The sequence below is a fragment of the Peromyscus leucopus genome, chromosome 22 (assembly GCF_004664715.2).
Source record: "Peromyscus leucopus breed LL Stock chromosome 22, UCI_PerLeu_2.1, whole genome shotgun sequence".
In the NCBI taxonomy this organism is placed as follows: domain Eukaryota; kingdom Metazoa; phylum Chordata; class Mammalia; order Rodentia; family Cricetidae; genus Peromyscus; species Peromyscus leucopus.
In genome coordinates, this window is record NC_051081.1 from 31,867,305 (window position 1) to 31,971,139 (window position 103,835).

General features: G+C 45.9%; 1 protein-coding gene across 1 annotated transcript; it reads left to right on the plus strand.

The window, feature by feature from the left end:
* Positions 1-40,023: 40,023 nt before the first annotated feature.
* Positions 40,024-100,965, plus strand: Capn13 (calpain 13). Its single transcript, XM_037198051.1, has 22 exons — positions 40,024-40,316; positions 43,850-43,866; positions 52,653-52,713; positions 53,541-53,656; positions 59,465-59,601; positions 66,045-66,219; positions 67,054-67,128; positions 71,772-71,857; positions 75,973-76,047; positions 77,651-77,796; positions 79,665-79,811; positions 81,210-81,214; positions 85,726-85,928; positions 86,811-86,851; positions 87,243-87,298; positions 90,199-90,256; positions 90,343-90,401; positions 91,970-92,038; positions 95,565-95,640; positions 97,571-97,699; positions 99,892-99,947; positions 100,863-100,965. The coding sequence occupies exons 1-22, from the start codon at positions 40,115-40,117 to the stop codon at positions 100,887-100,889; spliced, it is 2,016 nt and encodes a 671-aa protein (XP_037053946.1). The 5' UTR covers positions 40,024-40,114; the 3' UTR covers positions 100,890-100,965.
* Positions 100,966-103,835: the final 2,870 nt, after the last annotated feature.

Here is a 103,835-nt window from a genome sequence, read left to right on the forward strand (position 1 = left end):
TATCCACGTGGCACGTCAGCTGGTGTTGTCAATGTGCTGCTCTTGTTCTCTTGTTCCATCAACCATAGTGTTGAGATTAGTGTGTCTTCCCTGTCATATGTAAAAGACACTATTTCCTCTGGCTCTTAGAATCTTCCCACCCTCTCTTTCATGATGCTCCCTGTGCCCTAGGCACAGACTAGGTGATAGATATATCAGTAGGGGTGGGGACCCCACAGTCAGTTTCTCTTAATATTTTGACTAGTGATGGATGTGTATAATGGCCTCCCAAAACAATATAAACTGTTGATGTGGCCCTTGGTTGTCACTCAAAACTGGAAGATAAGACTCTGTGAAGATCACACACACATACACACACACACACACACACACACACACACAGAGAGAGAGAGAGAGAGAGAGAGAGAGAGAGAGAGAGAGAGAGAGAGAAAGAGAGAGAGGGAGAGAGAGAGAAGTTTAGAGACATCAAGGTGGGTCTGACCTAGTAGAACAGCTCTCATAGTCTTGGAAGGTGTTGTACAAGCTTCCAAGAGTGAAAAGCAACCAGTAGTCCTGCCCAGCTGTAAAGCCTATGAACCACAATGACTACCAGCCACAGCAAGATAACCCAAGAGTGCAATAGTAGAGCTTAAATCTCGGGGGCACTAATTGGACTTACGCCCCCCCACTCAATAGGAGGGAATGTCTGCCTAGTGCTGTAAACCTAACCAACCACTCATAGCCAGGGAGGTCATAGATCTTAGAGGAGAACCTGCCATTGACACTTCCCTAAACCATTGTAATTTTGACTGCCTTCAAAATACATGTTCTTATACTCCCAGGTAAGGGTAGCTCTCGGCCTTCATCGAGGAAGCCTCTTTAAGGGCTTGTATCTTTTCAAGTTCATTTCCAATTTCTCCCCAGACTGTACCTTGTGCTTCAGGCTGTCTGCATTTCCTAATCCCAGGTCTGTAGCCTCAGAGACTCTGTCTGCCGCAGCCCTGGCACTCCTGCTCCTCTGGCACATAGTTTAGTGAGTGAGAGCACATTTAGTCCTTTTGTCTAAGCTAGACACTTGCTCTGGGATGCCCTACCCCTGGTCCCTCAGGTGTGACTGTCAAATCACCATCTTTAAGATCAAATTCACATATGGATTCCCCATGATGGTTGATATAAATACATCCTAACCAACTCCAAAAACAGGTGTCTTTCCTTCCCTGTGTACCTAAAGCACTTTCTTCAAAATGTCAATTTAGCATTTTCCCTGTGGTTATTTGAATATGTATCTTTCGAATAGATTTGAACTCTTAAGTGGGGGTCCCTGTGTCTTGCTTATGTAAAGTTTTGAATACTGGCCTTCATAGATTACCAGTAAATTCTCAATAAACATTTGAGCTGGAAGAGGGTAGAGTTGGCTTTCTACCTTTTGGTGACATTGAGATGGTCCTCCCATGGAGTGGTGATGTGGAGACAGCTTTCCCATGGAGTGGTGATGTGGAGATGGTCCTCCAGTTCAGACAGGGACTCGTGATATCGAGACATTTGGTCCTCCAGTGCAGACAAGGAATTGGTGATATGGAGACAGCCTTCCCATGGACTGGAGATGTGGAGACAGTCCTCCAGTTCAGACAGGGACTCTCTTCTGCAAATCTCTTTCCCCCACCCCCGCCTCCATTTCCCGTCTGTTCCTCTTCACTGAGCTGTAGAATGCAAAGGGGAAACTGAGGGCACAAGACTTGAAATGACTTATCAGAGGCCACATAGTAAGGATGAGTCAAGGCTGCAACTAGAACAACTGTTCCCTTCAGCCCAGTGCCTCTCCATTCTACTCTCCCTCTCAGAAGCTATTCACTGGCATCATTTTGTCAACCAGTTGTCTCTCGGTAGGAAAACAGAGTGTCAGGAAGTAGAAGAAACCCCGGTTCTAAGGAGCGATGCCATTGAGAGAAGGGGAGTGGGGGAGAGGGAGTGAGGAAAGGGGAAAGGAAGAGAGAAAGAGAAGGGAGGAGAAACAGGGGTACATACATGATTTTTCTACGTCTGACTCTACCGCCATCTGCAGGGGCATTGAACTCCTGACATCGAGCAAAGAAATCTGTGACTTCCAAAACTCAACTGCTTCCTGGTTCTTCCCACCTCACTCCATTTACTCTTTAGAGCAGGCCCAGTGCCTATGCAAACTGAGCTGTGGCATCAGTCTCATTGCGTCCTTGGTGAGTCTTGAGATACCACTGTCTCTGGACTCCTGAATCCTTAGACAGAATGGAAACGATAAGCTGTGTTCCCTCCATCTTCTGGATAGACAACAACCTAAAGTCAGCCTCTGGCCTCCTATGGCCTAGACAAGAAACAAAGAATAGCTCCAAGGGATGTTGAGTTTCAGCCATTCCCTTGTATTAGATTTTTTTTTGGGGGGGGGTGGCTTTACCCTCAATAGACACGGTTTTATTGTAATTGCTTGAAATTTGAATAGCATGCCATAACCATCCCCATAAATTGGACTTCTTTAGATTTATTAAGCTATTTATTGAATGGTGGGTAATAAACATCCAGGATTAACAGCTCTGCAACTGCTCTGCGCCAGTTTCACAGAGAGTTGCTAAACTCCCATAAAATAATTATGAATCAGTTACCATGCTGACAAACCATAATTGTCAAAAGTTCAATGCAGACTCAGGGCCTCGTTTAACTGTTTGTTCTTGTCTGCAGCTATGATCCGTCCTGGCTGCAGGCTCTGCCTGTCTTCCATTTCTCTCCACTTTCTCCTCCGCCCCTGTGATGACTTCTTCTCTCTTGCTTGTCATTCATGATATATAATGTTGACATATTGTGAAAGAAGAAAGGGCAGTGAGGTGGGGATCTGGGTCCATCCCTGGGATGCTGGACAAGTCACTTCTCTTAGTTATTATCTCTTGAGCCGTTGTCTTATTCTCTTTCTGGTCCTGTGATAAGATACTCTTGACAAGAGAAACTCAGCGAAGAAAGGGTTTTCTTGGCTCACATTTCAAAGGTTCAGTCCATCACGATGGTGACGTCAAGTAGACAAGAGCTTAAGCCGCTGTTGTATCGACTTAACAATCGGGAAGCAGAGAATGGTAAATGCATAGTATTTCTCCGTTCCCCTTCTCTATTCAGTCAGTGATGCCAAACAGGGAAGTGCTATCCACAGCGGGTCATCCCAACTCAAGATTATCAGGATACTCCTCCCTTGGCTCATTCAGACGCCCATCCTCCATGTGAGTCTAGAGCCTGTCAAGCTGACAGCAGTGACCATCTTAGCCATCAAAGTGTAAGCCTAGGACACCGTCAGCATCTTCAGCTTTCTTCTGTTCTGTGGCTCTATGCATCCTCAACTTCACTGTATCATTGGCCCTGCAGCTCAGCTGTCCCCAGGCCTCCTCCTCAGCATCCCATCCAGCTGTCAAACGTCTCAGTGATTGGCACACCACCTTGCAACTTTGTCACTAACTATCAACCCATCTAGGCCCCCTGTGTTATCTGGACTTTAACTTTTATTATGTGAAAATGTTTTTTTAATTGTGATAAAATATTTATAACCTTAAACTTGCCATGTTAACCATGATTAAGTGCACAGTGTAGTGGCATTTTGAGAACACTCTCACTGTGCAAACATCATCATCATTCATCTTCAGAATTCATTTCATTTAGCAAAACTGTCCAGGAAACGTTAACTCTCCATTCCTTTCTCCCAGCTCTTGTCAACCTCCATTCCATTTTCTGTCTTTGACTTTGACTGCAGTAAAAGAAATTATACAGGATTTTCCTTTGAATGACTTCCTTGATTCAGGTAATAGAATGTCTTCAGGCCGCCTCCTTCCACCCCCCAGGTGTCAGAACTCTCTTCCTTCTTAAGGCCGAACAGGCAATACATAGTTTTCTTACCATCCACTCACAGGTAGACATTTGTGTCACGTGTTTCATTGGCTCTTTGAATAATGCTACTCCAAACATGTGGACAGACATCTGTTTGAGTCACTCCTTCTGGCCCTTCTTGGGTCTCTACTCAGAAGTGAAATCATGAGCTTACATGATAGTTCAGTATTTAATTTTGTGGAATCACCTATTTTTCACCACAGTGAAAAATTTAAAACTTTCAATTAGGTTAGAATTTTTAACTTAGACTAAATTTGTTGCATTTAAAATTTTAAGGATACTTTGAATTTTCAATTTTATGGATAATTTGAAAAAATATAGAAAAATATGTAGAATAAATAAATTTCTCATAACAACACCATTCAGAGTTGAGCAGTTTTTACTTTCTGAAAGATTCCCAGCTAATCTTCTCTCTCTGTGTAAAATTGAATTCATGGATCTCCCTGATTTTATTTTTATTTTTCAAACAGAATTATTTAGTTTGTGCTATCTATACAATTTTTTTCCTTTTCTCTACATTATACTATAAACAGTTCCTATCATTGTTAACTGTTGTATAGGTATGCAGGAGAGAGAGAGAGAGAGAGAGAGAGAGAGAGAGAGAGAGAGAGAGAGAGAGAGAGTACACGCTCGCGCACATGAATGGCTATATAGTGTTTCAATATTTAAATATACAATTATTTATAAGGTACAGCTAAAGTCAATTCATAAAAATGTCCACTGAGATTTATTCCTGGGGTGGGAGAGCACTTGCTGCTCTTCTAGAAGACTAAGATTTTGTTCCCAGCACCCACTTGAGGTGCTTATAACCCTGACTCCTGAGGCTCTGATTCCCTTTTCTGGTCTCCCTGGGCACACACTTGTGGCATACTCACACACATAGAAATAAAATAATGAAAATAAATCTTAAAAAAAAACTATTCTCATACAAAATTATTTTTCAATGATAGAAAAGTTGAGCGACAGAGGCAAACTTATAAAAGTAACCAGCTCTCTCTTTAAATGTTTTCAAGTGTTCTGAAACTCAAAATATCTATTTGCTCGATGCCTGCATCTCCGGTCCCAGTGATTTGAAAACAAAACAGTGACTGTCATCCTGAAGCGGCATACGATGAAATTTTACAAACAGACAAAGGGAAAGTAATCACCACCCTGGCATCTAATGGACGTTGCAGGCTTTGTTTTGTGAGCCCTGGGTGCTGGTTGCCTTGCTTTTTCTCCTTCCGCATGACTGACATAAAAACTACACACGCATTGTCTGGTGGTGATGAAGCTTTACATGCACTTGCCATAATTTACTCTTAATAAAAATTAAATGTAATGGTTTCCTACTATCCCCCTGAGGATAATTTAATATCATAATTTACCTACCTCCTGGCACTGATTGGGGAGAACTAATTTCCTACCCATTATCCATAGGCATTCCCATTTTCTAAAAGTCCTCCCTTCCCTGGGGAACGATGGCTTTTTTCCTCTGGCATCATGGCTTCCCTGCTCCTGGAAGCTCACTCATCTGATGTGACTCATTTCAATGCTTTTTAATCCTGTCAGCATGTAAATACATATTCCAAAAGAGAAAGGATAGATAATAAACAGAAAGAAATTTCAGGATAAATCCCACAAATGTACTGAGACCCATTCCTGAAATGCACTTCTTTAAATCAATTCTCTCCAAACCCAAGTTCTCACGGGTCATTCGCTCCATTTAATGGACTTTACATGTGGGTGCCCCAACCCCTGAACACCCAGCATCCTCACAAAAGAAGTTAATAGACCATTTCAAAAGGAATATCCCTGCATGCTAACCAAGGTTAGATCTTATTATCTGCATATTATTCTCCTTAGACCCCAACTAGATTTTTAAAAACACATTTTTAAAAAGAAGTTTCAGAAATGGAACATTGTCCACTGGGAAATCAGAACATTATGTCTCCATTGTTACATAATGGACCCGTTTGCAAACTGCATTCAAATTCGGTCTGCCAAGATCCTACTGAATCTTTGCAAAAAAGATTAAATCATCTCCTTAAAATAAATCACAGGTAACTTTGGGTCATCTATTTAGACTAATTCCTTCAAAAAACTTCTGTGATATGAAACTTTCTAGAATCTTCACTTTCTCATAAAATGTTGACACTCAGAGATAATACCGTCAGTCCAATAGTCCAGAGACAATTTTATCTCAAGAACCAACAGGGAAGGAGCTTTTAAGCAATACCAGTCCTGAAGGGGAAAAGATCAATCTGTATTTAGGCCCTGCTGCCATCGACCTGGTGATCCACGTTGGGCACATTTACCTCAATGCTGAGAGACTCAAGAAGAAACTGTCTCTATTGAGCCCGTGGGTGGTTTTCAGTAGTATGATGTACTTGCATTTGAGATTTAGGTTATTTAAATCCTCAGGTGAGCCTTCTGATACACTTTAGAGCAGTGGTCCTCAACCTGTAGGCCGTGACTCCTTTGGGGGTCAAACAACCCTTTCACGAGGGTTGCCCATGACCATTGGAAAGCACAGATGTTTACATTAAGATTCATAACAATAGCAAAATCACAGTTATGACATAGCAATGAAAACAATTTTATGGCTGAGGGTCACCACAACATGAGGAACTGTATTAAAAGGTCACAGCATTTGGAAGGCTGTGAACCACGATGCTAGAGTCACATTCGACAATGAATTTGTTTTTTGTTTAAGGATTATTTTTATTTTCTGTGTATGAGTGTTTTGCCACATGCAGGTCTGTGCACCACATTTGTGAAGTACCCACTGCAGATAGCCTTAAACTAGAGTTATACATTATTGTTAGCTGCTGTAGGAGGCCTGGGGATCAAACCCACACCTTCTGAAAGAACAGCAAGTGTACTTAAACAATGAGCAATCTCCCCAGCTTCTACATAGTGAATTCCTAAGAATGGAGTTTTGTTTCCTTATCATTTTTTATATTGTTTTATAACTTGGGAAAGCAAAATATTGTATTTCATGTACCTGACAAAGGAGAGGGACAGGGCAGGGACCAGGAACTCCTGACTTCTTTTAATGGCACATTTCAGACAGGCACTTGCCCCAGGCAGGAAAGCTCTGCTGGGGATCTTGGCTACCCAAGACCAGTGTGTGATTAAACCCAAGATCTTGAAGTCAGACATCGGTCAGCCATAGTCCTGATTTCTTTCAGATTCCTGAGAGACTGTGTCTAGGAGAGGGGTGTGTCAGGGAAAACCTTTTTTGGAAGCCCTAGTACAGGAAAACAGATTTATGTAAAAATCCAAACAGCAGGTCCAGAAAAATGTTTCAGTGGGCACTTGCTAAGTTTGATCCTTGGAATCCACACAGGGGAAGGAGAGGACAGTTCCTGCAAGTTGTCCTCTACATCCAACCAATGGAACACACATACTCCCTGTATGCATATACTGCACACACGTGCACACAAAATAAGTAAACAAAAAAATTCAGAGAAACTCCTCGTCATTATTGTTACTGTTCTGTATGTATAATATACATGCATATTATAGTGGTTACAAATATACACATAACAGGAGTCTGACCTCTGTAGGTACCCATCTTTGTAGAGTCCTACAGTGTTTGTCCACTTAGTACAATGTCTCCAAGATACATCCATGTGGTGACACACGTCAAGATTTCCCACCTTTGGACAGCGTAAACCATTCCATTGTGTGTATAGGCCACATTTCAGCCATCAGTGGACACCAGGATTGTCTTCATAGTTGAGTGTTGTAAATGCTGCTGTTTTCAGCCATGGCCACTCAAACATCTGTTGGTGCTCCTGCTCTCATTTCTTTCGTGTGCGCACCCACAAGTGGAACTGCAAGGTTATACGGTATTTCCGGTTCTGTTCTACCAAGCCATGCCCCACATCCTTCATGTCTTCCATCAGAGCACAATGTTCTGATTTTTCCAAATAATTGACAACAGTCTCTTTTCTGTTCGCTGCTGTTGTCTGAATTATCCTAGAAGTGGCATTTCATCACAGTTTGGGTTCCCATTTCTCTGATGCCTTTTGATGGTAATGATCTTTTCATGTGTGGATTGGCCACTTCTAGACCTTCTGTGGAGGGGGGCGAGCATTTGAGTTGTTTGCCCATTTTTTTAACTGGAGCAACTCATATTTTAAAAATATATATATTTTAAAATTTGTGCTTCCAATTAAGACGTGAAGAAACAACTCCACTGATTAAGAAAAGATTAAAAATAATTTTTAAATGATTAATCTATGCCATCTCTCATTTTATATGCCAAAGCCCTCCATCTGGTCTTAGGAGTAGGCTGTGAGAATTCTGTGCTGCCTTTTCCAAAGGTGCCTCTCTGTGGGGATAAACGTCCAAGTTTCATATTGCTTTTCAATCATTTTCCCCCCCGCATTCATGATACGGCATTTTGCCAGCTAAATCACTATGCTTGGAAATGTATCAACGGATTAGAATTTCAGGATATTTTCCTGGAAAGAGAGATGTCTGGGGGAAAAGGCAATTTTTATTCCAGGGTCCCCTCACTGCTTTGTGGGTTGCTGTTTGTCGAGATGTGATATGCACACCGAGGAAGGAGAGAATGTAAAATGAGGTCTGAAGACTCATGGGTAAGATTTGTCCTGACCAGGAAGTAACTCTGACAGCAAGGTGTTTCTGTCTTTCATTTCCTGTTAATAAGAAGAACTTACAGACAAAAGAGAAAGGATCTGTGAGAAACTCAGTTGAAATAGAGACAGGAGTTGTATTGCTTCCGTTGGACATTCTGCCCTCCTTCCTTACACTCGTCTGCTTGTTCACATTCTGCACCTGTCATGAGCCCAGCATGCCTGCTTGGACTCCTTGGTCAATGATACTTATGGGCTTACTCTGGTCTCAGAACAACATCTATCTTTGAAATTAAAGAAGCACTAGGAAAAAAAAATGTCCGATCCTGTTTTGGGGGTCATATCCTGGGTTGAGTCCTTCTCCGTGTCCAGAGGCAGCCATTTGTTCTTGTCTCCTGGTCTGTGATAGTCTGCCTTTGTCTAGTTGTACCAAACCACAATCTTGCTTTCTTGGTACTAAGTATGGCTCTTTATATTGTTCTATGACTTAAGAAAATAGAACACTGCATTTAGTCACTGTCAAGTGAAGAGAGAGGAAAGAGTAGAGGCGATCCCAACCTGTTGTTTATGACACATCCCAAGCAGGTACTTGTCATGGGCAGGGAGGCTGTAGATCCTGACTAATCAAGGCCAAGGTGTGGTGAGCCCCGAGATCTTGAAGTCAGACATCTCAGTTTCTGAATGACTTAGTTTATCTGTGTCTTTCCCAGCCCCAATTGCTAATGATTGTGTAGCACCAGCTGGAATGGATTACTGGAATCAAGAGATTTCCTCTTCCGGAAGATCAATGGTAGAAATCCCTCCTCTGAGAAACCTGTGTTAATCTCCTGGCTGCCTGGAAGGAAGCTCCCGAGTGAGCAGCTCAAGTGGCCAAAACTTACTGCCCCAAACTTTTGGAGGCCGGAAGTCTGAGGTCAAGTTTTGGCAGCGCCTGTTCCCTCTGAAGTCTCTAGAAAGGATGTTCCAGGCTCCGCTCCTGGCTCCTTAATAGGAATTTGCAACAGCACTACCTTCTCCTTTACATGACATTTTCTCAGTCATGTCAGCTTGTCCCCGCATCTATGACAGCTGTCTCCTGACATGCCAATCATGTTGTACTGTCTGGTGACCTCATTTTAACTTGTTTACCTCTACAAAGACCTCTTCTCCCAATGGTGTCTCCTGCTCAGGCACTGTGCTTAAGCTTGCAGGGAATGGTCTTAGTTATTTAGGTGAGGGAAGAGGAGGGATGTTGAATTCAACCCATAACATGTCTCAACAACCTGTAGCTTAAAATTGTGGTCTGGGTTCGGGCAGGCAGACCCAGGCTTTTCATGAATCTCTCTGGATTTTACATCTCTTACTGTAAAATAAAGTGCAGGACGGGTGAAGTTCAGAATGTCCTCCAACCTCTAAAGTTACCCAAGCTTAAAAGTGTTCTTTTTGTTCACCAAGATGCCCCAGCTTTCTGCTAAGGGTTCCACCACTAATGGATTCAATGCAGGAAAGACACTTGAGGGCTGGGGCAATAGAGCAGCCAGAGGAGTGCTTATCATAAAGGAATAAAGACCAGAGTTGGCTACCCTGAACCCACAGAAGAAGCTGGGTGTGGGGCTATATGACTGTAATCACAGTCCTAGGGAGGCAGAGAGAGGCCAATTCTTGGGGTTCACTCATCAGCCAGCCTAGTGGATTCAGTGGATCCCAAAGCGAACAAGAAACCCCCTCCTCCCAAAAAGGTGGACAATTCTTGAAAAATAACAACTGAGATTACCCCCTGGTTTCTATATACACGCATGCACACACATACCACACGAATGTACACAAGAAAGACACACGGCATCAGAAACGTAGTACTTGTCCCCAAAGTCCCAAGACAAGGATCAAGAAACTTTAAGGGGGGGGATGGCTACCACACTGGCTGTGTTGCAAAGACAGAGAGCACCCACTAAGCCTCCTTCTGTGCCACCCTGCCTCTCAGTACCTCCCCATGCTAAATACAGCTTTCGACTCCCCCGTGACATCTTGTGCCAGACTTCTCAGCCTTTTCCGCCTCAGCCCTGGTCTCCTAGCAGTTGCCTCCTCTCTTTATCACACCAGGGGAGCCACTCATGCAGAACTGCAAATGTTGTCCTTGGTGATAAAATTATCCTGTGCGGCCGGGAAATCCACCCCACGCAGCGGGCAGCCCTCAGCTGACAATGTGGCCCCCAGAAAATACCCAGCATGCTGGCTCAGAGCGGCGATTAGCACAAGTGGGTATTTTGCTGCTTCTGTCTCTGCACCCAGACACTTTAACTCTGGTGAGTGGTAAGGACGCCCAGCTTTGCATTTCTCCTTGCTGTGTGGCGATGTCATCTGGGGAGAAGCTTGTGGGAGGGATGGCATGAGAGTCCCCCCCCACACACACACACACTGAGAACATATTTCCTGCTTTCTCTTTCCTTTTTTGTACGCCTGCTCATTGTGGGGAAATGTACAGTTGCAGAGATGGGTAAAGAAAGGGGGGGGGTTGGGGATCAACCACAGTCTTACTGTGAAGAGGCAATTACGGTGACATCTTGACACCTTGTGCTTCTAGAATTTTTCTGAGTCAATATAATGGAGAGTTGGAATCATAGTGGATGTGTTAGTTTGAGTCCCATTTTTACTTTGCACTCAGTATGCGCACAGCATTCCTCCAAGGCTAGTTACTAATCAGCCTCCTAATGGATAATATTTGGGAGACTTATGCCCTGTGAGTGAAACACAGCCCTCCCTCTTAGTCCTCCACACTGACTTGGGGGTTTCCTCAGACCCAGAAGGATGGTGGTAGGTCATTGGCATTTTTGTGTGACATTATAATACTTCTCTCATATTGCAAGGCTCCCTGTTTTTTAAAGGAAAATAGGCCAAGGCACTTCTTTATGTTGCAGTAAGAAATGTGGAAATCTGCAATTCCAGTCCAGGACCAAATGTGAACAGTGTTCCCAGTAGACGTGTGACCAGTGCTCTCAGATTCTCAGCTACCAGGACATTGTAAGAATGGAAGAGAAATGGTTCAGTACTGTCCAAGGGTCCTAAGTCATATGCAAAAGTAGAGACCAGGTCAGGAAGGCCACTCAGGGCAGAGACCGGGGGAGGGGGGTATACACCCTATGCCCCAGATATTATCCATACCAGAAACTTCAGACCTCAGTGACTTGGCAATGAACTCATTTATGACTCCATGTTAAAGATAAATCAACTGAGATGAAGAGGTTTTAAGCGACTTGACTAAAATCCTAAATTTAGGAAGTGGCTGTGCTAGCATTTCAATCCAAGCCCAAGATGTTTTACAGCAATCCCAGGTTGCCTCTCAAGGGCACCCACTTCTCTAAGGTAGCTAGTTAGTTTCACATCGCAAGCTTCCCAAAAATTAAAAAAAAAAAAAAACAAAAACAAAAAACAAAACAACCTTGAGGCATGGCTAGTGTCATGGATAATGGGGTGGGTGACAGGTAAATTGTGATTAAAGATTGAGGTATCTTGGTTTCCATCTGTTCAACATATTTACATGAGTTTCCCATGAAGCTTTCTCTGGGTATTGCCTCAGTTTCCATTAACTGAAGAGAACTACCTCATCAAAGGTCAAGGCCCCTCCCAAAGCCAACAGACATTAAATTACCATTCCATGTAGGGGACTCAACAAACCTGCTTTGGGCCTCAGGGTAGGCATGTTCCTAGGAACTGCATGAATTGTCCATGCCAAAGAGTTACTTCCAAAGTCTCCACGATGACTTCCATACCCATCTATCCATGCCATCCTATATTCCCGCCTTCATTCTCTCATAGGCACTGATTCTGCCCCAAAGTGCTTCCCCATAAACCTGTGCATGAACTCCCTCAGATTTGCCTCACAGGCCTTGACTAAGACCATTGGATCACTAGTCACTTACAGACTGATGGAAGGGCTGTAGACAAGCACAGCTTCCCTTGAGGACTCCTCCAACCAGCATCTTCCCGGAGGGCCTCCATGCTGGAGAAGGGCATTTTGTCTGTGAGAGAGGAGAAGAGGAGGGCTTAGGGGCCCTGAGGAAGAACACGGTTCAGTGGGATGCTTAGCATCAGGCGTGTGGGCAGCCAGGCTGTGTGGTTCCAATGCCGAATTCTCAGAGGAGTCTCCACTCTTCAGAGCCAGAAAGAAAGAACCCAGAAGGCAAAAAAGGGAGAGAGCCTGAGAGCCTGTGGGTCTTAACCCTCACTGCATATCCCTTGTTGACAGGAGCGTCCTCATTCCACTGTCTGATCCTGATGATTGCTCTAGGGCACAGCTTAGGCATAAACATCTTTAAAAATTCTCTCAGAGATCTAAGACCCAGCCAGAACTGAGAAATTCGTCTCTGGAGAACAACAGGCAATGAAAGCCTGTAGTCCGTTGAAATGTACTCCACAAGTTTGCTCTGACCCCTGGGTGATCAGACACTGAATTTACCACCCAAGATCACCCTCTAGGCAGTACTCATGGGGCTAACCCTGTCTCCCAGTCTACTGAAGGCCAGATGACCCTCTAGTGCAGTGGTTCTTAACCTTTTAATACAGTTCCTCATGTTGTGGTGACCCCCAACCATAAAATTATTTTTGTTGCTACTTCATAGCTATAATTTTGCTACTGTTATGAGTTGTAATGTAACCATCTGTGTTTTCTGATGGTCTTAGGCCACCTCTGTGAAAAGGTTGTTTGATCCCCCAAAGGGGCACAACCCACAGGTTGAGAACCACTGCTTTAGAGATACCTGTGTCCCCGCAAAGGCCCACATATGCATGTGGTAATGTAAGTAGCTAACTAGTCAGAAGCAAGGTGAGCACAAGGATCCTTAAGGCAGGATCTTCAGAGATGCTAACTAAGCCTGTGGATTTTCTGATTCCAACCCAAACATAGTCAGAATCTGGAGAGTGAGGTCTGGAGATCCACAAAACCTATCAAACTCCCCAAGTGAATCTTCCCCACAGGAGTTTGAGACCTGTTGCTCAGAGCTCATGGCCAGGCACCTTTTCCCCTGTGTGCTGTTTACCAACATGCAAACTTTCCATTCCTGTGTCTAAAAAAACAAAAACAAAAAAACAAAAACAAAACAAACAAAAATGCTTCTGTGTTGCCTAGAGCATACTGCATTTCCAAAAAGCACACTCAAGGACCAGGAGCTGCTCATTCCTGAAGAGAGGAATTTGTCGATGAACATCTAAAGCTGAGAATATTTTTTAGCAAATTCCTTTTAGCTCATTTTTTTCTCCCTGCTAGCTAGTGTGGTAAACATATCTCGTGAATTGTTCCAAATATTTTTTTTTGTCATTGTGCAAAGGAATTGACAGTTTTGTATAATAAAAGGTTAACATAATGAGCTGAGAAAGAAATGAATAAAGCTTGATTGCTCTGTTCGGAGGAAGTGTTTGTCACTGAGCACACTGTACTTATCTTCATGCTTGGCCCATTGTCTAGTGATTGTCTTCTTGGGATGTAAGATGGCTTGAACATGGACAAAAATAGATATTAAAGAGGCTTGTATACACTTACCCAATAGTGTTCCTTTATCAAGGTGATACCAATATTCGTCTGACCACTGTGTGAAAACAATGATCATGTGTGAGCATGGCTAAGGCTCTCTCGTGGGGCATGTCTATGTCTTCTTCATATCCAGTTGTACATGTCTTCTCTAACTTCCTTAATTGCTTGGTGAGGACATGAGCATTCATATTAACGCAGTGATTTTATTATCTTTCACAGTAAATGTCAGCAGGAAGCAGCCCCAAAAAGAGCCCCAAGTGGACCCTGCCCTAGGCTCAGGCTTCAGCGTCCCCTCCCCTTCTTTCTTTAAAATCCATTTATCTTCTGGGGACTCGGTTATCTATTGCTAGTCCTTCTAGCAACCTAGTTAGAGGTTGAGACAGCTCCGTCCCACCAGCCCTTTCTTTCTGCCCCCTCCCCAAATGAGCACAGGCATCCCTTTTTCTGTTTTTCTTGTTTAAACTCCTTAGGAACACAGAGACGGTCCCAAGAGTCCATGAGAAGTTATGCCAGCCCAGTCTGGCTGTCCAAGATCATTTTCTTAAAGGGTCCTGTCATGGTAATGTTAATTATCATTTCAACACAACCTAGGATCACCTGGGAAGGGAATCTCAATGGGGGATTATCTAGATTAGGTTGGTTTTTGGACATGGTTATCATGATTGTGTTCATACCTGCCCACTGTGGGTGGCACGATTACCTAGGCAGGGGATTCTGAACTGTGTAGAGTAGAAAATGTGAGCTGAGCACAGGGGAACTGATGGCTCTCTGTTCCTGACTATGACAGCCAGCTCTGTCAAGGTCCTGCTACCTCCTCTAATATGATGGATTGTATTCAGGAGCTATGAGCAGACTTAACCTCCTTAAGTTGATTTTGTCAGAATGTTTTATCAGAGCAACAGGACAAGAGACTAAGACAAGTACTGAAGGTCTTTCTTGTGTCTGGGAGCCTCTCTTCAGAGGACAAACTAAAAAAAAAAAAAAAAAAAGCAGCTGTCATATCATAGCCCAATGTGTTCCACAAATTTCAAGTGGTAGGAACCAGTTCTCAGTGTAGTAGTGTGGAGGTGGGGTCTAATAAGTGGGTTAGTGTTATTACCATGGGACCAAGGTAGCTGTTGTAAGAGTACATTAGTTATAAAAGTGACTCCGTCTTTCTATGGCTAGGCTGTCCTGCACTCCTGCTTCCTACCATGGAATCTACATGGAGTCTACAGCATGTAGACTCAAGATATTCTGTGGTCTTGATATTGCACTTCCTATGAGAGTGCCAGAACTCTGAGCCAAATAAACTCTATTGTTTATACATCACTTTCTCTATAAATACTGCTATACCAGGAAAAAAAAAAAAACAGACCAAACATGTACCCAACTCTACCCCAACCAGGGCTTCTGCTACCAGGATAAGATGCAGAGCTGACCTCTTTTGACCATGCTTTCAATGAATTAGAACCTGATAGGTGCTAAAACATGCAAGCTCCAAGTCACCCTGCCTTCCAGGTGCCAACTCCCTAGTCCCTCAGCAAAAGCAGGACTCACATTCCTCTGGGGCCCCTGCACCATGGCCGCTCTACCAACAGGAGAGAGGTGGTTGCTTTCTTTCAGCTGATTCATGGCTATAACCTCCCTGTCAGCAACCTCAGCCATTTCTCTTTGACTAGATTCTTCTCTTTATGTGTATAGCAACACACGGTAACACTAGAGTGCTGTGGGATGTTCTGTATGTCCTGTGGGAGCCTGTTCTCGGGTTCCTCGTGGCTTTACCCAGCAGATCCGCATAGAGGATGATTAGGACCACGGGCCTGAGTGCAGGTGTCTGAGATGGTCTGCACTTGGCTGTGCTGTGGGATGGTCTGTATGTCAAGTTGCTCTGATTGGTCAATAAATAAAACACTGATTGACCCGTGGCAAGCAGGAAGTATAGCAGGACTAACAGAGAGGAGAAATAAAAGAACAGGAAAGCAGAAGGACTCACTGCCAGCCGCCACCCTGACAAGCAGCACGAAAAGATGCTCGTAAGCCACGAGCTGCGTGGCAGGGTATAGATTTATGGAAATGGATTAATTTAAGATATAAGAACAGTTAACAAGAAGCCTGCCATGGCCATACAGTTTGTAAGCAATATAAGTCTCTGTGTTTACTTGGTCGGGTCTGAGCAGCTGTGGGACTGGCGGGTGACAAAGATTTGTCCTGACTGTGGGCAAGACAGGAAAACTCTAGCTACACTAGAGACAAATATACGGTGTTAATACAAGCTCTTCAGGAAATTGTTAGCACACACTGACTTACTTATTCTCAAAGTGTGCCCCCTTTTTCACTCAGGACTTTCCCACTCTGGTCATTGTCAGGGCCTACTTCCCTGTCCTGGGTTACCACTTTCGCTCTTCCCAGGAGTGATCTTGGTTTCCACACTAGGAGCCCCAGCTTCTGTACTAACTCGGTTCTCCAAATTTCCACCCTCCTGATACTAAATCTTTTACTAAAGAGGAGCCGTTGTATGTAGGAGGAGCTAGCCTCCACTTTACTCACTTTGGGCTCTAGCAGTTCTATCAGACCTGACGAGGACACAGGCTCAGAGTTAGCAAACTTGTCCCAGTTCCCACAGATGTGTATCAAGGCCAAGAGAGAATGACTTGAAAACTTGAGTACTTAGAACAACTTCCTATTAAACATAATGTCAGATTTACCATTTATGGAAAATCTTATCTATGGTATGCTCTCAGTCTAAGAGCATGGCAATGCCTGTACTTCACGGAGAATATGAGGCTCCATAGGCTCCATCATTCTGGAGATCAGCTACCCTCTTCTTCTGCCCTCAGGTAATACTTCCCCGGCTTCCACGTCATGTTCTCTATTAAGAACAGCAACTCACACTTCCTTTGCCTAGGTGAAATCATTGTTACAGCCCAAGATAAATGAATGGTCTACCTCACCAACACCCAAAGAGGCCACTTGATTTAGGAACTGCACTTCATGCCTCACAGATTTATTGTGTACCTACTGTAGGCCATGGATCTGCTAGGAGTTTGAGATCTGGAAGATATATTATCCATGCCTTGTAAGTAGCTATAGACTAGTTGGGAAATGAACAAGTGCCTAATAGCTTATGTGAGAGGGCAGATGCTTGCATGGTACAGGGAGGTGAGAGGAGGCTGGAGGAAATTCCATAGAGGGGAGGATCCTACTTTGAAGTAGAAGTGGACTGAGTTCAAATCACGATTGACTATTTACAGCTGTGTGATCTTGTGTAAATGACTTAACCTTTAAAATAGACAGTGTGTGTGTGTGTGTGTGTGTGTGTGTGTGTGTGTGTGTGTGTGTAAAATGAGGGCAATAACACCTCTCTCATCAGGGTAGGAAGATTAAATGAAATGATATATGCCATAGGAAATATTTAGCCAAGACTCCTACATAGAATACCGTGAAGAAGTAATAACAGTAGTAGCAATGGCTAAATATTTACTGAATATTTGGTCCTGATGGGTGGTTAAGAAGAGACATAATGTTTGGACAATGCTTTGAAAGGTGATCTGGGCTAGGCTGAGCAGGGGGAGGGGTGGTGACAAATTTTCTGCAGAGGCGCTACATAACAAAAGCTGTGTGAACATGGAAATACAAGACTCTCCCAGGGATTGACAAGGCCTCCTCCCATGGCCAGGAACTGGCCATGATGGCTGGGAACTGGCCATGGAGCATGGAGGAGATGACATGGATGGGAACTGGCCATGGAGTATGGAGGAGATGACATGGATGGCCATGGATCATGGAGGACATGACATGGCTGGGAACTGGCCATGGATCATGGAGGACATGACATGGCTGGGAACTGGCCATGGATCATGGAGGACATGACATGGCTGGGAACTGGCCATGGATCATGGAGGACATGACATGACTGGGAATTGGCCATGGAGCATGAAGGAGATGACATGGCTGGGAACTGGCCATGGAGCAGGGAGCATGGAGGAGATGAGACTGAAGAAGGGTTGTTGGCTATATGAGCACTAGAAGCTTCCTTCATATGTTGTAGTTCACTTCTTTCTCCCCTGTCCAGGGCCTCATCTTCCCTCCCTGGGGAAACCAGTGCAAGTACAATTTATAATGTCACAATACCCCAAAGTGGGGGTGAAGAAATGCTTCAGTGGGTAAATCGGGTTCCATAAAAGCAGGAGGATAGGAGTTAAGATTCTCCAATTAAAATTATCCACATAAATGCAAGTACCAGATGAGTATTTACAGGGATCCCCAGAGCAAGCTGGTGGGTTACTATAGCCACATGGCAAACTTTGAGTTCAATTTAGAGACCCTGCCTCAATGACCAAAGTGGAGAGCTGTTGGTGAAGAGCCCCAATATCAACTTCAGGGACACACACACACCCCACATACACACATATGTATATGTGCACCTGCACACACACATTGTCCACACACATGAAACATGAATATATATGTGTGGATACACCACACATACAGAGCTACATCAGAAAAACCCTAAGGACAAAAGAATGGCCCTTGTGCAGTGCTAGAAGGGTATAGTCTTTTAAAGACTGTAGAAACCAAAATCTTGGGTCCGTGAGATGGCTCGGTTGGGAAAGGACTTGCTGCCTTGAACTGTCATGGTAGAAAGAGAGAAGAAAAACTCTTAAAGGGTTCCTCTGACCTCCACACAGGCATTATACTATGTAAACACACACACACAAATTTAATTTTAAAAAGGAATCAAAACCATTTATAGTGCTCATAACTCTTTCACTTTTAGGAGTTTAGCATAAGAAATCCATCACCACCATTTAGGAAGAGTTATGTAAGCGGATTTGTAGTGGATAAAATTCAGAAATGATTTAAATGTTCAGAAATGCAAGATGAGTTAGTGTCACCAGACGTGAGACAGGAAGCTTGAAGCGTGTAAAAACCAATACCCAAAGATGAGTTTTGGGGGAGAGAGGAGATGGGTTTTATGGAGGATGCTCGTGGGGAGGAAGGTATGTTAATATCTCAGGTGTCACTCTGTCCATCATTGGAGAGGTAGAGGCATTTGTATGAGGACCAGATGAAGGGTCATGTGTGGAAATCAGCGTTTCCAAGGAATGGAGTCAGTGTGGCAGTAACCAGACTTGAGAACAGAACATATTTTCCTTTTTTTTCAAGAAATGTTTTAAAATTAAGTGTAATCAAAGTATAATATAATATAATCATATAACATAATTATAATACAGTGTAATTTATAATGTAATTGTAATAAATTAAAGTGTATCATTTTCTCTCTTCCCTTCCTTACTATGTGACTCTTGTTCTTTCTCAAATTCACAGCCTCTTCTGTTTTATTTGTTATATACATAAATTCTCCCTTGTACTTTCTCTCAAATTAACATCCTCCTTTTGTGGAATATTCCTATACACTGTGCGAATATATGTTGCTGTGATTGTTTTAATAAAGAAGCTGACTGGCCAATGGCTGAAAACAGAATAAGGTTAGGTGGGAGAACCAAACTGAGAATGCTGGGAAGGAGGAGGGCGGAGTCTGGAGTCGCCAACAGACACAGAGAGAAGTCAATATGGGCATGCCACACTGAGTGAGAAAAGGTACCAAGCCTTGTAGCAAAGCATAGATAAAGAATATGGGTTCATTTAAATGTAAGAGTTAGGTAGTAACAAGTCTGAACTATCAGCCCAGAATTTGTAATTAATATTAAGCCTCTGTGTGGTTACTTGGGAGCGGCTTGCAGAAACTTCCTCCTACATCTTTTCCTTTGTTTTATATGGATATCATCCCCCACACACAAGGCAAGGGGAGATGAAGATGCATCCCATAGCTGTGGACCACCATAATTCCTAATTTTTAAAATCATCTGAAAGTAGGTGGAGTTAGACTGTTTATTTATATGTCCCCTTTATCACAGAACAATATTCATGCACTGAAATACTACTTAGTCATTAGGAGCTGTGGTTCTGAACAGTGGCATCAAAGCATGCCTGTGATTGAGTTTTAAGTGGGAAGGGTGGGATATAGAACAGTATGTAATCTGAAGTTTGTTTAAAATATCAAGGAAAGGATGTATGTATGTAAGAGACTCAGAAAAAAGAGTGCTCATACTGGGAACAAGTTCCAGCTAGAAGGTTGAGAATCTCATTACACCCTACACCCCCACAGGCATATCATTGCAGCAGTTACTGTAGGGAAGAAAGTTCAGAAGCTATCTGGAAGAGGAGGAACTAGGGCTAGAGAAAGTAAGTGGTTCAGAAACTTTCACCTGGGGGCAAAGCAGGCCTTCCCTAGTACCCCAGAGGTAAGTGAGCATGTGCTGTAGAGACCCAGAAGACACCCCGGGACTCACCAGAAACATGGAAGAGTGATATGGTGTGAATTCTGAGAGAGGGCATGTCTCAGGTGTAGCTGCAGACTGGAATGCTGGGAATTTCTAAATTCTATATAGATGCCTATAGAAAGAAAGAAACAAAGGAAGTAAGAGCCGTCAGGCCATTTGAAAACCGCCTCTGCATCCTTCTGTCCCAGATGCTCCCCAACCCACCCATTTGTGCACACTCTCATTTCTGCTCCACTGGACATGCAAACGAGACTCTTGGTTGTCAGTGGGGTCCTGTCCCGCAAGGCATGGTAAGACATCAGAGTGGAACAGACCTGGACCTGGCTTGGGTTTGCCGTAAATGCAGCAGGCTGAGTTCTGTCTCTTCATATTTCTGCACTAACAAAAATCAGCTCGTTTTTTTTTTTTTACTTTGTCATTTCTACCCACATGAAATCTGTCAGATGATCCTGTTAGCTGTGTGGCAAGTGCTCTGGAAACCTGTTTACCCCGTCAAATGGTGCCCTTTGTCATAGTTTTACATAGACATTTTTAATCCCCTAAATCAACATTGTTGTTTTCTTATTAAGGAAAACAGAATAGGGCTTATCAGAACCAACCAGACCACGAGCATTTTACCTTGGGGTGCCCTGAAGGATCAGTCTGCCCAGCAGACTTCTGGGTACTTACAGTGCTCATTCTTTCTTTTTTCTTTTCTTTCTTTCTTTCTTTCTTTCTTTCTTTCTTTCTTTCTTTCTTTCTTTTTCTTTCTTTCTTTCTTTCTTTCTTTTCTTTTTTTCTTTTCTTTCTTTCTCTCTCTCTCTCTCTCTCTCTTCTCTCTCTCTCTCTCTCTCTCTCTCTCTCTCTTTCCTTCCTTCCTTCCTTCCCTTCCTACCTTCCTTTTTTCTTTTTTTATACAGGATCTCTCTGTTATATAGTTCTGGCTGTCCTGGAACTAGCTATGTAGACCAGGCCAGTCTTGAACTCACAGAGATCCACCCACCTCTGCCCTTCCACATACTGGGATTAAAGGTGTACATCACCATGCCCAGTCCCCATAGTACCATTTCCTAACCTGGATGCTGGTGTTCTGGGCTTCATATGGAGAAAAGTCACCAAGTAGACACAGGATTTTTTTCTTTCTGACCACCCTGCTTTGCCCATCTCTCCAGCAGCCCTCCTGCATCCTCCACTCGAGAGAGAGGCCTCCCACGACTCCTAGCTCAAGGAATCTTCCCTGTTTGGGAACCTCACTGAATGTGCTAATGTCTATCACAGCACTCATATCAAGTCACACTATATGGCTGTCCTGTGGCTGTCAGTTATGTATATCTTTCTCATTAAAATATGATAAAGGGTCAGAGAGGGAAAGTCCAATGTAGGGCTAGAGGAAGAAGATAAGGAGAAGGCAGGAGAGGGAGCTAAGAAAGGCTATGCCTCTTACACTCAAGTATAGGCATGCTGAGTCCTGGCTGGAGGCTGGATTGTTTATTTGCATGGGTAAGTAAGGATGCTCTTGGGAAAGCAGTCTTTTCTTGGGAAGGTAACCTGACCCAAGGACTGTAGCCTAGGCTAAGTCTAGAATGTAGCTCCTAATCTCAGTCCGTCTCTGGTTTTCTCCTGGCTCCAAATACTAGGGGAAAAAAAGACAAAAAAAAAAAAACAGAATCTGCTGCCTGTTGCTTCTACAGGACGTGGAGCAAGAGATGTCACAAGCACAAGAGTGGGAGCAGCCACGGCAGAGACAGCCAAGCCACCGTAGGGAGAAGGTGGGTGTTGCCATAGGCTGTGGAAAACATACCTTTGTGATCCAGGATCAGCACTAGGGAAATAACCTCAGAAATCCAGGCTTGGGCCACCACAGGATCTGTGTGGCTGTTCCACACAAATTGTGACAGGCCTCCATGACACCCTTGCCGCCACTTATAGGAAGCAGGTGGCCTTTGTGCCTCCCACTTGGGGACCAATGGGCCGTGTTGCACAGTGGGTATGAAGTGAGGAGCCTGCCACATTCCCCTGGAGCAGGAAGTCCAGTTAAGATTTTATGGTGAAGCGTCATCCACTTTATAGTTCCATGATAGAATTCTCTAGAAATACAGATCACTGGGAGCTGGCTGCTAGGGAGCATACAGGAAAGGGAAAGGAGAATACTAAGAAATCAGCAAACAGCCCCCTCACTGATACTGTTCTTTATTCTTACAGCCCAACTGTCAGTGAGAGGGAATTACCTGCTGGCATCGAACACTCCATCAGGAGACATTTCCCTTTGAACTCAGTCCTCCAGTGATTACTATAGGGAACAAGGACTCTTGCTTTTAGGGAAAAGGAAAAAATATTTCATGAGATGAGAGAAGACAAAACCATCATCAGTAAGCCAGAGAAAAAAGAAAGCCAATTATTTTCCCAGAGGCACGATCTTAATATAGGATCGTGTGGGTGGGGCTTTCTAAAGTACTTTCTCACTATTTTTTTTTTTTATTTTTTTCTGATACGATGGCTTTCAAATGTTTTTGACTACATATTCAATCAGTAGAAGTATTTGGGGCACGCACCACAAACATGCACATTTATGCATTATTTATTCATAGTTATAGGAAGTGTGCTGTTTGTTGTGTTGATAGTGCAAATTCTAATAATCTGTCACAATAAACAAACAAGGTTCATTTCACAGGTTGGTAAACAAAGACTTAAAGGAAGAGTCTTCCCTGGATGTGATAGAGCTTGTAGGGATGGATTAAAACTCACTCTTAAGTCAAGCCAGTGACCTCCCCTTCCAGCTTACCCACCCACTACTCTGTCTCCATGGGCGGTATAAGCCACATCTCCCAAGTGGTCAGAGTCTTCCATGTTCTCAGTCTGCTGTCTTCCCACCCCTCTCAGTTTGGGAACAGACTGTTCGTGTTAGTTTCTAGTGATTTCCACATCTGTCCTGCTTTGCCCGTTTTTTCCATCACTTCCTATAACCCAGGCTGAACCACAGTGTCGGGGTTCTTCAACCAGGAGGCATGGGCGTCACGGGCCCCATCTATTTCCCCACACTCCATTAGGCAGAGATGATGCGGAGTCCATTCTGCGGGCCTCACCATGCCCAGGGGTTAATGTATTCTGAAATTTATGTGTCAAAAGAAAATGTGTTCTTCGGCAGAAGGAACATGAGATGTGACTTGCTCTGAGTGACCACGCCTGGCAGGGAAGACAAGATACTTGAGCTTCCGGGATGAGGGTGAGGCGGGAAGAGCTGCCTCCCTGGTTTTGTAAAATCGCCAGGTCCCAGAAACAAAGTAAAGATGAAGGCGAGGAAATACCTGAACACAAGGAAAAATCCAAGGAAGGCAGGTGAGAAATCAGCAGCTAGTGTGTCCAAAGTGAGTCGGGGCCGGGGGGTGGAGGTGACTGGGAGCGGGGGGAATCTGGAGATCTCACTGTTGAGAGCCTATTCACCTCTCTCTGTGTGTCCGTCTCTGTCTCTCTGGGGCCAAGGCTGGAATTACTGTTTAACTAAGGTGGGGCTGCAGTACCTGCTGTACCCATATAAGGAAGCACCTGAGAAGGGAGAGGTAAGCAGAGCCTGCCTGACTCCTCCAGTTCTCTTGTATTTCCTCCAAGGCGACAGCCCTCTCCTCCATCGTCCCCTCTGCCACTCTCCAACCCTCAAGACCGCTGCTGCTCAGCCTGTGCGACTGATTCATCCCCGGGGGTTCCTGCAGGAATACTGCCCACAGTGCTCCCTCTACTGGATGCCCCTGCAGAGGACACAGGTGAGGGTGCAAGCAGCGACCTCTCGGGCTCCGGACCTAGATAATCGTCCTGCGATCAGTGAGCCGATGTGTTTTCCCAGAAACCTTCCTTGTGATGCTGGTCCTGGGTCCTGCCCCAGGGCTACGATGCAGGATGGAGGGACTCTGAAAACCATGCCTTTCCTGGGTACCTGGTCCAAGGAGATGGATGCTTTCAGAGGAAAGAGTCAGAGAGAGGGGGAATCGTGATCAGAATATATTGTATGTAAAAATGCCTATTTTCAATTTTAAAAAGGTAGTATTGGCGACAAACACGGGTTGAGTTTTGCGGAGAAGCTTATCACAATTTTGTCCTGGTTCACGTAGAGCAAGTGTCTAAGTCATCTAGTCATCTTTGCTTTCTATTCGTTCAGGGCCACAACCTTGAGGTCATTGTTGGCCACAGGAACACTCGGGTGACAGGAATTGTGATTTCTTTTTTATCTGTCTTTGTGTGTGTGTGTGTGTGTGTGTGTGTGTGTGTGTGTGTGTGTGTGTGTGTGCGTGCATGTGCATGCATGTACAGGCCAGAGACCAACCTTGGGTGCCACTCCAGGAGTCACCTACTTTGTTTTGTGAATCAGGGTCACTGGGACCCAAGACTCAATGCTCCTGCTAGACTGACTGGCCAGTGAGCCCCAGGGACCTGCCTGTCCCTAATCTCTGCTGGGATATGTGTGCCACCATGCCCAACTTCCTACATAGTTGCTGAGAATCAAAGTTGGGTCCTCACGCTTGTGTAGCAAGTATTTTTACCAACTGAGCAATATGTCCAGCTGAGTAATCGTGACTTCTATGTCCACTGATTCATAGATCTGGCAGAGTAGGTATTTAATAGATATCCATTAAAGGGAAGCATGGAACTTAGACACTGTTTTCTAGTAATCTGGTGTAATAGCTACAAGAATAAAGTTGAAAAAAAAATTTAGCTCAACACAAAGGGCAGGTCACTGCCACTGTAGCGGTTCAGGTAGCTTCCATAACCTCCTGTCACGTCATGGTCACATGAGTGCCTCTGTGGTTGCTGACGTTATCCTGTCTTGGAGATGTGATACTGTTGGGTAGGTGAACCCCAAGCTTCCCAGCTTAGAACAAAGGCGTATTTCCCTTTGTGCTTAGAATTCAGTCACAAATGACAGGTAGACCTCTGTTTACCCCCAAGAGGCATTGACTGGATATTCAGTCAGAACACTTTCTTGAATTTCCCTACTGTGGACTTAGCTTGACCCCACTGCTTTCTCCGGGGGATGGGGGGTGGGGGTGGGGGTGAGGCATGGTAACTGTACAAGGGCTTGCTGATTGCTATGTGAAGTGATGAGATATAACAATGTGCTATTTTTGTAATGGGCAGGTATCATAAGTCACGTGAGTTCATTATTTCCAATTTGCAGATGGAGAAGGTGACTGTTAAGCTCTTGCTAAATGCCAATGATGGAGCTAGAGTTCTGTCACACTTTGTTTTGCTCCCTGGTTCTTTGGTTGTGTTTAGTGACCCTCTTAGGCAAACACCTCCGAAGAGAAGGTGCTGGGAGGCAGCGCACAGTGGAATGTATCTATCCTTTACTAACTTATCTGTTGGAAGTGCCCCCATTTCCTCTTCACTAAGATGTGGTAGCCATAGGTCATTCCTCTCAAGATGGAAAGGTTAGATGAGACGGTAAATACAAAGGACTTAGCAGTGTATGGAATGTGGTTATTGCTCAAGAAAGCTGAGTCCTTGTTAGTGATGGTACTTTATCCTTAGCCCCCTGTTACATGGCTACTGGAAAGATTAAGTGTTCCAATACTAACACATGAGGAGCTACCATCCAGGGCAGCAAGAGTGCGGGAAATGGGAAGTAATAAGAGAGTGAAGCAAGAGTGCAGGAAATGGGAAGTAATAAGAGAGTGATGGGGAACAATAGGAAGTCACCCATCTGGCCTCTCTTTTCCAGAGAGACATGGCCCAGACGCTTAGCTCCAGACTGGCTGTCATCTTGTCTTTGCACAGAGACGAGAAGTGCCACAACACACATTCTGGCTCCCTCGTTTTCCTTGTTCAGATGGACTTGCTCTCCTGAACTCCTGGCTGTGTTATCTGGTTCACTGGACCACACTGAGACACCTATGTCCGGTCTCTGAGGTCTGGCACCTCACCCGAGTCCTGGAGCAGTTGGCAAAGGTGCTTCCTTGTCTGGAGTATTGAGGAAACCGAGAGGCTGAGCATCTTAGTTTCTTTTTTGTTGCTGTGAGAAAATACTCCAGCCAGGGCAACTTGTGGTGGGAAAGGATTTATTTTTAGATCACAGTTCAAGGTTACTGTCCATCACTGTGGAAGAAGTCACAGCAGCAAGAACTTGAGACAATGATTCACATCATGTCTACAGTCAAGAAATGAGAACAGTGAATGCGTGTGTGTTCGTGTTCAGCTTACTGCCTCAACTCTTGTACAGTCCAGATCCTCCACTTGGGGAATCTTTTCACCCACAGTGGGTGGATCTTCTTACTTCAGTGAAGGTAGTCAAGATAATCCCCCCTAGACATACCTAGGGCCCATCTCCCTGGTGGTGATAAGCTCTTCTCAACATTCCAGTTAACACTAACTATTCCTACTAGGCATGGAGGCACATGCCTGAAATGCGCCATCTTCATTGAGATGGTGACTTCGAGGCCAGCCTGAGCTACATGAGATGTCTCCAGACAAAACAAACAAAAATCAGACAAGTGAACAAAAAAGTAAATAGGGAAGAAAAAAGGAGGGAGGGGGGAGAGAGACAGAGACAGAGAGAGACAGAGACAGAGACTAAGAATCCCAAGAGATAGGTGAGTCTGAAGGAACCTGAGACAAAATATAGGTTCAAAGAGGACCAAATAATCATTTTAGTATTTTATTAATTATCAATTTTCTTGACACAATGTAATATACTAGTGTTTTCTAGGAGACACCTCTTTTACCCCTGAGAGAACCATGAGGGTTTCAGATGGCCTGGCCCACCCCATGTCTTGAATGTTTGTAAGGAGCCATACCAAAGTTCTGAAACTTCACACGGTATAACATGCAGCAAGCCACTGGTGGGCCGAAGAAAGCCTGGGACTCTAAGAAGCCCAGAGTAGAGTGTGGCTTCTCTGCCTTGCCCAGGACTCTGCTACCCACCCCCTTGAGACCGACTCTTGTGGAGCTCAGACTCTTGTTATGTACTTGAAGGTGACCTTGAATATCTGATCCTCTTACATGTCCTGAGTGCTGGGATTACAGAAAACACCACCATGCTAAGTTTACCTAGGACATTGTACGTGGTAGGCAAGCACTCTACCAACTGAGCAAATGCCCAGCTTCATCTCTACCTCTAGAACAGTTCTGCCTAAAACACAGTCCATAGAGTGAAAAACAGCAAGCAAATAATAACAAACAAGAAAGGAAAAAAGGAAGGAGAGGAAGATAGAATAGAGAGGGGAAGGAATGAAGGAAGAGAAAGGAGAGAGGGAGGGAAAGAGAAGGAAAGAAGGGAGGAAGAAAGGAGGGAGGGAGGGAGGGAAAAAGGAAGGAAGGAAAGAGGGAGAGAGGGAGGGAGGGAAGGAAGGAAGGAAGGAAGGGAGGGAGGGAGGGAGGGAGGGAGGGAGGGAGGGAGGGAGGAAGGAAGGAAGAAAAGGAGACTAAGACACCCAGAAGATAGATGAAGCTGGAAGAACTGGAGACAAAACAGTACTTGACTTCTGAGAGCTCTAGTGTGGGGTTCCTTGGTGTAAAGGATTGACGCCAACATCTGGCTAATGTTTCCTACTGCCTTCCCGTTACTTGGTGGGTTATGATTCAAATCTGCATATAAAGGCTATGAAGAGGTCAGAAGAAAGACATAGAAGCCATCACCTCTTCCTCTACTGAATGCCCACAGGAAATGCTCCTTTTGATCATGGCAGTTGTGAGTGGACCTTCATCTCCTGCCTCGTTCTCTGAATTCTCAAGGGACTTTACTCTGTTCTATTTTTTTTCCTTTTGCGTGGATTTTTTTTTTTTTTTTTTTTGCAGAAAAATTCTTCAATATAATGAAAAACCGAGCGATATGTAGAAAGTTCATCAACCTGCAAAGCTGAATCTCTCAGTAAACAGCTGGGAGAGTTCAGTGGGGCCTGGTTCCTCATCTTAATGATGAAGACAGTTGCATGTGAGATGTGCGGAGGGCCTCCCAGCCTTCTGTAACCTCGATGTGTTCAAAAGCAGCTGTGAACCGATTCATCCCGCTCCTGCATTGCCTCCAAGACAGTCTAATTGTCCTCTTTTGTTTAAATCTATATTTATTGCTTATAGCCAGTAATGGGTCCAACTTTTCAAAGAACTGGTGTAGGGTACAAAGCAAGTTTGTCCCACTAGCTGCCCATCTGGTGGAGTCATACACGAAAAGAATATTGTATAATATCGCAGATGTCCGGGTGATCTGTTAGGCTGCGGGGTACATGAATAATATCAGGGCTAGCCCTATTCTAGTACCAGTGTCTCTGTTGGACCTGTGTATGAACCCTACCTGCCCACTCAGTGAGATTGCTTTCTCCAGAAGGGCACAGGGCCCCCAATAACTCCCGGTCAACCTCAGGTGTTTTGAAAGGGGGTTCAAGCAACAGAAGAGGTCTTGATTGACAACATTGCCACCTCAGAGAGAGGTTTCAATGCCTGTCCATATTCATGGGGGCTGGCCTGCCCATACCAGCCCTCTCCCTTTGCATCTGCAGCCTCTCAAAGCGTTCCTTTCTTTCTATTACTGTCTTTCCTTCTTAGACACAGTTCTTCTCACAAGTTTCCTGGCCCCACTTGGAAATCTAGGGTCTGAGGAATGTGAGTGGATGGAGAAAGGCATTAAGACGCCTGGGGGGCTTCGTCACCCTTCCGAGCTTGCTGGGCTCTGCCTCCCTTACTCCTTAATACGTTCACACTCATATTTACATACACAGGTTTGTGTTCTAATTCCATTCTCTTTTGGACTGCTCTTTGGCACATTGAATGTACAAGTTTTGTTTTCTGAAGAATGTAGTCCTCCCATTGATCCACATCCTGTCCCCGACTCCCGAAATGTGACCTTATCTACTTGGAAACTTGGCTTTAGAACCTGGGACCATCATCAGGTGTCCCAGATTGCTTCTCAGGAAATGGGAATGGTCCCCGTGGTCAAAGTGCTCCTTGGCTGTTGGTACCGCTTACTCCTCCTCTTCATCCCCACCACTCCCATATTATGTTGGGAGGGGCCACTGATGGAGTTAGAGTTGGGCCGGGCCTCCAGTCTAGGACTCTGACACACATTTGTGAGATTAACGCTGACCTCAGATGCCCAAGATAGCCAGGTCAAAAGTTAGTATGTCAAGCCAACAGGGAAGGCGTCCATACTGTCTAACTCGACTGACCTTTCTCCTCCCCCATGTTGAAGCTAGAAGCAGAGATAAAGGGGCAGGGACTGTCTTCAAGAGCTCCGTCTAGAGACGGGTCACAACAAATGCACGTTTTTCTGGCTGTACGTGAATGCTCACTCTGGAGAGATGGGGGACCCTGGCATTGAACAGCTTCAACACTGTGAGCTACTAGAATCAGGGGAGAATGCCTTCCCCAGGTAGATTCTGTCCCTCCTTGCATCTTGACACTGCACGCCTTAGGTCTCTTCTCCATAGTCCCTTTCCCACCAAGTGGCTGTCTCCGACTTCTTTCCTGTCTCTGGCCCGTTTCTGCCTCAGTCTCCATGCCGTTCTTGTTCTTGTGTGTTCTCCCTGCCTTTGTCTACCCGTCTCATCTATCTGCTCTTTATTTCATGTCAATCAAAGACTAAAAGGAAAAGCCCAAAGGTGATCTTTTAAGAATAAATGGATTATCTAAAGGTGACCTTAACTTCCCTAATTTTTTTTTTCTTTTGGAAAGGGAAGAAAGACTCTGAGCCTGGGGTTGTCTGATTTGGCCTTTGGGAAGTGATCAGGAGGGGAGTCTAGGTCCTTCCGAGGGAGCTTGGTTCTAACACAGAATCTCACTTATCATGGCCCCGTATTTTAGCTTAGTACATGCCCAGCACCAACTTCCTAAGACTTCCTGACATGCTTAAGAGAAAACTGGAATTAGCTAAGTTTGAGTGTGAAGCACAAGCTTTCTTCATAGGTGAAAGAAAAAAAATCTATGCCCAGAGATCAAGGAACATAGCAAATACTGTACAGTGTTTCTGAGATGCATCCAGCTGTAGCATCCCAAAAGAATATTCTACCTTGTTAATAGACTACAGCTAGCAGTCTGCCCACGAGCTTTCTAGGTGTGTTTCTTAATGGAGTGATATTTATCAGAGACCTTTGGAGAGAGGAGAGACACCAAGACAAATGTCCTTTCCTTGCGGGTGTTGGGACACAAACTTAAACAGAGTAAAAAGGATCTCAACCTTACTGCCTGGTAATATTTAGGGTATGTAAGAGCCCATGTGTTATGTATTCTTAACACCAAAAACACAGAGCATACATTTAAAAAGAGGGGGAGGAAAGAAACTTAGAAGAGAAATTCCAACTTGCTTAAAATCTTCCAAAGGGAAAAATTGAGGCTAGCGGAGGCAGTGCTGTAGCTGAGATCAGAGGATTTACATAGATCCTTTCTGTTCTTTCTGTCACCTGGGATTTCCCGAGATGTTCCCATCAGTTAAGATCTATGAGCTTCCTGAGGCTTGTGAAGATGGGAGGCTGGGAGGCACCGTTCACATGCCAGGGCAGTGGGAAAGAGAGTGGTGTGGCTGCCATGTCTGCTGACCCACAGAAAGTATCTTCTATACTATGCTCATGCCAAGCTGTCATTCTCCCTGGCAGCCAGCATGGAGGCTAAACCCAGTCATTGGCTTGCAATGGGTAGTTCTATTCTGAGCACTCACTTCTCTGGCACCTGCTACAGAGCTGAGATGCTCCACTGCTTCTAAATCTGAGCATGGAGAAAGACTTCTTTCATGTCTCCCACTCCCGTGGCCAGTTGGTGGATTAGAGATTGTCTCGGAGGATGGCAGACGCTTGCTTACTCCCATCCCTTTCAGCCCTGATTAAGCAGAAGGGGAATGGACAGGCACCATGTGTGACTGCAGGCCAGACTTCCAGCTCCGAAGCCAGGGGTAGTGCAGAAGCCTCTAAGTGTCGCTCGACTTCTCCCACTTGACTTTGAGCCTCAGTTCCACCTCCTCTGGAAAGTGGAACACACTGCCGTCTTTGTGACGATAACTCTCGCTTTTCAGCTTGACCGGATCTGTAATGGACTAAGGGATAAGATCCTGGGCAGACCTGTGAGGGATTATCGTGATCACATTAATTGATATAGGAAAGCCCATTTAAACTGTGGGTGGCGCCATTCCCTAGCAGGGGAATCCTACACTGTATAAAGTGGAGACGGCAAACTGAGTACAGGCATGTTCCCTTCTATACCAGTCTCCTGCCACCTTGAGTTACCTGCCGTGATTGCCGGTACCTTGAACTGTGAGCTAAAGCAGCCAGCCCCCTTCTCTCTTAGGTTGCTTTTGTCAAAGTATTCACACAGCAGCAGGAAAAGAAGCTCCGAGAGTCTTCCTCTGAGACCTGCCTTTCTGGTAGATGTAACCCCCATCCGTGGCTTTTAGACTACAAATGGCTGGGAACTCCCTGAGGTGTCGGAAGCACGAACATAACTCAGGATCAGCACTCACCTAGGAGTTTAGCCCCATCTTCAAGACCTGTCATCAGTGCCCCTTCCCACACTGGCACCATCTCCCTCAAGCTCTCCTTGAGAACAGTTCTGTTCCCTCCACTAATAGCAGCTAAGCCTATGTCCAAGGGCCTCTTTCTCTCCTCCTATTTCACTGCCCCGGCTGCTTCTCTCTCCACTTGCCTTTGCGTCCAGTTTCTCCCTCCCTCCCTTCCTCCCCTCCTTACTCTTCCCCTGTCTTCCACGGTCCCCCGTTCTCCCTCTCCCTTGCTCCGTCTCACTGGCCCCTCTCTCTTCTTCCCTCCATCTCTCCCTCTCTCCCTCTTTCCCTCTCTCCCTCTCCCTAAAGCTCCGAGGTATGTCAAGGTGGCATATAGCTAAAAGTGGTTTGCACCGGGTGTTTTTCCGCCAGAGAGCAGTTAAGTGCCTTATTTTCTCCACTCCGGTGACTAAATTATCCTCCGTGTGTTAAACAGTGTAATTAAACACATACACATGAGAGCGAGCAGGCTCCCTTCCCCCACCCTTCCTTGTTCCTTGTCAGCAGAGAGGGTGTCAGGCCCAGCCTTCAAGCTCTGTTAGTTTTAATTTGAGTTGTGGAATTAGTAATGGGTTTTGCTGTAACACTGTTGTGGGGAAATAGATCGCTCCTCGTGCAGGGTTTGGGCACCATTTCAAATGAGTATTTGTTAAGGGGAAAGCCGTCCCTTGTCATGTTCTGCTACATTACATCAGATTTATTTCCATTGTTCTAAAAAACACCGGCCAGGAGAGGGCTGTGTGCATCACTCCCGGGCCAGCAGCAATTGAACACTCCTTCCTGTTTCTTACCTGACTTGGAAAAAAAAAAAATTGCAAACGAACTCACCCTTTATGGCTTGAATATTCCAAGTACTTCCTGTAGGCAGGGACACCAGGACAGCTCAGGCACCTGTCACTATAAGGCCTCGGGGGAAGGAGGGGGAGCTGCTTTCCTGGGCCTGTCATTGGAAGAAAGTGACTGAGTGAGTCCGCGGTAGGAAAATTGGATGCTGGAGAAAAGTAATTGAGTGGAGAGCGCCCAGCGGGCCAAAGTTGAAAGAGATCTGCAGGCTGCGAAGATTCTTCTGCATCCTTCTGCAGTCATCCGCTCCTCTGCTTGATGAGTCCGACTGGAATGCTGTCATGTTCCTCCTTGTTCCATGGCACTTCGTGTCATGAGCGGGTCTTTTCCTTGGTGCTGCCCTGGTAAGGCGGCCACTAGTTGCACAGAGATCGGGTACAGTTAAATGCAATTTAAATGTAAATGAACTAGAATGGGGTCAGATTAAAAGTCAGTCACTTGCCTTATAACGAAGAACTCAAGGGCCACATGTGTCTAGTGATTCCTGTGTTGTATGTGATGGTGTGTTAGTCAGAGTTCTCTAGGGTAACAGAACCAAGAGAAAGAATATATGTTAAAATCAGGCCTGTTAGCCTGGCTTCTGTGATGTGGCCAGATGATTCCAACAACGGCTGTCTCAGACCAGAGAGGACAAGAACCCAGCAGCTGTTTAGGGTCCAGAGATGGTCAAACTTCTGCCTTCCCAGAACAGCCGTGTTCTGAAAGGCTTGGGAATCAGGATACAGACAGGGGCTGGGAACAATGACGTTTCTGTGCCCTCCCTCCCAGGAAACTTATTTAGATACTGATCATGGTCTCTAGGTTCCCCTGTCTGCTTGACCAGACTGCCTCCAGCCTGTATATCTTGTTTGTACAAATTCAGTACAGTCACCCACTGCTCCAGGTGGGTATAACTAACAACATAGCAAAAAGCCTGCCTGCAAGTGGAGTACTGTCCTCCCTGGCCAAATTCTACTCTTGTTTGGACACAATAGAGAGAAAGAGAGCACAGCAATGGGCCCCTTGGAATGCAGCCCGTAGTACTGAAGCCACAAATTTAATACTCCAGTAAGCCAAGAACAGCTTAATATACAAGACTACAGCCATTCTATCTAGACATTGCCTTTGAAGCTATTCAGACCCCACACATAGTTTTGCTCCATTTTAAGCAGGACGTTAGATATACAGAGTGTTTTTTTTTTCTTTTTTTTCCCCCAACACAATATTTTTATGATTATTTGGGAATTTCATACAATGCACCCCAATCACACTTGCTTCCCAGTCCTCCCAGGTCTATCCCCCAACCAGTGTGTTCTCCCACCCCACCGCACCCCCCAAGAAAGAAGAAAAAATATACCAAGTCCAATTTGTGTTGCCCATATACTTATCGGAGCATGGTCAAATGCCCAGAGTATTTTCAAAATGAAGTCATGCTAACTCTGGCCCTGCTCTCTTTGAATGTGCACAGTTCGTCTTCATATGCAAAGACAGTTTCGTGGTGGTCCAGGTCACACTTCATCCTCTTAGTTCTGAGGTCATTTAGAGCTTTGATTCTGTCAGCTCTTGGGTTGTGGTTCTCCTTGATTTCCACTATTAAACATGATGGGGGAAGTTGCAAAGGATCTTCATTTGAATCTCAACACCTTTCTATGGTGACTGAGGTAGACATGCCGAGCAGGACGGGGCAAGGAACATAATTTGATGACCATTACATTACAGTACAATGATTCCCAGGTAATCCGGACCCCCTTACTGCATCTCTGGGTCAAAATGTGAGCGATGAATTCTGTTTACTGTGCTATGTTCTGCCTCAATGTGATACACTGCACAGTGCTTCCTTCTGGCAGGATGCACAATCTGCCCAAGCTAGTCTGCAGTTACCACCTTACATGTGCAGAGTAATAGGAGATTTTTATCAAAAAATTGTTTTTAAAGACAGGAACACCACACACACACACACACACACACACACACACACACACACACACACTTCCTCCAGCATTATTTATTAAATACTCAAAATGTTTCTTGTGAGTCTATTTCAATTTTTTTCTATCAGACTTGTTAAAGTTGCCATCGAGCTATAAAAATCCTTAAATCAGAAAAATTGTAGTGTTAATTAAAAATTAACTTTAAACAAACAAAAAAAAAAGGAGAAAAGCACACACAGTTTCTTATAAATACCCACAACTGTTAGCATTGGGTTCTGTATAAAATTTAAACTGATATTTTAATATGTTTATGTAAATTAGAATATAGTTGTGTTCTTCAAATGACACTGTGAAAGAAGATAAAGCCACAAGCTGGATGAAGATACTCGCAACATACATACCCGATCAAAGATGAATATCCCAAGAAGATAAGGAAGTCCTACAAATCAATGAGAGAAGGACAAGCCAGTAGATAAATGTGCATCAGATATGAATATTCATTTCTCAAGGGAGAGAGCATGAATGGAGAAGAAACATATTGAAAAATGCTCAATCTTACCACTAATCAGGGAAACAAATTAAGACCACAAGGAGCTGCTATTTGCTCACACTAGCCAGATACTAATGAGTAACTTGCCAATACCCAGAATCACTCAGGATACACAGCAGTGGAGACTCTTCTTTGGAAAATAGTGTAGCTGAGTTTGACTGCATGTGTACATCCTCTACACTCAAAACTTCCACTCGAGGAGTTCCACCCTGGAGACATTGGGATGAGATATTTTTGTGGCATATTTATGGCATAACTTTTCATTAAAGCGGAGAGAACATCTAATATCGATGCAGAGATGGCTGTGTAAGTTGTAGGATAATGTGTGAGATGGGAAGGAGAGTGAATGATGAATTTTATATAAGTTATGTACAGCACCTAATTTTAAGCAATTTTAGGTACAACTAACACATAACTGTACATATTTAAAGTACAAACATTGATGGAATTGGAAGGTGTCCACGCATGCGATTTCCTCACCAGGCTCAAGATGAGCATCAATGTCACCCTCAAAAGTTGTAATGCCTTCATTCTTCTCCTTCGGTTTATGGGTGACCACTGACCAATTTCCATCACAATTACATTAGCTAAATGTCCTTGTATGGTATGTGCTCCTTTTGACTGGTTTCACTCAGCATAATGATGTATTTTTGAGATGTATCCATGTTGTTGCATGTGTCAACAAGTATCAGTGCTATTCTGTTAGAGAGGCCTTTCCATCTTTCCATTCATTCAAATATTTGTCTGCTCAGTACTGTTAGGTGCGCCTGATGTCCACTGACAGCTGTTCCCCTAGACCCCCAGGTCCTCATTATTCCTAATTCCCCAGTACCCTTGGATCTACAAACTTCTTAGACTATGTAATCAGTACCAGGAGAGTTGTTGGGTCACACTGGAGTGAGTGGACCACTGCTGCAGATTGATCTGAGTTCCCTCATCCCTACCCAGACTGGCATGAAGGAAACCTAGCCCCTGGTGTGACTGCATCTAGAGGTGACAGCATCAGGAACTAGTTTATGTCAAGAATACAGGCCATATACAAAAAGACTGTGGTCTTGTATAAAGAGGAAGTGAGAACACAGAACCATGCTTCCCTTCAAGCCTCCAGATGGAATCAATAAAATCTGTTGCTAGTGGGCCCAGCCACTGGTGTTTTGTTATGCAGCCCAAGCTAAGGCAGTTTTCCCCCTCAACAGAGGAGTGTAGAGAAGTCTGGATTCAGCCTGTTTCATAGAGGTCAGCAGAAGGGGAGGTTTCATAGCGCCCCCCACATTTTTCCCGAAGTCTGACTCATTCCCTTACCTGATTTCTCAGTTTCTACCCATTCTACCATTGTCATACCTCCCTATGCCATATTTTCTTGGGTACCCCAAGAGAGACCCAGCAGCCAGCCAGACTCCAGCCCAAGCATCAGGCAGGGCTTTCCTCTCTTACGTTTTCTCTTTCTCAAGTTAGGACAGTCGAGTCTTCACCTGTTTGTTTCCCTTACAATGTGAGGCAAGTAGGGAAGAAAGGACAGGAACGAGACCCCAAAGCCCCCTCCAAAGTGACAGGTGGGAAAACTGATCGGTCCTTCCTAGGACACATAATAGTGACATCCTGTCCAGTTCTGCAGATGAGCAGTCCAGAAAGGAGAAGACACAGTATGAGGTATGTGTGCTGCATGTGTGTGTGGACACAAGTGTGTCTCAGTTAGCTGAATGAACCTGCCTGTCTGTCTTTTCTGTTACCCATCAAGATTCTCCCTCAGAGGTGGACATGAAGTCCCACCCCTGACTGAGGCACCATTGGTAATAGCTTCTGGGAAAGGGAGAGGTAGTTTCCATTAAGGAGGGAACCTCTGGTCAGCCAACCACGCTGCAGCAGATGGCCCTACGCCCAAGTGGACTGGGCGGCACAGATTGGACTCTGGGTTTAAAAAGAAAAGACACCAAGGGCAGGAAAATGGAGTGAGTAGGGAGATAGAGGTGGATCTGGGAGAAGACAGGTGGTGAATATGTATGTAATTCCCAAAGAATTCATCGAAATACTGCTTTAAATAAACAGGATTGGAAAAGAAAAAACTGCTTCCCCCGGAGTAGCCTACCTCTTCCAACCGCAGACATCATCTACCACTGCCCCTTGGAGCATTTTCCCTTCCCTCCTGGGCCTAGACAGCCAAGTGAATGAGCTGACAGTGGAGGACAAAGAGCAAAAGAGGTATGATCACCTTCTTTACCCCCATCCTTCAGGCCCCTCTGATCCTAGCCTACCCTTGAATACAGGAAGTTCTTGCCTTAGATGTTGTCAGGCCACTACATAACCCATTTATACTCAAGTGATAATGGTCATTGTACTAATGACGATTACCCACTGACCACTTTCTACTTACCAGTTATGGTGTTATGCATTCTACGGGCATAGTTTCTTCTGAGTCTCAGAATGACCCTATTATGTGTGTAAAGTTATCTCCATTTTACAAATCTGGACAGTGACTCGTCAGTGGGCATGCCTAAAGTCTAGCCAACTCACTGCCCAGTAGTGGGCAATGGGAACTCTCTAGAATGGGCCAGGGACTCATTCCCTACATATAAGACCTTTGAATGATTCTGACAAATAAATGAAACAAGATCTTTTAAACTTTAATTTTTACATGCAATTATGGGCTCCTTACTAGCAATCCCATAATTGTGTTATTAAGGGTAACTATAGTGTGGTTTTCATAAGCTAAAATTAGGTCATTGCTAGAGTTTTTTTCACATATTCCAATTCAGTATTTGATGGAGAGGAAGGAGCTGGGTAATGCTGTGTTGGTTCCCCGGTCCCTGAGCACACACAGAGTTGGCAAACCCACAATTTCCTAACTCTTCATTACCAGCTGTCATTGCCATTGTCTTGAATTGACAAGCAGCTTCTACCACTGTTTTCCTGCTCTTGAATGATAGCTTGCAGTTACTCCGGCTTTGCCACTACTGTTTAATTTGTTGTGGGCTCTCTGTATAAACCCCATTGCAGGTGGTGAGGCGTACAGAATAGTTTGGTGTTGTTTTTGTCCCCAAGAATAAAATTGAAGTAATAACGTGTATAATGCTAACTGAAGACAAATCAAATAGTCTGTGTTTCACCATTATTTTACCTTAAGTTAAACTATATGGATCTGATTCCATTTAATTATTTTTGATCCATAACAATGCCAGTTTTATAGGGCTCAGTTGAATAATGCCAATGTAAATTATTCATCTCTTATTTGGGAGAAATTATAAGTACAATTTCCCTCTGAATGTGCTCATACAATGACACTTAACTGGTGATATGCTGCCTGTGAGTTTGCACCATCTCAGTAATTTGCCACATACTACTACCAAGTAACTGCAAGATAATTGCAAAGTTATTTTAAGTTTGCATATGTTTTTCTAGGATTCACAAGTCTTGGCTGTCAGCTCATATTATTCCCTTATAAGTTAGTTCCCCGTGTTCTCTTATTCTTTCTCGCTTGATTTCTTCACTGTGAAGCAGTCGTGGGTGGGAAATAATGGACATTGGAACTTTATGTGCCCTAAGTAGATCTTTGCCAAAGAAGCTTCCATAGCAGGACTTTAAGACCTGCAGGGGGTTTTCACGCCCCACTAATAAGGTGAATTTTGGACTGTGATCCAGACTAGCTGGATTCACAGATGGTGAATGGAATGTACGTGTTGTTGGATTCCGTCCATTACACCTGTATGGCTGCGTGGACAAGAATCCTAAACCACTATTGACAATGTATTAAGGAAGTTTGACATTGACATTTAATGACCCCTACTGTATACCAGCTTCTTGGTTAGGTCAAATCTTATTTAATATCATCACAAACCCTCTAAGTTTGGTACAATAGACCCGTATAGGTAGAGAGATCTGTTCAGAGACATGGGCACTATTTCAGTATTGTAGACCCAAGGGGTAGGTGGTAAAGGTACAATGTAAACTTTAAAACCCATGTGACCATTCACCACACTGCCTCCCTTCCCCTCCTTGTTTTAATTCATTCATTAATTCATGGGTCCTACCTATAAACGAGACCTGAGACGTGTCCACCTTCTACCATCTTTGGCCTCCACCACCGTCTCTCCTGAGGGCAGATGTGGGGACTCCTCCAATCTGCATGTATCCTCACCTTCATCAGGCCACCTACTTATTCCAGAAGTGCCATCCTATCTACAGATATGATCAGGACCCATCATGCGCAAACACACACACACACACACACACACACACACACACACACACACACACACACACACGCTTACAGGTGGTTGTCAAAACCCCAAACAAACAAACAAAACAAAAACAAAAGGATAAAAAACCCTTAATGTGACTTTCCAATCTGCCTTTCTAGCCGCTTTTTCCAAGTACTTAACTATTCTAATCCCAACCCACTAAACTCTCCAAGTCACTTCCTATTCTCCCATACCCTATTACTTCACAAGCCAGCTTCCAGGGGTTTCTGTGGTGCACTTGCTACTCAGGGCAGCTACAGACACTTAAAGCATTACCCACCATTTCTCCATCGTGTAAATTCTTCTTCCTTCAAGGGCTGATTCAAATGTTACCACCTATGGATATGTTGTCCTGGGCTGTCCGAGATTATGGTGCTTTCTCTTTATGGCCACAGACTTTGTACACATTTTTAATTGAGTAGTGTCTGTTAAATGATAGCAGGTTGTTGAAATGTCTAATCCATCTTTCTCACTTGATAATGAGCCCATAGGGGACAAAGATCATGGTGTATTTATCTTTGGATTGCCAACATTCAGAAGAGAGCCTGGCACAAGGTCAGTGCTCAATAAATGTTGGTTAAAGGAACAAATCCCCTCATAGTCTCTGGTGCACACAAGAACACACTGAGATGCTAATTCAGTATACCAAGTTGAATGTAACCAGGAAGTAGGGATGATGAATTTTAGTTGGGGCTTGCCCGCCCCAGGGCTCTATGCCAGGGACAGCAGAGATCTGAGCCTCAGATCTTATGAAAGTGGAGGCATCAAAATGTTCTGGTGCTAATCATTTTTCTTTTCCTCACCAGAAAGAAAGGATTCCAGACATCTTCCTAGAAATAGTCATGGCACATAACCCAGAGCCTCTAACAGAGACCTCGGTGGTCAAGTTCAAGAATCAGGACTTCAGGACTTTACGGGATCGGTGCCTGAGCCGGGGTCAGCTGTTTATAGATGATACGTTCCCGGCTGAGGCATCTTCCATAGGCCAGAAGCTGCTGAAGGGTAAACACCTTTCAAAACTGGAATGGAAGCGACCACAGGTGAGTGAACCCCATCTGGGAACACAGCAAGCTCCTCCAATCCAGGAGCTGTGGGCCATGGTCTCTCCTAGGGAAAAGAGGGCAGTCCAGCCACAAACCAAACTGGAAAGGAAATAAGATTCATCTGGTTTCTATGCAGCAGTCTTATGTCCAGTCCAAGGGATGGGAAGGCTCTGTGCTCAGAGCCAGAGCCTGGACCTCTGCTTCTAACTCGGTTCTAACAATGACCTCATCCGCAGATTAAAACATCTCAGTCCTGTGACTAGAAAAATGGCATGTCATGGATTGTGCTACTTGGTCCCTGGGGTCTCTCCACCTCCTTAATTGAGCCCATCTATCAGGTTGTCACCCTTTAGTCTCTTCAGGTGTCAGTGTCTTTATGCTCCTTTCTTCTTACCTACTAGGATTTACTCAAAAAGAATATATCATGTCAGTCATTTAGACTAGAGGATGAATTCAAATAATTGCTTTGCCTTTCTTTTATAATCACATCCTCAGTCTTGTAAAAGGACTTCAGACATCCTCCATGATATCATAGTGGTAGTGCAGAGCAGCATTTGAATCACCCTGACTCCCGCCCCCCCCCCCCACCTCAGCAGATGGTCACTAACCCTACCTTGCAATAGGGTGAGTCCTGCTTTTTTTTTTTTTTTTTTTTTTTTTTTTTTTTTTTTTTTTTTTTTTTTTGAGAACTATCTCAATGTCAGAGCACGAAGCTCTGTGGGAAACATTTCAGCGGACTGAAGTTTCTCATGATCTCATCGGGACTCTTATGAATGCAAAGGAGCTAAACAGGAAATGCTCTAGGATGTCTGGTGCTTCCTCCTCAGACCTCCAAATCTGCCAGGGCAGCCTGAAACAAGGAAACAGAATCCAAAGTCTGTGATTGGATTCTGAGAACAGTTCTCAGGCACTGCTTACCTGGCAAGCACTGTACCGGGCATTTTGTGCAACACCAGACTAGCATGTACAGAACAGTGTTTTCTGGTGATGCTGGGAAGAGGTTGGGAGACTTGGGAGATGCCACAGTGTCTATTTTGTCCAAGGCTATGTGATTTTTCTGCACATGAGAAAGAGAACTCAAGACACTGAGCTCTGAAGAGAAAGCTTTTTGCCTGAGCCTGAACAGTTATATTTCTGTGAAAGGAAAAGGCCAGTGGAAACCAGGTAGGGTTTCAATGCTAGTTCAAGAAAGCTGGGTGCACTAATAAATCTTGTGTGGTTGATCCAATGAGCCTTGGCAGCAGGTCCTTAGTTATGGCTCTCTATTGTTGTCTTTGCCACCTAAGGAGGTAGGCAACTCTAAAGAAATTCTGAAGGGTCACTTTTTTTCCTCCTCTGTTGTTTTGAAAAGATGAGATTCATTCATGAAGTATTTTTGTTTCCATCACAAAGTGCTGAGCAGTCTACCTGAGACCTTAGAGTGTTGAGAATTTAATAACACTCCTGTTTAGAAAGGGTGGAGAGCTCCTGTTACCTATGATGGGACACCTTGCATAGCCTTGATGCAGGGGAGGGGCTTGGACCTGCCTCTACTGAATGTACCAGGCTCTGTAGACTCCCCATGGGAGACCTTGCCTTGTTGGAGGAGGGAATGAGGGGTGGGTTGTGGGGGAAGGCAGAAGGGGCAGGAGGAGGAAGGAGAGGGGAATCTGTGATTGGTATGTAAAATGAATAAAAAATTCCTTAATAAAAATGCTATTTACCAAAAAAAAAAAGGATGGAGAGAGTACCTCATTATCTAATCCCATCAACATCCCAACTTGTGATGTTTTTGGGGATCAAGGAGAAATGAGGCAAGTGGAAATGACTCAAACAGAATCAGAATCAGACCAGAAATCCAAAGTTGAGGCAGCTAGAAGTCATGTTCATTCTCCCACTAGTCTTTACACACCCAGGGACTTACCCATAGTCTACTAATGGTTAGTGTTCATTTCATAATATATTCTCAAATATCGTATTTCTTAGTGTGTCGCTTTCCAAATTTAGCAATACTTGTACTTATATAATACTTTCTAAAGCTTTCCATGTAGCTTATCTTATTTGCAGCCTTTATGTTTTTAATGTTACAAGAAAGAAAACAGGTTCATGTAGATGATATGCTTGACATGGTTAGGGAGAGAAGGACCCAGAGTTATAGCAAGACGCCCAAGGCCATGTGCTATACTTTTACGCACACGAACTAATGTGCATGCCTAATAAGGGTTTGTTAGGATTATGGAAGAATAAATAAATGAATGAACTTGTTGGGGTTTCAAGCTCATATGTACAAAAGAGAAACCTTTTGTTGACCAATTTCCCACATAGGCTAGCAAAGAGAAAACTCAGGTACATACCTCTTCACTGCTTTGGCATCTCTGACAACTGCAGCCTGACTATGCATAGTCTTGAAAGAAGATGCCCAGCCAACCTGGCCCAGACCTCATAATAAGGTCAAGATGCACATAGTGTTATGATTTTAAGCTCTTTGATTTTTAAAATATCATGAAGAACTATAATGAATCCAGTTCTGCAGATATAAACAGGAACAACATAGAATGATCAGTCTAGTCACACAACTAGACAACCCAAGAACCTAAATGCCTGGCCTCACAATATATTGTCCCCTATAAAATGTCATTCTGAACTCACGTTACATGTTATATCCTTGGCTGTTGGTTGCCACAGATATTTTATGCACCATTAGCCTCCAATCTCATGTGGTCAGCCAGGAACCAACCCTTCCATAAAGTCAGTCTCTGTTCTTAGACAATCTCTTTGTTCCATTTTATAGATGAAAAGCAGTAGGGATGAAAACTGGGTCTGTATCATATTACATATGATTATTTTAAGAAGGAACTGAATGCTGCTTAGCATCCAGCACAGTGTAAGTACTTACTAAGCGCTAACTATTGTTTCTCTGATCCCTCAATGCTCTTGAGCTTTCACAGTCCACGAATTCCAGTTTCAACCCTCAGACAAAATCAGCAAATGTTTCCAGGGAGAAATGTAGGTCAGAGCACACTGTGAGGGGCTAAGTGGCTGCTGGGAAGGGATGTGCAAAGTACATTTCTCGTCATGTTCTATATCCCATCTCTTTCACAGTCCGACTCCCCCACCTACAACTTGCTTGCTGCTTCTCCATGGGTCTGCTTGGTTCACATGCTCTAAGGCTCAGTAGCCCACCTCCATATTCCAGCCCATTCTAGACAATAGAGAAACTCCATACTCTAGGCAGTGGCTAAACCACCATGGGTGTTATTCTTCATCAATAACCTACAAGTCAGAGGCCTGAGACCCAGGCTCAGTTTTCTGGGCCTGTCACAGAAAAGTTGTTTCATGTCCCAATAACTCTTTCTCTCTCTCCCTTTGCCTACTCTGTTCGTTACTTTTCTTGTTGATGGTCCAAAATACCTGACAGAAGCAGCTTCAGGAAGAAAGAGCTGCTTCTGACTGACAGGTTAAGGGTATTGTCCATCACGGCCAGGAAGGCATGGCGGCAGGTGGCTGATGGCATTGTGTCCACAGTCAGGAAGTAGACGTGATGCTGATGCTCAGAAGCCTTTCCCTTTTATGTTTAGTCTAGAACCCACGTAATAGCTCCACCCACATCGAGGGTCTTCCCACTTCAATTAACATAATCTAGAAAATCCCTCACAGATATGCCCACAGATTTGTTTCCCAGGTGGTCCTAAATCCCATCAAGTTAACAGTCAGGATTAACCATCACACCTGCATTTCTCCTCTCTCTTCTCCTTCCCTTTAACAAGGAATCCAATGTGTTTTTCTGCTAGGATGTCGTTGAAGGGGAATGTTTCTCACAGCCTGACTTATTCTGTTTCTCTCTCCCCTTTTTTTATTTTTGTCTTTGTTTTTTCGAGACAGGCTTTCTCTGTGTAGTTTTGGTGCCCGTCCTGGATCTCGCTCTATAGACCAGGCTGGCCTCGAACTCACAGAGATCCGCCTGGCTCTGCCTTCTGAGTACTAGGATTAAAGGCATGTGCCACCACTGCTCCGCCATTCTGTTTCTCTTTAAAGAATGCCCAGCCCCTCTCCTCACTTCGATTTGGGCTCTGCAGTAGCCTGTGACCTTGTAGGGAGGGAATTCGAGGATTCATCATTCTTAATGTTTCCTATAACCTCTGCTCTCAGTAAGAGATAATGCCAAGAATTAAACATGGGGTGTGTGTGTAATGCATTCTCTAAATTAAACTTGGTACTTAGATGACCGCCTTTTAGGAGAATTTTTATTCTGTGGATAATAGTAATAAATCCCACTTACTGAGTGTGTACATAGTTGAGGTATTATACTAAGTGCTTACATGCAATTTGTCATTTAATTACCATCAAGTGCTGTAAGGTGGATGATATTATGCTCACTAAATACATCAGCAGTGTCCTGTAGCCCTTCCAGCAGTGATGGAGGTGCTCACTCTGTTCCATTTGCTGCCATGGGCACCAGTCAAATGTGTCTATTGAGTACTTGAAGCGTGGTCATTGTGACTGGGAAAAGGAAATTTTAGTGTTGTTTAAGCCCAAAACAATGGTTCTCGACCTTCCTAATGCTGTGACCCTTTAATACAGTTCCTCATGTTGTGGTGATCTCCAACCATAAAACTATTTCATTGCTACTTCATAATCCATAATTTTGCTACTGTTATGAATCATAAATATCTTATAGGCAAGATATCTGATATGTGACCTCCAAGGGGGTTTCAACCCACAGGTTGAGAACTGCTGGTCTAAATCAACAGCTATCATAGTGAACAGCACAGAATTGAAGATGGCAGATTGTCACATTGTCACCACTGTGGTAGACCAAGGAATGGGAATATCATCTTTGACCCTATTCAGGGAAAAATAATCCACTCCTCTACCAAAGAATGGGTCAGTATGTCTAAAGCATATTCTCTAATAGGTACTTGGAGTTCAGTTCACAGCTTTATTGTAGACCCAGGCTATAGTCACTTCACAGCAATGAATTTGCCCGCCCAGGAAATATCTTCATGTAGTCAGAATGGTTTCTGATGGGATCATTCACTCACTAGAAGTGACTCACCAAAATGTATTGTTCATAAAAAGAAGAGGAGGGAAAAAGATGGAGATCTGAATGTAGGGTAAATTGTAAAGATGTTCTGTCACCTAACAGTTAGCAGAAGGTACCGGAAGTAACTGTGCCAACAGCCAGTTGCCAACGTGCCAAAAAAAAAAAAAAAAAAAAAATCTTTGATGACAACACAGCAAAATTCTCTCAGAAAAACAGGAAAGGGATTATATTGCCACCTGTCCAAGCAAAAGCCTCATCACCATCTGGAAGGGCTGAGTGACAGGATGATGAACCTAATTGTTACTGATTGACTATGAAATGTTCCCATAGGCGTGGGTGCCGAATGCTTAGTCTCCAGGTGATGGCAGCATTTTGGATGATTCTGGAAACATTAGGAGGAAGAGGTTAGGAGGAGGAAGTAGGTCATTGACGGGCATGCCTTTGAAACTTATACCTGGTCTCCCATCCCTTAACTGCTCTCTGTTTCCTATCCACTAGGCTGTGAACAGCCTCCCCCAACAGACCATCTCACTACACGATGTTGCAACTAAGGACACCAATGAACCAACCCCCAAACGGTGTTCTAAAATAAAGCCTTCCTCTTCTATGTTTTCCCCAGGTATTTTAGTCACGGCTGTGCAAAGGTAACTAATATTCGTGTTTGCTTGCCCAAGACCAGCACTCTATGTGGGAAATTCATAAGCAGTCTTCAAAGAAAATACTGGGAGGCAAATGTTTTCATGCTGGGGTGATATCCCTAGAGATGACCAACAATAGTGGCTTCTGTGTTGCCACTGCAGATGATATTTGCCAAGATGTGCGTTACATGGGTTTCTGATACTCCTAATATAACAGAGAGTAATCTAAGCTTGGCCTGGAGAAAAGGACCTACAGTCTAGACTTAAAGTTATTATGATTACATAATTTGAAAATTACTTAGTCTGATGATTATTGATGGCTTATGTATTATTCAGATTTTCCAAACACCTAACAAAATCTATAATATATGGGTGTGTAGATGCATAGCTATATAGCACTGATGTGTAATTATATATTATTAATGATTCATGAACATCCATATTGATAATATGTACTCATATATTAACCCTATTAATATACCTATCTATAACCTGTTGATGTATTTACTAGGAGAAAGGTATTGGCTTGTGTAGTTCTGGAGGCTGAGTAAGTAATACCGTGATATGTAGTCTGCGACCTAGAGACACAAGCAAGTCTTAAGTCACTGGCCTGAGAGCCAGAGTGTGATTCCTAGTCTGGAACCAGGAGACCATTTTGTGAGCTCAAGCTGAGAGCAGGCGAATTCTTTTTCCCCTTTGTGATAGTCAGGTACCTGATGAGTTGGAGAGGATTGGATGTGCCCACCCACACTGGAGAGGGTAGACTGCCTTCCTTACTGAGTCCACAAATTCAAATATCAATCGACCCACCCCTTCTTTGACAGACACACCCAGATAAAATATTTACCAAATAAATGACTCCGTGTGATCCAGTTAAGCTGACATATCAAATTAACTACTACAGCTTCCTTTGGAATACCTAATCCCTCCGAGGCTCTGGTTATCTCACAGAATCAAATACTCCAGGCTGGGAAAGACTCTAGCTACTGCTGTGTGGAGAAGGGAAGAGAAACCCATGGAGTCCAAGTGACCTGAAACATACCACTGAATTTCTCTGAGCCTGGTTCCTTGCCCTGGCTAGGCCTCAGAGTCACCCCAGGATCACTGTTGGTCTCGAATGCTACCTCTGGCTGACCTACTGATTCACAGGTGGGGAAGGCAGGGCTCCACAGCCTGCAGGTCTACCAGGTTGCCAGCTGAGTCTGAGTCACCATCTGGTGGTAGTTCAGCACAAATCTCTTCTAGGATCTTATCACAATAACGTCCCCACTGCCCTGGTTTGCCAAGTCCGCCTGCTAATCTGGGACTTTCCCAGGCCCAGAGCTTACACCATCTCAGCCACATTTACACATGTTCTGTATGGGCCTTTTTCTCGAGGAAGCCAGATGTCCAACCTGAAAGGCTTCTGATGGTCGTCACACCTCTTCCTACCTTCCCTCTCTGATCAGGGTGGAGGTTCTAAAGCCCGGCATGAGGCATGGAGCAGACACTCGAGGGACAGGAGTTGGAGATACTGTGCCCACCAGTGATGCAGTCAATTCCACTGTATCCTTAACAAACGATGTTCATGATTGAACTTCAGGTCTATTCTGCCCATACCTAGTAACTTCTGTTTTTTGTGTATAGCTTCCATTATTTTGGTAAAAAGTTGTATGTTTATCAAATGCCTTCATAGCATTTAGCAAAAGAGTACACATTTTTCCTTCTTTGGGCTTTTTTGTGTTATTCGAGATCCTGAAATGAAAATATCCTTGCACTTTTCATTCCTGAGGAACCTCCTTCTTGATGATAATAAGTTAGTCTAAGTCAGTCTGGCTTGTGATGTCAGTATTTTTGCACGTATACGTGTGGACACATGTGTACATTTTTGTGTATGTGTCTTTACTCGCAGGTTATACATAAGAATCCACTGGCTTCTTAATCAGCAATACAGTTTTTTTTTTCTTAACTGAAACTGTAAATGATATGGGACTTGTTTACCCCCTGAAAGTTGGAGAGAATTCAACAGGAAAATTACATAGATAGGTATACTAAGGTGATTGTCTTTGAAATCTTAAAAATAATGACCAAGATTATTGACTTGCGGTGTTATGTACTAATTTAAGTCATTTTGTCATCAGTTTTTTTTTCAGAAAGTTATTAGCATTTTTAATTGATCAACATAAAATTTTCTGCTGTGCTTTTATATTTCTAAAGCCCATTTTTTTTTTTTTTTTTTTTCTTTTTTTTTTTTTTTTTTTTTTTTTTTTTTTTTTTTTTTTTTTTTTTTTTTTTTTATATTGCATTTCTTACTCTTACATGCTTTTCTGCTGTGCGTTTTTTCTTCTTTGTTTCCCATTTTTCTTTCTATATTTGCTTATTGCATCATTTTTATTTACATAGTGATTGCGTTTCTCTACCATATTTATCAAAGGTCAGTTCTATGTGAAGCCACTATCCCGAGCAGAACAATTTATTGACCTGATTATCCTTGCTATGTTTCTGGCTTATTTTATAACTTACAGGTCGTTTTCTTTATCACTTCCTTCCTCCCATTTTTGTCCCTTTCTTTCTATTATCTATGAATTGACTGCTTAATTTATGTTTGATTCTGTCTTGTTTAATAATGAATGCATTTGGGGCTATGAGCATAGCCATTTTAATTTTGCGGCTGTCACACAGGAGAAAGAAATCAATAATTATTGAACACACACTCTGTCAGATGCTGTGTTGAAGTGTTCCACATCCTTCCTTGTTTGCAAATGGAAGGACTCATCCTGCTTTGTGAGTCTGGTTCGAGCCTGCAGGGCATAGCCTAGGAGGAGGACATCTACAGCTTAGTGGGGGGTTTTATAGATGGCGGCCATCACCCTGCTTCAGAGTTTGATTCTCTCAGCTGTTCCTCCATGTATGTCGCCATGTTACGCATGAGGAAACTGAGCTACAGCAAAGAAGAAGAAAGTGTTCAAGTTCCCCAGGTCACCTGGGGAGACATGTCAGGGCAAGATTCCATATGCAGTCTGTCTGCAAGGGACCTTCCACCCTCTTAGCAAAGTCAACAGGGCAGCTGCTAAAGAGCTGAGCAGTGGATAAAGTTAACTACAGGATTGGCTGGGCTCCCGGTCCAAATCTCCATGGTCCCCACCTCCTCCTGTTCTATGTGTATGCATGTGTGCATGTATGTGTATGCACGTGTGCATGTATGTGTTTGGGTCACGGGTAGAGATGTGCACATGGGAGTTAAAGGGCCATTTCAGCTGTCTTCTTTCTTAAGGTACCATCCACCTTGACTTTTGAAATGAGGTCTCTCACTTTTATGTGAAATTTGCCGAATAGGCTAGGCTAGTTGGAGGGTAAGCCTCAAGAATCTGCCTGTCTCTGCCTCCCTAGTGCTGGGATTATAAGTGTACTACACCACTCCTGGCATACATGCATATATATATATATATATTATACATATATAAATATAATTACATCATTCCCTCTTCAATTTCCTGCCTGTAATCCCTTCCATGTACCTCTTCCCCTTGCTCTGTCTCAAACTCATGACCTCTTTTTCTTTAATTGTTGTTACACACAAACACATGCACATGCACACACTCCTAAAATGTAAACACAACCTGATCAGTCCATAGAATGTTGCTTATATGTATGTGATTTCAGGGCTGACCATTCAGTATTGAATAACCAGTTTGGGGGCTGTTCCCTGGGGGAAGACTATTTCTCCTGCTCTCAGCCTCCCTGGGCTGCCTGTAGTTTTCTGTCTAGTGTTGAGACCTCAAGGGCTTTCCTCTTCCATGTTAGCATGTCTGTTGGTACCGTCACTGTTCAGCTCATGTTTGGGCAGCCGTGTTGAGGAGATGGGATCTGGCATTCTAGGAGACACAATCTCCCAGCAAACAACTTCCTGTTCCTCTGGCTCTTATAATCTTTCTGCCCCCTCTTCCTCAATGATCCCTGAGTCTCAGGTTCCAGAATTGTGTTGTAGGTGTATCCATTGAGACTGGGCACCACAGGATCTCTTGCTTGCTGCATTTTGACCAGTTCTGGTTTTCTGTAATGGTCTCCATCTCTTGCAAGGACACGTTTCTTGGATGGCGAATGAGAACCGTACTGATCTGTGTATAGAAAGACAAATATTTAGAATGTAGTTAGGGATTACGCTGGTTTAGTAGAGTAGCAGTTGGAGATTCTCCTCCAAGATCCCTGACTTCACTAGCCTCGTGTAGGTGGCTAGGTTTCAGGTACCAAGCATGGTTTCCCTCGCATTGAGCAGGCCTTGAATATAGAGTCTGGGGACCAAACTCAGGTCATCGCGCTTGCTTGAAAGGCAAGGACTTTGCCACTGAACTCTCTCCCCAGGCTTCCACCTTCTTTTTCAAGTCCTGTGAGTGGAGCATCACAATTGAGTGTCTTCATTCAGATAGCACCTCCTTTGAGACCTCTAGCTCCTTTTCCCAGTAGAAAAAACCAATCCATGGTCAATGAAGTGCACCCTCAAAGTTGTTTTAAAACCAACTCCACAGCCAGTGCACAGGACCACGGCCCCTTAAGAGCAGTTTTTCCTGCTTGTGTGAATTGGGGAGATGATTTCCAAGTAAACCGTGGACCTGGTTATAACAGAGGGCCTGTGGGAGGCCAAATTGTGTTTCTCCTGGCATCTGATGGGGTCAATTCACTGCCAAGAAAGCAAGTGAAGGCTGGTAGGAAGATGCCCTTGCTTGAGAAAATGCAGGTGGCTGCACCTTTGTTTGTCCCCAGTCCATGTTTTCATTAGGAAACTGGCAGCACATGACAAGTGGGAGAGTTATTTGTGGCATAGGTTATAGACTGTTACTTTAAGGTGTGTTACATCTGTTTATGCTGTGGAACAATTGTTCAATGATGCAAAGATGTGCTGCGTTCTGTTACGTTGCATTTGTTTAACTCTGTGAAGCTGTGTTACTCTGCCTGCCTAAAAACACCTGATGGTCTAATAAAGAGCTAAATGGCCAATAGTGAGGCAAGAGAAAGGATAGGCGTGGCTGGCAGACAGAATAACTAGAAGGAGAACTCTGGGAGGAAGGGAGAAGGAGCAAGAGAAAAGAAGAAGGAGGACATCAAGGGTCAGCCACCCAGCTACACAGCAAGCCATGGAGTAAGAAGGAAAGACCAGGTCTACAGAAATAGAGAAAGGTAAAAGCCCAGAAGAAAAAGATAGACAGGATGATTTAAAGTTAAGAAAAGCCAGCTAGGAATAAGCCAAGCTAAGGCCAGGCATTTATAATTAAGAATAAGCCTCCATGTGTGTGATTTATTTGGGAGCTGGATGGCTGACCCCCAAAAGAACAAAAACAATCAACAACAGTAGGTCTCTGTCCTTCTGTGGCTGCTAGGGCCCTGCTCTCTGGGGACTTATGTTTCAATGTGAGAGGATACAGTAGTGTAAGAGTTACCAGATGATGCAAACTTCTACAGTAGAAGAGCCTCACAGAGAGGTTACAGGAGAAAACCCCATGGCCTCCTTTAGGAAACAAATTTAGAGGGTGTGTGGGCCCTGGAGTTGGAGCATAGCTTTGCTCCAGTGTATCCTAAAAGTGTCCGGAGATCCCCCTTAGGGATTTTATAATATTCACATCTGCTGGGAGTCCTCCGAATTCACCCAGATGTTGTCCCTCTTTGACACTGGAGCATTCTTCTTCTGTGGCAGCGAAGTGTGTGGGGGCTAGATGCCAGGAGTAGATGGAGGTGAATAGGTGAGGGGTGGGCAAAGATCTGGGTCATTCAAAGCTTGTGTCCTGCGTAGTCATGTGAGTGGACTGGAATCTAGAGGTGGGAATGGCCAAGATGATTCCTGAAGTATGCTGTTGGACTGGCTGGTTTTGTGTGTCGACTTGACACAAGTTGGAGTCATCAGAGCAGAAGGAGCCTCCGTTGAAGAAATGCCGCCATGAGATCCAGCTATGGGGCACTTTCTCAATGAGTGACCAGTGCGGGAAGGCCCAGTCCATGGTGGGTGGTGCCATCCCTGGGCTGGTGGTCCTGGGTTCTATAAGAACCTGAGCAAGCCAGGGGAAGCAAGCCAGTAAGCAGCTCCCTTCTATGACTTATGCATCAGCTCCTGCCTCCAGAATCCTCCCCTGTTTGAGTCCCTGTTTTGACTTCCTCCAATGATGGACAGCAATGTGGAAGTATAAGCCAAATAAACCCTTTTCCTTCCTAACTTCCTTTTTGGTCATGGTATTTCGTAGCAGCAATAGAAACCCTAACTAAGACCACCATTTCCCAGGAAAAAGCTTTACTCATATAAAGTGTAGTCCTGGTATTTCTCCAAGTCTCCTCTGACGAATGGATCCTATTCACTTTTATTTGTTTATAACCATCTAATAAAACACAGGCTTGTTGGGAGCAAACAGGCTGACTATTTGATATAAAGATCTTCAGACCTTATTTATGAAGTCTCCTTGTGTAGTTTCTTTGTGCGTTTATTGCCTGTCTTGTCAGCTCCATTCACACCCCTTTGACACTTGCTTTCCCAAGAGCCATAAAACCTGAAGAACAAAGGAAATTTTCCTAATTCATATGGTAAGCATCTATTTAATAATTAACCTCTGTCTCTCAAAGGCAAAGTTAATGATGCTGTGGGTACCACATTGAGGCAAAAAGGAATGAGAGAAGCTCATAGCGTTTCATTGTCTTTTGTAAGGACTTATCAGAGGATCCGCCTCACTTCATCCTGGAAGGTGCAAGCAGATTTGACATCCAGCAAGGAAGAGCGGGTAAGAACTCCGTAGCTCCCATCCCAGACTTTTGACTCGTGGCATGGGAAGTCATAGTCTTAAGCCAAGTGCATAGATACCTAGCCAACTACCAGCCTGTAATCTGCCCATTAGAGTTTCCCCTAACTGGAGAAAGGGCCCCTCTAAGGGTCTCTTTGTGATTGCCGCTCTGAGCACAGTGCCTGGCATGAGAGAGAATTGATGGTGTTGACAATGAAGCAGGGATGGGGGGTGGGTGGGGGGTGAGACTGAGATGGGGGGGTGGGAGCATATTTAGAAGGACTCACATCAATACTGTGGAGAAGGTCAAGGCTACTCATCTGTCAAGGGGAAGCAGAGAAAACTTCTGCACGGGCTAGAGAGTTCCCTGCATAGAAAAGGAGCAGGACAAATATTAGCAAAGAAAAATGCAGGTGCGTTTTCTGCAATTCTATAAAGGACCATTGCTGACTCTGTTCATTGGTTTAAAAAAAAAAGTAATGGATGCCAGCCCTGGGAAACTCTAGGAAAAAGTATCAGGGAGCAAGTTGAATCCCCTATTGCCAAAGCCTATCTGAGGCTTCCCTGGCCTTCCTCGCCAGACCTTGCCCCACGCCCTGTCCCCCAATACCTACATCACCAGCACTAGCACCTCTTCTCCATCTTTCTTGGAAAATAGCTCAAAATTTAGAATAATTTGAAAACGTTCTGGTCTCAAAGATTTCTAATTGGCATTCACTCTGTATTCGTAAGAAGATTTGTTAGCTCTGGTATCCATGACCTGTAAAATTCAGGGGGTGGGATTTCTGGGTACAACTAGTTTCCATTATGGCTTTATCCCCTCCCAGGAGACTGCTGGTTCCTGGCAGCACTGGGATCCCTGACCCAGAACCCACAGTGTCTGCGGAAGATCCTGATGGACCAAAGCTATTCACACCAGTATGCTGGGATTTTCCGGTTCCGGGTACGTGCACCACAAGTATCCTCCTTCTGTGATGGGGAACTCTTGCGAGCCACGAACGTTCTCATGACCTGGGGGCCTGAACTGGGAGTGACATCTGAATGCCAGTTACCTTCCTCCTCCAAAACAGCGTTCTGCCTCCCATTTATGGCCCAGCCACACATAGAGAAGAGGAGGAGGTAGATCTTTGCATGGAGATAGAAATGGTAGGAACAGGATGTTGGGCATATTTTGAGGGGTACATGACAAGTAGTGAAGGAACCATTGACCTAGAACCTAAAGGTCATGACCATGGAGTCCTTGCCTCATATTCCTTTACCACGCCATGATGTTAGTGACAAGAGTATTATAGGAAATTGCAGCATCTGGAAGGGATATGTTCTGCTTCATTATTCATCCTTCTTTTCTCAAATACCTCGGTAATCCTTGCACATTTCTCTTCCATGGGAATTTTAAAATAATTTTGTCTAATTAAACAGAAAAGCCACTGTGATGTAGAATGGAACAGCGTGCAATTTATGTATTAATTTGGAAAAATTACATTTTTATTGTTTTAATTATTCCTTTCCAGAAACAGGGTATATCTTTCTATTTATTCAGAACTGATTTTATGCCTGCCCATAAAATGTTACAGTTATGTTTTCGGATTGGTGCTGTGCCCTTCTGCGTAAATTTATCCTCAAATATTTTACAACCGTAGAGTCAACGTGAAGTTCTTTTGGCTTTCCTCCCCCACTGATTCCATAGTAAACTCTCTGGAAACCTTATCAAATTCTCTCTCTAGTTCTTCTTTCTATGGTTGAATCTGGATTACTTTAGTTACCTAATGATCTGATCTTCATTCAACTGGAATTGTTTCTCCTCTTTTTTTTTTTTTGTTTTTGCTTTTTTGTTTGTTTGTTTTGTTTTTCGAGACAGGGTTTCTCTGTGTAGTTTTTAGTGTCTGTCCTGGTTCTCGCTCAAACTCATAGAGATCTGCCTGGCTCTGCCTCCCGAGTGCTGGGATTAAAGGCATGCATCACCGCTGCCAAGCCTTGTTTCTCCTCTTTTAATACCCTGAGTTGTTATTTTTGTTCTTTTGCCTTGTCACATCCTTTGAATCAGAGTGACAAGAGTCAAACTCTTCCCTCCTCTTGATTTTAGTAGGAGGCTTTCCTGATGATGCCACCAGCCTCAGTTTGTTGAGGGCTTCGTTAGAATTTCTGTGCCTATGTCATATCTGAAGTTATTTTCTGCATTATGTTTTTTTTTTAATCATGTCTGAGTTATACAAGCTTTGTAAAGTGAACTATTACACCCTTGGTTATTTGAAATCATTTGAGTTATGTTTGCTAATCAAACATTCAGCCAAGTAGACAAAAAGGAAAGTATAATAGACAATAGTTAAATTATCTCACCCCACCTCTTATTAAAATATGACTTCTTTAGCTCTTCTAGAGTATTCAGCAGCTATTCATTAGTTTGCATGACTTCTTTCTCCTGGAGTTATTTTTTTTTAATTTCTATTTTTGAAATAACAATGTAATTACATTTGTTCCTTTTCTTCCCTCCAAACTCTCCCATATACCCCTCTTTGCTCTCTGTCAAACTCATGGCCTCTTTTTTCATTAATTTTTATTATATGCCTATAAGTATATGTACATACATACATATATACCTAAACATAACCTACTCCATCTGTTTAATGTTGCACGCATATATGAGAACTAGCTAATGAAGTCATTTATCTTGGAGGAGAACCTGCAACCACTACTCTACTAAATCAGCAGATTCCCTGGCCACAATTTAAACCTTTGTCCTTGTACCCACAGATAACTGGAGTTACTTACTAATATTTAGGCTTTACCAGAAAGACTGTTTCCCAATATAATGTCTTAAAGCTGCTTCTGAGATTCTCTGATAGTTCATTTAATGTCTTGTTATCTGTGGGCCTGCAAGATGTTTCAACAGGTTTGGGCCAACCAAGAATGATGACTTAGGTTCAAGACCCAGGCTCTACATGGTAGAAGGAGAAAACCCATTCCAGCAGGTAGTCTTCTGATCTCCACACATGCCACATCAGGCACACAGACAGACCCTCTTAAGTCTTTGTTTTTGATTTATTTGTCTCACTTTCACTGTTATAGGTAATTTTTAGTTAAGAAACATTCAACACTCATTTCTTTTTTCTTTTTTCTTTATTTTTTTTTGTTTTGTTTTTCGAGACAGGGTTTCCCTGTGTACTTTGCGCATTTCCTAGAATTCACTCTGTAGCCCAGGCTGGCCTCGAACTCACAGAGATGTGCCTGGCTCTGCCTCCCAAGTGCTGGGATTAAAGGTGTGTGCCCACCACCACCACCACCACCACCACCACCACCACCACCACCACCACCACCACCACCACTCACCACCCACCACCACCCAGCAACACTCATTTCTTGACAGTCTCTTCCAGCCATGTTTCTTCTTACCTTGAGATTGTGTTCGATTTAACTTCATCAGATAGAAGTCATTCCTTGCATAATTTTCTCAAACTATATGAGAATTTATCTGGTCTCACTGAAGAACATCTTGGCTTGATCTGGATTATCCTGTCAACGTTCTTTAACCTCAGAATTTCCCGGCGTTCCATGGTCTTATTATTTCCATTGTTGTAGAAAAGTCCAGTGTCAGCCAACTTTGCATGTAACATGTGCTGTCGAACTTCAGGTCTCTAAGTGGCTATCTCTCCCTGGAGTTCAGAAAGGTCTCTAGAGTACATTCAGGTGTGTACCATTTAAAAATTACTCTTGGGGGGCTGGAGAGATAGATGGCTCAGCAGGTGACAACACGTTCTGCTCCTACAGAGGACCTGAGCTCAGTTCCTAGCATCCACATTGAATGGCTTCAGCTGCCCACAACTCTAGCTCCTGAGGAACTGATACCATCTTCTGGCCTCTATGGACACCTGTATGCAAGGACACCAGATAAGATTGCTGTTGCTGGAGATCAAGAATACACACGTATCCACATATATACATACACATAAACACACACACACACACACACACACACACACACACACACACGCGCGCGCACACACACCCACCACACAAAGTAATTTTTAAAATATAAACTAAAAGAAATATTCTTGCACTAGGGAGATGACTTAGTCACAGCAGTATGCACACACACATACATACATACACACACATAGATATACACAAATGTATACATGTAAAACACACACACACTTTTCTGAAGATGAAAGAGACATTCAGCCTAAAGGCTAGCCTCCTTCTGTTACAAGTTTTCATTCCATTATTACTGGTCCTCTTTTTTTTTTTTTTTTTAATCCTATTCTTCACTTCCCAAAGTCCAACTAGGCAAAACTTCTGCCAGGCTCCCTAGTGATGTTGGTACTGACAGTGATCCAAGGACCACACCGAGAGGCACCAGAGAACACCCAGAACTGAGCATAGGCCCACCACAGGACTGCTAGCCTTGCCAGGCCATGCCTTAGGTGGTTGGGATAACCAGAGACCCAGCAGAACACCCGCTGCCCTTCTACGTAACAACGAAAGCCGACCAATTACACCAGTACCTTTGGTTGATAAGATGACTCTGCACGTATCAGACTTACCTAAGTCTGGCATCCTGTGTTCAAGTCCCAGGACCCACCCGGTGAAAGGAGAAAACTGACTCCTACAAGTTGTCCTTGACCTCCACACATGTGCTGTGGTATACACACACACACATACACACACACACACACACACACACACACACACAAACCAACAAACAAATGTAGTAAAAACTCCCCAGTGTCAGCTACAGTGCTGATTTCTGTCGCTCCCCTCCTACCAAGGTGAACTTGGACTCTACTTTTAGAAAACACACAGTGCCCAGGCACCTCAGACGCTTTGCCCAGAAAAATTCTGATTTCTCTTTGAGGCACATGCCATTGGCAAAATGGCACCTGCGTGGTTCTTGAAGGGTTTAAACACTGTCCATATGTCTGTCCTCTTCACCCAGGAAATAGGACATGGCCACATTCCTGACCATCAGTCAGTTTATTTTTTTTTTGTCTTTATATTATTTACGCATATGTATTAATGCTTATTTAAATACATATACTTATAATGAAAGCTCATGTTTTACATAATTAATCATATACATATGCTGTGTGTGTGTGTGTGTGTGTGTATGTATATATGTGGATATGTGTGTATTCTTGATCTCCAGCAACAGCAACCTTATCTGGTGTCCTCCTTGCATACAGAAAGCATGTTTGATATGCCTTACTAGTGAGAGAATGAGAGTGATTCCTAAGACAAAACTGGCCGTGATAGTTCCCTTGTCCCCGGGCACTCTTACTTGTCATGACACCACCCTGGTTGCTGAACAAAACAGCCATGCAATTCCACAAATCATAGTGGCTCAAAACCACTCCGTCCCTCTTCCTGTCTCATCTGGTCTCAGTATTAGCCTCCTAAGTGGTTCTTTCATGATACCATCATTTGACAGACTGGAAATGGAGTCAAGGTTAAGTATCTTGCCTAATAACTGTTATTAGGTAATAGATTAAAACCAAAATTCAGGCATAGTTCTACCCACTGGACATTATCCTCTCTATGTCTACCCAACTAAGTCCAAAGTTTAAATGGCCTTCTTGTCTGCCTTCTGGGGACTGTGATTAGCTTTCCTTGATGGTTCTCAGTAGCATCCCTGTTTCCTGAATTTCAATGCTTACACAGCTTACTGGTTGCTTCAAGAGCAACATTTCATCCCGTTGTGTCCAAGCCAGCTAGAGTGCCCTGGCTCATTTATGACCATGAAAACATCTCTACCTTTTCCCACTGACATCTCAGTCTCTTTCTCCATCTCTGCTCTGATAGTGTGTCCTCAGGTGGGTGTGACAACCCTGAGACCTCCAGCTGTGGAAAGGGTGGTATGGATGAGCGCTCACATCCACCCCACTTTAGCAAGGTCACCTGGAGGAGACTTACCTTCATCCAGTTCAGGCCCCAACCAGAGGTCCCGGTGCTCCATCCAGCCCAGTGGAAGCCAACGAAGAAACTCAGAGGGTTCTTTTTTAATGAACGTTCCTCATCTGCCGATGTCCCCGGGTGAACCATTTAGAGCTGAATACTAAAGATGAAAGCAGTCTGCTCTGGAGAGGAACATCTGGCTCATTTGTGCTCTTAGCAGTCAGAGCGCCAGCCAGCTCCATTTCACCATTATAATAGCAAGGCCATTGTGACATGAGGACAGAAGGGCCAGAGTCAGGCTGTCACCGCTCATTCCTCCTGAGCCAGCCACATCATCCCGCCTCCAGGCCTTGGCCCATTCTGTCTTCATCACTGGAGATACACGTGCAATATGCCTGCCATGCTTCCCTCCTGGAGCCCTCAGCTCCAGGTCGGTTGTCCTGCCCTGCCACAGCCCTGCACCTGCCACGCTTCTTATTATTTTACATATGCTTCCCCTGCTGCCCTGTGTGTGCGAGAAAGATCTGGACTCTCCTGTGTCTATCTGAAGCTCATAAAGGATTTGTCAGAATAAGGCTGTAGTTCATCGCAAAGCCGAAGTAGAGCCTACGCATCCCTCTTCCCTGCCTTGATTTCTCTGAGTTAGTTGTCTTATTGTCTTGATTGGTGCCTCCTTGATTCCTCTTGCCCTTGTAGATGACAGGCCTATGCCCTTTGGGCTGTGATACTGCTCTGGATTGAGTTTGCTACTGGGTCATGGAAGTCAAGTTACAAAAATGTTTTGGCTTAGGTCGGGTAGTTACAGAAACTCCCTCCTGCCCCAACCCTACCAAGACATATCCTTGTCTTTTTTTTTTTCTAGTTCTGGCAGTGTGGCCACTGGGTGGAAGTAGTGGTTGATGACCGATTGCCTGTCATAGGCAAGAACTTCCTCTTTGTGCATCCTCGCAGAGGCAACCAGGAATTTTGGCCCTGCCTGATGGAGAAAGCCTATGCCAAGTAAGTGTGGGCAAGCCTCTCTGTCCAGTTTCTATGCTGGCTCTGCTTGCCCAGTGTCTTGCCCTCACAGATGCTTCCTGCCAGCTGGCCCTGCAGCTCTCTCAGTATCTGTTCCAAATGCAAGCAGTGTCCTGGGTGGGGTGGACGACACCTTTGATCCCAGCATGGGGAAGCTGAGACAGGTGGATCTTTGTAACCAGCTTGGTCTGCATAGTGAGACTTTGTCTCAAAACAAAGAAGCAAACACTGTCCATCTGAGCATCAAAGCCCTTGTCAGCTGGTGAAACAATCTCTGTAAACAATCTCTAGATTTAAGGTTTGGTCCTGGGGCCATCAGGAGGGACCCACAGACACATAGTAAGCTGTGGACTAGACAGTTCTAGGCCCACATAACATGAATGATTAGACAAATGTAAGAATCGAGATGAAATATAGTTGTCCTTGGTATCTGAAGGAGCATGGTTCAAGAATCCTGTGGCTATTAGAAGTAATGATGTTGAAGATCCTTATATGAGATGAAATAGTATTTATATATACACACATCCTGCATGCTCTAAATCATCTATACATGTATTACATATAATACTTAACACATTATAAACCCTGTGCAAATAGTCATTATATTGTATTATTTAGGAAATAATGACAAGGAATGCTTGCACAGGCCTGTTACTGACAAAATTTGTTTCCAACCCTTTCAGTGCATGGTTAGTTTAATAATGGGTGTGAAGGCTGCAGATTCAAAGGACTGGGCTGGCTATCATCCTGCTCACAGTCTGATGTGGTATGGATAAGGAAATGATCCTGACTCCCTGACCTACAGAGAGGCAAGCTAGGGCTGCTGGGAGACACGGCATTTGAGTGAGGATGGAAGGATGGCTAGGATGCTACAGTGAGAGGGAGACAGACAAAAACTTGAGCAAAACACATCAAACTGTGGTCCAGGAACTGAGGGTCCTGTGTGTCTGCCATGAGATTTCATTTGTGTTGTGGGGGAAGGGTTGATGAGCAGGACTTTCTCCCTCTCTTGTGGTCCACACAGGATGTTCATGGACCACCTTGCAGTCCTGACAAGCTCAGAATTTGCATGCACCCAGCTCGCTTGTTTTCCTTAAGCTTTCAGGGTTACTTTTTCAACAGATGCCCACTGAACATTTTATCATATGCCAGGCACCGTGTTTGGCACCGCCTCAGACACTAGAGCGGTCTGGCTCAAGCGAATCCGGATAATGATATGCATGCACACATCTTTGTAGAGCAAGGCACCGTTCTAAAGACTCTTACAATGCCTGAGAGAGAGGTTCGGGCTTTCTGCAACCAAAAAAAAAAAAAAAATTCAAATTGCAAAAAGTAAGACAGCATCCCTCTTTGCTCTCAGACTGCAAAAGTCAAAGCTAGGTAAGGCCAAGTGACTGCCAGTGTGTAGGGAGTCTAAGAAACAGCCTGATGGACACGCCCTGAGACAACCTCCTAAGGGCCGCTTGACTACTCTTAGATTACTCACAGGCATATGTCACACCCCATGAGATGCTCTCTAGAAGGGCTCTAAGAGGACAGGCCTGGGCTGTTCCCAATGGCACTGTGGATGTGGTGTGATGTATCCAGGCCAGGATGCACAGGTACCATGGGGTGGGTGTACTCCATGGACAGCCCCATAGCAGTTGGAAGCCATGTACGCAATCTATGCCCAGGGTGATCCTTGGAGGGTGGGCTCTAAGTGAATGGGGCAAGAAACACTGAGCAGGAAAATATGGAGCCATCTATAGACATGAACATTATAGCCTCCACAGTGTGCATTTTACAAGAACACAGAAGAAAGAAATGTTGCATATTAAACATCCTGAAATGGTTGATGGGAAGAAGAAATGCAGTGGCCTACCTGACTCCTTGTCTCATCTCTGCTTATTCCACTAACTTCCCCTCTCTCAGAATACTCCTGACCCCTCACAGCAGAGCTTGGCCTGGTCGCCTTGTTCGTTCTTCTCCCTCAGGCTTTAGCCTGCTCCTTCGACCCTATCTCCTGCTCCTTATGAGGTTCCAGGTACTGGCAGTCTAACTGGCCAGGCTTACACTAGGTTCCCGTTGGCCTCCTCAACCATGGCCAGGGTTCAGTGGCCATAGAGCCCTGAGGGCAAGAGCTGTGGATGAGATTGTTCCCCTCAGAAGGATGCATGGTCAGAGACAGAGAGAACAGTGCTCCAGAGAGGTGGGATGGGGAGTCATAGCTCACAGGAGAAAAAGACCATGATGCAGTCCACATCCTTGGGGAGAAAAGGAAGAGGAGAAGGGGACATAGGGTTGGAAGGCTCCTCATTCACACATGAAGAAGCTGGGCCTCCAAGTTACCAGGAGACAACAGGTGCAAGCCACTGAATCCCTTGGTCACCTGCCTAGGACTCCATGTAGCAGGGCTGCAGCCTGGCTGGGTTCACAATCTAGATGAAGAGGCTCCTCCAGACCTCTTTGTGTGCATTCTTTCTTTCTTTTTTTAAGAGGCAATTTGTGGAAAAACTAAAGTTGTTTCTCCCTTCGTTTGTCAGGAAGAGCTGTGCATTCGCATTGGAGAAAGAAGTCGAGATAACAGCCAGGGCTGTTGAACCAGAGCAGGCGTTCTGGGAGGTTAATTCACTCCTAAGCTACTTACACAAACATCGCCATTATCTTTCCAGGCTAGATCCCACCCTTATCACTTCTGGGCCTCATTTTGTTCCCCTTATGTAAAAAGAGGGAGCCTGGGAGAATTAGAAAGCTTGAGGATGGAAATGATGACTTTGACCCCATTTTGTTAACAGCTGACCTAAAGCAATCATCCAGCTTGAAAAGAAACGGGAGACTAGGCCCCAATCCCACATTCTCCCGCCTAAAGAAATCTAGCTGGGGATAAAATGTTTCAAACTATTAAAGCTATTTAAAAGCTTTGCCCCGACCCACCCACCCGAAGAGGAGAGTTGCCGAATGCAGAAGTGAATGCCAACATTTCAGAGCTTGAGCTCCAAGAGGCCTCTATGAACATCGAGCACTCCCTCCTGTGAGGGATGAGGAAACCAAGGCCCAAGAAGGTCATCGAGTGGTCAAGACCAAGCTAGGACCAAGAGCTGCCCCCCCCCAGCTTCTTTCTGCCAGTTTTTGACGTTGTCAGTTCTACAGAAAGAGATCGGTCTCGTTTGCTGCCTGACCCTGGGACCCCCACACAAACCCGGAGAGCACAGCTGTCTGTGGCAGAGGCCACTGGCCCCGTGAGGGAGTAGAAGCAGCCCAGTGAACCATGTGGACTCCCAATTCCCACTTCTCACCGTGCTGGGGAGTCTGGAAGTAAATTAATCAGATCGGGCAAGTGTCAGGCAGAGCAATCTGTGTTTGGAGATTGAAGAGATGGGGGACAAGATCTGGCAGGCTGTGTATCGGCTGTGGCGGCATCTCTGTGGGTAAGAAGTGCAGCATCTCGGCCTCCTATCAGGCTCAAGCTTAGACATCTGGATGCTTCTATTTTGTCAGAGCATGGAGACAGTCATTTCCTCGAGACGAGGCTCAAGCAGAAGCTCGCTCAGAATTCCGGGGTTCAGGTGACAAGGCACTGTTCTCTCTGTCTCTCTCTGTCTCTGTCTCTCTCTGTCTCTCTGTCTCTCTGTCTCTGTCTCTCTCTCTCTCTCTCTCTCTCTCTCTCTCTCTCTCTCTCTCTCTCTCTCTCTCTCTCCCTCCCCCCCCTCTCTCCTGCTTCCTGTCAGCAACTGGGACTAAGAATAGTTGACGTGTTCCTGAAGCATCAGCAGGATCCATAAGCCTGGATCTGTCAAAGTGTCCAAAGGCTACCGGGTCAGGCTTTGTAGGCACCGAGGACAGACACTGAGAGAAGGTTCTGGACGACATGAGGAGAGATGCTGGCTGTGGTAGAGTGGACAGGGAGCCCTTCTATTGTGTGTGGTGTCTTTGTGGTAACAGCGGAGTCATGTGGGTAACAGACCTCAGATGAAGCCCAGAGCCATTGAGATGGGGTACATCTGTGTAGAAGAGTCAAAGCCCCCAGTCGCTTTCCTGGAGCAACCACCTTTGTGGGTCCTGCTTAGAACTGGGAGGGACCCTTGGTACAGGCACGAAAGATTGGTGCAGCGAAGCACTAAGAGATTTTGGAATGGCCCTTGTTAGCTTTGCTGTCCTCAGTAAAGACCTGTGACATTAAGTCAAGTCTTCAGACCTAACTGGGCATAACCCTGACCAAAGAGAACATGTGTCACTGACTAAGAGAACACTGTGGAGATAAAGAATGTAAAGCCCATCAGAACCTGAGGTCACAGGGAGGCCAGGGAGGTGATAAGATCAGCACTCATTTTAAACAAGGTGGGTAAATGTCACACGAGTGTCCCATTGATTTGACCTTTTGGTTTGTGCATCCTTAGGTTTCTGTAGTAAGAGGTTTTTCTGAGCAACCCTTAGCATGTGTGCCTGGGACACAGTGGCCGCTTAACACATATTTGCTAACATGATTTTGCTGGACTTCTATGTGGTTCTAGGAGGAAAGTGACCAAGGTAGAAATAGGATGAGGAAAGAGTGTCTGAGGGCCCCAGTGTGAGCCCAGTCCATTCTGCTGTGTCTAGTAGAAACTCCAAGAACAAAATGGAGAAGGGTCATCTCCAAGGCCAAGTACCTTGTTACAGGCAGAGGTGAGAATGGACCCAGGCCCAGACTCCCATTTTATTATTTTATAATAGCAAAAGAAGCAAAGAGTCAAGGCAGGGGCTCTGACCATCGCGCATTAAAGGCTCTGCATCTGCTTGCCAGTAGGGGACAGATGCACAGAGATCTGGCAGGGATAGAGGGAGGGCAGCTCCTGCATTCTGGAGACTGCCCGCAGGCCTCCATCGCCTATCCTTCAAGCCTTACCATGGCTATAGTTTAGGGACCTACAGTTCACCCCACTGAGAATCTGGCCCTGTGACTCCATCTTTAGTGATATCATTGTGACTATTGCAGTGTCCTTTCTTTCAGAGATCACAGGCTTCCCGCAGCCCTGTTGTCCACCTGTCTAGGTTCACCATGCTCTACTGCAGCGGTTCTCCACCCATGGGTCACAACCCCAGGGAAGAGGGGAGGAGGGTGTCAAATGACCCTTTCACAGGGGTTGCATATCAAATGTCCTGCATATCAGATATTCACGTTATGATTCGTAACAGTAGCAAAATGTCAGTTATGAAGTGGCAACGAAAATGATTTTGTGCTTGGGGGGTCATCACAACATGAGGAACTGTATTAAAGGGCAGTAGTGTTAGGAAGGTTGAGAACCATGGCTCTCCTGGCTCTGGGAGCCTCTCCAGTTTGATTTCCCCTCCCTGGAATACCCCTGGCACTCTCTTGACCCACATGAACCTCAACTCAGAGTCGAGGGCCCTAGGCTGGGACCTGTCTGTCGTCTGTCTCCCATGGTTACTTACTTGTTTTTTTGTAGATACCTCATGACGTCAAAGGGCTTGGTTTGTGATCATTGACAACCCTTTCCAAAGAGATTACGTCTTGATGCCAGGCACTGGTGTGGAGGACAGGTCGATCTGGAGCAGGGAGAAGGGGACACGCAGACCACTGTGCCTCCTGATGCTGGCCATGGCCAGAGGCTTTCTCTATGATGCCCGCATTTACTTAACTCAGTGAGGCATATGTAAATGTCCTCTCCTCGAACAGGCAAAGAGTGCCTGAGAAAGCTCAGTCTCCTTCCAGGATATTGAAAACTTGTGAGAGGAGCCAAGGATGGGGCCTCGATAATGTGTGATGGGGTCCTGAAACAGGATCAGAGAGGCTAAGTCAGTTCCTGCCATCACACAGCCAGGAGGTGATGAGCAGGGCTCAAATGCTGAGGTTTGAAGCAAAATCAGAAGAAAGCAAAGCTGAGACAATGGGGCCAGGTATTTCTGAGGTGCGGGTGCAGAAGCAGAAGGCCAAAGACTGGGGGGTGGGGTGGGAGAGGTGTCTAGAGAACAGGTCTGAGGGTATGGATGCCCAGACTCATGCCTTCCTGTGCCACCTTCACTAAATCCTCTCCCCCTCCTAATTTCCAGGGAGATGGGTGGCATTATAAACAAGAGATCTGGGTCAGTTTTCCCAGAGTGAAAACAAAGAGTGCTCGTCGCCAGGCTGAACTTGGGGATGTTCATTGTGAGTTCTTTGAGGGTGGGGATGAGGTCTTGTTCATCATGGAGCGTGTACCCAGGGTGGCCCTGCACATGTCCATGCTTCCTGTGTCTTCAGACTGAGGAGACCGCAGCAACAAATATTCTTATCAAAACAGCACTCAATGTTTTCTAGGGGCCGGCTCGCCCTGGTCTTCCCTCCTCCTGGGGGCATGGTGTGTTTGTGTGTGGTCCCCTGTGGATGGAGGAGTCTCTCACCGAGGGAACACACACAGGGTTGATGTGCAATCTCCCGCTTCAGGGCTAACCTGACCTCCCTCTCCCAGGCTGCTTGGCTCCTATTCCCAGATCCACTATGGCTACCTTCCCGATGCCCTGGTGGACCTCACGGGAGGCGTGGTCACCATTGTCAACCTACACTCTTCCCCTTCTGACCTCCTGATGGCGGTGAAGACGGCCGTCAAGGCGGGCTCCATGGTGGCCTGTGCCACCCCAAAGGGGGTGAGTAGATGGGGGCTTCCTGGGTGCCCAAGAAGTTTCTCTTCACCTAGGAGTATCCATCCAGAGTCCTTAGCTAGGGAGGAGACGGGGATTCCAAAATCATGCCATAGAAGAGGAAATGAGCTCAGAGAGATTGAGTGAAGTTTCAGAGTCACGTGGCTAGGGGGTGCTATGCACTATTGGAATTCAGTCGTCCCCCCCCCCCGCCCCTTAATTCTCACATACTGCTTCCTTATGACCAAGAGCAGCTTGTGGGCCAGGGTTGACCAGAAGGCTTTCAAGGTGTCAGAAAGGGTGACTGTAGTTATGGGTAGCTCCGTTGTGTTTTCTTTATGTTTATAAAAAGCTGTGGTTCTCACCAGCCATAGGGATAGCAGGTCTCATAGTTTGCATGACCCCCAAATTATTTGAGTCTATTCTAAGATGCCTGGCCCCCTGTCTCCACCACACTTCCTGTGCTCTTAACATTGGCCAAGTCATACTGCTCCTTCGGTGGGGGGGGATGTTGTTAGGGGTGGAAGACCCTGCTGACATGTGTTATGCTGTATCTTGCTCATGACAAATGGTCAGTAAAGCAAACAGCCCATGTCCTCAGAGCCCTGTGAGTTTCATAGTCAGTGGGGTAGGTAGCTCCTGGGCATGAAACATTGGGACCTCCCATCCAGTAGCCTCATGATCCTAGGAAGGGTTTTTTACACACACACACACACACACACACACACACACACACACACACACACACACACTTCCTGCTCGGGGGGAGCCCACTGACTCAGATGCTGCCTGCATGTATTTTTCTGTGTCTCCAAAGAACTCTGTTCTTCTCTTCTGCAGCTGACAGATGAGTCGGAGGTGATGGAAAATGGACTGGTGAGCCAGCACGCCTACACAGTAACTGGAGCTGAGCAGGTAAGGCTGAACCGCTAGCCTGGCATCTGTCCCTGGGATCCTCTAAACAGGAGGTAGAGACGGATGACTGCTGCAAGTCCAGTAGCTGACAAGAGTGTTTCTTTCTCTCGCTCTACCATAACTCCCACCTCCAGCAGTCTCAATCCCTTCTCCAGTGTTAGGGTGCCTGGGGTCCTTCTCCCCATGACCATTTTCCCCCTATATCTTTGCTCTCTGTGAAGTGATCACAGAGGTGTGGGTATCTAGTTAGGTAGGGGATTTACTCCAAAGAGGGGTAGAATGCATCACCCAAATTGACTCTGAGGAACACTTTACCTTGGAACTCATACAAACTAAACTGATAGAGCAAAGACCCCCTCCAAACTACACATGCTTAAATGAGATAGCATTTGCCTCTCTCTCAGGTAAGCAGGTGGTCCTGGGTCAGTGGGTGTCTTAATCACTGTTCCATTGCTGTGAAGAGATACCATGACCATATTGGTTTTTCGAGACAGGATTTCTCTGTGTAGCTTTGGAGCCTGTCCTGGAACTCACTCTGTAGCCCAGGCTGGTCTCGAACTCACAGACATCTGCCTGCCTCTGCCTCCTGAGTACTGGGATTAAAGGCATGAGCCATCACTGCCCAGCTCCCAAGGCAATTCTTATAAAAGAAAGTATTTAACTGGGGCTGGCTTATAGTTTTGGAGAGTTAGACCATAATCACCATGATAGGAATCAGACAGGCATGGTGCTAGAGCAGTAGCTGAGAGCTTTACATCCTGATCCACAGGTAGGAGAGAGAGAGAGAGAAATATGTGTGCATGTGTCTCTCTGTGTGTGTACGTGTGTGTGTGGGGGGGCTTTTATAACCTCAAAGCCCACCATCAGTTGCACACTTCTTCCAACAAGGCCACACCTCCCAATCCTTTGCGAATAGTTCCACTAACTGGGGACCAATCATTCAAATATATGAGCCTGTGGGGGACCATTCTCCTTCAAACCACCATACTAGGTAACTGACATCCAAAGCATTGGATTCTATTGGTAGGTTCAAACTACATGGTACCCTTGTCTTCCAGCTTGGGAAAAGAAAGAGGCCAGGGGCCACCCTTCGCTACCCATAGTGGACAAGAATGAGAAAGAGATCCACCCCCCCACACACACACCCCACAGCCCATTAGCCTGCATTTAATCCCCCAGCCATACAGTGACCCAAAGGTGCCTGGGAAGTGAAGCACACTTTGTGGCTGCTTCCGTCTGCTCAGGTGCAACTTGACTCCACGAGGAGGAGGGCAGTCTATAGAACTTACTACAAGTGAGTGAAAATGGGTGTGGTTCCTGGATCAAGTGTGATCCATCTGGAAAGCACTAGGGAAGTCCAGCTGCCTCCATTCTGAAATGACACTTTGAGCTGGTGGGAGAAGGACCCGTCTGAAAGTCATCGAGATGGCCACCTGTGGCATAGCTCCCTGGCACCTGCGCGGACCCCCCATTTTGTTCCTGCAGTCATCAAGCAGTTGTGCAGTGACAACATTTCCTGACCCCCCTCCCCAGGAGTTCCTACAAGTGTTCCCTGTAACTATATGTCCCACTACTCTTGAGGTCAAGCACGGCTTCCATATCGAAGAGACAGAGTTCCAAACTCCAGGACAGATCTCTCACAGGTACCTGTAAGCTAAGGAATGCCGAGCGTCAAGTGCCTTCTGTGACCTTCTCAGCCTGTCTCAGCTCTTCTGTGCCAATCTGTCTCTCCCATCCACCAACTTAAAGCTGGCTACCCCATTCTTTCAAGTCATAGTTCACAGCACGGGGGACCTTATTCTGTCCCGTGTGCCTCCAAAATGGTAAATCGGCATCATTATACTTGAAGACAGCAAGCATCTAATAAATGCTTGTTAAATGGAGGAATGCAATTGCATGCTTGAATGAATGCCTTTGCCCTTGGCCTTGGATTTTTCCCCTATCACAGAATATATGACAGAGGCCTAGAGGGCGTTTCTATGAGCAAGGTCATGGTGGCTGCAGACTCCCGTCCTCCGAACTGTGCACCAGACCTTCTGTTCTACTCTCCCGACCTCTTCCCAGGGATTGTTAGTGAAGCCAGCGTTACTATCATCATACTGGCCACGTGTAGACACCCCATTTCCTATAGCCCCACTCTCCCAGATGTGGACAAGTCTCAGGATTGCAAATAGATTTTATCTCACTTGGTAGCTGTGGCCACTTAACTATGCCGTCCGGGTTTCTAGATGGACAAGACATTGATCTTGCTTGCAGAGTTGGAGAAAGAGAGTGGTCATCAGTTAGCATTACCTGTGGTGAGCATGGGATTGAGAGAGGTCTGAACAGAGCCCCTCACCTGGGATGACAGATGATCAAAGCCCTATGGCCTGTATAATCCTGCCCTGCTTTTCCGAGCAGGTATCACATCACAGAAGGTACCTTCAGGAGACGTTCTGTGGAAACGAATACATTTGGAGAATGCATCTCCTCATTTCTGCCTCTTGCAGATGGAATGTACATTCACAGCTTAAAGGCTCTGAGAGCACCTTCTTTAGTGCTCCTTGGTTTTAATCAACCACTCTTTCTGGAGTAGAGCTATTTATAGCCAATGGAACTAGCATTCATTCAAGAAAATACATCTAAGAAGCTGCTATTTAGGACAGATAACCTGGGCTACCTTTTGTCCAGTGACGCCTTTGCTGAGAAGGCTGACCAAGGTCAAGAGGATGATTGGGAGCAGTGAAGCCAAGAGCCATCCCATTCGTATCCCTATCCGTGGTCTTAGCTTTGAATGCGACCTCTGCATCCCTGGCCACAGACTACGTAGCTACCAACTGGGCAGGGTCATAAAGGACACGAGGGCTCAGGGATTTGACTTTGCTAGAGGTTCCCTCCCCCATCCAGAGCGAGAAGGCTATAACTCTGAGCCACAAGTGCTAAGATTAAAGCAGCCTGTAAATGTAGTATGCTTTTTAATCTGCTCATCCTCCCTCCAGGCAGGACATAGACAGGAAGATAAATGAAATTGGCATTTTTTATTATGCACCTAGCTCTGCTGGCAACTCCCCTGGGCCAAGGGGTGAGTGTTTATCTGCATGCCTCATTTAGCCCTGCTCGCAGCCCTCCTGAATCACTGGCTACTTCTCCTCCCTAGGCCCAACTGAGCCCCTGACTCCACTGGGCACCAAAGGGGGCGCTCATGAAGCTCTGTGGCACACAAGGTGACCCTGCTTTGTGGGGACCAGCAAATGCTGGCAGCTGAGGGGAGGCTTGGGGCAGATCAGAGAGGATGAGAGCCTGGGCTTGTGCCAGTAATCTCTGCCCTCTGGGGGAACTGCAAGCCTTCCAGTGCATGCTGGTAAGAGACTGGGCAGACCTGGAAAGAAACAAGCAAAAGACTTTTTCTCAGCCAGGGTCCAGGCTCTGTACCATGCCGTTCTTCAGAGCGCATCTGTGAGTGATCACGTGGGCCTAAGCAAGGCGACTCAAGGGTTATATCTGAGGCCAAGGCCACAGCCACATTGAAGAGTCTTTTTCCGTATCTAATTCCCAAATTTAGAGCAAGGCCTAGGGAACTGACAGCAGCTAGGATGAGAATTCTCCCTCTGCCTGCCACTTGCTTACTCGGTCTTGGGAAAGTTTATTTACCTCTCCGATTCTGTTATTTCCTCTGCAAGACAAGGATTGTAGGAATGCCCACCCCAGAGACCTGAGAATAACTTCGCTGGGGCCTCGGTGGCGGCGGCGGCACAGTCTCTCCTTGTCCAGTGAGAGGCTGTTGAATTTCTCAGCCGCCTCTGCCATGGAGTCAGCGGGCAGCCCCTCCTTCCCTGGGCCTTCCATCTCCTTAGACAGCATTAGCATGGATCAATAGCCCCACTACAGCTCAATCATTTGACTTCAGTCCCTCTCTCCAGGCTGAGGGCTCCTGGCTCCCGGAAGTGTGGGCCGGGCTGGTTTGTTGCTATCCGTTGTAACAGCCGCAAAAATTCTAACGCAGCGGCACAAGTGAAACCCTGCATGTCTGAGGTGGGGATGAAGAAGGGGAGGTTCAGGCTATTAGAGGCCACCTTCTCATACACCGGGGTGTCTAGTCAGGGGCAAGATGGAAGGTTAGCCTTGGCTATCCCAGCTCCAAGGATGCCCCTGGGTGGCTCATATCGGCCTCCTCACTAGACTATGCTGGAGCCCCTGGTAGGTTTCTGGCACGGATGCAGGCTGTACGGTGGGATAGAGAAGCCTTCTGTGAGAGAGATTAGGCAAGGCAAGGGACCACAAAGCTGTCTCCCCTACAGCCAAATGCAGCAGTCCATGCTAGGTCTCTGCGGTTAAACCTGAGTTCACCCAGCTCCAGGAGACAGCACCCAACATGATGGAGCTACCCCTGCACCTGCTGGGGGCTGAGCAAAACAAGGGTCATTTTTATCCCCCCCCCCTTCTCTCTCCCTCTCTCATTCCAGCTCCATGCAGGCGGCAAGAGAGACATTGATTTTTTTTTCTTCTTTTCATTTTTCTCTTGGCTGCAGCCAAATGAGGTCAGAAGTTAAATTAGTCCTGGGAGGTAAAAAAAAAAAAAAAAGGAGCTGCATTCATACTTCAGCTCTCTGCTGACTTTTGCCAGAGAGAGCCCTGACGGTTGCTTTTTCTGTTCCTCCTTACAGATTCAGTACCAGAGGGGCTGGGAAGAAATCATCCGCCTTTGGAACCCCTGGGGCAACACAGAATGGAAAGGGCGCTGGAGAGATGGGTATGAGCACTGGAAACATGGGCAGATGTCGATTGTTCACTGAGCACCTGGGCAGGGTCTGCCAGCCCACTGCAGGCTTTGCTATGGGCCTGGCCAGTACATCACTGGTTATGGCTGTGGGTGTACTTACACTCCCAGGAATCGTTTTCCAGGCACTTATTAGACACCTATTGTGTGCATGTGATAAAGTTAGGTAGGTGCTGTCTACACACACACACATACACACACACACACAAATGGGAAGACCCAGTGTCTGTCTCCCAAAAGTCTCTGAGATCTCACATACCCAAGATTAGCAAAGAGGGTAATGAGGCAGGATGGGAGCCACGACTCCCCCTTGGGAAAAGACAAGTAGAGAATAAAAGCATCCTTCCTGGAAGGAATTCTTTGGATTCAGATGCTGATGATGATGATGCCCACAGGATCAGAGTGGAGCAGGCTCCATGCCAGGCAGAGCCGAGGACCTGAGACCATGATCTGAGTGGTCTCTTTACTGAGCAGACTCAGATGCTCGACTGTCCCTTGACCTGGACTTCGTGGACCCACGTGCCTATAGTACACCTTGCTCATGATGGGGGTTGCTGAGTAGCTAGGTCTCCAACACCCTGATGGGCATCTGGGTACTCAGCAACTTCATCCAGGTGCTGGAATGGTCATGCTCAGCTGCCGTAGCCTGACCTCTGGTACCCGACTGCCTGCCATGAACAATTAAATGTTTCCACATGTGAGAGAGAATATTCAATATTTGTCCGTCTTTTGTCCCTCCCATTGGATTTTCTTCCACCTCAGTCCCCAGTGCCTTGGTGACTGAAAGGGAGAAGGACAGAGGGGCAGCAATACTTTATTTGCCTCTCTTGGTGGCCAGTGGGGCTAGGTCTGTCTCATCCCACTCAGGATCTGTGCAGACCTGTTAAAAGGCATCAGAGCACAGCGGCTGCAGCTTCATTGCCAGTTGGGGATGGGAGCATGATCAGAAAGGAAATGCAATGTGTCAGACAAACAGAACAAGACCGAACAAGTAGTGAAAATCAATAGGGTTGATTTTCACAACAGCTCTGGAAGTCACATGCAGAGAGCCAGTGTGACTGGACAAGCCGCCAACACCCCAGTGGGCTCCCTGGGACTAAGCTGAGGCAAGCCCCCTTGATTCGTTGTGGGCCCTGGAGCTGGTGTGTCCCTGGCCTCATGGATGGGCACCTAGCGAATAGTGTAAATGTATGATGGAGCAGGGAAGAGAAGGAGAAAGAAGGAGGGAGGGAGGAGGGGAGGAAAGGAAGGAAGGGAGAGAGGAAGGGACGGACAGATGGACGGACGGATGGAGGGAGGGAGGGAGGGAAGGATAAAGGAAAGGAGAGAAACATCAGGACAGGTCTGTAGAATAAGCATGGCTGGAACCTCTGATGCTCCCTGGAGATAGGAGAAGGGATGTGACCTTGGGAAAACATGCACTCATGTGCTATCCCAGCCTGTACAATGCTGCCTTCCTTGGGTCCTCTTTCTTCTCTTGCCTCTATTCTTAAAGTTATGTTTTTCTCCTTTCTTCCCTCCTGGGGATTAAACACAGGGCTCATGCATGGCAGGCAAGCTCTTTACACCTTCACTACACTCTCAGCCTTCTTGTTGTCTGTTTGAGGCAGGGTCCTGCTTTACTGCTTGGTCTAGGCTTCATTCACTCTGTCACCCAAGCTGGCCTTGGACTTGCCACCCTTTCCTCTCAACCTCTGGAGGGGCTGAGATGACACACCTGTGCCAGCCACCCGACCTGGACTATCCTTTACTTTTTCCAAAGTAAATCTGAGTAACCTCTGGCTGTCCCCGGTTCTCCGTGCCCAGCACCCCAAACTGCTGAATGTGGCCCAGAGGATATTTTGATTGGCAGGTAGAAATAGAACATGTCAGACCATTGACAACAAGTTCCCTAAGGTGAGGGCAGACAATAAACTCAAAATGGTTAATATTTCCCTTGGTTTTCCATGACCAGTGAAGGCCACAAGGGACATGGCACTCAGAGAAGAAAAAGGTCCTGTGGGTAAACATATTAGGGAAAGTGTGACAGATGGCCATGAACAGGAGGTGTCCTTGTGACAAGGGTATGGGGTGTGCTTCAGAAGAGAAGCGAGGCAGGGCCCCTCTCCCTAGCCAGGAAACTGCTGGGCTATCGCAGAGGAAGCAAGGATGGGGAAGAGGGGCCTGAATCTTGGATTCAAACCCTACCAGAATGAGCATGGGTGGGGCCTCTAAACAGGAGTGTGTGTACAGAGCAGTGTCCACCCTGTAGGATCAAGTCCCCTGGCTGTCAGCCCCCCTCTCTCCCCAGAACCAGGCTGGAAGGAAGTGGTGGGGACCGCATAATCACTGTCTCTATGCAGGTGGTCGATTTCTTCCCTACTCCTTAGGAATGGAGACGGATGGCGAGAGCCGGATGGTTTAATCTCAGCCATAATTGAAATTTCAGTCGCACACACTTAAAGGCAAACTTGCATGAATCAATAGCGTATTGATTTACACTACATTTATTTTCCCTTACACACTGCAGAAAATGTAATTATCGCTTAATTATAAAATTGCCATTTTACAATAACACATCTGACTGCTTCAGCCAGCCGCCGGAAGCCTGGGTGGTGGTCTCTGCCTTGCTGTCCTGACACAAAGGTGACCCGGGCTCTCAATACAAGCTCCTCTATAGGAAAGATCTCATTAAACTGTTAGGCCTCTGGGGCCTGGAACCTGGAGCTTGCCTCTCCTCTAAAGCACAAGCTGAATGAAGAACAGCTATTGCCTTTTGCCTAGAAGGGTCTCTTTCCCATCACACCCCAGGACTTGCTTCTGGAATGCATCATCTCTGTAGTGTAGCTAACTAAGCAAAAAAGACGAAAGTCCTTGCGTGGAGTAGGTGTCATGGTGTGTGAGGTGCCTGTGATAGTGTCTCGGAAAGCAAGGCCACTGCTCTCTGGGCATCTGGAGTGTAAAAAGAGAAAGAAAGACAAAGCAATGGAGGAATAGCTACACAGAGGACTAGGTGTACGGGAGCCCAAAGGAAGGGCCAGGTCTCAGCATGGGCGTGTGAGCATTAGCCAGGCTTCTCACGCAGGGTCCCCCTTAGGTGAAAAGATGCGTGAGAGGTAGCAGGTTAGCAGGGGTAGGAGTGTTCCTGATGCAGGAGCATCATCTGTGATGAAAGCCAAGAGGTGCGTGTGGGGAAGGGGAGGGGGGAGGATCACCCTCTTTAAGGAAATGAATGATCGCTGGAAAGGACCTTCAAAGGTGGGGGTGGGGCTGGAGCAGCCCAGCTAAACCTGGAGAGGTCCGCAGAGGCCGCGGTTTTCTTAAGGAGTCTGAACTTTGCCCTGGCAGTAACTGGCTGCCACCAGCATGTTGTGCGCAGGCACGTGACATGATCGAGCCCCTGCTTTTGGAGGGCTTGTTTCGGTGGCTGTGTGGAGAAGGGGTAGGAAAGTGGGCAGGAGGACTATGTGCAGGGAGATCAACGGCATGTCCACGAGGGACGGAGAGGTAGGCGGAACTAGGGTAACCGACGGAGGAGTGGGACCAGGGCGTCTGTGAGATGGGCCGAGGAGGGAGAGTCAGTAAATGAGTAATATTTGGGGACTGTCAGGAAGTAGAGACAGCAAAAGGTTCTTGTGTTCCAGCTCGGTAACAGGAGGAAGTAGAAGAAGGAGGTGGAGGAAGATAGGAGGTAGTCTTTATTAGTGTACGTTAATTGTACAAATCGTGGCGTCTTTATACATGTGTAAGATGTATTTTGATCATTGCCCCACTTTATTACCCTCTCATGTCTACCTTCCCCTTTCCCATTGTTAATTTATGGAATCAGTCCAGGCAGCCCCCAACATATAAGTTGGTAAATAAAATGTGGTCTATATACACAATGGAGCTTTATTTGGCCAGAAAGTAGAGTTTAAAACACGCTATTAGAAAAAAAAAAATGGACAGAACTAGAGACTAGCATATTGAGTGGGAAAAGCCAGATCCTAAAGGGCAGATGTTGGGTATTCTAGAGTTTCACAAAAGTGGGCAGGTGACTTGAGGTCACCGTGGGCCTCTTGCAGGGATGTGGAGAGGTCTCACTCTGTGGTCTTTCTCTCCATCCTCAGGTCCCAGGAGTGGGAGGAAACCCACGACCCTCGGAAAAGCCAGCTGTATGAGAACAAGGATGATGGCGAGTTTTGGTACTTTCTTTAAGGATGTTTGAAGTCTCCATTTCCCAAGCCCTCCATCCTAACGGCTTCCCTTAAACTTTGGTGAGGTTGGAAATCAGTGGTGCAAAGACCTGCTTAGAGGGAGCCTATTTTCTGTCCCAAGGCACAATAGCTTTGAATGGCAGCTGGTTATGCCCTCTCTCCTTGGTGGGAAGGTTATCTTGGAGATGAGACACTGGGATCTCCTGGATATCTTGACAGTAAAAAGGTAGTTTCTCAGAGGTTTGGATTTGGAGGCCTGATTGTCACCTCTGATTTCTATCAATAGGGACTCAGCAGCTCCAGTTTGCTTTGGAAAGACTCCCAAAAGAGTAACTAGAAGTGAATCTTCCAGCCTGGCCCTGGATGGATATTACTGTCCTTAGCTAGAAACTATTCAAGACTCACTATTTTGAAAATACATGCCATGCCTTACGTGCACATCTTAGAAAAGATAACCATTTCCTGGAGAGTTCTCTGGTTTACTTGGTGACATATTTTGGTGAGATATAGCACGTATATATGAAAACAAAGAGAAACAGCAGGACAGATCTATAGAATAAGCCTGGCTGGGACCTCAGCTGCTCCCTAGAGAACAGAAGAAAGGAAATGAACTTGAGAAAGCATGGCTATGACAGCATAAACAAACCCAATACAGGTTCAAACCAGACAAAATCCCAACACTGAGAAGAGGAAGTGGACACAAAGTCCCACCCTTAACCAAGAAACCTTTTCAATTAATACCTGCCAAGAAAGGGAATATTTGTTTTTTGCAATGGAGTGTCACTGGGCATACCAACCATGCTCCAGGGCAGCCACTTGACAAGAAATAGTAGACCAACAGACTCTAGTTTTTAGCATGCTTGGTTTGGGTTTTGTTTTTTTTTTTTTTTTTTTTTTAGTTTGTCTTTTTTGATTTTCATTTTTTGTTTTGTTCTTTTCTTGAGAAAGAGAAAAGACATGATGTTGGGAGGGTAGGGCAGTAGGGAGGAGTTGGAGAAGAGGTAAGAACATGGTCAAAATACACTGTATGAAAACAAATTGAAAAAGGAATTTACCATGTGTGAAATAATGAAAGAAAGCCTAGGTCTGTGGTTCCTAAGAAGCAGAGAGACAGGTGTCAATTAGAAAGGCTAATCTTCCCCAATATCTCTATTTTAATCCTGGCACAAGGCTGGGATTTTGCTGTGGCACCTATGGGTTTTCTTAAAGACATTGGCAATGGATTTGCAGTTAGGAAAGGCAAGATGGCTTACAGGGTGACCGACCAGGTATGGAGAGAGCCTGGCCTCTGTTCCACTGATCCTAAAAGGACTGGGTTGGATTATTGGGTTGGGTAAGTAGTTTTTCCAGGTGACACAATACCCAGACTTGTCTCCACCACTGCCCTGCCAAGCATGAGAGGAGATTCTCAGGGCAGAAGCACATGACACCAAGTGTGCCAGAGACAGACGTTGGTCTTTGGGTAGGCCTATGGTAAGTCAACACCTAGGCACTTCTGCTGACTGGAGAGACACAGTGAAGGGGTAGGAAGCCAAACCCTGGTAGGGGACAAAGCCGTAGGTGACTTGAGCCATGTGTCTGCTTTCCACAGGATGTCGTGTCAAGATTTCCAAGAGAACTTCTCATGCCTGTTCATCTGTAACCAGATCCCCATCACCCCGGATCATGGAGTCACACCCAATGAAAGATGGCGCCAGATGATGTTTAAGAACCAAGTGATCTCTGGAAACATGGCAGGTGGTCATTCTGCTAGCCCAGCAGCTGTCAGCCCTAGCTCTGCCCTGACTTGTCTCTGACTCTTCCCTCTGGTTAGACCACTAGCCTGCTGAAGAAAGCAAAGGAGTTAGCTTCAAGGGCCAACTAGCAGCGCTTCCCCAAGCACAATGGCTGCTAGTAGGGGTGGACAGGGTGGGGAGGGGGGGAGGGGGTAAAGACCTCTCCGGGCTTCCACACCCTGCAGGTCCTGCGACTCAGCTCCACCCACATCCAGGGTGGAGAGCTGGCTCTCTGCTCTCCAGTGAACACCCAAGACAGGAGGGAAGGCTGTGGAAAGAGCATGGGAAAGGAATTAAGAGCCTGGTTAAACCATCATCATGTCCACACATTAGCTTTGTGCCCGGGAATGTCACTGTTTTCTCTGTCCTCAGCCTCCACAGCAGTAAAGAGTATTAATAGCAATCCCTGCTTGCCCCCCTTGAACCCACAGAAGCACTAGCCAGACACAGGGTAAAGAGTCCTGTCCGGCTCATGAGTTAGTGACGGCAGGCACCTCTGTCATGACCTTTCGCTGTCCATCGCGTTCCCTTTGTGACGCCGATGACTGGAACTGCTTCCTGTGGCGTCGGGTCTGAGATAGCACGTCCTCCAGAAAAGAGGCTCTAAGCATGGCTGTGTGAGAGAATGTACGTTTACGCTTACCTGTCCAGAAAGGTCGTCTTGAAGGACCCCAGCCAGACCTTAAAGTAGCCTTCACTCTTTATCTCCAGGCTCTTTTGATCACTTTACCCAGAAAGCCTTATCACCAAGGAGGCCGCGCAGACTAAATGGAACTCCTGAGTCATTCTTACTTATCTCCCTAAGCGGTGCCTGGCTGACCACACCACAAAAGCCCTTTCCTTGGCTATAACGTGCATTAGTGGAGTAACCAGATTTACACAGCAAGACCATTTACAGCAATACCTTATAAGGAAGAGAAGGAAGGGTAGCAGTTGAGTGCCTGCTCTATGCTGCTAAGTGTTTTTTAATCCTCATCATAGCAAGGCCATGACCATGATCATCATCTGTGCCCCTACTCATCCTCCAGAGCTCTCTAGTTGTGACCCATGCCTTCTGAAGAATATCATGTCCTGACTGCCCTGCTGCATTATGCATTTGAGTCTAGTAGTTTCCATGTGAGCTCTCCTCTTGGCTCTGGCTTCACTAAGCATGCCTCAACATAAGAGCACTGTAGACCACCTTCCTACCACCTCTTTCCTGCTATCTTTACTGGTGCTTGGTGATTGATGCCATTCAAGGCTCTCATGGTTATTGCCAATACAGTAAGTCCATGTATACTTGGAGAGTCTGTAATTGTACTTATAAATAGCACTTAGAGCTGGCCATGATGGTGGGCTCTTATAATCCCAGTACTGGGGGAGGTGAAGATAGGTAGGTTCCTGGGGCTCACTAGCCAACCAGCCTAGCCTGCTGCTGGAAAGCCCTAAGCCACTGAGAGACCCTGCCTCACGAAACCAAACCAAACAGTGGGCAGAACCTGAGAAATGAAACTTGAGGTTGGCCTCTGGCCTCCACAAACATGCACACACACACACACACACACACACACACACACACACACACACACACACACACGGGGCTGAATTTATAGTTTTAGGAGACATTTTTGCTCAAGTAGGGATAATATTCCCCTCTCTGCTTTTAAGAGAAAGAGACTAAGAGACTGAGGCTCAGAATTTAAAGAACTTGTTTCACAACTACTGACTGTGACTGAGGCAGACCTAGGCCTTAGCTTTCCAAACAGAGATTAAAACCCAAGTCCATCAAGTACTGCACTGGGAGCCCTGTGGTGTTTTTCTGAGCTCTAGTAATGACTCATTCTCTTCTAGGAGGACATGCCAGAGATACTCAGTATCTCTTTGGTGTTCAAGAGGCCACAGTCGGCAACAATGTTGTTGTGGCCTTTACAATCATGTCACAGAGCCTGAACACGGAAGAGGAGATATTTCCATTACAGTTCCAGGTGTTCAAGGTACGCAACCTGCTCGATCTGTCCGGGGACTTGCTCTTCAGAGACACTATGTACATTTGGAGCTAGATAGAGATGCTGGCCAAGCTGGAAGATTTAGTCGTAAAAGCTCAAAGGCTCTATAGCATTCACGTGTCCAGCTCTAAATTTTTAAGAAAAATTTAAACTAAAAGAGAATCAGACTTGACAATTTTTTAAAATTTTTTATTCTCTTATGTATGTGTGGGTGATGTGTGCATGTGGGAGTACAGATGCCCACGGAGTCTAGAAGAGGGTTGGAGCCCTCTGGAGCTAGAGTTACAGGCAGCTGTGAGCTGTCCTGTGCAGCTGCTGGGAACAGAACTCTGCAGGAGCAGCATTTTTTTCTCAACCCCAAGCCATCCCTCCAGCCTCTTGCCCATCTTTTAACTGGCATATACCCCTTACCTGTGCCACTTGTGTGGTACAGCTTTTCAGGTATGCTTCAGAATCGAAGAAGGCCTATGTCTCAAGTGCTCAAATAGGAGACCAGCTTCTAGAATTATGCAGATCCTTGAGCCAGTCCCCAACTCCCTGAATCAGAATTTTAGGGGCAGTCTGAAATGATCTGCATTTTAACAAGGTCCTCAGAGGCTGCCTGCGTGTGTCATTTTTGAAAATCATTGATTAAATTTAAATCATTGAATAAAATTACACAGAGAGAGAGAAAGAGAGAGAGAGAGAGAGAGAGAGAGAGAGAGAGAGAGAGAAGACAGATAACTAAGGAACTCATTTAAAAGAAAAAAAATTACAAAGAAAATCTAATGGCTCAGCTGCCTCTTCTCCCAAGAAATTCAAAGCATCCCAAAGGCAGAGTGAATGATTCTCACATCCCACAGCCTCATTGTACAAATAAGACTGTGAATCCCTGTGATGTTAGTAGTCTATCTCCTCACATTAGAGTTGGAGAAACTAGTGCAAGGGACGTGAAATGGCATGCCAGCATTAACGGTGATGCTGAGACTGGGCACCGGATGACCTTCAAGCCCTCAGTCAGACACACCTGTCCCCTTTAATGAGTACCACAGAGCTCAGACGTCTGTTGACATACTAGGCTAGAGGTGGGATTAGCCTCCCAAACAACTATAATTGCTCACTGAGACAAAGTACATTTCAAACACATGGGCCTCAGCCCATTTATGGCCAGACAGGTTCCCTGCCTCCTCTGCTCATGGGGAACTAACTGTCCTGCTCACAGCTGTGTCTCTTGCTAGTGAGAAGGTCTCATGGATGTGGCACTGCAGAGCCACAAGCGTGTTCTCATTTAGTGCCTCAAAACCATGGCCGTCCCTGCTTTCATAGACATGAAACCCAGAACTCAGAGAAGAAGAATCATCTTTCCAGCAGTTGGGGGTGATGGGTAAAGTTTGATCTCAGCACCTGTAAGCCCAGGTCCAGGGTTCTCAGCAGGGCTTACACACTTGCTTTTCTCATGATACCCAGAGCAACCAGAGAAACAAGGATTCTGGCCTTGCAAGGAGAGCCTGTTGGGCTCCACTCTCTTAACATAGTTCAGAACTCTTGCTTCTTCCTACCCCTTTTACTTCATTCTTTAAGAGTCCAAGTTCCTGCAGAAGAGATTGTTGGGATTCAGTCAATACTTAAGTTGCCCCAGGCATTGCCTGCCTTTGAGGATGCAATAGTAGACTAGTGTCCTTTGATCCTCCATCCGGCTCCTGCCTCCTCTTTGGTGGGAGGAAGCACATGGGCTTCCACGGCAGTAGCTAAAAAAGCCAAATAACTCCCTGTCTCCAGGCCTCGGATGCAGAAGGAGAGCTTTTGTGACCTGGGCGTTTCCACTTGGGTGCCCCTTTCACCTCCATTCCTGCCACCTCACTATACACACATACCTGCTCATGCCGATACCCAACTACTGAGTAATTAAACAGAAAAGGCAGGAAGAAGCAGGTGTCATTTACAACAAATCTCTTGGCCCAAAAGTAGCCATATAGGTCAGTCTATAGGCTCGTGTCTAGCTTAGAGTCTTCTTACGCAGCTCTCATCTCCCATTTGAGCTTCATTTTCTAGATAATCCTACCCACAACCAATGGACAAACAAGCTTATAGTTCAGGAACTATCCTGAGGTTGTAATCAACTCCATCTTTAAAATTCTCCCCAGCTCCTTTCTCCCCTTGGCACAGAGATGCCATATCTCTCAGGTGACACTTACCAAAAGTGCACTCGGACCAGAGGCCTCCTCAGGCTTCCTGCGATCTCAGTGGGCCTTCCAGGATCCTGACTGAGTTAAATGCCAAAGCCACTCTGTATCTCATAAGATTCTCCGGGGACTGGAGAGATTGCTCAGTGGTTGAGAGTGATTGCTGCTCTTGTAGAGGACCTAGGTTGGGTTCCTAGTGTCCATATGATAGCTCACAACCGTGTATAACTCCAGTTCCAGGGTTTTCTATGCCTTCTTCTTGGACACTGGGCATGCACTTGGTGCACACCCATATATGCTGGCAAACACTCACATACATAAATTTTTTAATCTTAAAAAAAAAATGGTACTTTGGTTCTTTTTGCATTCCAGCCAGAAACAATTAGTTTGCCAGCATCCAGGCTTATGGGAGTCCCTAGGGCTGAGCGATTATAATGCTAATGCAGCTGAAATAGGGTTCCCAGCTTAGTGTGAGCCTCCCCGGCAGCTGTGGGCACACTATTCTGTCTTACATCAACCGGATACCAGCGGTGTGTGAACAGGCAGGCAAAAGTCAGGACAGAGAAAAGGGACAAGAGTCCATGCTGTTTCATCCCCACTCCCCAAAGGTCCTCCCACAAGCCAGGGTTTGACACCTCCCTCCCAGTATCTATGGGTCTGATCACACCCACAAAGGGGTTAATCTGCACGTGTAGCACCCTATCTCCCAATGCAAAGGAATCAAAACCCAGGCTACCTGGGAAGGACTGTGCTGGATGGGAAGGGGGACTTCCTTGCCAAGGAAGCAACACAGCTTGCCCTGTTCCTTGTTCTGCCTCTTGCCTGCCCAGCCTCTATTTCCACACACGGACCCAAGCATCTGTTCATAGGACTATGCTGAATAGCCAGCGGATCACACAGAAAGACTTTGAAAATTGTGGAGGGGCATAAAAATGGAGCTCTGTCCTTGGTGCTTCCCGCCATCCTTATGTGCACATGCATTCCCTACAAGGGGAGGGTCATATCCACAGAAGAAACACCTGTCATGTTTACAGTCAGGGGGGATCAAACTTGTCTTCTATCGGTGCCCTCCATATTGAGGGATTTGCACTTGACTTTGGGAAATCTGCACTTGACTGAGATTATGTCTTATCTGCGGTCCTATTGGTGTCTTCCTTCGATATTACCGTCATAACTCTGAACAATAACCATAGCTTGCTCTAAGACATAAAGGGGATGCTGCACTCCTCTCAGATGTCTTTCTTCTTCGGTTTCCTACCCTTTGCTGCTCCCTACGACAAGTCTAGGTTTCCTTTCCTACAATTCCGCACAAACGAAGACTCTATCCCCGCCCCTAACACAAACCCCGTACACCAGACAGGCTGGCCACACGAGAAGTAGCATGTGCCGTGCGCTAGGATGAGAGACCCAGTTGTCTTTCTGTTGTGTCTTCCTGAAGCCCTTTTTTCCTCTCTTCCACAGGTAGACTCCCAGGTATGGCCCACTGCTGTCCTCACTGACTTCCCACACTTCTGATGCTGTCCCCTGGTAAACTGTTATGCCTCTTTCCAACACTGGGGACTCCACGTGCCCCAAGTCCACCAATTGGCTGATTCTTGAATCAGCTGTCAGTTTAGCATCTCCAAACAGGTCAACGAATTAGGTCAGGATTGGTTGTCTTGGTATATGGGTTGGACCCCATTAGGCGTCTCTCTATAACATCCAAGAGGGGCTGCAATGGTGAAAGCATCCTGAAGCATTTGGTCCTCCTAGAGGAGCTTGGCCCAGTGGGTTTCTGTGCATTTAAGATGATGGCGGGAGTAAAGGGTACCTAGGGAGGACCTTTAGACTATTAAATCAGTCCCCAAATCTAGCACTTGCTGGCTAGATAGAGCTTCGGGACATACCCCTATCTCTTCTCAAATAAGCAATCGGATATCTTTTTATATCCAATGACCTGACCTGGTCAAGTATTGATACAAGATCTGAAGGCTATAAGGAAAGATGGAAAGGGACAATGGACTTCTGAAGGTACAACCTCACAGGCACAGAGCCTGCCCTGACTGTGAAGTCTGCAGTAACCTTCCTCTGTTGCCAAGAGGAAGACATAGTGTATGGACTAGGGTCAAGATGTGGCCATAGACAGTAAATGGTAACAGTGCTCCAGCCCAAGGCTGTTACAAGGTCCCAAGAAGTAGACAGTGTCTAGAGTAGCATCTTCCAGAGCAGGGAGACCTAGAAATACAGATAGAAAGTTGGCAGGAAAGAGGTCTGTCCCTTAGCCATGGCCCAGCCACAGAGCTGGAGCTTGGGATCTACCTCTGGTCCTAGGTACCCCAACCATAAGAGAACACCTAGAAGGGTTCTGAGAGATGCTCTCAAGTGAATGAAATGGATCAGAGTTCCAGGTCCCTGAGATGGAGAACACAAAACACAGCGGGGACTTGAGTGAGAAAATGGTACAAGCCCTACTGTTAGAATAATAGAGCCAGCTCTGGACCTTCCTGGCCGTGAATTTGCGTGTAGCAGGCTCCTCTATACACTACACCAAGGCCTTTACCACTCCCTAGTCACGCTTCTCACGGCCCCTGAGCAAGGCTGCTCTGAACAGGGCTGCAAAAAAAGTATGGGGCAGAAGGGAGAGCGGCAGGTAACCAAGGCCATCCTAACCTAGCTTGTAGGAGGAAGGCTGCTCACACTCCTCTGCACACACACTTATACCCAGTGCCAGAGGTCAGAGCTGCCCTTTGGGAAAAGAACTGGCCCTACCATTACCTCTGTCAAAGGACCTAAGAAAACCAGGTCCCCAAACTTACAGGGCTGCTGTTGAGAGCAGCAAAACTGCTTTGGAGGTTACACCTGCCCTCTGCTGTACACCTGGGGCAGAGGCCCACCTCCTGCCTGGTCTTAGCCCTATCCCCTGATGCAAACTTCCCCAATTCCCCCTCTTCTTCCCCCAAGGCAGAGCCCATCGATAACCATTTCATGCTGTATAGCCATTCTAAATGGAATCACCATGCCTCACATGTAGTAGGAAAATTTGTTTAGTAAGGGGTTTTTATTATATAATATGTATGTGACATCTGGTAATAGGAATCGCGTTATATTTATTGTTTTATCTGTAAGAAAATTTGAAATAAAAGGAAAATGATTGAGAACCATTATTTTCCAATGAGAAGGAATCCCGAGGCTCTGCTGGAGAGATGAAAGCGAGGGAGAGAGGAAAATTCAACCCTGCAGTCCTGTGGCAGCCCAGCGCATATGATTAAAGGTTTAGAGGAGACATAGCTGTGAGGACCCCAGAAGGAATTCAACACTGGGACACTGTCACTAATTTCCACGTCTTCTTTGCACATAAATAAAAAAGGAAACTAGAACCCCAGGATGCTAGTAGATTGGTGAGATAAAATTACCTGTCAGATATTTGTGCATCCACCGTGGGGCCTGGAATCTGCCAAGTCCAACCGTTTGACATTGCAACATGATTTTTATCATCGATAAATGTGTCGGGCCACATCCCTGGCTATCCTGGGACCCACAGACTATAGGTGGGACACACCTGGTAGATAAGATGCTATTGGGTTTTGTTGTTGTTGTTCGTTTGTTTAATGTTGGGTCTGAGCCACCACTGTCTCCTTTTCTAGGACTTGTAATGCTGGGTTGGGCGAGCAGAGAAGGGTCTAGAACTCTAGAACGCAGTGACGGTCCTGGTGCCAGGTTTCATGTATGGAGAGGTCTTTCTCACAATAATCTTGTTTCTTCTAGTTCCAGCAGTTCCAGGACAGACTGCCACCTGCCTTTTTCTCCCCATTTAGAAGTGCTGCCCAGGGCATAGACTATGTATCCAAGTGCAACTTCACCAAGTCTTTCCATCTGAGCCCCGGGACCTATGTAATTGTTCCCTCGGCACACCGCAAGGAAGTTGAGTTCCTGCTCCGAATATTCCTCAAAATGCCAGACAAGGACAGGTATAGAGGCACGGGGGTCCTGAGTGTTTCATTCTATCCCAGTGTGTCTTCAGGAGCAGTGCTCTGTGTGTCTTCTGCAGAATGTGGTATGCCAAGGACACAATATGAGTCTTGCTCCTGAGATGCTCACTGCGGTGGGGAATGAGAAAGCCCACGAACCTATAACTTGATCCCAACAGCAATGTAAAACTGCATGAAAGGACAGAGTAGAGGGACTCCTTCTGGCCTTAGGGACTGGGAAAGGCTTCTCAGAGGAAATGGCACTTGAGCTGGTCCTTGAAGGTAAACAGACGTTGGTAACTTCGAGAGAAGACCATGCATGTAGAATGAAAGAGCTAAGAAGAAGCAGGGATATAGCAGAGCACAGGGCTTGTTGAATAAGCATTGTTAGTCATATGCACGGGAAGGTCATACCATGTATTATATTCACTTGTCTGAAACATGGCCAGAATGTGGGGTAGACCAGAAAGCCAGAGTGATCTGAAAAACGGACTCTGATTCTACAGGGTCTTGAGATTGGGATCAAAAAGTCCTGTCCCTTGGAGCCTGAGGCAAGAGTTACTATAATCAGAGAGGTCTTAACAGTGAACATGTAAGGGTAGCCATCACTGCCAGTTCAGAGTGGAGAATGAGTCAAAAGTCTTCTGCATCCTGGCAGTCGACATCACTGCCCATGTGCATCTCAGGATGCACAAGTCAGTGGTTAGCAAACCAGACCATGTCCACCTCAAATGGACGTATGATCATTATGTGTCTACTGCCATGGCTGCCTTCCACTCACCCTTGCTGAAGATGTTAGGTGCCTTTGGGTGCCCTCCACAGGTAGACTCCTGGGAATACAGTGCGGGTCATTTGTGTCACACTGTTCCCCTGGTTTTCTAGGAATCCGAGCAGCAGTTTCAACCTCAGAGCCCTTAAGGTAGGTGTGCAGGTCCTGTTTGCTGTCTTTGTTAGCTACGTCACATCCCCGCAAGGGCTTCTTTCTCCTCTCCTGGCCTTGCTGTTGACCAGGAAAGACAGAGATGCTATGACAGCCTTCTGGTAGCTCTAAGGAGTGGGGCAGAAGAGAAGGCCAACCCCAAAAGACCAGACTGGACTCAAGTTTCTTCCTTCTAACACACTTCAGTTTTCAAATCCCCTTAAAGTTTGATTTCCCCCACCTCACCTCTCCAACCACCAGGTGAGGCTTCTATCTTAGATCAGGTGAGGCTAATTATACCCCTCAATCAGGCCAGGTCTTACGAAAACAAAGCTGTACCACGTAAGTGGCCTCTTCCCCAGAAATTTGACATAACTATTTTCCCTTTGATTTAGGGAGTCTTTCAGAAAATGGATCCCCCAAAAGCATTTTCTACAGATACGTGGATCAGGTATGTTATCTACACCCACGGACCTTACTTATAGGGTGTTGGGGGGAGGGAATCCAGGGGCAGAGACTTCTCCAGTCACTTGTCAGAATGCACACAGTGAAGAGGGCTTGATCTTATCAGCCACTTTCTGTCCCTGGACCGTCCCCAGATGCTCTGGCTGCCGAGCGCCAGAGACAAGGGATGTCCCGATGTGGGTGGAATCCCATTGGAACAGAGAGCTTAAGAAGGTAGAGGATAATTATGGGCTGTGTGTAAAGGATATATTGTGGCTTAAGCCTTTAGACAAGCAGTTGGCAGCACCCCTTGAAACCTTTCTTTCTCTGGCTCGGCCATCGCCCCCCCCCTCCACCCCCAAACCTGGCATTGTTCCTCCCGAGAGCTGGCCAGCTTCAGAAAGCCCCAACGGCTCTCTTCCTGCCAAGCCACCTATGTGCACACGGGGCTTTCCTAATGGTTTAATAAACTGCTATAAAGAACTCCTTGACTCCTCGGGATAAAAGAGCTGCCAATGGTTCCGTGGTATGGGCCTTTTACCATTAATAACGGTGTCGGTGTGGGATGCAGGAAGTGGGTACAGATGATTTTGTGTACCGTGGGCCAAGCAGAGGCCGAGAAAGGAAGGATTCCATTCCGTGCTTCTGTACTCAGAGGGCTAAATGGCATAGTGGTATCTCAGGTACAGGTTGGACCCACAGGCAAAAGAGGGGGGCGCAGATGAAGAGGGTAGCTGGAGTGAGGGGGTGAGTGCTGCAAAGAGCAGTCCATCGGCATTAGCCCAAAATTCAGGCCAGCTCTTGTTGAAACAAGACTGACCCAGAAGACCATTGTCCCCCGTCTGGATCCCCAAAGGCAGAGACGATTTCATATGCATTCCTTGTCCCCAACTACCGATCACTGTCCTTGGCCCAGAGGAGGTGCTCAATCATTTCTGTCAGGTTGAATTAAGACAGATTAGATCCCCTGGAGCAGACACCCAAGCTTGGATTAGCTGCTCTGAGGTGGCCAGCAGGACCTGATTAGGATGCCTGAGACCAAGCTTCTCCAGGGCAGGTGGCACATTTTTCACACAGGTCCATGTACCTGTACTTCGAAAATAAAAATATAATTTGTCATATGATGGGATGGCACAGGCTCCCTAATCAGGACTTTTCCAAGAGACAGCCAAATGTTTGGCTCCCCCTACAGTGACTGTTGCTGGTACTGGACACTGGTCAGAATTAGGATAAGATACTAATACAGTTTTGTGCCTAGGGTACCTCTTAGGCAGGCATCCTTGAGCAAGGCATTCTGGCAGCATCCTGTACTACATGCAGACTATGCTCAGAGATTGTGACCACCCAAGAAATTTTAAGCAATGCCATTTCTCATGCATTCACTGTCTCTTTCCTCCTGATATCTCCCATTGGTTTAACCAGCTCTATTAGCACAGTCATTTATTAGCACCCATTGCCACGAGTTGTTTTTGTTAGCCATGGCAGTGGGAATGGTATAAACAGGCCTGCTTGTCAGAAAGGAATTGTGCATTTGGGCCCTAGGATTAGACAGAGCAAATATAACCACCATCCTTTATGAATTCAATTGGCAAGCGTTTCCCAAACTCCCAGGACATCCCCCAAGTACCTAGTTCACTTAGATCTGGAAGTACCACAGCCCCAACCCTTGAGGGTCCCATAATTCATACAGTTCTTAGGGAACTTGTCTGAGCAACCACCATGGCCATCCTGGCCATCAGTTCCTCGAATGCTCCTGGTGGCTGACAGAATGTGGGGTCCTGGTCCAAATGTGCCCTGGGTGGGTTATAGGGAGACAGAAGTGGATGTTGTCCATGCTCTGTTCAGCTTGTTGGCTAGTGGGCAATTCCATGAAGGCGAGTCCCTCCTTAGTATATCAACTTCTAAACAAGATTCTTTGGAAGAAAAACTCAGTTGATGTTGGGCACACAAAGCCAATTTCTCTGATATTTGCAAACTATTCGAGGTTAGAAGAATGGCCTAAGGACCAGCACGAGACACTAGCATCTTAGAGGCTTGGGCTTCTCACTGTAGGTCTACAAGACAGGATATGGGGTTGTTCCTGCTTTCATGGCAGGCGGTACTGCCAACCCTAAGAGGAGAAAGGGACAGTGTGTGGGGTCTGCGGGGGCAGGTATCTGTAAGGAGCCGGTCTCAGGAGACCCCAAGGAGTGCCCCTCTCCAAGTCTACCCACTGAGAAACCTTACTCCAGTGCCAGCGCCCCCAAGTACAGCAGCCATGCTTCTCTGCAAAATTATCATCCAAGACACTGCCCACCAGGCTGCCCAGTGCCTGTCTGCAGGGAAGGGTTAGTACCATGACCACCTCCTGAGATCAGGCCTAGAAGACAACCTCTTTACCCACCAGCTTAGCTGCTTTCTGCTTTTAATCTAAGGAAAGCCTCCATACCTGGAAGACCTGCTTGATGTGTTCCATGATAGCAGCTTCTAGTAGCCTGGCTTTTGAGTATGTTTAGCTCCTCTTACCACACGCAGGCATACATAATGTTATCACTTCTTCTCAGTCCTTCTTGAAGTAGAGAACACACCTAAAGGGCTGCACTGGTCATCCTGAGATGGTCTCCTGAAGGCAATCTGCCTGTGCCAGCCACTGTGAGAAAGGGAGGAAGAAGTATGCTTTCTGTCCAGTAATAAATGGAAGGAAGCAGTGTGACGGAGCCCAGTGTCAGGACCAACCATCATGATGGATGTCAGGGAGGGGGTTAGCAACATGGCCAGAACCCAGGGCAGGCCCAGGACAAAGAGTGAGTAGACATGCTATGGAAAGGAAAGGCTTATACATCAGAGAGCTGCTACAGAGTTGGGTGAATTTATCCCTTGGCTCCCGATTCCCCTCTCACACCCCATCTTTCTCCTGTTTTGGACCAGGGGCTGGACATTGATGCCACCCAACTTCAGAAACTTCTCAACCAAGAGTTCCTGACAGGTATGTCAGCTCAGAGGTGTGCTGGCTCCGGCCCCGTTTCCCATGTGGGCTCCCTCAGTGGACCCTCAGTCCTTCTCTTTCCACAGGGTCTCCAGGGGACATTTTCTCCTTGGACCAGTGCCAAAGTATCGTGGCTCTGATGGATGTATCCTTTGCAGGCATCCCCTCCTGCCGCCCGAGGAACTCACCTGCCCTGAGGGCTAACCCGGGGTTCTAATTATAGATCAGGACATGGATCCTGTGCCTTTTCTCCCAACTTACTCTAGAATTTAGCTCATCACAGCAGCGATAGCAGTAGCCACTGCTGACCAAACTTCCGGGAATCCAAAGGAAGTGCATTTGTAACGCTTGCAACAGCCCATGTGGTTCAACAGCTATTATCCCATCGGACAGTGAAAGGCACAGAGGTCAAGTATTTTTGCCCAGCTTACACAGCTAGTTGAAAGCTATACATGGATCTGAAATAAAAGTTTCAGCTTCCAAGGTCTGTGTTCTAACCTCAGCCTGTACTACGTCCTCCAATGGGAACTCTTTTTCCTTTGGCCCTTTCCTTCAGCGCTGGAGAAATCGCCACTGCTTGGATTCCTTACTCAGACGGCCACCAATTTAAAAAGATAGCCCCTGGGAACTCTCAAACCTCCTTCATCTACAGTGCACAGCAGTGGCACCCCCTTGTGGCTCACATGGTGTTTTTTTTTTTTTTTTTTTTGTATGAGTTGACGGTGGCCTTGAGGCAATTTGGTGGCTAGCCTAGTTCCGTGGCCACGAGGAACAGGACCAGGAATCAAATTTTAATTTCTTAATTCTCCTCTTAACACCCTCTCCAAAAGGCCTTTCTCCTCTACCCAACCTCTCTCTGTCCAGGCCAGAGAGACACTGGCCACGTAGGATGGATCCCAAGCCTGGCAGCTCCTCCCCAGGCTGTGGCTGTCTCCCGAGAGAGAGACAGATCACCCCCTCTCACACTGGTTAACAAGGCTCGATTGTGAATGCGAAGCCAGCTATTGTAGAACAAGAAGGCTTCTTGATGAAATCATAAATCAGTGCTGTCTTCGCCGGCTGTGGTCTGGAGTCACTCAGAGGCACAGAGGAATCCAAATGGCCCTTGCAGCCCCGTGGCCAGGGCACCCAGCTAGGGGAAGAAAAGAAAAGGATAGAAAAGACCCGTGCACTGTGTTGTACTGTGGAACTACACATAGGGCCTCCCCTAGGGTTGAGTGCTGGCGTAGGGTGCTCTCATAGCTCCATTATCTCTCCTGCATTAGTTGCCTACTATAAGGGGGGGGCGGGCAGGGGAAGTATCCCATGCTACACACATGGCCCAGGGATGGCACATTTACCTATCCACACTACTTCTACATTGCAAGGCCCCCTGCACACTCCTCCTCACCCTCCCCTGCCCAGGAACCCAGCCCAACTGGTGAAGGCCATGTCGTGGCAGGGGTAGGGGGTCCGTCCCTCTCTTCTGCTGGCTATAACCAAAACTGACGCCTCTTTCTCAGGGCGCCTTCCTTTTAACAACACATTTTATTTTGTAAAACAAATCTGGAGCAGGTCACCTTTAGATCGAGTGGGAGCCAGCTGGCATGGGGCCAACATGGCGCTGGGTTACACACAGCTGAAGGACAAAACTGCCCTGGCTTTGTTAGAGGGACAAACAACTCCCCTTCCCCATTGCCCTCTGGACTGCGTGGCACTTAACTCCTCCTCCAGCTGAAGGTGAATGGGCGGCTGGATCAAGACGAGTTTGCCCGACTATGGAGTCGCCTTATCCACTGCCAGGTATGGTCACGCTCTCTATGACCTGACTAACGCCCTTATTTAACCTAGCTGAGCAAATGTTGATTGGATGTCCCACACTGGGATGTGAAAGGATGGGAAGCATCAGTTCATTCACAAAGTCATCTCACATTTGGTTTAGGGAGACATACATGCCACTGAAGTGCTGTGCTGACAGAGAGGCAGGATGAGGAATGTTCTAAGAGGCTGGAGAAAGAGGTTACCATGGACAGTGTCTAGAACTGCCCTGATACATATGGAAACGTTCATTAGTCTGAACCCATCTCTTCCTATCCCAATGCCTCTGTGGGAAGACCTACCAACAGAGATGAGGTTGGCCTACGGACTCCCATGGTCCTCAGGACAAAGTCTACATGCATCAAAGTAGCACACAGACCTCCTAAGTTGAGCCTCTAACTTTAAGTCCAGAAGATGTCATTTTTTACACATCCTATTGTAGATGAACGGTCTTGTTAAATAAGAAACACAGAGCCAATGCAGAGATGAAAGCCCAAGAGGTCAGAGCTAAAAACCCTTCACTGCTGCTGTTGTCCTCTTCAGCAAGAGAGCTACTTCCTGTCTGTTTATCCTTTTTATTGACTTCTCATTGGTTGTAAACCCAACCACATGATCTCCTCGTCACTGCCTGTCTGTACAGACCTCCAGGTCTTCTATGGTTAGTATTGAGATTAACGGCGTGTGTCTCCATGCTGGCTGTATCCTTGAACACACAGAGATCTGCCTGGCTCTGCCTACCAAGAGCTGGGATTAAAGGCGTGCACCACCACTGCCCAGCTCCTGCTATGGCTTGCTATTAGCTCTGACCCCCAGGCAACTTTATTTATTAACATACAAATAAAATCACATTTCAGTACAAATAAAATATCACCAAATCCTACTTGCTCTGAAACCCAACTCTAAGATCCCCTATTAGCCCCATGCCTTTGTTCCTCTGGCCTGCCCTTCCTCTATGACCTGATTACTGTCTTTTCTGACTCCTCACCTAGCTGATACCTGTAGGTCAAGCCACATTGTCTACCTTAAAATTTTGTAGTTAAAAAGAACTTTATTTTAAAACTGGTGCCTATTGACAATAGAGAACATAGAAGAGAGAAAAAAAAACTCAAATAAGAAAACATGATCTAGCCAAAGGGAAAGTATTAAGACCCAGTTAATATGTTCCAGAGTGTGTCCAAAATAGGCACATTTATACACACTAAATAAAAGTGTAATCTGGCCAGGCATGATGGGCACATCTGTAATCCCAGCTCTCAGGAAGCTGTGGCAGGAAGATTATGACTTTGAAGCCAGCTTTGGCCACATAGAGAAGCCCTACATCAAATAAACAAATGAGTGCATAAATAAAAAAGGCAATACATCAATCATATGAACATATACATTCATACAAGCTGCTTTTTAAAAAATGAGGGCACCAATATGTCTAATCATGTCACTATCTCTGAACATTTTGAAAGACTAAATCAAATACCCCTGTGTCACTATGCCAAGATGCATCATCTGATCCCTGACAGGGGGCCACTGGACTTCTCACCAGACACTAGAATGCTTGACAAGCTGTAGTTGTTTGCTTTTTATTCTTTTCTCTTTTGCTCTTTGGGGACCTGCCACCTAGCTTCCAAATAAATACATAGAGACACATTATTACTTGTAAGTACCTGGCCTTAGCTTGGCTTGTTTCTAGCCAGCTTTTTAAACAATTATCCCATCTACTTTTTGCCTCTGGGATTTTACCTTTCTCTATTTCTATCTTTTCTTTCCTTCTTATTCTGTGTTGAGCTGGGTGGCTGGGTAGCTGGGTGGCTGGCCCCCCAGCATCCTCCTCTCCTCCTTATTCTTGCTCTTCCCTCTTCTCTCTTCTATCTATTCCCTCTGCCTGCCAGCCCCACCTATCCTTTTTCCTGCCTTGCTATTGGCCATTCAGCTCTTTATTAGACCAATCAGGTGTTTTAGACAGGCACAGTAACACAGCTTCGCAGAGTTAAACAAATGCAACACAAAAGAATGCAACACACCTCTGCATCATTGAACAAATGCTCCACAGCATAAACAAATGTAACAACTCTTCAACAAATACATAACACATCTTCAACTAATATTCCATAACAACAGGCTCCTCCTACCTTATATTGCTGGGTCCTCAAGGGCAGGGTCTTCCTTGTGTTCATCTTTCCCCAGAGACTTCCATGGTGTATGTGACACAGCAGTGTTCAGAATAGCTCAATAGGTGACCTAGCGAATCAGCTACTAAATGAATGAGATAATGTAATGGAAATCACATGAAGTCTGTCTTTGAACCTACAAGTAACCAAATAAGGGCAAGGGGAGCTTCTCAAGCTGTCATTCTATAATCATGACACCCCCCCCAACCCAGTTGCCCTTGCCTTGCATACCTGGTATTGGCTACTTGGACATGGAAAAGCTCTCATTAGCCAGCAGGGTACTGACCACAGTCAAGCACTCTGTGCTCAGTCCCGGGCAACTGCCCATTTAATCCAAGACCAGGACTTCACCTGCTTGAAGGTCAATTTCCTCATCTAGGAAGTGCGCCAGGGACCAGGATTACAGTGAGCACCAGGTAGAGAAGAAAAAAGTCTCCAGTCAATGCAAGAGTGGTTGGTCCAACAGTGGCGGCTGTGGTCTGCTTTATGCAGCCATGCTTGGGCCAGGACACTGCTCTAAACCACTGATGGTGCTTTCTATACAGCACTCACTAATGACAAGGGAGAGGATTCATACATGAGCACGCACACTTAGGTGTTAGTGAATGACAAGCACTTTATGGATTTGTACTTCAGAGATGTTTGCTCCTCAGCTTCTTGTAACAAACCTAGGAGGCAGGCAGGCACTGTAACTAGCCCTGTACTAGATAAGAGGAAACCAAGGCCTAGAAAGATGAGGTAACTTGATGAGGATTTCATTACACAACCGTCAATAGTTGAGCTGGAAATTCAGCCCGGGCAGATCATCTGTTACATCTGTGCTCTTAACCACAACTGGCCAGAAACACTTGAGAGCAAAGGTTCCACAACCTGTGGGTCACGATCCCTTTGGCAACCCTCCGTCTCCAAAAGCATTTACATTACGATTCATAACTGCAAAATTACAGTTAGGAAATAGCAATGAACATAATTTTATGGTTGGGGATCACCACCGCATGAAGAACTGTGTTAAAGGGTCACAGCATTAGGAAGGTTGAGAACCACTGGACTAGAGAGAAACCCTGTGCCTTCCCAGAGATGGCCCACATGTCCCATGTGTCTGGAGTGAGAAGAGGAAAGGAGAGCTGCTTGCAGGAGGGGAGTTTCAGGCCCAGCTGTGACCAGACTGATGGACTTAAAGGGTGTGGCTGTTCCCATTTGCCCCATCCCCTCCTCTACCTCTCCGTACGCTGGCTCCTTGCACACTTTAGTAAGACCTCCTCTGGGGATGAAGAATAGAGTTTCAGAACCTCTCCCGTCTACGTCCTCTGAGTCCTCACTGGCTTCTTGCTTCTTTCCCCCCGAATCAGCGTGTTTTCCAGAACATCCAGAGGAGCCCTGGCGTTCTCCTGAGCTCAGATCTGTGGAAGGTCATAGAGAGTACAGGTAACATGGGGCTCAAGAGCCTGGATGACTGGAGGCTATGGGGCGTGAGGGAAGCCCATATTCCCAGCATGCCATAAGCAAGGCTGGCATGGAGAGGCTGGGCAGCTGGAAGAAAAGAGAGCTCTGGCTTATGTGTCCTCCCCATCTACGTTGACCTTGATCTGTTTGCAGCACTCCAGACTCAGATATGAGCTCCCCGACTGCATCTTGAGCAGTCCTGTCCCCGTCAATTTCCTCAGCCACCTTTTCTCTCCTACATAGCTCTGACTGAGTCAGGGAGGACCCCCATGACTGATAACCTACAAAGAATGGGGCTCATCTTCCAGAAGCTTCCAACTCACTGTCTGGGCTGTCGGGGTTAAATAACCCACCGCAGGCTGGGGAAATCTTTCTTCTCTCTCTTCACATAAGGTTCAAAGCTAAATTAAACCAAATGGCGTGTGCTGGCTTCCAGTAGGCCCACGCTTTCCGTCCTGCGGTAATGCTAACAATACTTCAGGGTGCATGAGCGCTTCATAGTTCACCAAGAACTGTTCGCACCGTCTCGTTTCATTGTCTCCACTGAGCTGTGAGTGGGGAAGGGCAGGAGTCATTGCTTCCACTGTACCTGTGGGGAAGACACATCACATAAAGGTTATGTAAGGAAATGGCCACTTCCTTAATAAGCCGTAGACTCATGTTCCCCCAGGTTAACTCCAGAAAGAATGCCTCTGTAATTCTTTTTCCCATGCTCCTGGCATGAAAAGTGGTAGAAATACAAGACACTGTTCTCCATTTGAGCATAGCTCCTCCCCTTCATTTCGACCCTCAGCGGCTACACCTCGGCGTCACAGGTCTGCAGCAGAGCGGAAGGCTGAGATGCTCAGAGCTGAGCTGCCCCCACAGTGCCCTGTGAGGCTTGCTAGAACAAGAAAGGCTGGGTCTTCCCTCCATTTCTAGCAAGTTCTAAGGTGTCATATCTGTGGCTGACATGGGGCCACATGGGGTTACAGTTGGAGAACCCCTGGAGAGCCATTTAAAGTTAGAGTCATCAGAGCGGCCCTAATGACCACAGACTAAAACAAGGGGGTGAAATAGAGGCCACTTCCGGTTCAATTCAGAAGCTCTCAGAGGCTGGGCAGGTAGCTATCGGGGAAACTCAAGCCCCTTGGGAAGGCGTTCGGTGCCTCTCTTCTCAGCTGTACTGCAGAAACCAAAGGTGTCTCTAACTACGTTGGGTCCATGGGCCACCAAACTCATCGCAGCATGAACGGCTCAGCTTCCAAGGGTCTGCCTGCTCACGAGAGCATCGACAGTTGACCACCCTGCACTTGTCAACTGCAGGGTTAGAGATGCAAAGTGACAAGGTCAAAGAGGACAAGAGGCTTACCTTCTGCCCAGCCGAGGTGACCTGCCGAGTTGTGGCCTCCCTCCTGTGCCCCGGCCTTTCCCTGGATGAGCACCATAGAACCAAATCTCCCTCTGGCAGGGAGTCCACACCTGCCTCCATTAGCAGCACCCATACACACATGGAGCTTACAAAGAGTCATGACATCTAGCTGGAAGATCATTTAATAGGATCGCCAGCAAAGAGAAACCTGGCAGAGGCAGGGCTGGACTTCAGCCCTTAGGCGTCCTGGCAGCTCCACGCTGCATGGGGGTTATCTAATTATTGGAAGACAAGGTGTGTCTTCACAGGAATAGTCAGTCTCTTGAGTTGGTCTCTGGCCAAGCTGCAGGCATTGTGACACTAAGATCCAATAGCCAGGGATCAGGAGAAAAAGGCAAGGCCCCGAGTGAGGTGGGGCTGGCTGGCACACGGGACTGAGTTGGGCATGTGGGGGTAGAAGGCTGCTGGACTGTCTTAACAGGTTCATGGAGCCTCATGAGGCAGAGGACCACCCCATCTCCAGTCTCCTCTCAGCTCACCCACTTAATCTTCCCATCGCAGACTTCCTTTCAGGAGTCTTCATCAGCAATGAGCTGCTGGGGCTCATGACACTCCGCTACAGTGATAAATCTGGCCTGGTCAGCTTCCCCAGCCTTGTCTGCTTCCTAATCCGACTGGAAACCATGGCAAGTAAGTAACCCTAGGGGCATTCTGTAGACCTTCACAGTGACCAGTGAACTCAATAGATGGCCGGGAAAACGCCGGTGCCCCAGGACCTGGGTGAAGACTCAGGAGTAGGCGGCAGGCTGGCGTCCTGCCAGAGACTGCCGGGGTCTAAGAGAGTCCAACCAGTGAGACTGTAAGTAGTATTGTGGAAAGGAATAGGGCAGAAAATAAGGTCTGCTAAACCCTTACACCGCTGCTGTGAGATTAACATGTGAAAGAAACCAGCTGGCACAGAGGAAGACTGGAACAACCCGCCCCCCAGCCAAGGCCAACACGGGATAGGTAGTGCTTTCTCAAAAGGAAGAAAAGGACAAAAAACCCCACAGTGTGCAAAGTTGTGTGGTCACTGGTGCTATGCAGATGGCACAGAAAAGGTTACGACCCTCCTCACGCCATGCCACTGAGCTTCCAACCTTCCTCCAAGTTCTGGCCTATTTCCTCTCTTGGAAGCTGTCTTTCTCTCTTTCACTGTTGCTGTGATCAAAATACTCCAACCAAAGCAACTTAAGGAAAAAGAGGTTGTTTCATTTGTTTGCCTGTTTTCTGCTTCCTAGTTGCAGGTTACAGTCAGGGGAGACAAGGTGGCCAGAATTTGAAGCCACTGCTTATCTTACATCCACAGCCAGGAAGAAAGCCATGAATGCATGCTGCCCTGCAGCTCCCTTTCCTTACACACACAGTCCAGGATCCCAGCCAGGGGATGGTGCCACCGCGGTGGTCTTCCTACCTCAATTAATACAATCAACATCATCCTCCGCAGGCATGCCCACGGGCCCATTTCTCCTGCCAATTCCAGATTCTGTCAGGTCTGTCAATGAACACTGACCATCACAGGCATATTATATTCCTTCTCAGTAAAGTGGCTCTGCCTTTGCTCTTCTCCACATGTCTGTCCATTTTGTTCTTGTTGTTGTTTTTAATTCTCAGGCATGAGGACCTGGAAATTCCAGAGGGTGCCAGCCTCTGATAAGCAATAACAGTGCCGTTGTCCATGTCCTCATCTTCCCTTCCACACTCTTTTCTGTCCCTACATCCCAACTCTCTTTTTGCCTCCTCACCCTAGTCAGGCTCTGTCTCAGGAACAAGGTCCATTGAAGTCACCCTGTCCCCTTTCCAGGCTATGTGTAGAACTCAATCTACTCTTTAGTTAGGCAGTGAAGGATTTCAGTCTCTAGCAAAAGGATTTCACCCCAGTGACTACATGGGAGCAGAAGGTCTTTCTTCAAGCTGTAGAACTCCAAAGATGGAGGCCAGAGGGTTCCACACCTTTTAGCAGAATAGTTTTTGTTTTAAGTGGAACCTTGTGTGAAGTCCCAAGCTACAGTACAGCTCAAAACAGCTGCTGGGAAGGAGGGAATGGTAGAGTGGGGTATAGAAGCACCCCTAAATCCTGACACCTCCACAGCCATGGGGCACTTCTGAAAAGTCCAAGGCTCCAAATGAAGACTGAATGAGTAGAACCTTGAAAAGGTGAAAGCAAAGCCTGAAATAGATTGGGAGATCCCTAACTGTGACCATTTAAAAAAAAATCAGCCCATTGGGCATGATGACTCATGCCTTTAATCCCAGTACTTGGGCGGCAGAGGCAGATGGATCTCTGTGAGTTTGAGGCCAGCCTGTTCTGCAGAGAGAGTTCCAGGACCACCAAGGCTACACAAAGAAACCTTGTCTTAAAAGAAAAAAGAAAAAAAAAACTAATCAGCCGGTGTGAATGCACACACTTATCAATACTCTAGAGGCAGATCTCTGAGTCAAGCAGCTGTCACAAAGTGAGATAACAAAAAACCTGTCAAAAACAAACAAACAACGCACACCTAATCCAGCACTGACAGAGCAATATCTCTGTGATTACACTGTTTACAGAAGATCAGAAAGGCAAACAAAAAAACCCTCTAAAACAAACAAACAAACAAACAAACAAACAAACAAAAAATCAGCCCATACATCCCCACAAGACAAAATAGAAGGAAACAAGGTACATGGGATCTGGAAGAGGAGAGGTGAGAATAATCACAACTGTCCTAAGGGGAGAACCATAAGCTATCCCACAGCATAGAGCTGGACCAAAAAGAGAACAGAGTAAAGACACATTCTGGGGACAGTAGAGACTTATGATTCCCTCTCAGCCAGTCAAAACCTTTTTTCCTCTATCCTAGAGGCATTCCGCAACCTCTCCAAGGACGGCAGAGGAGTCTACTTGACAGAAATGGAGGTGAGGCACCTTCCCCTCCTAGAACCAGGCACAGTCCCAGGCTACATTCTCCCGATCCAGTTCCAAGAGGCATTTTTCTCCCCAGAGTATTGAATAGTCTGTCAAAGGCCAGCCAGGCTGGGGGTGTGGTGGGGGGAGCTGCCTCCAATTACTGCTTTTATATATTGCAGGCTGCCAGGCTGCTTTAGGATCTTGGCAGAGAGATTTTATTTTTTTCCAATAGCTTAATAAAGCCGGGGATTATGTAGGAATCATAAATCCAAGGGAGAAGTAAAGAACAATCCACCAAGCTCACCGTACATTAAGCCTGAATTTTAGAGCCATCTAGCCAGCCAGCTGGTCAACCCCCATACACCTCTCTCTGCTGGGCTATTTAGAAAATAATATATGCCCTTCAATTGCTCAGTTGGTAGAGTGGAGGATTGTAGAGGAGCTACCTAGGCAGTATGTGGGAAGATGTGTTAAAACAGAACACTGAGGATGGAGTTAGCTGGGAAAATGCATTGATACTGAACTGAGATTTTCCAATGGAGGGGGTATATATTTGCCCAGCTCCACATTAAAGGAACCAGCTTTAAGAATTGGTTACACAGGGCTAGGTCTCAGTAAGTACTTACCACACAAGCATGAGGACCTGAGTTTAGAAGCCTAGCACCCACATAAGAAGCCAGGCAGAGTAGTACATGCCTACCATTCCAGAGCCCTGAGAGAAGTGGAGGCAGGAGGATCCGAGAAGCTTGCTGGCCAACTAGTCAAGCACAGTTGGTAAACTGCAGGTTCAATGAGAGACTCATTTTAAAAAGTAAGGAAACTCACATAGTTTACATGCATGTGAATCTGCATATATGAAGACTCACACCAGAGAGGAGGGAGGGGAGAGAAATATTCATTCTAACGATGATGCTTATTTCCCAGTGGATGAACCTGGTCATGTATGGCTGAGGTGAGAAATCTGGCAGAGCCCTCTGGACCAGGTAAGACATGGCAGTATTAAAGTCCTTTCTTCCTCCTCTGAACATTGCCCCTCTTTCTCTATGAATGACGCAGAAGACTCCCTGGACACAGCCTCTCAGAGACACCAGAAAGCTTATTTTATGAGCCAAGGCCCCGCTGCTCATGGCTCCTGAGTTTCAAGGCCAAATGCTCAGATTTCATCTAAACCCATTCATAAAGAGAACAGCCTGAAAGTCGTGAATGAGAGATTTACAACATTTAATTAATGTTCCGAAGAGAAAGGGTGATGACTCATTCCAGACAGGAACTAGAAATGGTGAAAATAGAATACTGCAGAGCAACACGAACAGTTGACCTTGGGGGTACGGAGAGCTGGCCACCCCAACTCTACCATTGCCTCACTGGCTTTGGACAGCAGTGGATAGTGTAGTCATCCACATTTATACTTCTAGTCTGTGCTCAGCAGCAAGCACATTGCCATTTCCTCTTTGACTCTTATGGAACAAACTAGAGTTACAGACGGTCTGTCATCACATTGCCCAATCCTGCTATAGCAGAAATTCTGGCTGAGTGAGTGTTCTAGAATTCTGAAGACCTTGAGGCTTCATGTTCCCACTTTCTTGGAATCTTCAAGTCTATGGGTTCCTTGTTTAGAGACAAGCATCTAGGTCCCTGAAAATTTCTATCATGCATCCATAGAAACTCTACTCCCTAGACCACTGTAGAAAAAAAAGACTAGATTACCAGACCTTGATGTCCTTGAAGACACTCTGTTGCCTGACCCAAAGTCTCTCCTCTTTAATTATTACTGGTGGTTCTCCATGAAATGATACTATGAACTAGTTACCTGTGGCTGTGACAAAATGCTGGACAGCAGCACTTAACAGAAGAAAGGGTTCATGGTAGGAAAAGTATGGCAGTGGGAACTTGGGGTGACTGGTGCTTTGCATCCACAGTCAGGAAGCAGGGAAGGATGAACTCTCATACTCCACTAGCTTTCCTCTTTTTTCCCTTTTTTGTTCAGTATGGGACCTAGTTCGTAGGATGGTACCTCCCCAACACATTCAGTACATATCCTACCCACTCAGTCAGTCCTCTCTGGAAATACCCTTACAGACACACCCCAAAGTGCATCCCACTAATCCCATAAATGTTTCTTACTCCAATCAAGTTGATAATCAAAGTTCACCCCCATATCCTCTGAGATTTTGTTACTTCTGGAAACAGTCTTTGTCTAATCTATGAATCATGTGTGTGCCTTGAAACTGGGAGAAAGGTTCTCTGCATAAAGGTATAATATTTGAGCATCAATACTTCCTGATGAACATCTGATGGTTACTAGTGATTACAAATTGACAAGAGTCAATTTTACTCAACTGCATTGAATTCCCCTTTCACTCCTTTAAAAAAAATAGATCATTTCCAATTTCATTGTGCCTATCACAATCTGTATGGATTTAATATAAAGAATATCTTTTTAATTGTATCTTGAAGGTAATTTGTCACACAGGATCCACATCCTTGAACTTTTAAAGTCACCAAAGTCTCTCTATCCTGTCTCTTTTGGAGAGTCCCAATTCTCTTTCACTGATTTTTCCACTTTCCTGTTCTGAAGATTGTACAAGGAGAGAGTGTAATGTGAGATGCATATGTATTTGTCTCTTGCATTAATGCCTGTCATTACCCTGAGAGTGTTCCCTCTTCCTTGTTCATAGCCACTCTCTGACATCACAATATTGTACATATCCTTTCACACATGGCTCATGAGTTGCACTGAGGAATTGGATGCAGGAAGATGAAGAAGCTCTTCCTGCTTTGGCACAAATCCACCTGCTTTGGTAACAGTCCCTCCTTCTCCCATGTTCTGTCACACAGCAACTCCCTCTGGGGGTGTTCTATAACTCATTACCATCACTTTGCAGGAGCCTGATTGAATGAGTGTTCTCCACTATCTTCTGAATACTAAACTATTCCCCCCACACACACTCTCTCTCTCAGGTTTTCTAAGGGTCATTCAAGCACATGTATCTTTTGAATTTCTCCCACTTCATAATCCCTTCCAGCTACTACCTCTCCTCTCCTCCCATTGCAGCCAAACTTCATAAAGGAACTAATTGTCTCCACATCCTTACTTCCTACTCTCTCCTCAAGCTACTTCAATTTGGATTTCTACACTTGATCTTAGCCAAAAGGCAGAGAAGCGATTCAATTTGGATTTCTTAGAAATCTGTTTCCCTGAGTTTTGCATTAGCTTTTGATCTTATTTTTCTATGTCCATTAATATCTTTCAAATCAATTTCCTGAAGCCAGAGTTATGCTCTTAAAAATTCAAATCCATTTACTGCGTTCCCCAAGTTAAAAACCCTTCAATATATCTCCCCCTTGATATATAAGGTAATTCTAGGGTCCTTAACATCAGTCCCTGGATTTATGGACCATCGGCCCCAGCTCATCTATCTGACCACATCATGTTCCTTTGTCAGTGTCCACCAAACATGGATAATACCATTGCCTTTTATTCTCTGTTATTCCCAGCCTTGGATCTCAGATCTTACTGTCTGCTCTGCCCTGGCTATTAGTAGCCCAACTCCTGCTCTTTCTTGCTGTAGCCCAACTGGCAACTCCCATAAAATTTCTCACATACCATTTCCCCAGTTATAAAGCTCAACACGTAGTTTTCTTGTTGCCAATTTCTCCCTTTATTTTTAGTGAGGTTTGTTGAAATGCAATCCATAGTATAAAGTTTACCCACTTAAAATATGGAGTTCAAGTTGGGCATGGTGGAACACACCTAGAAACCGATAGTTCAGGAAGCAGAGGTGGGAGAACCACTTCCTATCCAGCCTAGGCTACATAGTGAGTTCCAGACCTTCCAGAGCTACATGAGGAGACACTGTCACAACAAAAAAAGCAAAACAAAACATGTTGTATTTG

Bases quoted from the DNA above. Each gene is read 5' to 3' on its own strand.
- Capn13 (XM_037198051.1), top strand. From the start codon at position 40,115: ATGGCACATAACCCAGAGCCTCTAACAGAGACCTCGGTGGTCAAGTTC. The intron at 53,657-59,464 runs GTACGTGCACCA...TTTTTTTTCTAG, and splicing joins CTGGGATTTTCCGGTTCCGG to TTCTGGCAGTGTGGCCACTG. The intron at 90,402-91,969 runs GTATCCTTTGCA...CTCCTCCTCCAG, and splicing joins GTATCGTGGCTCTGATGGAT to CTGAAGGTGAATGGGCGGCT.